General features: G+C 41.6%; 2 protein-coding genes and 1 long non-coding RNA gene across 17 annotated transcripts; all 3 read right to left on the bottom strand.

Annotated features, from left to right (window-relative positions):
• On the bottom strand, window positions 28945-81986 carry FCRL5 (Fc receptor like 5). Of its 11 annotated transcripts, none has more exons than XM_013996926.2 (16): window positions 81879-81986; window positions 68890-69033; window positions 60456-60476; window positions 58541-58795; window positions 57145-57399; window positions 56571-56855; window positions 54320-54595; window positions 50524-50802; window positions 42568-42843; window positions 36230-36508; window positions 35682-35798; window positions 34989-35016; window positions 33914-33996; window positions 33630-33704; window positions 30635-30666; window positions 28945-30558 (listed from the first exon to the last, which is right to left on the bottom strand). In XM_013996926.2, exons 2-16 carry the CDS (start codon window positions 68918-68920, stop codon window positions 30469-30471), a joined length of 2382 nt encoding a protein of 793 aa, XP_013852380.1. In that variant the 5' UTR covers window positions 68921-69033; window positions 81879-81986; the 3' UTR covers window positions 28945-30468. The 11 variants fall into 11 exon arrangements, 10 of the variants coding, with proteins under 10 accessions (XP_013852380.1, XP_005663300.1, XP_013852381.1 ...); XM_005663243.3 differs by having other exon boundaries at window positions 81852-81964; XM_013996927.2 differs by lacking the exon at window positions 81879-81986 and adding an exon at window positions 75594-76428.
• Window positions 90177-118278, bottom strand: FCRL4 (Fc receptor like 4). 3 transcript variants are annotated; one of them, XM_013996932.2, is made up of 13 exons: window positions 117136-118278; window positions 115499-115592; window positions 110789-111043; window positions 109132-109386; window positions 108540-108824; window positions 107117-107404; window positions 101207-101320; window positions 100644-100754; window positions 99994-100021; window positions 98919-99001; window positions 98693-98758; window positions 94227-94258; window positions 90177-94127 (listed from the first exon to the last, which is right to left on the bottom strand). In XM_013996932.2, exons 2-13 carry the CDS (start codon window positions 115575-115577, stop codon window positions 94011-94013), a joined length of 1713 nt encoding a protein of 570 aa, XP_013852386.2. In that variant the 5' UTR covers window positions 115578-115592; window positions 117136-118278; the 3' UTR covers window positions 90177-94010. The 3 variants fall into 3 exon arrangements, with proteins under 3 accessions (XP_013852386.2, XP_020945274.1, XP_005663299.3); XM_021089615.1 differs by lacking the exon at window positions 115499-115592 and adding an exon at window positions 115403-115423; XM_005663242.3 differs by lacking the exon at window positions 115499-115592 and adding an exon at window positions 115403-115426 and having other exon boundaries at window positions 117136-118276.
• LOC106510124 lies at window positions 125424-142883 on the bottom strand. Of its 3 annotated transcripts, XR_002343392.1 has the most exons (6): window positions 142669-142883; window positions 139316-139336; window positions 133689-133865; window positions 132242-132944; window positions 126475-126821; window positions 125424-125626 (listed from the first exon to the last, which is right to left on the bottom strand). It is a non-coding gene; the product is annotated as an uncharacterized LOC106510124 (long non-coding RNA). The 3 variants fall into 3 exon arrangements; XR_002343391.1 differs by lacking the exon at window positions 139316-139336 and having other exon boundaries at window positions 125425-125626; XR_001308325.2 differs by lacking the exon at window positions 139316-139336 and having other exon boundaries at window positions 125425-125626; window positions 126706-126821; window positions 142669-142882.

Raw genomic sequence — 144179 nt, 5'->3', positions numbered from 1 at the left:
TTCCTGGACTCTCAATGTGTTCCACTGGTCTACATGTCTATCATTGTGCCAGTACCATGTTATCTTCATTATTGTTGCTTTGTTACAAGTTTTGTGTGTGTGTGTGTGTGTGTGTGTTTGCTTTTTCTAGGGCCACTCCTGAGGCATATGGAGATTCCCAGGCTAGGGGTCTAATCGGAGCTATAGCCGATGGCCTACTACACCACAGCCACGGCAACGCCGGATCCGAGCTGCGTCTGTGACCTACACCACAGCTCACGGCAATGCTGGATCCTTAACCCACTGAGCAAGGCCAGGGATCGAACCCGCAACCTCATGGTTCCTAGTTGGATTCGTTAACCGCTAAGCCACAACGGGAACTCCTTTGTTACAAGTTTTGAAATCTGAAAGTGTGAGTTCTCCTAGTTGCTCCTCTTTTTCAGGATTATTTTGGCGATCTTGAATTCCATATGAATTTAGAATCAGCTTCTTGGTTTCTACAGAGAAGGCAGCTGAGATTCTGATAAACATTGCATTGACTCTGTTGATCAGTTTGGGGAGTTATAGCTATCTTAACATCACTAAGTCTTCTGATACATGGACATGTTATTGCTTAGATCTTTAACTTTTTCAGCAGTACTTATAGTTTTCAGAATATAAGTTTTGCACTTGTTAAATTTATTTCTAAATATTTTGTTCATTTTGTGTTATTGTGAATTAAATTTTTTCTTAATTTCATTTTTGGATTGTTCCATCACTCTAGTGTATATAGACACCATGAATTTTTAAAAATCTTTTTTAATTTTATTTTTTCCGTTATAGCTGGTTTATAGTGTTCTGTCAATTTCCTATGGTACAGCAAAATGATCCATTCACACATATATACATACATTCTTTTTCTCTCATTATCCTCCATCACTGTATAGTCCCAGTACAATGAATTTTTGTATATTGGCTTTGCATTCTGTGGCCCCGATGAACTCATTTATTAGTTATAAAAGCTTTTGTAGGGAGTTCCCATTGTGGCTTAGCACTTAATGAGCCTGACTAGCATCCATGAGGATATGGGTTCGATCCCTGGCCTCACTCAGTGTGTTAAGGATCCGGTGTTGCTGTGAGCTGTGGTGTAGTTCGCAGACGTGGCTTGGATCCTGCATGGCTGTGGCTGTGGCGTAGGCCAGTGGCCATAGCTCTGATTGGACCCCTAGCCTGGGAACCTCCATATGCCACAGATAAGGCCCCAAAAAGACAAAAACATAAATAAATAAATAAAAATAAAAGTTTTGTAGTGGATTCTTTAGAAAAATCATGTTATTTGTAAATAGTGATATTTTACTTCTTTCTTTATGCTGGCTTATACTTCCTTTCCTTGCCTCATTGCCCTGGCTAGAACCTTTAGGACAATGTTGAATAGAAGTGATGAGAGTGGATATCCTTGTCTTGTTCTCGACCTTGGGAGGAAATCATTCTTTCATTATTAAGCATGGTGTTAAATGTGGATATTTATTTATTTATTGCTTTTTAGGTCTGCCCCTGCAGCATGTGGAAGTTCCCAGGCTAAGGGTCAGATTAGAGCTACAGCTGCTGGCCTATACCACAGCCATAGCAACTCGGGATTTGAGCCGCATCTGCAACCTACACCACAGCTCAAGGCAACATTGGATTCCTCCAATCCACTGAGAAAGGCCAGAGATCGAATCTGCATCCCCATGAATACTAGTTGGATTCGTTTCCGCTGTGCCACAATGGAACTCCCCTGTGGATTTTTCATAGACACACTTTATCAAGTTGAGGAATTTCTTTTTATTCCATTTTGTTGGGTATATTTACCATGAAAGCTGTTGGATTTTGTAAAAAGATTTTTTCTGCATTTATTGAGATGATCATGTGATTTTTGTACTTCAGATTTGTTCTAGTTTCATTCTGTTGAGATATGATTTATAATAAGAAGTACATATTTAATCTTCATTCCCCATTCCAGGCCACAAATTCCCCCTTGGAATTTCCTAAGTATGGAGAGTTTTGAAGGTGTCCTATGTTAATAGGATGACTTTTTTTTTTTTTCTTTTTAGGGCCACACTCTTGGCATATGGAGGTTCCCAGGCTCGGGGTCAAATCAGAGCTACAGCTGCTGGCCTATGCCACAGCCATGCAGGATCCAAGCCACATCTGTGACCTACACCCTACACCACAGCTCACAGCAATGCCGGATCCTTAACACACTGAGCAAGGTCAGGATCAAACCTGCGTCCTCATGGATGCTAGTCAGATTGGTTAACCACTGAACCACAATGGGAACTCCAATAGGAAGACTTTTAGAAAGCACCTGAGTATGGAGCTCATGGTCAGGGAAGCAGTCATGTGATTAGAACACTGTTACTTTCAGTCCTAACCCCCTGACCTCTGGGGAGGGGAGAGGGACTGGAGGTTGAATCAGTTGCCAATGGTCAATGATTTAAGCAATCATGACTGTGTAAGGAAGCTTCCACTAGAAACAAAGAACTTGGTTCCAAGACCTTCTGGGCTAGTGGACACATAGCAATCAGGGAGAGCGGGTGTGCCCAGAGAGATCATGGAAACCCACACTCCTTCCCATGTACCTTGTCCTATGTACCTCCTCTGTTTGGCTATTCCTGAATTACAGCTTTTTTTCTTTTCTTCTTTTTTTTTTAGGGCCACACCCACAGCATGTGGAGGTTCCCAGGCTATGGGTTGAACCAAAGCTATAGCTGCTGGCCTACACCACAGTCACAGCAACGCAGGATCCGAGCTGTGTCTGTGACCTACACCACAGTTCACGGCAACACCAGATCCTTAACTCACTGAGGGATCGAACCCACAATCTCATGGTTTCTAGTTGGATTCGTTGTTTGTTTGTTTTTAAATAATAAACTGGTAAACTAGTAAGTTAAAGGTTTTTCTGAGTTTTGTGAGCCACTCTAACAAATTAAGTGAACCCAACGAAGTGGTCATGGGAACCTCTACTTTCTAGCCAATTGGACAGAAGCACAGATGATAACCTGAACTTACACTTAGAGAGTCTACAATTGGACAGCACCCACACTCAACATCCCATGCAGTCCTTAGCTCTATCCCTGAGGCAGAAGGCTTACAAATGTCCCAGGATCCCCAGGTTCCTGGCGCTGGGCTGCCTGCACTCCCAGAAAACTCTTACAAGTCATCGGCACCTAACCTGGACTCTTACTTCCTGTCCCCTCACTGTCAAGGCTGCTCCCACCCCTTGCCCTGTAAGAAGGGAGAATAGTTTGGGAGCAGGGTCCCTCCTCTGGAGCATGGTCCCATCTGTATGTCCAGCACATCCCTGAGGCCCAGCAACTCATTTCCATGAGATAATGAGAGAGCTGGGGTCACTTCCTCTTCTCTTCTTGCCAACCTCTCTTGCTAAGTTTCCATGATTAAGCCTGCTCCCTCACCCATAGGAACTTTTAGGAATTCTTCCTGAGACCTGGTATACAATAGCGGCAATCACAAAAGACTCACCTTCAAAATGCAACAAGACCCTAGAAACTGAGCAGTGGGAATACAAAGGTGACTTTCTTTTCGACTTTTATTTTTAGGGCTGCATCTGCTGCCTATGGAGGTTTCCAGGCTAGGGGTGCAATTGGAGCTGCAGCTGCCAGCCTACACCACAACCACAGCAATGTGGGATCCGAGCCATGTCTGTGGCCTACACCCTAGCTCACAGCAATGCCAGATCCTTAACCCACTGAGCGAGGCCAGGGATTGAACCCACATCCTCATGGATACTCGTCAGATTTGTTTTCACTGCACCACAACAGGAACTCCACAGAGGTGATTTTCTTAAAGGACTGAGAATCCAAGGCATCAGAGCTGTTTCTCCAAGGCCCACTTTGCCCACTGCAGCCCCTCCACCACCAGGCTGCATCTCTGCTTCCCCACTTCCCAACCCCTCAGTCATCTGCACATTCATCTGGCTCCACTTTCCAGATTTTTTTTTCTCTTGCCTCAACTTTGAAAAAATGTCCAAAAACCCCGAGTATTCTCTTCCTCTGAAATCCAGATTAAATCATTACTACTTAATGATTTAATTAAAGCATCTAATCTCTACATTCATTACAATTACTACTGAAATATGAAGCAGCACTGTGCTGTCAGAGAAGGATATTAGTAAAGAATGAAGAATGTGAGACAGAAGGGTGGGCTCTGCCTGGTTTGGCTTTGTCCTGTTCCTGGAAGAAAATCCTAAGGAACCCACACAAGGTGGGAGCTGTGTGGACAGCGGAGGGGAAAATGCTGAGACTGTTCTGTCCCTAGCGGCCAGGGGGATGGAATTTGGATGTAGGATGGTGGGAAGAAGTGGTGGTAGCAGGACGGGAAACAGGTCAGAGCTGTGATTGGAAGCAGGGCAAATCCTTCTTGAAGTGAAGCTGGACCTGGGACACAGAGGGAGGTAAAGAATGAAACTGGGAGTTCCTGTCGTGGTGCAGCGGAAACGAATCCGACTAGGAACCATGAGGTTGCAGGTTCAATCCCTGGCCTTGCTCAGCAGGTTAAGGATCTGGTGTTGCCGTGAGCTGTGGTGTTGGTTGCAGACACAGCTCGGATCTGGTGTGGCTGTGGCTGTGGTGTAGGTTGGCAGCTGTAGCTCCGATTAGACCCCTGGCCGGGGAACCTCCATATGTTGCGGGTATGGCCTTAAAAGACAAAAAAAGACCAAAAAAAAAAAAAAAAAAAAGAAACTGTATTAAGTCTCCACCTTCACCTTGTGAGGCTGGCCAAGGGCCAAAAATAAGGTTTCCCCTCTCTCTCCCAGGCCGATTTCCTGCTGGCAGGAGGCCAGGGAGATCCCAGAAGCTGAGCTTCCCCACGCACAAGGACTCACAGCCCCACCAGGACTCCCAACCCCGCCAGGACTCCCAACCCCACCAGGCCGGGCCAGGGAGCTGCTGGGCCTTCCGGACAGCAGAGGGCATGGGCATGCCAAGGAGGGGGGCTGGGAAGACACCAGGGAGCAGGGCCCAAGCCCTAGAGGGAGAGAGGTGACCTCGTTCAACCTCAGGAAGTGAAGATTTCGTGGGTAGCAGGTTTATCACTGCCGTTCTGCTCAGGGGAGAGGGTGAGGGCTGGGGGCACAGTGGAGGGAGCGGGCTGGGGGCCGGGAGACACAGACGGCACCTCCGCAGGACCAGGAGGAAGGAATCGTGATGGGCTGAGGGGAGGGAGGAGACCGCTGGCAAGGCCCCCTCTCCCCCACACGCTGGGACGTGGTGGTCCCGCCTCCCCACAGTCTGCTGGGGTGGAAAGCTGGGGAAAGCAAAAGAGGGAGTGAGAGTGAGGGGTGTCCACGTGGCAGAAAGCAGAGCCCCCGCAGGAGAGAAGGCAGCGAGCATGGGATGGTGCTGGGCATTAGAAGAGTTATTCTTGTCCTGTCTCCCTAGAGATTTCGTTCCGAGCCCCCTCACAACAGCTGTGATGTGTCTCTTCTCCAGCACTCCCGCTGACGGCTTAGGGGACCGGGCCCAGAATCCCAGCCAAGGACGGGAAGCCTCCTCTTTCCTCAGTGAGCACCCCCACCCCACATTGTCTCCCTCTTTGCAGCTAGCTGCCCCTCCTGATCAAGGCTGAGCCTCCTCCTCCTCCTCTTCCTCCTCCAGGAAGCTCTCCTAGAAGGACCTCTCCCCACCCCCTCACTCCAGGGCTCCTCATCCCCTCATCAGAGACCAGTGCTGTCAAGCAGCTGGAACTTGAAAGGGAAAATCTGGAAATATAATTTAGAAGGAGTGAGATCCGAGTCACAAAATAAATTGTCCCTGGAGTAGGGAGTTCCCATCGTGACTCAGTGGAAAGGAATCTGACTAGCATCCATGAGGACACAGCCTCAATCTCTGGGCTTGCTCAGCAGGTTAAGGATCCTGTGTTGCTGTGGCTGTGGTAAAGGCCAGCGGCTACAGCTCCAATTGGACCCCTAGCCCGGGAACCTCTATATGCCCCTGATGTGGAGCTTAAAAAAAAAACTGTCCCTGTATGGACAAAATATAAGTCCCTGGATGGCAGCTAGACTATACATATAAGAGGGAGACCTCAGGGCATGGTGGAAAAGCAGGTGTATAGCAGAGGAAACTTTGCTATTGACAGAACTACAAAAACACAAACAAAAAAACAAACAAAACAAACCAACCAAAAAACCCACGAAAAAAACAGAACTGGGGATCTTTTCCTTGTTTAAAAAAAACAGCAACAACAATTTATACCGTAATCGTGTGCAGCTTGTTTGGTAAAAAGCTGAAGATAAATGGGTTTCAAGTGTTAAAAGAACAGAGCCCAAACCTGGTAAAGCACTTGGCAAACATTAGAGAATACCTAGAATCAAGGAAACAATTGATGAACAACCTCTAAAAAGTGAGCAAATGATGTGAGAGTCACTTCACCAAAGGACAAATTGCAAAGAGCGACATGGAACGTGGAAAAGTGCTTAACATGATGAATCCCTAGGGAAATGCAAACTAAAAATCACACTGAGGTACCACTATATAAACCCACTGTGGCTAACACAAAAAGACTGAAAATACCAGTCATTGGAAAGGATTTGGAGCAATCGGAATTCTCATTCATTGCTGGAGGTAATGCACATGACACATCCATCCACTATGGGAATTTGTTTGGCAATTTCTTATAATTTTTTTCTTTCATTTAGTTATTTTTTAATCTGGCCATACTCATGGCATTTGGAAGTTCCTGAGCCAGGAATTGAATCCAAGCTGGAGCTGGAGCAATGCGAGATCTTTAACTCACTGCTTTGGGCTGAGGAATCGAACCTGCACTGAGGCAGAATAACAACTCAGGTAGTCAGTATAGGAGCAGGGGCTGTGATGCATTCTTTGGTATGGCCACTGATTAACGTTTGTGGCTTAAGGGCTCCAGGAAGTAACATCCCCACAGGCCTTGTTTACTACAGGGAGTGTACCCACCCCCACGTGGACTTTAATCCCTAGACCCTGTGACTCAGTTTATGAAGAAAAGGGCAAAGAAACCATGAGACTTCCGGGATATTTCCACCCCTGAGACTCCCTATTGGACAAGGACTGACATAGGTAACTGGACAAGGCCAATGGGAGAAAACAACATCTTTCCGGACCCCATGTTGGTACCATCCCCATCTTTAAGGGATAAAAACCCCTATAAGACAATAGAGAGAGGGGGGCTCTTCTTCCCCTCCCAGCAGTCCTGGGATCTATCTGCTTTCCTGTAATAAACACTTTGCTTGCTTGCTGCCTGTGTGTTCACGGAGTTCATTCTTTGACTGCATGAACAAGAACTCAGATTCTGGTAACATCTTTCCGGCATCGGCCCCTCCACAGAGACTTGAGCCACTGCAGTCATATTCTTAACCCACTTTGCCACAGTGGGAACTCCAATTTCTTGTAATTTTAAGTGTAGACTCAGTGTTCCACTTTTAGATATTGACGCTATAGTCCTAAAGAAAAAAAAATGGCTGAGATTAGGTAAATCAAAATAGATATCCAGGGAACAAAATTTAACTCCTGGGGTTGCCCTTGAAGGACCTGAAAGTTGATGGATTTTTAAGTTGTGCGTATGCCATTGCTTCCTTGCCTCACTCTTGTCCCAGTCCTGAGAAAACATGTCCACACAAAGACAGGTGTGTTCATAGTGTCTTTACTGGTATTAGCAAAAATCTGGAAGCAACTCAAATGTTTATCAGTAGTAAATGGATAATCACATTGTGGTGTATCTGAAACTTTACAGTCCCCTCAGATTGGGACTTACCCACGTGCCAGGGCTCAAACCTGGCCAGAGCCCAGATTGGGACTTGAACCTATAAACAAGCAGGGCCCTGTGAGGCCCCTGGGCACATGAGCCTTTCTGTGTCCTTCATTTTTTGTTTTTAGGGAATAAGCTTTGGTCTCCAAGACCTTCCCTGAATTCCAAAGGGCAGTTGCTAATCAGGGAAGGGAGGGGATGCAGAGACCAGGGAGGAGCAGTCAAGAGACCAGAGTGCAGCCTTGGGGCGGGGTCCTGGCTCCTCCTCAAGGAATATACACAACAAAGTCTTTGAGCCTTTCTGCAGAACCAAAACCCCCAACAAATGGAAGAACCCCTTGATGAAGAATTCTTCATTCTGGGAAGGAGGACCACCAGAACCAGTCCTGAGGCCACAAAACACCAGCTTCGAAAGCAAGACTGCCTCGGAGTTCCCCATGGAGTTCCTCATCGTGGTGCAGGGGAAACGAATCCAACTAGGAGCCATGAGGTTGTGGGTTCGAAAGCAAGACTGCCTCTAACCTGATCCTTATGTAGGGCCCTATTTTCCACTTCCCAAACTATAAAACCACCTCCTAATCCCTTCCAAAGCAGGCACAGTCTTTAAGGCATTCACCTGCTGTGGCCCCGTTTACCCTATAAAGCAATAAAGCTATCTTTTTCTCCTTCACCCAAAACTCTGTCTCTGCTTGTCTATTTAGCACCAATGGGCAGAGGCTGAATTTTGGCAAAAACCCACTGTTTTTTTTTAATGAAAATCACACACCTGGGCCCAGGACTTACTGAAGTTCAGGTTCTTTGTGTTTCAGCACAGAAGGAATTCAGTAAGAGGAAAAGTGATAGGGCCACTTCATAGGCTAATAAGTGAGAAGATCATTCTAACCATTTCTGGGAGGGGGCGCGAGTTTCCAGGAATTGGGCCACGCCCAGTTTTTGGCCTTTTAGGGTCAGCCTTGGAACTGTCATGGCACACATGGGTGTGTCATTCAGCTAATGTGTTACCACGAGCACCTAATGAAGCTCAAGTTTCCCTGGAAGACAAATCATCCACCGTCTTGGACCTAGTTGGGTTCTAACCAGTTTTTGTCATATCCTCAAGGACCATGTCATCTTTTTAAGGGCTCTGCTCTACCCACTTCCTTCCTGTTTCACATCCATATGATGAAATGCTACAAGTAACACAAAGATATGAACAACTAATACACGTAAAAACATAAGGAGTTCCCATTGTGGCTCAGTGGTTAATGAACCTGATTGGTATCCATGAGGATGTGGATTCGATCCCTGGCATTGCTCAGTGGGTTAAGGATCTGGCGTTGATGTGAGCTTTGGTATAAGTCACAGACATGGCTTGGATCCTACATTTCTGTGGCTGTGGCATAGGCCAGCAGCTACAGCTCTGATTTGACCCCCAGCCTTGGAACTTCCATATGCCTAAAAAAGACAAAAAGGCAAAACCAAACCAAACAAAAACCATATGGAGGATTCTCCAAGACTTTATGCTAAATGAAAGAAGTCAGACACAAAAGACTATATACTGTAAGCCTCCATTTACACAAACTTCAAGAAAAGACAAAATTAAAGTGTCTCAAAGCAGATCCACATTGCCTGCATCAAGGGGGATCCAGAGGCAGGGGACTGACTGCAAAGGGGTAGAAGGGAATTTTATTTGAAGTGATGGACACATCTGTTTATTGGTTGTGGTAGTGGCAACCTCACTGTATACACTGGAGTAAATGTGTGAATGAACACATCCTTCAGAGGAAGAGTTTGTCAAATCCCTGAGACAGGCTTAGATGTCCTGAGGCTCCAGGACAATAAAGACTCTGCTGGGAACTGACCCAAATGTCAGATCAGGATTTGTTCAGAGTCCTCTGCTCTTCACCTTCCAGTGAGCCTCCCAGGCTCATCCAGTGATTGATGGGGACAGAGTCAGGGGACAAAGTAGGTGATTAAGTAGTTAACCCCACTAGGGGACTGTAGGTAGAAAAAAGGTATGGGATATCCCTCTGTAAAATAACGATAATTCAAGATAGTAGGCTTGCTTAGCAACAAAACCATGCAATGGAAGTAAGAGAGAGACATGCCCCCAAACAAAACAATGGTGGAATAAAACCCACATTCTTCCCAGTGAAGTTAGAAAAGTTAATAATTCCTAGGACATGCTTCTCTGCACACACTCAAAACAAAAAGATAGGAAAATGTGTCATTATACTGAAATCTAAGATGCCTTACCATATTTTGTATATTTACTGCTTTTTGCTCATTTCCATTGCTCCAGGATGGTGCCAGCTTGACCACACAGGGACAAGAAAACTTCCCTGCCCAACCTGGAGGAGGAGCTGTCTACTCAAGATTGAGAAAGATGGTCTTCTCTCCCCCCCTCCCCCCCGCCCTCTCCCTTTGATTATGAAGCCATAGCCCCTAAGTGCTCGGGCCACAGCATCCTCTTGGCTGGTTGTACATCTCACAGATGTCCTATTCTAGTAAGTCACTTCTTTTTTTTTTTTTTTTCCCTTGCCTAATGGATTTATTTATTTAAAAAAATTTTTATTATAGTTGATTTACAACATTCTGTCAATTTCTGCTGTACAGTAAACTGACGCAGTTACACATGGGTTGGTAGATGGCAAACTATTGTACTTCGTATCTGTCACTGCCTCTTTCTGAATTCTTTCTGCACTGCGACCTAATGAACAGAAGCTCCTCGGAGCACCTACCATGCGCCACCTAGTGGTTTCATGATGGGCAAGCATCCCTCATGAGCTTTCACCTAAAGAGAACTACCAGGTAAAGAAATAGACACACTGGTCCTTAGTTACATATATATACATTCTTTTTCTCCTACTATCTTCCATCATGTTCTATCCCAGGAGACTGTATATAGTTTCCTGTGCTATACAGTAGGACCTCATTGGTTATTCATTCTAAATGTAATAGTTTATATCTACCAACCCCAAAATCCTAATCCATTCCATTCCCTCCCTCCTCCTCCTCGGCAACCGTAAGTGTGTTTTCCATGTTTGTGAGTCTGTTTCTGTTCTGTAGATAGATTCAAATTTTAGATTCTACATATAAGTGATATCATATGTATTTGTCTCTTTCTGACTTACTTTACTTAGTATGAGACTCTCTAGTTGCATCCATGTTGCAGCAAATTGCATTATTTCATTCCTTTTTATGGATGAGGAGTATTCCATTGCATATATGTACCATATCTTCTTCATTCATTCATCTGTCAATGGACATTTAAGTTGTTTCTATGTCTTGGCTATTGTGAATAGCACTGCTATGAACATAGGGGTATATGCAACTTTTTAAATTATAGTTTTGTCTGGATATATGTCCAGGAGTGGGATTGCTGGATTATATGGTAACTCTCTTCTTAGTTTTCTGAGGACCCTCCATACTGTTTTCCATAGTGGTTGTATCAATTAACATTTCCACCAACAGTGTAGAAGGGTTCCCTTTTCTCCATACCCTCTACAGCCTTTGTTATATGTAGACTTATTAATGATGGCCATTCTGACCAGTGTGAGGTGGTGCTGTATTGTAGTTTTGACTTGCATTTCTCTAAAAATTTGTGCTGTTGAGCATCTTTTCAGTTGCCTGCTGGCCATCTGTATGTCTTCTTTGGAGAAATGTCTATTTAGGTCTTCTGCCCACTTTTCAATTGGGTTGTTTGTTTTTCAGAATGTTGAAATTACCGTGGAATGTTGGGTAATTGTTTTCAACAGATATTTGCCCACGTCCTCGCTTGTCTCATTGTGTGTGGTAACACCATAGGGAAGAACGAGTAGCTGAGGTGAACTGATGGGGCTCTGCTCTTTCTATTTTAATTTTTAGAAGCTGGGGGTGAGAGGAGTCTGACATGGATTCCCAGCTTTCCACTTGTTCTCCCAGCATTTGATGCTGTTCTTCCAAAGCCACTTCCAGACCCTACATCATAAAAGTCTGAGCTGGAGGGGTACCAAGATGCTTGACCTGACAGATGACACCAGCTGCAAAGGCTCATAGCTCTGGAGTCAGTGGTTGAAGCAAAAGCCAGTGGATGCAGCTATGCTAGGACCTTGAGGCTGCAAGGACCTCCAGGGTAGGGATGAAGCAGCTGCTCATTTGGACTCAGGCTGCACATTGTGGGGCTGTCAGGAAGACAGAGGGGGACCTGGTAGTTTTTGCTGCCCAGGGTCTAACTAGCTCTCATTGACTGAGGAGCACAAGGAAAATGTTAATAGTAACCACAAAGCCTTGTATTTTTATATAACTCTTTTAGGAGAATATTCCAAACTGCAAGGGGTTGTGTGAAATGGGGTATGTGTGAATTAAATTATTGAAGTTACATTCTTTAAGTTATTGGCTCATCAAAAGAATGGGTTAGGAGTTCCCGTTGTGGTGCAGTGGTTAATGAATCTGACTAGGAACCATGAGGTTGCAGGTTTGATCCCTGGCCTTGCTCAGTGGGTTAAGGATCCAGCGTTGCTGTTGTCATGAGCTGTGGTGTAGGTCGAAGATGTGGCTTGGATCCCTAGTTGCTATGGTTCTGACGTAGGCCGGCGACAACAGCTTCCATTTGACCCCTAGCCTGGGAACCTCCATATGCTGCTGGAAGCAGCCCTAGAAAAGGCAGAAAGACAGGGAAAAAAAAAAAAAAAAAGAACGGGTTAATAGTTAAAAATGAATAAATTTTTAAATAGGATTTTTAAAAAATGACTCAAAGGATTGCCCATCATGTTTGTAGTAAATGGATGCTTTTTTGTTGTTGTTGTCATCTTTTTAGGGCAGCACTTATGGCATATGGAAGTTCTTAGGCTAGAGGTTGAAACGGAGCTGTAGCCACTGCCCTACACCACAGCAATGCGTGATCCGAGCTGTGTCTGAGACCAAAACCACAGCTCACGGCAATCCTGGATCCTTAACCCACTGAGCGGGGCCAGGGATTGAACCTGCGTCCTCATGAATGCTAGTTAGATTCGTTTCTGCTGAGCCAGGATGGGAATTCCATATTTGTAGAAAATGGACTCAAGTCTGTTATGAGTGGACCAAGAAGTGTGAGTGCATATTAATCCAATTAAATTCAAAATTACCAATTTTGTTCCAGCACAGTGTTAGATTTACCTTAACTTGGATTTTATTGCTCTGTTTCTTATTTTTATACTTAAAATTTCTATCGTTAAGAGATAAGCACATGGGGTGTAGATTTTGTATTTGCATACCTTTGAGTAATGTAATAATAAAATGATTTAAGTGAAAATTGGAGTTCATAGTGTGCACAGTAGTGTTTCGCTGTTGAAAGCATACTCTGATTCTCAGCCTGAACAGAAGTAGCAGCGTCTGATACACGTAATGTCCATGCCATCTAGTGGCAGGAAGAAGAACTGCAACTTCACTGATGGTACCTTTAACAACCTTCTCTTGAAGTAAGTTTTGAAATGAGGTGACCACCAGTCCCTGGTCTCCTCTCGTGGCTCACCGGCTATTTGGAGCAACTATATGGAGGAAAGAATTCTATTTCATGTGCTAGAAACAAAATGTGGAAACAGACGGTGACTTTTAGTGGGAAAGCTTTCAGGAAGGCATTTCTAACAGTTATAGTGGCCCAACAATGGGCACAATTTGGCTAAAAATTCTCTTCTAACATCCCATGGCCTTGTTTCCTCTGAATAATAAGTTCCCCACCACCAGAAGTGTTTGCCCAGCAGCTAATGTCCACTGAAATGGGGATTAGAAGGCCTCGTGGCCCCACAGCAGTCCTGAGGTTCTTTGCACTCAGAGTTGAATCTGATTCCAGTGACTCTATGCAGGTGGGATGAGAAAGGGGGTGACTTCAGAGCAGGTGGGCAGAACCCCTTGATCCAGGATGGTGGACTCAGGCCCACTCTGCTCCATCTCCTTCTGAAAAGTGTCCTTCCAAGTCATCTTCACCATGTCCGTGTCACTTGAGCTCCTCTTGGGGGTCAACTGAACAAAATGTTGCCACTGCCCTTTCCCCTGCGTGTCCTAGGAGTCACTTTGCCTCCCAGAGGACAGGGGTGCTCAGTCCCTAGAATGTTCTGAGCCAGGCCTGAGGGGGCATTGCTCTGTCTTGTGAGATGGCATCTTGCCACATGAAGGAGGCAATAATCCAGTCAGCTCTGGGCAGGTTGGGCTTAGACTCCTGGTCCTGGGCACAGTGTGGGAGCTCCGTGGAGCTCAAGAGGGATGTGCCCCATGAATGGAAGCCAAAGAGCCTTCCCTCCCCCCGCCTCTTGTTTTGAACAGCTCCTGGAGAAAAAGGAGAAAAGTGGAACTTTTTACTTATAGTAAATCACATGTGGAAGATAAAATCCGTTGTTTTGGATTTTGGGTTGTTGTGGGTTTTTTTTTTTTGTTTTGTTTTGTTTTGTGTTTGCTCTTTAGGGGCTGCACCTGAGGCGTGTGGACGTTCCCAGGTTAGGGATCTAATCAGAGCTACAGCTGCTGGCCTACACCACAGCCACAGCAATGCCAGATCTGAGCTGTATCTGCAACTGACACCACAGCTCATGGCAACACTGGATCTTTAACCCACTGGGTGAGGCCAAGGATCAAACCCTCATTTTCATGCATGCTAGTTGGGTTCATTACTGCTGAGTCACAACAGGAACTCCAAAAACCTGTTGTTTTCATGTGGAACCTTGATTATGGGAGGTTACAGAGCACAGGTATGTCATTGTGCTAGTTTTGTATCTGGTACTTGTGTGATGATGGCAGCCAAAAATAGGTACAAGATGAGCCAAGGTATGGGGGACACCTCAAATCAACTCAGTGTGGGGACATACCCCTACAAGACAAAATATTACGTAGGAGGTATGTGTTGAAGACTATCCCATGGATGACTTGGACCTCCTGGTTGTCATCCTTGCCTCCCAGATAGATATGTCTCTTCTCAGCTCCCTGTCGTTGGAGGTGCCTCCGGGGCAGCAGTGGGTTTCCTCCCCTGGAAGTAAAGGAGCAGAGGCTGGAGGAACTCTTCGCCAAGACTGGTGATTCTCCAACATTCTTAGCCCTGACCCACGGTAAGAAATATATATTACATCACTGACCCTGCCTTGCCGGTTGACCTCTGATGACCTCTACGGTATTCTATTCTACTCCATCCTCTGCCATTTTCTGGCCCACTAATTTGCTTTTACAACATTGTCTTTGAGATTTTACTTTATTAATTAGTATATCCTCAGCCCCCAAAAGATGGCTTGGAGTATATAGTAGATGCATAATAAACACTGATTAAGTGATGGAGGATTAATATAGAGTTATGACTTGCACCAGGACTTGTGTGTTTTGTGATGCTCTGAACATTTTGTGACTTGTTGATGTGTGTTCTTTTTTTTTTCTTTTTGAGATGGATCCATTTTATTGAGGGGCTTTGGGGGCGGTTGGGGGAGGGTTGAAAGATTGGGAGAACAATGAGTTCTGACATCCTCCCGACAGACCACCGGAATCACCACCGTTGCTGAAGGACTCGATGTGTGTTCTAAAGTTACACGTTGCAACTGGCTGTTTGGTGATGCATTAATTTAATCTGGCAAGGGTAGCATTTTGTCTTTTGAAAAGTAGGTCCCTGTATTGAGTTGATTTGGGTGGATTTGTTCCCAATTATTTTTGGTTAATTGTGTGTATATGTCTAACTGCCACAGTCACACATGTACCAGAGAGAAAACTAAAGCAATGACACACCTGTACTTTGTAAGTCATGTAATCAAACTTTCACATGTAGAAAATGGGTCTCATTTATTTGACTGTTTTTTACCATAAAAAAAGTTTCCACTTAAAAGAATCTTCCTGTATCTCCACCTTACAGGGCCTCATAAAGGACATCTCTGCACCAGGACATATTGGCAACTTTGGGTACATGATGCCCCTGACACTGGAGGCCAAGGGTTAAAATTCTGTGCGACAGTGGAGCTCAGGGGGAAGAGGTGCTGATGCCAGAAAGATAATACTGGAATCCGGGTTCTTGTTCATGGCAGTCAAAGAATGATCTCCATGAACACACAGGCAGCAAGCAAGCAAAGTTTTTATTAAAGGAAAGCAGATAGCTCCCAGGGTTACTGGGGGGGGGGAAGGCCCCCCCCATTGTCCTATGGGGGTTTTTATCCCTTAAAGATAGGGGGGTACCAACATGGGGTCCAGAAAGATGTGGTCTTCTCCCACTGGCCTTGCTATATCAGTCCTTGTCCAATAGGGTCCTAGGGGTGGAAATGTCCTTATAAGTTTCATAGTTTCTTTGTCCTTTTCTTCCCATAAACTGAATCACAGGGGGTTCATCTGGGGGTGGGTACACTCCCTGTAGTAAACAAGGCCTGTGGGGATGTTACTTCCTGGAGCCCTTAAGCCACAAATGTTAATCAATGGCCATATCAAAGAATGCATCGAAGCCTCTGCTCCTACACTGACTACCTGAGTTAATAGTCTGCCTCAGTACCATGTGCTGTTGGGCCTGAGAGGCTCCCAGGCACACAAGCCTTTCTGTGTCCTCTGTTTCTTGCTTTTAGGAAATAAGCTCCAGCCCCCAAGATCTTCCCTGAGTTCCAAAGGGCAGTTGCTAATCAGGGAAGGGAGGGGATGCAGAGACCAGGGAGGAGCAGTCAAGAAACCATAGTGCAGCCTTGGGGCAGGGTCCTGGTTCCTCCTTAAGGAATATACACAACAAAGTCTTTGAGCCTTTCTGCAGAACCAAAACCCCCAACAAATGGAAGAACTACTTGACAGGAGCCTTCTTCAAGGAGGACCACCAGAACCAGTCCTGGGGCCACTAAACAGCTGCTTTAAAAGACAATGAAAGCTTGGGAGTTCCATCGTGGCTCAGCAGTTAAGATCCATGAGGACACAGGTTCGTTCCCTGGTCTCACTCAGTGGGTTACGGATCCGGCATTGCCATGAGCTGTGGTGTAGGTCTCAGACATGGCTCAGGCCGGGTTGCTGTGGCTGTGGTGTAGCCAGTGGCTACAGCTCTGATTCAACCCCTAGCCCGGGGACCTCCATATGCTGTCCTTTGCTCTAAAAAAGCAAAAACAAAACAAAACAAAAAAACCGTGCAAGCTTTGTATTTAGAGGCACTCCCCTGATCCTTATCTATGGCCCTATTTTCCACTCCCCAAACCATAAAGCCACCTCCTAATCTCTTCCGCTAGCCTGCTGTGGCCCCCTTTTACATGGCAAAGCAATAAACCTATCTTTTTCTCCTTCACCCAAAACTCTCTTCCCATTTCTATTCTGCAGTAGTGGACAGAGGCCAAGTTTCTCAGCAACGGTGAGCAATAAAATACTGCCTGCCATATTAGTAAACATAGGATGTCATGGTCATTAGCAAAGGGTGACCAGTGAGCCCTGAGGGAACTTGGGAAGGAAACAAGGAATACTTGCCATCTAGCAGCTGTCAGACTGCTGCCACTCCCAGTGGTGAGCACTGAGGAAATTCAGGCTGTGAAACACAGGATACTGGCCCCAGAGAGCTGAGGTTCATTTCAAAGGAATGATTTCAGTGAGCCCAGAGCCTGCTGTCTTCCCATACATAGAAAAGCTCTAAATTCCTTAGCATGCAATATCTAGTTTTCTGTTATTAACTGCAATCTTTTTTATCTTTTTTTTGGTTTTTTGGTTTTTTTGTTTTTTGTCTTTTTCTAGGGCCGCACTCGCAGCATATGGAGGTTCCCAGGCTAGGGGTCGAATCAGAGCTGTAGCTGCCGGCCTACGCCAGAGCCACAGCAACTCAGGATCTGAGCCCCATCGGAAGCTCATGGCAATGCTGGATCCTTAACCCACTGAGCGAGGTCAGGGATTGAACCTGCGTCCTCATGGGTCCTAGTCAGACTGGTTTCTGATGCTCCATGCTGGGATCTCCTCCTCTGGTAACCTTTGAAATGACAGGGGTTGAATGAAGGGAGAGGAACAGACCTATGTCTCTGCTTTAAGGAAACCCTAGCCCTTTGGAACCCTTTCCATCATCATGGCTGACAAAGCAAGTGAGTTAATAAAAGGAAGTTGTCTCCTCTCACCACTTGCCCCTAGCTGGGCAAAACCCACACGTCCCCTCGGGAGGTTGCTGGGTGCAGGAGTGATTTCTTTCATCAGGTTGAACACACCTCACTCCATCGAGTCAGGCCCAAGGTAAATTTTCTGGTATGTTGATAGATGTTGATCCAAAGTCCAGGGAGCAGTCAAAGTGAGAAACTCTGGGCCACCTTGCCATCCATCCCCACCACTGCCCTACCCAGCTGCTTGCTTTCTGGATGCTTCTGGCTTTGCTCTCTTTTTATGTCCCTCTCCTTCTTTTAATACAGACACGCTCCTTTGCCGAGTGTTTGCAGAAATGTTGGTAACAGCCTGACAGGGTGTAGCTTTTGCCTGACTGGGTGATAAATTCTTCCATATGTGCCAGGGCAACTGATGTTCTTTTTTTGTTGTTGTTCTTTTTAGGGCTGCACTTGCGGCATGTGGAGATTCCCAGGCTAGGGGTCCAATCAGAGCTGCAGCTGCCAGCCTACGCCACAGCCATGGCAATGCTTGATCCTTAACCCACTGAGCAAGGCCAGAGATCGAACCTTCATCCTCGTGTATACAGGTCAGGTTTTTAACCTACTGGGCCACAATAGGAACTCCCCAGCGGATGTTCTTAAAGACACTGATCACTGGCATTTATGTCCTAGTCAAGCATCTTTCCATCTTCACGTAATATTACCAAAGGCCTGTTTTTGGCCAAGTAACTGTAGGGTGATGGCCAGATTGCAGTGGAAGCCTAGTTGCGAGGGAGAGAAGGGGTAATTCTCCATTAAGAAGTCACAAGCCCCTTCGTAGCCCTGTGGCTGCCTGACCAGTGGAAATGAGGCAGTCCTGAGTTCATCTGTTAGGCTAAGGCCACTTCCCACAATTCGTCTTAAGGGTTTTGTTTTTTGTTTTTCTGTTTGTTTGAAAGGACTTGTTTTATTACCTGGATTGTCAGTCTTATGAAAATAGTTTTTCACAAAGAAAAAAATGTAGGCGTTACTCTAGAAGATATACCACGAAAGCCTTTTGTGTCTGAGTGGGGAGTTTTTGAGGCTTTAGACATTAGGTCATTGATTATCAAGAAGGTGACTTTCCCCTTGGAAAAATGGTGATTATTTCTACGTGACAGTAGCAAGCTGACCTCAAAAGGGATGCGTGAGAATCTACGTTGTGCATCCCTAGGAAGCTGTGCCAAGGGCATCAATATATGGCAATTTCAAGTTCACATGACAAAATGTTATTACTATGTTTTAATTTTTTGTTTTTTTTCTCTTACAAATACCAGAATGGTGGAAGTGGGGTGGGGGTGGGGGCAGTGAGAGGGCCTGGGCTCTCGGGAACCTCTGAGATGGATAAATGCAACTGTCAGGGGTTCAGGAACTCAGGGCCCAGTTTCGAAATGATCTTTTTGGATTTTATTACATATTTCCTTTTTTGGGGGGCCACCCCGCAGCACATGGAGTTCCTGGGCCAGGGGTCAACTTGGAGCTGCAGTTGCACCTTATGCCACAGCTGTGGCAATGCCAGATCCTCAACCCATTGTGCTGGGCCGAGGATTGAACCTGCATCCTGGTGCTGCAGAAATGCCCAGCAATCCCATTGCGCCACACCAGGAACTCCTCCATGTGTTGTCTTGAAATGTATTTTTCTCAAGCTATGTCTCTTTCATTTAGCACTTCCTGTTATGGAAAATCTTGCCCTGATGCTTGACCACCTGCTTATGATCACTGACTCTTCTAGAAAACACTTTGGACTATGAACCTGTCTCTGGAGGCCTGACCTCCTGCCTCACCCACTGGTCACACAGCTGCCCCATACCCTGCTTTTGGTTGCCTCGGCCCTGCACCTGTTACATTTCCACGCCCCTATATTGGTGGCCTGTGCAAGCTGTACACGCTGCACAGGATTACTGATTCTCAAGGGCCTTAGAGGAAGGGCGGAAACTGAAGACGCCTTCTGTTTTGAGGCAAGTGACCTCATGACCGTGGCTCCGAGTCCCTCTGTGGATCTAGACTGGAGGTCTGACCAACCCCCCACAGGAATCCCAGCCCTCCCTGAACCCACCCCTTCCCTCCCACAGGGCCCAGGCCTTCAGTTATTTTTCTTTCTCTTTAGAGCTTTCACCAGCCCCTTTAAATGGGCTTTTCTCTTCCTTTGACCCTGAATAGACTAGGGATAAAAAAAGATAGGTAGGTTCGAAAGTTCAATAACCCTGCAGGTGTAACCTGAGGCATCATAGCAGCTGAATTTTTGTGAAAACCTCAGGGGCTGCAGGTCTTGGGGTAGCTGCCACTGTGAGAAAGGGGAGGCCTGTGGGGTCACGGCCAAAAGCCTCAGTATATTTTTTTATCGTTAGTGGATGCCTATAGTGCAGTGTGTGCCAACCCTTTGATGCTGAAGCTCTTATTTTCCACTGATAGGGGTGTGTGTGTGTGTGTGTGTGTGTGTGTGTGTGTGTGTGTGTTGGGGGGTTGCTGGGTGGGTGGGCAGGGTGTGCATAAAGGCTGGGGACGGACAGAAAGACTGGGTTGCATTTAAGGAGGAGCTGATTCCTGGTTGTAGAAAGACTTGGGTTGTAGTTAAGCAAGAGCTGAGAGCGAAGAATCAGGAGACCTAACTCTCCCTCTGTATCACAATTTCCCCTCTCAGCAGGGCTGAACTCCCTTGCCCCAGAAGGGACCTCATCACCCAGGGGAGCTATGTGTCCCATATCCAACCTGAGATGCCCATGTCTGGGGCATCGCTGACTGTGGACAAAATGCCAGCTCCTGCAACTGGCAAAGCCACTGGCCACCAGCTGAAGCCCTCCTTTGTCCCCCTTCCCTGTCAAGGTCCTAAGGAGACAAGAGGCAGCCTGCCTAGTTGGTTCCTGGGTACTATGCTCCAAGGCCTGGCACCAGCTCAGGAACCAGCGACATCTAGTTGTAATTAGTTAGAACTGCAGCTTTTCCATTTTCAATGTGCAATAATAACCACCTGGCCAGAGGCACATCCTTACTAAAGGGACAAATTCGTGAGTAAAGGATATGTGTATGTGTTTAAAACTCAAACAGTAGATAAAGGCATTCAGTAAAAATTAAAGTTTCTCTTCCCTATTGCTCCATATTTATTCCTGCAATGAAAAATTTCTGTTTTGAGTCATCTGGTAATTAGCACACAAATGTAAATAACATGGTAATATATGCAAATTCTTGATTTATTAACTTTAGGTAGTATCTATTAACTGCCTAAGGGCATTAATTGGCCTTCCTTTCTTCCTGTCTCTGACACTTCTTTTTTTCTTTTTTTTTTTCCTACAGCTGCAGCTGAGGCTTATGGAAGTTCCCAGGCTAGCGGTCAAATTGAAGTGGCAGCTGCAGGCCTACACCACAGCCAAGGCAATACCAGAGCCTTGACCTATGCCCCAGCTTGTGGCAACGCTGGATCCTTAATCCACTGAGCCAAGCCAGATGCGAGAGTCAACGCATCCTCATGACACTATGTCAAGTTCTTAATCCGCTGAGCCACAGGGGAACTCCCTACCTCCCGGTTTTGATCTGTAATGTTACAGGATGGCCAGTGGTTAGAGGTGCGCTTTAAAAGAATGTACTTAAATCTCTATTTCTTGATGTATCATCTTTAGACAAATAGTATCTTGATGATACTGTTTTTGATGTATCATCAGTATCAGATACTGATTTTTCACTACGCAAAGCAAGGAAATCAGTGCAAGTAAAAGTTCCTCTGCTGTCTTTCAGATTTCCGTCCAGCCATACCATCCTTTTTAGGGTATGTTTATAGTAGTTAAATACTGAAGTAACCATAATTAAGTGTTCTATGCTTTGGGTTGATTCTGAAAACGGAAACCTGTTAAATAGTATTTAAGACATTATGATCATGTAAATATTATTCACTGCAGAACCAAATGCCCTGATTAGGCTCACAGGAAAGAAAGTAACATATAATTAAACCTTGGACATTCTAAGGAGATTGTCTATGAGTGAGGGCTCTTGCCTTTCACTCTGTCTTCTACTCACAATTACCCCACACTTAGTTTGCACCCAATTGGAACCATGACTTCCTTAGACTGGGTTTTTCCCAGGGTTTCTTTCTTTCTTTCTTTCTTTCTTTTTGCATTTATAATGATTTTTATTTTTTCCATTATAGCTGGTTTACAGCGTTCTGTCAATTTTCTACTGTACAGCAAGGTGACCCAGTTACACATGCATGTATACATTCTTCTTTTTCTCTTTTGAGGGCCATTCCTACGGCATATAGAGGTTCCCAGGCTAGCGATCTAATTGAAGCTATTGCTGCCGGCCTATGCCAGAGCCACAGCAACACCAGATCCGAGCCGAGTCTGCGACCTACACCACAGCTCACGGCAATGCCAGATCCTTAACCCACTGAGCAAGGCCAGGGATCAAACTTGCAACCTCATGGTTCCTAGTCGGATTTGTTTCAGCTTTGCCATGATGGGAACTCCCATTCTTTTTTCTCACATTATTCTGTTCCATCATAAGTGACTAGGCATAGTTCCCAGTGCTGTACAGCAGGATCTCATTGCTTATCCATTTCAAAGGCAATAGTTTGCATCTATTAACCCCAAATTCCCCATCCATCCCACTCCCTTCCCCTCCCTCTTGGCAACCACAATGGAATACTACTCAGCCACAAAAAAATAACAAAATAATGCCATTTGCAGCAACATGGATGGAACTAGAGACTCAAATACTAAGTGAAGTAAGTTGGAAAGACAAATACCATTTGATATCACTTATATCTGGCATATAATATATGCACAAATGAACCTTTCCACAGAAAAGAAAATCATAGCCAGGGTTTCTTTTTATCTTTATTTTTTTGCTTTTTTACGGCCACACCCGCGACATATGAAGTTTCCCAGGCGAGGAGTTGAATCGGAGCTACAGCTGCCAGCCTACACCACAGCCACAGTAACATGGGATCTGAGCCACATCTTCCACCTACACCTCAGCTCGTGGCAATGCCAGATCCTTAACTCACTGAGCAAGGCCAGGGATTGAACCTGCATCCTCATGGATCCTAGTTGTGTTCATTACTTTACCGCTTAGTCACGATGGGAACTCCTTCCCAGGGTTTCTAATTGTTATTTTACTTGCCGTTACTGGAGAATCATATATCTCATCTTATTGTTTAGAATTAATGAAGACCTGCTTAGGCTCTTTATGTTAATTATTCATGTGGTTTGTAGAGTAGAAGTGAGTTGCTTTCTGAACACAATCTTCACAGAGCCCTCTGTCTTTGGGTCTGTTGTTTTCTAGGGCTACTATGCTGCTGTCAACTTGGGATCTTTTCTTTTTTTTTTTTTTTTTTTTGCTTGTTTGCTTTTTAGGACCACACCTGTGGCATATGGAGGTTCCCAGGCTAGGGGTTAAATTGGAGCTGTAGCCACTGGCCTATGCCACAGCCCAGCCACAGCAACATAGGATCCGAGCCGTGTTTGCGGCCTATGCCACAGCTCATGGAAATGCCAGATCCTTAACCCACTGAGCAAGGCCAGGGATCGAACCCACAACCTCACGGTTACTAGTTGGATTCGTTTCCACTGCGCCACAACGGGAACTCCCTGCTTGGGATATTTTCGTTGCACACCAGGGTCCCATTTTTTTTGGATCTTGGGTTGTTTTCTTGTTTGGATTTGTTTTTATGGCTAAAGTTTAGATTATCTGAAGCACATACTCCTGTATAACATAGCCTTTAAAAGGAGCTTCTGCTGTGGTGCAGTAGATTAAAAATCTGACTGCAGTGGTGGGGTCACTGCAGAGGCGCCGGTTTGATCCCAGGCCTGTGGCAGTGAGTTAAAGGATTGGGCATTGCCACAGCTATGGCACAGGTCAAAGTTGTGGCTCAGATTCAGTCCTTAGCCGGAGAACTTCCATATATAGTGGATGCAGCCAAAAAAAAAAAAAAAAAAAAAAAAAAAATTCCTGAGTTTGAAACCTGGCTTCATCATTTATTAATTCTGTAATCTTGAGCAACTGTGTGTACAGGGCCTTGGTATGCTCATCTATAAAATGGACATAATACAGCCCCTTCTTTGGTTATTTCAGGATGGGCTAAGATAATACATGCAGAACTGTAGGGACAGCCACCAGTAAAATGATAATAATTAATATTTTGGTGGATTTGGAGAGAGAGAGGAGTCATTTGTTGTGCTCTTTTGACTTGCTGACCATCCTGAAACATGGTGGCCAAAGGGTATTTCTGAAGTGGTCCTCAAGGCCCGCTCTGCCACTGGGCACTCCCTTGATGACATTGTGCTGTTTTTATGCCAGTGACTCCCAGGTGGATATCTCCAGACCTCTCTTGCAAGTCCAGACTTCCATCCCTGACTGTCTATATGGCACCCCAACTTGCATGTCCAATACACATCTCAAATGCAACTTGTTCAAAACTAAACTCCTGATCTTTTCTCCTAAACATAGCTCACTCACACTACTCTCCAGCTCAGGATGGAGTTACCATCCCTCTACCTGCTCAGGTCAACAATTTCAGAGTCAAGTTGATTCTTTTCTTTCTCTTGTATTCTACACCCAAGCCACTGGGAAATCCTGTATACTTTATGTCCAAAATGTATCCAGTGTCCCACCCCTTCTGATCCCTTCCACTACCTCCACTCTCATCTGAGCCCCCATCATCTCTTGCCTGGACTGTGCAGTAGCTTCATAACTGGCCTCCCCACCTCCACCTGTCCCCTGCCATCTATCCTCAAACTCGTCAGGTATAATCCTGCCTTACAGCCTGTGCCCTCTTCCCAGGATGCTCCTTTGAACCTATGATGACTTTGTTCAGATGTCACCTTCTCAATGAGGACCCCCGTGATCTCTCTACTTAAAACTGCAGCCTGCTGGAGTTCCTGTGATTACTCAGTGGTTACTAAACCTGGCTAATATTCCTGAGGATGGTGGTTTGATCCCTGGCCTCACTCAGTGGGTCAAGGATGCGGTGTTGATGTGAGCTGCACTGTAGGTCTAAGATGTGGCACGGATCCCGCGTTGCTGTGGCTGTGGTGTAGTCTGGCAGCTACAGCTCCCATTGGACCCCTAGCCTGGGAACCTCCATATGTCCTATGGAGGGTTTGGCCCTAAAAAAAGCAAAAACAGAAACAACAAAAAAAATGCAGCACATTCTGACCACTCTTGATCCTTATCGGCTCCTGACCACTCTTGATCCTCATCTCTCTCCATGGCACATACCACCTCTACATCACAACATACATTACTTATCATGCTTATTGTTTAATATCTTTTCCTCTGCTGGATTATCAACTCCTTTAAGGCGGAGTCTTGATCCACTGTGTTCACTGACTATTCCAAGTGCCTAGTGTGGTGTCTGACTCAGTCATAGATACAGAATGAAATCTGGTGAATGAAAGAGTGAATGGAAGTGAGGAGAGCAGAGGTTCTCCCACACTGGCTTGCTCAACAGGCCCAGATATTTGCAGACAACACCTGGAAGAGGCTATTTGCTTCGTAAGTCCAGGGAGCAGAATCTCCTTAAGGGTAAGAGTTACAGGGAAGTGGCAAGAGTGACAGGATTTCCCACCCCTGCATTCACTGGACCTGCTGGTCTCAAGGCTTCCCTCCAGCTCTAACTTTGTGGTTAGATCTCAGATCATATGAGGTGCTGAGCTCCCTGATGCTGGAGGTATTCCAGCAGAGGCCAGACGATGTCGAAGGAAGGATAATGTGGAAGGACTCAAGTATGAGAAAAGCATCAATAATGGATGACCTTTGGATGCCCCTTTAATAATGAGATTTGATAATTAGATGGCTGATCTCCCCCTGGTCTCCCCCATCCTTCGATGCTTAAATCACAGCCTTGGAACCCCTGACTCTGCTGCCTCCTCCTGAGCTATTCCCTGACCCTCCCTACCCCCCATTACTCCATGGTTGTGAGCACAGAACCTCTTCCCCCACCCCCACAGAACTTATTCTATTTTGGGCCAAGCAGTGGAGAATGTCCTTGACTGAGCCAGGGCAGCCTGGACCTGTGGAAGGAGGGTGAGGGAGGGTGAGGGAGGATAAGTGCAGGACACCTTCCTCTCAGCCTTACTCTTTCATCTCATCTAATTCTTGCCCCTTCCGACTGATGTGGCCACATGGCCAGCTCTGGCCCAGACCTATCCTTTGACTTAGCACCTGTGCTCCTCCACCTGATGACACAGATGGACCTGTGGGTTCAGAGGTGCAAACCAGCACAGGAGTGATCTGCATGAGAACAGTGATGCTCAGGAGGGAAGAGAGGCTGAGGGCTGGACATGGAGAAACTGCCCTGAGGTACCTGTCCACCCACACACTCTCATTTTCCCTTCCATCCCAGCCCTTGATCTCCTCAGCACCATGGTGCCAGGAAACCTAGAGTTGCCAGGTATGCCAGGCCCCGGCCCAAGGAATTGGAAATTTATTCAAAGCCCTCTCGTGAGCAAACACTATAATCTTTTGTCAACAAGAGACCTGGGAGAGCATAACCAAACTATGCTTTTGCTTTTATTTCTCTGGAAAAAGACCAGATAAAACCCAAATTACATAGGTCAAACCCTGAAATGCTAAAGATATGTATTCCCACACCTCCCACCTAATTATCTCATTCTTTTCACGTTAAAAAGGTTAACAAATCATTTTCCACTATTTTCTCCTGGAGTATCTGTTCGGCAATTGAGCAGCTGCTTCACTGTAATGATGCGGTAGGGACCAATAAAGGCAAAGAGATACCAACACAAACTTTGTAATGAACACAGGTACGTCACCACCTGCTCTGAGAACACCTGCACAGTGTTTATACAAAATTATATCCTTCAATTAAGTAGTCCAGCCAAGCAGCTGTTATTATTTTTCCCATTTTACAGTTGAGGTAAACAGACCTTGGAGAGGCTGGATTATGAGCAGTAGAGGCCCATACAGGAGCCAGGCCTTCTGACTCCAGGTCCTGTGTGCTCTTCTGCTTCTTCACATACTCCACATAGGACTAGATACCCATGAAGCCCTCCAAGGACATTGGTGAAAAGGCTAAGAGCATGGATTTTGGTGCTGGACAGTTCTAGCTCCAACGTAGTAATGTGTACTCTTGAATAAATAATTTAATCTCTCTACACTTCGGCTTCCTCACCTGTAAAAGGGACAGACATGAATATTTATTCCATGTGAGAATTGACTGATTTATGCAGATGCCTGATGTTTATTTATTCTTCAGTAAATGGCATCTGTTCTTTTTTGTCTTTTTTTGCCTTTTGTCTTTCTAGGACCGCACCTGCAGCATAAGGATGTTCCCAGGCTAGGGGTCAAATCAGAGCTGTAGCTGCTGGCCTATGCTATAGCCACAGCAACACAGGATCCAAGCTGTGTCTGCGACCTACACCACAGCTCACAGCAACGCCAGATCCTTAACCCACTGAGTGATGCCACGGATCGAACTTGCATCCTCATGGATACTAGTTGGGTTGGTTAGCCATTGAGCCATGACAGGAACTTCTGGCATCTGTTCTTGGCTCTGAGTTAGGTCTCTGTTGAGTGGGCAGTGTTGATGAAGAGGGGAGAGGAAGAGGGGAAAGACAACAAGGTTGGCTAGTGGACCTAGAAGGTGTTAAGAGAGGTTGTGCAGGCCAGCCAGAGTCAAAGAGAAAGATGGACCCTGAGGAGGGACAAGGGACAAAACAGAAAGAGAAAACAGCTGGAACCTGGAAAGGGTTGGCATTCTTTCAACAACAAAACTGAGGCAGGTCAGATAGGTACATCCCTCCTCTATGAAGAGGCCCCCAAGCAACATCCCTCTCCCCTGTCAGAGTTCTGAACCAAGTGATAAACAAACCAAGGGGAGCCACAGATCACCTTTGCGATGATGATGATAAATTTTATGCATCAACCTGATTGGCTCATGGGGTGCCCAGACATTTGTACAAAGCTTATTCTGGGCATGTCTGTCAGGGGAGTGCCCAGGGGTCATGTCGTTACTTCCGAGTCAGTTCTGTGGGATGTGTCTAGAAGCTCCTCTTCTGAACTTGTGAGTTTCTATCAACTATTGAGGTCGGCTTTGGGTTTGTAGGTGTCGTTCTGAAAAATTCCATTCAACATCGTTGCACATTCATTTACTCACTATGAATTGCGTATCTAGGATTCACCAGGGCATGCGTTGTGTATCAAGGGTAATGTGAGGATGAGGGGAGGGTTACAAACTAGAATTAACTGTAACACTCAACCCTGGAGGAGCTATGAGTAGTCCAGGGAGAGAAGCACGTGTGCTTCTCTTTCATAAGAAATATAAGAAATAAATATGCAAAAGGTTATGGAGTTCCCTGGTGGCCTAGTGTGTTAAGGTGTTGTCACTGTTGTGGCTCACGTTTGATCCCTGGCCCGGGAACTTTCATAGGTTGCTGGCACAGCTGAAAAAAATGGGTTTTGGAAACTCATACAGAAAAATGAGGGCTCGCTGAGTGGTGACATTTGAACTAGTTGTTGAAGGATGAGTGAGTTCAACAAGACAGAAAGGGGAGTGTTTCTTGGAAAAAGCACAGCACATGCAAAGTCATGGCTGTTTGAAAGAAGGTGGTGTGTGCAGGAGTTTGTGTGACAGGAGCACATGGTATGTGTTCTTGTCACATAAGAGGGAGGATACTGGGAGATGAAGATGAAAATGTGAGTTGGAACTAAATCATAAGGAGCCTTGTGTCCCATGAGAGAGTCTGAACTCTGGATAATTGAGTTTCAAGCAGAGGAATAAATAGAGTTGGTTTTTAGAAAGGTCATGCTAGCACCTCTGTTGGGAGGTTGTACTTACACATCTATGGAGAATGGTTGCTCAAGGAGAGAGTCTGGAACAGTTATGAGGCTACTGCAGTAGTCTTGGTGGCAGGTGATAAAAGCCTGTATTAAGTCAGTGGTAGTGGGTACGGAGAGGAGGAGGTGATTTGAGAGGTATTTTGGAAATAATGTTGACTGGATTGGCTTGGGTGACCAATTCAATGTAGAAATTCAGGGATGGCTATGTATCTGCTGCCTTGGGTAAGAAAAAGGAGGAGGGATGGAAGGGAGGGAGAGAGGGAGGGGAGGAGAAAGAGAACAGAGGGATGAGAGCAAGTTTTGTGGGGACGACTGATTGGATTTCATGTTGTATTTGAGATATCTGCAGGTCATGCAGGTTTTGAACAAGACACAGTATTCATCTCAAACTGACACACACAACTCTTAGTAGTGATTTTATTGGTATTGTTTAAAAAACCCTCTGAGATCAAGGGACACATATTGCACTTTGCTGGGTTAAGAGAGCAGATAATGATATCGATGAATTTGTAGAGGTGATGTTTATTCATCAGGGAGATTAATAGATATCCAATTTGATAACCTTTCATTGATAACCAGGTGAATGCCAGACACCATGCTCACCCCTTCAGCTTTGCTTTTAAGAACTCTCAGTCTTGTTAGGGAAACACAAAAATGCACACATCTCTGTAGCAGAGGTGCCATGTAGAGGAAAGAGCACCGCCCTGGGTGCCAGGACTCCTGGGTTTATTTTCGTGTGCACTTCGCCACTAACAGGTTGTGTGATTTTCAGTTAGTGGCTCTTCCTCTCTGGTTCTCAATTTCCAACCACAAAATTGGAGAAGTGGCCTAGATAAACTCAAAATTTCCCCCCAAACATCAACCATCATTGATTTGAGCATCAGTATAAAAGTGCTGTGGGAGCCCAAAGAAGAAACAGACTGCTTCTGGGAGGGTGGAGGATGGGCCATTGAGTTGGAGCTCAAAGAATGAGCAGGGTTTCAGCAAATGCAAATGATGGGAAAGTACTTCTAGAAAGAGGAAGTGCAGAAAGGCTACATTAGAAAATAGGGAAGGGACCGTAGGTTGTGGAGAGCGATGATTATGAGAAAGGCTGGAGAGGGAAGTGGGCGCTGAATGGAGAGGGCTAAAGGGTGCATTATTCACTCTGTATTCATCCCCTTTTTGGGAAAGTGTGAGGCCTGAGGTGGGGAAGCAAGCTGGTGGCAGCTACTTTTTCCTGACCCAGGGAGGCTGATGAAACCCAGTGTGTTGCAGAGAAGTTCTCTCAGCAACAGCTGCTGAGGATGTTCTAGTGAAAGGATGGTGCAGGGAGCCTGTGATCTGCATGAGTGGCCCCCATGGAGTTGGGCGGTGGGCAACCAGAGCACGTGCTGCTTCCCCATGGGCCTCTGCCAAGAACTTTGGAGCTTGGGTACTCAATATGGTCCTAGGAGCAGTAGCATCAGCACCATGTGCGAGTTTGTCATAGATGCAGGATCTTAGCCACCACCCAAACCCGGTGAATCAGAGTGTGCCTTTTCACAAGGTCCCCAGCTGACCCATAAGCACTTTTAAGTTTGAGAAGCTTTCCTGCTTTCTGAGAGCAGGTTGTCAGGTGCAGTCCTCATTGAGGAAAGATAGGGGTGTGCATGGGAATAGGACTCAGTATAGTGACCAAAGCTGAAGCCCACTGAGGAAGCCAGGTGATGTGATGCGCCCTGGATTGGGAGCAACATGTCATTAGAAAAAAAGGACCATGGTGCCAGAGCTGTCACTTCAGAAGTAGATGGAGTTCCTTCAGGGCCCTCTGGTCTGTTCAGACTGGTGCACAGCCCACTTGATGTGGCATGGGGTGGTTTTACATCTTCTCACATGGATGTCCCTTCTCCCCCAAGGATGGCTTTGGGCTGCAGAAGCTGACATAGCAGTTGGGAGCTGTGTGGACTCATCTGTGAGGAGTGGATGAATCCAAGAGCTGGGGCTTAGGGGCTGGGGCTGAAGCCACCTTCACCTGCGAGTAGATGACACAGGCATCCTGGGGGGAAGAGCACACAGGTTGAGGGAGAGCTGGCGGGCCCGAGGTGGGAGGGTACATAGGTTGTGGGACTCACCTTGTCGTTGAGAAGCTCTGGTGCGGAGGCCACTGTGGAAAGAAGGGAGGTGTTCAGCTGGGAGCTCAGAACTCTCTCCGCAAGCCCATGCTGTCGGCCCAGTCCCAGCCATCTCTCTGGGGCCCCCTCAGCCTCACAGCTTCCACCGACTCTCTCCTCAACATCCTTTCACTCTTTGTTCCCCACACTGAGCTCTCCAGGGGCTCTCAAAAGGAAGGAATCTACCTTTTATCTTGTTCGTGCTTTGATTATAGATTCTTAGCATTTGTTATGGAGAAGCATCCTGGCCTGGAGCAGAGGCAGGGTGGTGATTTAGAACAGACTCCAAGCCCGGAACACCCCAGACTGAGCCCTGGGTTGGCGAGCTACCTCTGAGGCCCTGGGCAATCCACTCAGTACACTCAATATCTCCTGCCTCGATGGTCTCATCTGTATGATGGGAATAATGATATCATTTACCTATAGTGTTACTGTAAATTTATATTTGTATGTGTGTGATTTCTAATATCTATTATGTGTTGAGCAGTTCCAATGTGCAGGTACAACTCTGAGTGCTATAAGCAAACTATAAATAAGTGTGTGTATATATTTATGGCACATATTTTCTTTATATTTTGTCTTTTTAGGGCCACACCCTTGGCATATGGAGGTTCTCAGGCTAGGGGTCCAATTGCAGCTATAGCATCTGGCCTACACCACAGCCCCAGCAACATGGGATAGGAGCCATGTCTATGACCTACACCACAGCTCATGGCAACGCCGGATCCTCAACCCACCGAGTGAGGCCAGGGATCGAATCTGTGTCCTCATGGATACTAATCAGGTTCATTAACCACTGAGCCATGGAACTCCAATGGCACATATATTTATGACATATTTATTTACTGTACCCAGAATAGTACTAGGCACATAGGAACTGCTCCACACATGTTGATATGAGGCTAGTATTATTATTTTTATATTGTTTTAAAGCTGGGATGAAATATGGCATTCTTCAGGCAGGGATTTCTCCTTTTGGCTCGGGATGAGCCTCAAGGCTCCTTGGAACTGCCCCAAGAAGCAGAGCTTGGGCCAAAGCTTGGACTCTGCAAGCAGAACCTTGAAATGGGGAGCCTATCCTATACTATCCAGGTGGATTTTCAGGAGAATTTTAAAATCTGAGAACTTTTCTCAGTTGTGGTCAGAGGGAGCACTGACTATGGAAGAATGGTTAGAGATATGGTGGCTTTGAAGATGGAAGAATGGGGCCACGAGCCACGGAAAAGGGGTGTCCTTTAGAAGCTGGAAAAGGGGTGTCCTTTAGATGCTGGAAAAGGCAACGAAATGCAATTGTTCCTGGAGCTTCTAGAAAAGAGTATAACCCTGTGGGCCCTGGTTTTAGCCCAGTGAGACCTGTGTTAGTCTGACCTAGAGATGATAAGCTTGTATTGCATAAGCCCATCAGGTTGGTGGTCATTTGCCAGATCAGCGGTAGAAAAGAGATACAGGAAGGTAGGAATAACAGAGAGTCCTGTCTCTTTTCAGAGATGGGGCACTGAAGCTTTGAGGGGTTAAGGTGTTACAGCAAGCAGATAGTTAGACACGAGCAGAAAAGGGGTGCCTGGGGCCAAATGGTGGGAAACCACACATCATACAAACAGCAGGATCCATGGGTGGATAAAGAAAAGCCCAAACCTCCAGACTGATGGGAAGCCACAACTTTTGGGGTGATAAGTGCCCTGGGGGCAGACAAAGAAAGATGGGAAAGAGTGAGAATCTCCAATGTCTGGATGTAACCTATTGCCCATTATGCCCTCATTATAATATTATAATAAAAATTAACTATTCAGATAAGAGGTACCCATCAAACACTGACACCATGACACTTCTGATAAAACCAAATAAAGACAAAAATCTCTCCCTTCAGGAAGGTGAAGCTGGGATGAAAATTAAGGGGTACGACCCCCAAACCCCACAAACCCCACTTTCCCAGTGAATATCCTGCCCATAAAATTAGATGACCAAAATAACCAGTGTGCCAAAAAAAACACCACAGGGCAGCTGCTTGCCTCTCCTTAAGAGGTGTACTTCTCACTTAAATAAATCCTCAATTTTCTTTCTCAATTTCCGTCTCGTTTCTGTTTTTTTTTTTTTTTTTGTCTTTTTGTCTTTTTTGTTGTTGTTGTTGTTGCTATTTCTTGGGCCGCTCCCGAGGCGTATGGAGGTTCCCAGGCTAGGGGTCTAATTGGAGCTGTAGCCACCGGCCTACGCCAGAGCCACAGCAATGCGGGATCCGAGCCGCGTCTGCAACCTACACCACAGCTCATGGCAACACTGGATCCTTAACCCGCTGAGCAAGGCCAGGGATAGAACCCGCAACCTCATGGTTCCCAGTCGGATTCGTTAACCACTGTGCCACGACGGGAACTCCTCCGTCTCGTTTCTGAATTCTTTCTGCAACGAGACAAAAACCTAACCTTCAGGAACAAAGGGACTGCCTGGGGTGATGGCTTCATGACTCAGATGATGCTGATGCCATCTGTGGAGAATGGAGAAAGCAGCTCTGCACAGTGAGCACAGTGAGTGTGGGTTAGTCTCAGCAGTGTAGGTGGGTGCAAGAAGCCCAGTGACCCAGCCTGAGGGAGAGTTCTGTGTCTGGTGGGCCCAGACCTGCTGATGGGGTGGAGACTGAGCCATACACAGCAACTACTCCTCAAAATCAAGGGTCCTTGGGGAGTTCCTGTTGTGGCTCAGAAGTAACAAATCCGACTAGTGTTCGTGATGATGCGGGTTCGATCCCTGGCCTTGCCCAGTGGGTTAAAGGATCCGGCATTGTTGTGAGCTGTGATGTAGGTCACAGATGCAGCTTGGATCCCGAGTTGCTGTCACTGAGGCATAGGCCAGCAGCTACAGCTGGAATTTGGCCCCTAGCCTGGGAACTTCCATATGCTTCTGGTGCGGCCCTAAAAAAAAAAAAAAAAAAAAAAAAAAAAAATCAAGGGTCCTCGGATCTTACCTGCACCTGCATGTCTGTTCTCCCTCTTCACGCTCCGGACTTCCGAGTACACGATGTCTCCTTCTTTAGGATTTACTTGGAGAGAAGTTGAAGGTTGAGAGGAATCTCAGGTTCTCACCCCTTGTCTGAGTTACTTCCCCTCCCCTAGCTAGAGCTTGTTATCTGGGGGGTGGGGGGAAGCAGAGCCCTCTGGGGCCCCTGCACCATTTCATCCTCATCTCCTGTCCCTCCCCTTCCTGGACCAACCCTGGAGTCCTGCCCAAAGGAGGGTCCTCAGTCCTCACCATTGCTGTACACTGGTTGCAATTCTATCCAGCCTGGTACATTGTAGTAGGTGGGCTCGTGGAGGTCCGAGGCTGAATGGTTCCTAGGAGACAGACACCCCGCTGTTTCCCAGAAATCCTGATAAAGGAGCTATGATGATCATTCCCCGTCAGTGAGTCATTACCACAGGTTAGTTGCCAAGCCTGGAAACATAGATGGGTACATAACAAAGGGTCTATTGTTATGGACCATTATATTACAAATCATGATAAATTAATATTATCCATGTTTCCAGACTTTATGGCAGCCTAAATGTCACTGTGCTAGTGCCTATAAAAATATTAAGTTGATTCTATTACTATCCCCATTTTATAGATGGGAAAAATGGAAGTTCCAAGAGGTGAAGTGACTTACTCAAGGCTGTCTAATGAGAAAGGGAAAGAGCCTAGATTCAAACCTGGTGCCAAGGCCTACATTCTCTGACGGCTCAGTATCTCAGAGAAATCAGTAATCAGAAAGGCTTCTAGGAACTCAGGATGGTTTGGTGCTACCATGAGGTTGCTCAGGGGTAGCTGTGGTGTGGTTTCTAAAGTCAGTCTTTGGGATCCAAGATGGCAGCCCCTTCATCACAGGCACCACCTCTTGTTAACAGCGACATCTCTCTGGGTGGCCAAGTTGTGTAACTCCACCTTCTTAGCTGTCATCACGACAGGTATTGGTTACAGTGGGGTGGCCATGGCCACAGCTTTCCAGGCTGTTTAAGCTAAGATCGTCTTAGGACATGGATAGATTCAGTGGCCCTAGTGGTCACTCAGACAACCAAGGCAACACTGGAATAAGGATGTATGTTAATTTAAAAAAAAGCAATTAACACTAGCAGCAGGGAAGAGGCCTGTGTAGCAAAGGTGGTAGGTGAGAAGATCTTGGGAATTGCCTTGAGATATCCCAAGGGAAGTGGCAACACAAAATGGTACAACCCATCTCAGTGACATGAAGCAGTGACTGTGCTCTTGGCAGTAACATGATTCAATTTCATTTTTATACCCTGCGGGCATTTCATTAACCACATGGGAATACAGCCCAGGCCTTTCTTACCTGGAAGAGTCCAAGGTAGACCTTCCTCCTGCAAAGGAAAGTAGGGTGGCATTGAGTCCAGGAGGAGGACTTCACAAGGAGCACAGCTCATAGGAGGATCACCTAGAACCTGCCAGAAGCCGCTGTCACGAAAATGTGAACACTCTTTTGCTATGCTCAAGGGAGGTGGCAGATTGCACAAAAACTACTGATGCCAGTTTCCAGATGGGGTATAGCTATAACACTAAAGGGGAACCCAAAATTCTTTAACCTTGAGTTTGTGATGGACAAAGGTCAATAGCTGGATTGTGGGAAAATAGACTTGATCTGCTATGAAAGCAATCGTACATTTAGAAAATTCACTAAGTTATCAAATTCTATTTGGTTTCTGTTTCCACTCTTACTTCTCAGTTTTTCTTCTCCTCTTCCCATTCCTTGGGGGTATTGTAAGGGTAGAGGGGGAGGTAAACTGTGCTTTGTCACGTTGTTTAGTTGACATCTTGTGAAGGCACCCCCCTCCCCCCCACCACACCCAATGGGGCTGTTTTGGAAACTTGGCATTTGAAGAAGACAAATTTTGGAGGGCTTAGAGGAGAAGGTAGGACTTGTGGAATTGTGGGGGCAGGAGCTATTGAGAGCTTAGGGGTTGTTCCAAAGGGAACGGAGATGGGAAGGACTGGGACTCAAGCAAAGCTTAACCAGGGAGTTACCTACCTGCTTTTCTTGGGAACCAGCAATAGAACAGCAGTGCCACAGCAGCAAGGCCCACCAGGCTGAGCAGCCCCCCAGTGACACTGGTGGCAACAGAGCCACTTCTGCTCCCTGTCATCACTGGGCGGGCGGGGGGGGGGGGGAAGCAAGAGTTAGAGGCTTGTGGTCTTGAACTTTCCCAACACCTGCTACTGATGTCTGGGAGAGAGGGTGAACCTAGGGGCACAGGACTTCTGACATTAAGCAGGTGCAGGTGTAGTCCAGGAACTAGCTCCTTTCTTGGTGGGGAAGCTCATGTCTATGGTTGACGCCAAGGCTGAGAGTCAGGATGGATGTGCAGCTAATGAGCATTCAATTCAATGGTCCCCTTTGGCCCCTCTCTCCCACCCAGGGCTTCAGAAACATTTCTAAAAATAACAATTTAGAGAACTTCCAGCTTTGTGTACTTGTCCCTGAGAAGCACCGTTCTGGTCAAGCATCTCAAGGATTATCAGAGTGTCCTTGGAGGAAATATTTTGTCCACATCTGTGGCTTGGGCACAGGAGACTTACCTGTGATGGAAAGTGTCACTGCCTCACTGCACTGGGGCCCCAGGTCATTGTCGGCCTCACAGGAGTAGTTTCCAGAATGTTCTGCAGTCAGTGAGAGGTTGAAGGACACTCCTTGTCCAGAGAGGGACGTGCCGTTCCCCAGGGTGACATTCTTGTGATAAAACTGGTATCGGATTGGGGGAGAGCCTTTCTGGACCTCACAGTGAAGCTCCACCACGTCCCCCACCACAGCCTGAGCCCTGGGAGCCCTGAGGGTGAGGACAGGGCGAGACACTGGAACTGAGGGAAAACAAAAAGTCAATAGAAATTCCTCCTTCTAACATATTCACAAAGGACAAAAAAAAAAATACTATAAACAAATAATAAAAAACAGATTTCAGTCTTGGAAAGTAGATTGAAATGCATATCATAGAAAGCTAATGACTGGAGTCTACAAATAGCCTTCAGAATATCCAACAGCAAAGTGTGAAAAGGGTATGAACCAGCCCCAGACATCTTGATGAGATCTTGGATCCCGGGCTGGTGTCCCCAAATCAAGCTGCTCATGTGACTTTGTCTCTATTTTTTTTTTTTTTTTTTAGGGCTGCACTCGCAGCATATGGAGGTTATCAGGCTAATGGTCAAGTTGGAGTTGCAGCCACCAGCCTACACCACAGCCACAGCAACACCAGATCCAAGCCACATCTGCAACCTACACCAAAGCTCACGGCAACACCACATCCTTAACCCACTGAGCGAAGCAGGGGTTGAACCTGCGTCCTCATGGATACTCAGATTCATTTTCGCTGAGCCACAACGGGAACTTCTGTCTCTATTTCTTATGATACCCAGGAACTCATCTAAGAGAGACTAAGAGTAGCAGCCCATTTTGCTGTATTACTTCAGAGAGCGTTTGCGTGCTATTTCATGGTTTTCTGTTTCTCTGGGATGCATCCTGGGAGCACACCCTTTTGCATATCTCCTTCCAGGAACCTTTGAGTCTGCAATACACCATATCCCCTGTGCACCCAAATCATAGAATTCCAGGACAGGATGACCACGATGTTCAGCTAGTCCAATTTCTCCACTTTATGAGTGAGGAAATTGAGGTCAAGACGGAGCTCCCATCATGGTGCAGTGGAAATGAATGGACTAGGAGCTATGCGGTTGTGGGTTTGACCCCGGCCTTGCTCAGTGGGTTGAGGATCCATCGTTGCCGTGAACTGTGGTGTAGGTCGCAGACATGGCTCAGATCTGGTGTTGCTGTGATGGTGGTGTAGGTCGGTAGCTGTAGCTCCGATTTGACCCCTAGCCTGGGAACCTCCATATGCTGAGAGTGCGGCCCTAAAGGCAACCCCCTCCCCCCCAAAAAAAAACCAACAAGAAACAAACAAACAAAAAAAACAAAGCCAAGGCTGGAATCTTCATCTCAATAGCCCTTAGCATACTTTTGCTATAAAGGTTTAGCCTGTAGGGGATCATCCTGACACAGATTCAGAGCTCACAAGAAGTGGTTTTCCTTCGGTTATTATACTTAATGGCAAGATGTAAAAGAACAGCATAGAAATGAAAGAATTTGATTGATGGGTGGCTATTTCCATCCCATGTCATCCTGCTTCATCTCTGTGTCCCCACTGCTTTAAGAATCACTTTGTAAACTTGGATTGGTTGGACATCCTTAAAGACTATGCACCTGGCTAATATTAATATAGAATGGAGAGGGGGCACCTGGGCCAGGGATCAAATCTGAGTTTCAGCTGTGATGTACGCTGGCTGTGGCAACTCCAGATCCTTAACCCATTGCTCTGGGCTAGGAATTGAACTTATTTCACCGCAGAGACAATGATGGATCCTTAACCTGCTGTACCACAGCAGGAACTCCCTAGTATAGAATTTTTAATATGGAAATGTGAGGCATATTTATATCCCTGGTAAAGAAAGAAGTTCTGAGTAGAAACTTGATTGGAGTCAATGAGCAAAAAACCTGGACAAAGAATGGCTAAACTGTTTTTGGATCAGAGAAACTTCTACTTAGAATTCTTTAGTTTCCTCTTTGTATTGAAATATATTCTATATTATAAAAACCTTTTTTCCATTTTTAGTGAGGAGTTTTGATCACGTTCAAGCAGGATTTTTTTTTTTTTTTTTTTTTTGTCTTTTTAGGGCTGTACCCGTGGCATATGGAGTTTCCCAGGCTAGGGGTCGAATTGGAGCTGTAGTTGAAGGCCTACCCTATAGCCACAGCAACGCAAGAGCCGAGCCACATCTATGACCTACACAACTCAAGGCCATGCTGGATCCTTAACCTACTAAGCGAGGCCAGGGATGGAATCCTCATCCTCGCAGATACTAGTCAGGTTTGTTAACCACTGAGCCACAACGGGAACTCCTCAAGGATAATTCTTGAAGTGTGCTACTGGGAAAATCCAGGTTCCTGAAAACCTAGCTGCAGGAAGGATCCCAGACTTTCAACTGGAGATTCTGTAGACAGTATGTATGCTCGGGGCTGTGACACCAGCAAATAGGCATTCTGGAGCTCCATTTCAGCTGCCAGGGAGAGAAGGCAGTTAGTCATTGGTTGTGCTGCTCATTGGCAGAACCAACTCACCTATGACACCGAGTGGCATTGCCTCACTATCCTGGACCCCCAGGCCATTGTCAGCCTTGCAGGAGTAGTTTCCAGAATGTCCTGTGGTCAGGGAGAGGTTGAGGGATGCTCCTCCCCCAAAGGGTGCTGAGCTGCTCCCCAAGGCAACATCCCCATCAAAAAACTAGTACAGGATTGGGGGAGAGCCACTCTGGACCTCACAGTGAAGCTCCACCACATCCCCCACCATAGCCTGGGCCCTGGGAGCCCTGAGGGTGAGGACAGGGTGAGACACTGGAACTGAGGGAAGAAAAATAGTTAACCATCAGTTCCTACTGTTTAAATATATTCCTCCCTAGAAAAGGCATTTCAAATAGGAAAATGTTTTTCTTAATTTTTAATGACCTTGTGACATCACTCAGAACTTGGCTATAATTTCTTCTGATCTGAAGAAATAGCATCATTTGTGTGGTGTTATATAGTTTGGAGTAGGTCGACATACAATCGCAAACATGTTTGTGGAATCTGAAAATAAAGATTAAACTGAAACCCAGATATCTGAGAAGGCAAAAGACAATTGGGGAAAAGAAAGAAATCAATTCAACAGAAGATGAGGAATAGGAGAGACCTGTTGCTTAAATAGCCAGCGATATAACTGAGCCTTGGCTGCATCAGAAATGAGGCCCACAAGAAAATTAATGTTGATCATATTATTGGCTCATTTTTTAATTTATTCATACAGCAAACATTGAGCAATGAATTAATTAACTGAGCAATTAATAAGTCTCAGGAACTACATAGCATCCTGGGGATTCAGTGGTGAGAAACATATCATCCTTGCTCTCATGAAGCCTGCAATCTAGTTAAGATGATGGGCAGTAATTAAATAAAAATACAAACATAGAATTGAAACTTTGATAACTGAGACAAAGTAAAGGATGGGATGAAATATATAATACTGGGGCCTGATCTAATATCAGTTAGTCAGGGAATGTTTCCTCATGAAGTGATATTTGAATTAACCAGGTGGAAAAGGAAATGAATAATGCAACAGATAGACAAACAGTATGTTCAAAGGCCCTGAGTTGGGAAAAAGGTTGCAACTTACAAGTTATTGAAACAAGATAACAGCATCATGAAGAGAAGGGCTTAAAGAGTGCCATGAAATAGGAGGCTGGAGAACTAGACAGGGTTTTATAAGCCATGGTTAGGATTTTGATCCCTCCTCACAATGGGAAGTCTATAAGGGACATGAGATGATCGAACTTACCTTTTTAAAATATCATTCTGCTAAGAAAAAATTTTATTATATGTATTTATACCAAAATGTCCTTAGGAAAAATTTCTATTTTATATATTTATACCACTATATATATTCTATTAGATAGATAGACATAGATTATATAATAGAATACCACTCAGCCATGAAAAAGAACATAATTTTGCCATTTGCAGCAACATGGATGGACTTGGAGGGCATTATGCTATGTGGAATAAGTAATACAGAGAAAGATAAGTACTGTATCATATCACTTAAATGTGTAAACTAAAAAATACATCAAACTAGTGACTATAACATAAAAGAAGCAGAATCACAGATATTCAGAACAAACTAGTGGTTACCAGTGGGGAGAGGGGAGGGGGAGGGGGAAACAGGAAGGACAAACTATTGGGTAAAAGACAGTCTCAGGGGTGTATCATGCAACATAGAGAATACAGCCAATATTTTGTAATAGCTGTACCTGGAGAGTAACTTTTAAAAATTATATGAAAATTTGAAAAATTGTTTTATTCACATTTTAAAAATAATTAAAAGAACATTTGATCTCACTGTACAAAATGGACTGTCACAGGAAAGACGTGGAGTTGAGTGGTGGCATTGCAGTAATTGAAATGATGGAAGATTTGACTGGGATTGTGGCAGTGAAGATAGAAAGACAAGATCCAAGAAATATTTTGGAAGGAAAATCAACAGGACTTGACTGCCTGTGTGTGAAGACCAAGGAAGAAAAATGTCAAGGGAAGACTCCTGGGTTTTTTCTTTGCATATCTAGATGAATATATGTGTCTTTCACAGAGGTAGGGACACCTGGAGGAGGTGTGGGTCTGGAGGGGGTATGCAGTTTTAGAGATGTTCAAGTTCATGACTTTTTAAGAGACATGGCATTTGCAGGTGCTCAGGTGGGAGGTCTCTTTTGGAAATAGAAGTTTAGGAATCATTCACAGATGACATCCCCAGGATCATCCAGAGAAAGACCATATATAAAGAAGAGGGGCACATGTAGGATGAAGCTCTGGAATGCATCAATGCCTTTACAGTTTATCTACAAAAGGAAGAGCTAATAAAGGAGACTGAAGAGGCATGGCAGAGAAAGGAAATCCAGGAGAAGGTGAAGTCATTAAGCCAAGGAAGGGAGGGCTTCAAGAAGAAAGAAAAGGTAGACAATATGGATATTTCTGTGAGATCAAGCAAGATGAGGATTGGAAAATGGCCATTGGATTAAAAGGCATGGAGGTCATTGGTGACTTTTGTGAGCAGGACATTTGGGTATAAAGGTCAGAAGAAACCAAATGTTAAAACATATTGGGTAATGAGGAAATGGAGACTCTTTTTGGGAGCTTAGCCACAATAGAGCAGTGGCTGGAGGCATAAGTGAGATCAAGTGAGGTTTTTTCCTTACACACGAGAGATGTAGCATGTTAAATGTCAATGGGAAGGATCCTACAAAGCAGGAGATTTGTGGAGGGGAATATAAGAGAAAAAAGGATAATTCGTTGTTCAAAGTGAAAGAAAGGATGGAACCTAGAGATGAGATGGAGATTTTCACCTTTCATAGGAAATAGACTTTTATTCTGTACCTTAGGAAGAGGAGGGATGAGTTACTAGGTGGATCCAGAGACAAATCCTCAATATGGTGGTGGGAGTTGAGGGTGTGTCTGTCTGGGAGGAAGTAAAGGTATTAATGAACTGGAGGTCCTGTTATGATTGGAGGAGTTTAAGAAGGAAGGGTTGAAGATTGTGGCGGGTAATTGGAGCAGCAGTATGCGTATGTGGGAGTGGGTGGATGGTGTTGGAAGGATGACAAGTCTTGGTTTGAGTGGATCACCTGTGTGGACCTTAGAGTCATGGAATGATGGCAGAATGAAGAGTAGAGAGGAAGTCTATGAGTGAGGTGCCAAGCCTGCAGTGAAAGTGGAAAGTAGGCATGACTAGGAAGTCAGCCCACGACAGGGTTAGGTGGGAGAGGGAGTGCTATAGCTAAATGACAGGTAAGAAGTCAGGAGAATGATGTTGAGAGGTCTTTTAGTAAGAGTTTGGGGTGGGAATCTGAGCTGATCTGAGACAATGGCAGCAGAAGCTAGAGAGAAATTCACGAGAATTCCTGAGATATTCATGAAAGAATGAGTTCGCCTTTTTATTGATTGACAGAGGAAACCCCACTAAATCTCTTTTGAGGTGACACTGAACTTTATTTTCTTGCTGATCATTGTAGGCCAGGATGCAATTTGGGTTTTAAAAGTCTTTACTCCTCCGTTAGGGAACTCGTGGTCACAGTGGCAGCAATGTTGCAAGTAGGAGAGGCAAAGCAAGCAAGGGGAAGGTGCAAGTTCCTGAAAATGTAGAATACAGAACTCTCAGATGGAGGCTGTAGGCAGTAGGCTTGCAATGATGTCACACAGCAAATGGCCCTGGGGTACCTTTCATCTTGGCTACTGGGAAAGGTGGGGGAGATGGTTTGTCCCTCGTTGTGCTATAATTGGGTCCACTTACCTCTGACACTGAGTGACACTGTGTCACTCCGCTGGGCCCCTAGGTTATTGTCAGCCTTGCAGAAGTAGTTTCCAGAATGTCCTTCAGTCAGAGAGAACCTGAAGAAGGCTTTTTTAGAGGACACTGAGTTGCTCCACAGGGCAACAGCCTCATGATAAAACTGGTATCGGATTGGGAGAGAGCCCCTCTGGACCTCACAGTGAAGCTCCGCCACGTCCCCCACCACAGGCTGGGCCCTGGGAGCCCTGAGGGTGAGGACAGGGCGAGACACTGGAACTGAGGGAAAAAAGAGTTAGTTGACACCAGCATCTTTCCCCATTTCCTTTACTTTTACTTCCTAGAGGTAACCTATTTGATTATTTGGTGACGCATTCTAGATATTTTCTAAGTATAAGAACACTCATTCACATCAACGCATAAATAAATGCATAAACCCCCCACGTACACGCATGATATATATACACTGGCCTACAACAACCCTAATTTTTCCCCTTAGCAAAATATCACTAACACCATTCTATGTTATTACTTAAGGATCCATCTCAATCACTTAAAAAAAATCAGCTTTATTTATTTGAGGTATAAATTACTTGCATAAAAAGTGATTCAAATTTAAGATTTGATAATTTTGGGAAAATATCGCTTGGTTATTTTTAACAACCACAAAGCATTCCATTGTATGAATTTACTATAATACACCTAAGCAACTCCCCATTATGAAAATTTATTGTTTTTGAATTTCAAATAATGCTACATTACAAAATTCTGTATCTGTATCCTTGTGCTTTGTCAATGCATTTCTTAGGATAAATTCTTAGAAGTGGTACTTCTCGGATGAGGTATATGGCCTTTTCAATTGACGATTATATAATACTAAATTGTTCTTCAAAAATTTCAACCAATTTACACTTGTGCCAACCATGTATATGAGTTTGTTTCCCACTCAGATCAATTATAGTTATATAAATGCACAGGCTTATTTTTCTTATTATTTATCTTTTCCTGGTATTAAACCATACAGTTTTTCTATCTCCACCTGAAGAACTGACTCTTTCTATCCTATGGGACCTCACAGTTTACTTCTTGATTTTTCAAAAAAATTTTAATGGCTGCACCCACAGCATATGGAAATTTCTGGGATAGGAGCCACAGCTGTGACCAATGCTACAGCTGTGGCAACACCAGATCCTTTAACCCACTGTGCCACCAGGCCAGGGATTGAGACTGCACCCAAGCTGCTGCAGTCAGATTCTTAACCCACTGTGCCAAAGTGGGAACTCCCAACTTCATTTTTTATGGACGCTGGTGAACCATAATCCAGTCATGATGAGTTGTTGTCTATAAAGTATTCAGAAGTTATGTACAAAATGAAAATTTTGAAATCTGTCATTATTTTTTCTAAATTAAAGTCAATTTTTTGTTCTCCATTATGAGAAAATTGGTTTTTTATTTCCTCATCTCTTTCTGACTAATTTTTCTTTGCTACATGTATTTTTTTACATTTTAAGCCTGTATAATAGTTGCTTTCTAGTCTGTAACCATAATTCTCAAATTGAGCAGCCTTTGTTTTTATGTCTAAATCAGTGGTTTTCAACCCTATCTGTGCAATATTTTCACCTGAGGATGTGTTTAAAAAGGCCCCATCTGAGAGATTCTGAATGTAATTGGTCTGGAGAGGGCTTAGTAATAAGTCTTTTTTCAAAGTTCCTAGGTAATGCTAATACACAGCCAAGCCTGAGAACTACTGATCTGAATAGATTCAGTATTCACTTTTCATATCACAGTTTCCTTATTTTGAGTCGTTTATATTGATTCATATCTTGGCTGGCTAGGGTTTGTCATCAAGTAATTTTTCAAGAAGGTTAATGGGTAATAAGTTCCCTGAATCCCTGGGTGTTTGAAAATGTCTTTTTGATTTGATATAAAATTCTCAGTTCTCATTCCCAGCCTGAAAGTGCAGGTCCAGACATTATTCCTCTCTCTTTTAATACTGACTTCTGTGGGAAGTCTAAGACCAACGTAATATTTTTTATTTCTGAGACGACTGCATTTTTTTTTTTTTGCTGTGATTTCTCTCTCTCTCTCTCACACACACACCATACACACGTGTTAACCTTCAAATTCAATAACCTCATAAGAATATATCTTTTGATCTACATATTCAAGTTTTCTTCATTCTGGGAATGTTTTTATTACATTTTTGAGTTTTCTCTTTAGACAATTATCCACACTTGTGGTCTCCATCATCTCATCTCCATATTTTAATTTTTCTTTTTGCCTTCATTTGTGTCTTTCTAATTGCATTCTGCATTATTTTCTCCATTACATTAACAGATTTCAGAAGTATACATTCTCTTCTTACTGCTTCAAAGCTGGATTTTATTTCTTAAGTAGCTTTGTTATTTTCTTTGGTTTGTCCCTTGAGTTATATATATTTTTTTCTTTCTTTTATCTTATCATCTCTTTTTTAACTTTTTTTTTTTTTTTTTTGTCTTTTTAAGGCTGCACCTGTGGCATGTGGATGTTCTCAGGCTAGAGGTCTACAGCTGCTGGCCACAGCCACAGCCACAGCAACGCCCAATCTGAGCTGTATCTGCAACCTATACCACAGCTCATGACAATGCCGGATCCTTAATCCACTGAGCAAGGCCAGGGATCGAACACACAACCTCATGGGTCCTAGTCAGATTCATTTCTGCTGTGCCACGACGGAAACGCCTTCTTTAACTTCTATAAATTCCACTTTGTATTTTTTTTCTGCAGTCCATATTTTCTTTAATTACATTGAGCATATCCAGAAATTTTTTTTGTTTCCTAAAGCAATTCTTGTTCTTAAAAGTATTAGATATTTTGTGCTCTTTCTTTCCTTTTTGTACTTTTAAATGCATCAATGCAAAGATTCATCTATTGGACTTTTTTTGTTTATGGATTATCCTTTAATGAATAAAGTTATATTCAGAGTTTTGTATTTGCTTGAGAATGCTGTGTGTGTTTGTGTGTGTGTGTTTCAGTGACTCAGAGCTGTTGAAAGATTCAAAATGGGTATATCTTATTAGCTCACATTCCCACAAAATTTCTATGTCTTCTCTTTGGGATATATTACCTTAAAAAAAAAAAAAAAAAGAAAGTCTGCATGACTCACAGTGAAGCTGTTCAGCTCAACTTGTTTGCTCATTTAGGGCTCGTTTATTTCTTCTCAGTTGATGTAAACAGACGCAAAGATTGGTGTTCTCTCCCTGCTCTTTTTTCCCTCATCTCACCTCAAGCACTTTTTGTGGATGGAATTACAAATCCTGACCAAGAACCTACTCTGTGCCAGACACCACGTAGGCAGAGGGATGAGGTGCAGACCAGAACTGACAAGCTTCCATTCTCATGAAGTTTACATTCTGCTATTGAAGAAGACAGACACGAAACAGGAAACAATGAGGTTTTACGTATTGCTCAATTTCAGAAGAAAATAAAACATGATAATAGACAGAGGATGATCTAGGCCTGGGACTTTCCTATATAGACTGGGTTCAGGCTTTGGAGCCTGAGTCTCAGAGAATTTACATTTTTTTTCTTTTTTTTAGGGCTGAACCCATGGCAAACGGAAATTTCGAGGCCAGGGATGGAATCGGAGCTACAGCTGCTAGCCTATGTCACAGCCAAAGCAATGCCAGATCTGAGACCTATATCACAGCTCACATTAACAAGGGGTCCTTAACCCTCTGAGGGAAGCCAGGGATCGCACCCACGTCCTCATGGGTACTAGTAGGGTTTGTTACCACTGAGCCACAATGGGAACTCCTACATTTCCTAAATAATCTCTTTATCCAACAATTTATATTGTGGTAATGTCTCCTTTTGGTCATGTTTTATTTCCATGGTCCGAAGCAAGAGCTCTCAAGGAGCAAGAGATCTTTCAAATCCACATGGTCCCAGATAGGACCATAGTAATAACTCCAAACGGACTCATGGGTTCCTGAGACCACAGACTACCACAGCAACTCACCTACTTTACGAATTCTGACCAGACCGCCCTTGTGGTTACAGTCACATTCTGACTAACTCCTGCTCCCAAAGCCCTAAAAGTACCTCCCTTCACTCCCCACCCTATGGTCAAGGTGGTGTCCTCTCTTGCTTTACCAGGTAAACAAGCCCAGTTTCAGAGCACGCACAGATTTCCCTGGTTGTCTTGTCTGGGGCTTTGATGTGTGTTAGCCTCTCCCTCACTTCATTTCGTCCAGAGCGTCATGAATTCATGGCCTTTGGGTTCTTATTTCAACTCAAATCGCCAGACTTCTGGGGCTCTAAGGGACACTCATTACTGTCTTTTCTAACTTCTGTAGACAGAGAGTTTAAAAGTTTTGCTCAAATGATGAACTAACTATTTTCATGGCCAGGGCTAGTCAGGTTTTCTGAGGCACTCTAATATCACACAGCCCAAACAAGGTGTTTTTTTTTTCATGTACGCTAGTTCTTTCTAGGAAACTGCAGAGGTCCTGCCATGCACATAGTTCCTAGAAGAAGTATTACCTTATGATGTAATTCATTGAATGTTATGTTGTCTCATGTAACCCTGCTGCCTTGGCCATAATGTGTTGAACTAGAAGTGGGCCGGTAGTTTGAGGACTTTCCATGTGTAGATTTGCCAGGGGTCTATGAGGTGTCTTAGAGGCTAGGCTGTTCCACTAGTTAGACTAGAAGCCCTGCTTTGGCAGTGAGCCACACAGCCTTGGCAGTTGGGGCCGACACTGAAATACAGAGCATGGTGTCATACCCAGAAGTTCAAGGCAGTTGGTGCTGAAGTAGCAGAAGTTTTGAGTAAAGATGAATCATAAGATAGAGGGAACAAGAGTGCAGGGCACGTAGAGCAGTAAGAACAATGGGACAGAAAGACACAGAAATAAAACAGCTGATGCGCCTAGGAGTAGAGAATAATGAAACTCATCAGGTATAAGGATAATCTGTTTTTGGGAAAAAAGTTATATTCTGAGAGATTTCTCAGTTCTTATTCCATGGATCTGGATATGCTGTCTTTCTGTTACATTTTTGTTTTCTATCTGTAATATTAGTTTTTTTAAATTAATTTTATTGAAGTATAATTGGCTTTGATTTGATTCTTTTTTTTTTTTACCTCCTTGGGTAGTCCTATAACAAACTTTTACTCATTGGAGACTCTGGGATCTCTTTTCTTGCGATCTAAAATGGTTTGATATACTAGATGCAAGACTTTTCTATCCCTACTTCTGCTTTTCTGACAAGAAGACTGAAATTTCACTCTCTGCTAAACACAGCTCCAAGTGTAAGCAGAAACAATTTTGCTCCTAAAATTACACTTTTTCATGGTTCCATGGGAAACCATGAGCAGTACACCTATGATTCATAGGCTTTTATAAATGTATGCCATACTGTAACAAAAATTTGAAAAACATAATCTACTGAAAAGACACAATTCAATGAGTTAAATCAAGGGATCACGGAAAAAGAGAAAACCAAATGAGCTGGTTTCCAGGAAGCCACTTCCTCTCTCCCCTTCACTTTCAGCCCTCTTTAAACTACTATGAGAGCTTGAACTGCTTGAGAATGTTTTGGAGAAAGTGAGGTCTTGCCCACTACTTCATCATATGACTGTGCTTGTAGCTAAATTAATGTGTGTTAGTGGGGAAATACGAGATGCTTTGTGCATTGAGTTAAGAGAAATTGGCTTGGAGACTGAACATACAGGGCCTGGGAAGATAATTTAAGAAAATGAATTCATTTGGTGTAAGCTGCGGAAGGTGCTACTCAAGGGTCTGGTTGAAATAATGGAAGGATGTGTACCAAGCCCACGGGGAGCTGGTTCTATGAGAAGGCATAGGTTGATTGGGATGGAAAACTGGAAGATCTACGCAGATCTTTAAAGGGGTGGGTATGAGAGGGATCTGACTTAGGGAGGAGTCACTAGCAGGAATCCAGGGCTTACCGACAACTGAGAGGCCCACAGGCTCTCCGTACTGAGGGCCATGGCCGTTGTCAGCTGTGCAGTAGTAATTCCCAGAATGCTCTGTGGTCACAGCGAAGCTCATTTATATTCTTCTGCTTGTGTAGTCAGCACTCTGTGGCTAACTTTAGGGGATGTGACTCAGTTCTTACTTTCCATCATCTGTCAGTTCTGCCTTATCTAAATTGGCCTTCACTATCTCTTGCTTAAAACTCTCTTCCCTTGGTTTCACTTGGGCAGACACTCCCACAGTGTCTCTTCTCTTAGCCACAGTCCCTCCCTGTGTCCTTCCTTCTAGGCAGAGACCGCCCTGGCCAGGGTCTGGCTAATGGGACACTCTCTCCTTGGGCCCTGTCCTCTACTCCTGGATCCTCCCCAGACCGGTTCTTTTACCATCCATTCTCTATCCTGCAGCTGGAGTGATCTTCCCCAGGATTAAAACCCATCGTGGATTATCCAGATTATCCTTTAGCATAAAGCTCAAACCCTTACCATGGCTTCAAAGGGCTCCTAACCTGGCCCTGCCTCCCTCCCCCGCGCCTCCTGCCACTTTGAACCACTTCTCTCTGCTGCCGCAATAGGAACCGACCTCCTACCAGTTACCTGAACACCTCCTTCTTCCCGCCACACAATTCTTTAGCACCTGCCTCTACCTGGTGCACGGCCTCTTTCCTCCTCCACCAACCCCTTGCCTCTTCCCTTGGGATGTTTCCACTCGTCCGCAGGTCCCAATTCACACATGAACACTTCTAGGAGATGTCCTCTCTCCTCCCAGTGCAGACTGGCATGCTCTCCCATTTGCCCCCACAGGCTCTGGGTACTTCTCTACCTTGGGTTGGTGTTTGCCCTGTTGCTCCTGTATATCTGCTATTAGACATGAAGGGCTGTGTGCACAGGGCCATGTTGGTCTAGTCTGATGTATCCTTAGATGTCAGCACACTCTTGTGTACAGTATATATGCAATAATTATTTCTTGGGTGAATAAATGGCCCATCCTACAGAACCTCATGCATCTCTGAGAGCATGTGATAACGACGTCCTGCCTCCAATTTCCTTGAGTCTCTGGATGTCAGGAGCACAGCTTCTGTCTCTTTTATTTGATGTCTCCCGCCAGGCTTCCCTGAGCCTTTCTTTTATAATCTTTTACACAACTGTTGTGAAAGGGGCTGGACTCTGGCTTATCTCCCAGCTGGTTCTGTTTTGGGCAGTGTGTGTGTGTGTGGGGGGGTGGTCTTTTGTTTTAGTTTTTTATAAAAGAGGAAACTGTGGCTGCTCCCAGAACCAGCCAGGACAGGGCTCTCTGCCACTCATACAAGCCCAGGTTACACTACTCCCTACAATTGGGCTTGGAATTTGGTCACACATAGATGGTGCAAAACTGAGAGTCCAGGCTCAACAGAAACTGTTTTAGCCTCATAATTAACTGACAACCACATTTGTGGCCTCCATGGCCTTAAGCCAAGCAAGCAGAGGTGAATTCATTTAGGCTCACAGTGGCGCTCCCTTGCCCCACTTCCAGCCCCTCACACAGCTGCCTAACCACCTCTAAAGGTGCTTATTCAGGAGGACCATCTTTGGAGTAACTATGATCCTGCTGCCTGCCTTTGTATCTTATGTGGTTATATACACTGTAAATGACCAATATCTGCTGTTAAAGGGGCAAGAGGCAACTCCATGCCCCTGGGAACTGATTCTATGCTACAGAGAATAATTTAATGAATGGAAATCAGGAATCTGGGGATTCACAGGAGATGAGGAGGGAAAGAGACAAACACTTGGCTCCTTAGAGGTGGGGGTCCAGGGGGAGAGAAAGCTGCTGTGCATTTGGCCCAGTGGTGTGATGGCCCCTGAGCTGCTTAAGGAACTGAAGGGTCAGGGAGTCAGGGACACTGTGTTGGCCAGAGGAAGAAGCAGGTGGGGACACATTTCTGGAGGGGTCACGGAGAGAGGCCAGGGATGGGTAACTGACAGAAGAACGTAAGTCTTACCGGTGACAGAGAGGCTTGCAGCCTCACTGTACTGAGGGCCAAGGCCATTGTCAGCTGTGCAGTAGTAGTGCCCAGAATGCTCTGCAGTCACAGTGAATCTGAAGGACACTGATCTCCATATAGTGCCTTCTGCCTTTTTGAGCAACATACTTTCATGATAAAACTGGAAGCAGATGGGTAGAGAACCTCTCCGAGCTTCACAGCGAAGGCTCACCTCATCTCCCTCAAGTGTCTGGGCTCTAGAACGGCTGAGTGTGAGGACAGGATGAGAAGCAGGGACTGAGGGAGAGAAAAACTGAGTCACCAGATGCTTCTGCTGCTTCCTGTAGCTTTTAGTCGGTGGCCAGTGAGATGTCCATTCTCATGTCCCTGGCCCTCAGGACAGCCTGGCGCCTACCAGACGTTTTTCCCAGCTCCCTCTCACTCTCCACGTTGGTCTTGCCCCTTCTCATCAGCCCTGGAACTTCCCTCCTATCTCCCCTGGTTAGGTCACCTCACTCCCATTTTCCAGAGGAAATGGCATTCTCGGGGAGGAAGTCCCTTATTTGGCTGCCACCAGACCAGCGCACTTACCTTGTCCCTTCCCTCTGCCATATGACCCTGGAAAAGTTGTCTCCTCACCTGCCCAAGCCATTCTGAGTCTTCTTGTCAGTGCCTGCACTCCACTTCTGCCTTCACAGTGGTTGCACTTAGGGCTCTACCCTTGGCCCCTTTCTCTTCCCCATCACATAGTCTTCTGGGACCCTCTCTGCTTTTCCTATACTTGTCCTGCATCCCTGACCCTCTCTATTTACAGATAAGAAAATTGAGTCAGAAAGTGGCTAGGAGATCTGCCTGTGGTCACTTAGCAGACTGTTTCCAGGGTCAGACAGGACCTAAGTCTGTCTCCTGACTGCCGGTGCAGGGCTGAATCACATCCCCTCCAGAAACGTGGAACTGGAGTTGGCCCCCAATGAAGGGAAGAGCACAGAGCTCTACAGAAGCTATTTTCCTCTCACCACCACAACGGCCTTTTAAGCTTTCAGGGGAGAATGGTGTTAGGTCAAGGAAGTGATGCAGTTTGCCGCTCTTCTTACCACCATAGTCACACACTTGGAATAACTGTAGCCTACATGGACTTACATGTTGGTTAGTGCCAATAATTAACGGTTTACTGAGCAACAGATACCTCCTTTGATGTTTTGGGAACTACTAAGATTGATTGGAAAATCAAGCATCTGGGGATTCAGAGGATATAGAAGGAAAAGAGGAAAACGAGGAATTCTACGGATGTCAGGGACGAAGGAGGGAGAGAGGGGAGAGGCGGAAGGGAAGAAGAGAGAAGAGGAGAGAGAGAGTTGCTGTACACACATTAAGGGGTATGTTTGTATCTGAGCTGATCAAGGAATAAGGCCCATAAAATCAAGACACATGTTCAAAGAACTAGGAGCCAATGGGGGTATTCAGACAGTTTTGCAGACTGATTTCTGTTACTTCTAAATATGTGAAGCCTAATCCCCAATGTGACTGCATTTGGAAATTAAATGAAATATGGAAGTGTCCAGGCTAGGGGTCCAATCAGAGCTTTGGCTGCTGGCCTATGCCATAGCCACAGGAATGCCAGATCTGAGCCGAGTCTGTGACTTACACCACAGCTCACAGCAACGCTGGATCCTTAACCCTCTGAGCAAGGCCAGGGATTGAACCTGTGTCCTCATGGATGCTAATCAGGTTCATTTCTGCTGCGCCGCAATGGGAACTCCAGAAATAGGGTTTTAAGGAAATAAAGTTAAATGCGAATTTCCCATTGTGGCTCAGTGGGTGAAGACCTGACTAGTATCCATGAGGATTTGGTTTTGATTCCTGACCTCACTCAGTGTGTTAAGGATCTGGTGTTGCTGCAAGCTGTGGTGTAGGTCACAGATGAAGCTTGGATCCTGCACTGCTGTGATGGTGGCTTAGGCCAGCAGCTGCAGCTCCCATTCAACCCCTAGCCTGGGAACTTGGGACTTCCACATGCTGTAGGTGTGGTCCTAAAAAAAGGGGGGGAAAAGTTAAATGTGGTTATAAGGATGTGGCCCTAATCAGACAGAACTGGTGCCTTATAGAAGAGCAAGAGGTACCAGAGACCTCTCTCTCTAAGGGCACAGAGGAAAAGTCTTGTAAGGACACAGAAATAAGGTGGCAAGCCAGAAAGAAAGCCCTCATTAGACATCAATCCTGCTAGCACCTTGATCTTGGACTTTCAGTCTCAGAACTGTGAGAAAATATATTTCTGTTGTTTAAATCACCATCTGTGGTATTTCGTTATGTTAGCCTGAGCAGACTAATATAGATGACTGGGGAAGAGGCAGGAAGCAGGTGAGGGAGCAGAGGAAGCAGGAAGAGGAAGGTGAAAACCAGGAATGGCTAGACTGTTTCTGACTGACAGAAAACTCAAGGACCAAGTCATCTTAAAAAGGCAATGTTGAACTCTGCGATTTCCTTTTGGCCAGAGTTGCTGACCTGACAGAAACTTGACCCTGAAAAATTTTCATAGCTATGTTAGGAAAGTTTTGGTCAGACTGTGTATCTTACCGTTGATAATTCACTCCTCTAAGGAATTCCTGAAAGTGTAGTCACAAGAAGGAACTCAGATCTGCCAAGCCAAGGCAATGAGCCTGACATGATGCCACGGGGGCCGAAAGCCTGTGAATTTCTGTAGCTGCAGCCTTTAGACCTTGTGGCAGGGTTGGGGGTGGAGGTAGATATACAACCTTCCCCCAATTCTGGTGGTTAGAAATAACTCACTCACTCAGAAAGTGGACTCTCCTTGCTGGTTGCATTCCCAGGCCGTTGTCTGAGCTTAGTAGTCATTCCCAGAATGCTCTGTGGGCAAGGAGACTTAGGGATTCTCCTCTATTCTAAGGGCAGGGAGTCCTCAGGATGTCAGCCTCATGATAAAGCTGATACAGGATTGAAAGAGAGGCTCCCTTGGCTTCACAGTGAAGCCCTATCTCATTCTTTCCAGTAACCTATGCCCTACTATCCCTAAGGGTGACAAAAAGACATGTCATTGGGACTACAAGAGACAACGAGATAGTAAGGAGGGTCCCTCTACATCCTTAAATTAAAAAGGATTATCGAGACATGGCCTCAGATAGTTCCACTTCTAACATTCTATTTGTTCTGGCTTTATCCCAGGAGCCATTGCATTTAAACTGAAATGTAGTTTCTAAATACATTTATAAATGTATTTTATTTGTAAATAAAGAGTCCAGACATAGGCCGATCACTGAGTTCTTTCTTTGACCTCTGTTTTTAAGAGTTTCCAAAAGCTCTCCCAACACCTTCTGTCCCTAATTCCTCCTCCTGTTAGTCTCTAACTTCTGGTAGATTATTCAGAGCAGTAAATTATTGGCAGCTCTTGACATCCACTCCCACCCAATCACCCCAAATTCTTCATGAAGTTTGAAAACCATTCCCGGGAGTTCCCGTTGTGGCTCAGTGGAAGTGAATCTGACTATTATCCATGAGGATGCAGGTTCGATCCCTGGCTTGCTCAGTGGGTTAAAGATCCGGTGTTGCCATAAGCTGTGGTGTAGGTCACTGATGTGGCTTGGATCTCGAGTTGCTGTGTGTGGCAAAGGCTGGCAGCTGTAGTTACGATTTGACTCCTAGCCCAGGAACTTACATATACTACAAGTGCAATCCAAAAAAGCAAAAAAAAAAAAAAAAAAAAAAAAAAGAAAGAAAGAAAGAAAGAAAGGAAGGAAGGAAGGAAAAAAGGAAGAAAGAAAAGGAAACCCATTCCTTAAATGATATCTAGCAGACGTACCCCTCACACTTATGGTCAATGTCTGGCTGGGAAAAGAGCGGTGATTCTTTCCAGCAGCACAGTAATACTCTCCAGCATGGCTGCTTTCCACTGCAGGGATCTTGAATTCTGTTTCTGAGGATGTGACAATCTTTGTATCTTTATTCCATGGTCTTTTTTTGAAGAAAGAGACTGTGATGGGCGCTGGAACTCCACTTACTGAACAGATGAGAACCAACTCCTTCCCTTCAAACACCAGTTCTGGGCGGGAGTATAGTCGGACATCAGCAACAATTCCTAAATGAATAAAAATGACATGTGGGATTCTTGGCATTGAATCATAGAAGAAGAGTCACAGAATGGGAAGATCTAGGTCTTCTGACTCAGCAGGTAGTTGGCCTGGGGTGGAATGGAGATTGTTCCTTGGGAAGAGGGAGAAAGTGGTGGAGAGACTGGTCCCTCCATGGCTTGGGAGATCTACTCCAGAATGATCTGGTGGAGCATTTGACACAAGGAACAAAGGAAACACTGCCATCTATCCCTGATAGAGCACAGGCCAGTCATTCTGAAAATCATACCTGGTGCCCAACAGTGGTGTTGCTTGGGGGAAGTGCTGGGAATGGTGAGAGGGACAGGAAGACTTGGTTTGGGGTTGCACCCTGGATGCCTACAAGGCCCTGTGCTTGCCCAGCTTCAAGACTGAAGAAAGAGCGTGGAATCAGCAATAAGGATATGAATGGTTTAAGGATATGGATGGGAAAGCTTACACGTCTGAAGCAAGGTCCTGGAGCGACACCCCACTGTGTATGACAGATGGCAGGCAGGACATGGTGGCAGTCTTTGCTCCCAGTGGGGTGGGAGAAAGATTGCCAGTTATAGTGGGAATTATGTCAGGTTGGCTCACTGGTTGCCAGGGAAGCCATCAAGGGGCCCTCCCTCACTGTCACTGCCCCTTCGATAAGCTATCACTACCTGGGACCTGGGGTGAGTACATAGGTAGGTTAGTCCTGTGCACATGGGATACATAAAGTAGGCACAGTTTGAACAGAGAGCAAGAGAACAGCCATCTCGAGTGTCTTGATCATACACTTGGCATCAGATGTGCAAATTCTGAGGCTGGGATAGCTGTGGTTTTTAGTTGGAAATCACTCATTGGCATGGAGTAAAAGAATTCTTCACAGCTCTGCCTGTCAATTAGATATTCAAAGAAGGTAGACCCATGACAGTCCTCCTAAAAATTGGAAAATCTTGTGATGAAAGTGTTCCATGCTCCAGCTCATTGTGGTTTTACACTATGAGGTTGGCTTGGAGCAGTGCCTTTTTAAGTCATCCTAGGGGCTTGAAGAACAAGGGAACAGAGAGGGCATAGGGCTTGAGGTTGGGGTTCCACTGGTTATGCTGGGAGAGATCCCGTGCTAGAAATTACTGTGTTGCCACTGTTGGGCAACACCCTCTCCACTTTCTCTCAATCTTCCAGTCCAAACTAGGGACATAAGAAACACCTAGCATCTGTGACTGGACAACAAATATTAATAAAAATCTAGGCAGTTTAGAAGAAAAATATCATAGAATATTCTCATTTGCTTTGGAGTGAATTTATGGAGAATGCTACCCCTGTCACTGCTTCTTCACCCAGGAAACCATGAACCCCAGATTCTGCATCCTTCCTAATACTCAAACATGTTTTCTATGAGATAGGTCAAATTTCATCAGAAGGGGCATTTGATCATTGGTTAGCAGTCATGCTTGAGGACCTATATAGGCTCAGGGACTTAAGGAAAAGCAATTGTGAGTACAATGCCATCCTTAAGGACAGCAAGTTGAACTATCTACTCCCAAGCTTTTGTCCTTTGGTGTTCTTATTTTTAAGTGTTCTGCTCCAGGCATCTAGCATTCTAGGAATCTGTCCATCTGGTTGAGCAGAGACCATCCAGCCTAGTCAGAGGGCTCTGCCATAGCCCACAGCTTATGCCTATGGGCCTACCAGGGGAGAAAAACGATGCCAAGGAAGAGAACATTCAGAGGGAAAAAAAGACTTGTATCTTGTGGTTTTGAAAGAAAAAGTAATCCCATCTCTCTTTTCTTGGACTTTCCTGGTTCTAAGCTTTTCTAAAGAGTCCGCAGAATCGAGGTTTCTTCTCTCATACTGCTCCCATTCCTACAAGTATGAGAAGCCCTTTCCATAGGGACCACTGGCACATACTGATGTGCCACACTGCCCAGCTCTTCCCAGCCCCAGGCTTGGCAAAATTCAGAATCCACTGGCACTCACTTTGCACATTTATCTGCAATTGCTGGCTCTGTTTCTGGAGATGGGGGGTCACTGTCTGTGCCTCACACCTGTAAGACCCTGAGTCTTCTCTCTGTATGGTGAAGATTTGAAGTTCTGGGGAAGATCTCCAATATGGCTGTGGGGATGTGTAATCTCTGAAGAATCGGAACTGGAGTTGGACATCTGGTCTCTGTGAAGAGAGCTGGGTCTCACAGGTCAAGGTCAGTGTGCCCTCCTCGGTGGGCTGGGTGGAGCTGGCTTTCAGCACAGGCCTTGGAAACAGTTCTAGAGAGAAGGATCACAATAACCCCCCAGAGCAATGAGACTTGGAACTGTTCTGGAGAAAACCACAGTTCATCCTCAGCAGCAGCAAGCACAGCATATAAAAGCAGGCAGAAGGATGCCATTGTGATTTCTAGTATCCTTCAGCCCAGAGCACAGTTGTACTTTCTCTGTTCCTTGTGGGAATGTACCCTGAGCTTCAATGATATTTTAGTCCTCCCTTTTTATCCTCTGCAATCTCAAGGGGTCCTCCTTTGGACTAACCTATTTCACAAAATAATGAAGGCTTTACCTTGAACTTCTATTTTGACTGCATTTGAAGAAATAGTTTCATTGTCTTTCTTAAGTCCAGTACATCGATATTCACCATTGTCCTTCAGACCTGCTTGATAAATACGGAATTCAGAGGTTTTTTTAGGGACTCCCAAGACTTCTCCATGTTTGTACAGTGTCATGCCATTCAGTTCTGTGTTTGCCTTTGCTTGGCATCTCAGAACCACAGATTCTTTTTCAAACACATAAGGCGGTGCTTGCAGTATCAGGTTGGCTGTAAGAAACAAGAGCAATTGTTTGTTTAATCCAATTGTTTCTCTTTTCTTTTCATTCTTAAAATAATTATATTTTCTTCTTTTCTGGTTTTAAAATGAACACATATGAGTTCCTGTCGTGGCGCAGTGGTTAATGAATCCAACTAGGAACCATGAGGTTGTGGATTCGATCCATGGCCTTGCTCAGTGGGTTAAGGATCCGGCGTTGCCGTGAGCTGTGGTGTAGGTTGCAGACGTGGCTCAGATCCTGGGTTGCTGTGGCTCTGGCATAGGCTGGCAGCAACAGCTCCGATTTGACCCCAAGCCTGGGAACCTCCATGTGCTGCAGGAGCGGCCCTAGAAAAGGCAAAAAGACAAAAAAATAAAATAAAATAAAATGAACACATATGGCTTGAGAACATTTGGAAAGCAGAAATATAAATTAAAATCTCTTATCATCTCACCACCCAGATTTTGGCTTATATTTTCCAGTTTTTTTTCCTATGTGTATGTACATGAGAGTCTTGTGTATATATTTATTTTTATGAAATTAAAATATTTATCTATTTAATAACTTGCTTTTCACTTACTTGTTACGAACATTCTGCGTAATCAATATCATTCTCCTAATCTGGTTTTCAGTGACCACAGAGTTTCTCTTCAGTGGCAGTAATGTAATTTATTTAATGAGTTTTCCTTTCTTGATCATTTAAGGTTCTTCAATTATGGTAGTATAAATTTAGGATTATTTCAGCAGGTAAATTCTTAAGAGGGGAATTGTCAGGTCAAGGAGGATAAGTATTATCTTTGCTCCTTGCTACTATACTGCTTACTTGTTCACTAAATTAAAGAGCCTTATAACTAGAAAGATACTGCTTCAAATTCAAAACAGGTAGCTTTAGGACAGAAATGGAAATCTCTCTCTCTCTTTCCCTATTTACCTTCCTACCTATCTATAAAATATTAACAAATCCTCTATACATAGATTCAGAAGGTATTCAAATAAATTGCTTCTTAAATTTCCTTTTACCTGAGCAACTTGTAAACTGTATAAATTCCTGGGTATATATTTCTATAGCTTTTAATTTAATAAATATAGGCTGGGTTCAGGGGAACTTTATTATTTCTAAAGTTTTCTTTTTTCTTTCATTCATTTCCCACCTGAAGAAAAGAGCAAGTGAACAGCATCACTTGGGGGTGAATCCTGGGCCTGGCATTTGTACATTCCAGTTTCGCGGACCTCATGGGTATTTCCTAGGGTTTCACTTTGTATTTCTCCCTCAAGGTACCAACGGTACAATTTTATTTTCTCTGGTGCATGGAAGCGAAATGTGTTGCAAGTCAGCATCACAGTCTCTCCTTGGAAGAAGGTGGTCCATAGAGGATGAAGGGAAATGACAGGTTTTGGTTCAGTTGCTGTGGAAGAAAGAGAAAGAATCTGAGGTGGAGTGGCCTACAGTCCCCATCACAGTGGTTTGTGAGGCACAGACAGGAGGCCCTGGCTTTGGAGAATTCCTAAGAAATCCCTCTGGGAAGATCACTGATTGCTCAGGGCTGTGTGTCCATCAGAGCACCCATCTCACCCAGTCGAAAGTGGTTGTGGAGGGGATGGAAATGAACAAAATTATTTCAAGAGGGTGATACCAGCAGGATCCACTGCCCAATGTCAATGGGAAAAATGTGACTGGTTTGTCTGTTATGGAATTGGATCTTGGGAAAAGTCACCACCACCCCCCGACCCTGCCACTTCATCATGTTCATAAACTCAGATGAATGTCCCAAGGAGTTGTTAAAAATCACACTTTTACACTTTCCTTAAAAGAATAAACCATATTAAGATTTTGGCACTGACTAAATCTTGAGAGATTAACTTGTCTAACACCTTCATCTTATAAAGGATGCCTGAAAAATCCCATCATAGCTAACTGTGGTAGAGCAAGGAATGGACAAGTCATTGGCTAGAATCCACAGGTAATCCAGATAAAGATGAAACCCTGGGACAAATGATTTTGGAGAGAAGAAAGGTTGTAGAGAGTTCTTGCTCTTCTTGGGTCCTCAAATATCCAAGATACCCTCTGATTCAAATAGTGGCAATTAAGAGTCAGAACTAGGAGTTCCCGCCATGGCACAGTGGGTTAAGAATCTGGCTGCAGTGGCTCGGGTCACTGCAGAGGTGTAGGTTTGAACCCCGGCCTGGTGTGGGTGGGTTAAAGAATTCAGTGTTGCTGCAGCTGCCACGTAGGTCACAGCTGTGTCTTGGATTCAATCCCTGGCCCAGGAAATTCCATATGCTGTGGGTTTGGCCATTAAAAAAGAGTCAGAACTCAAAAAATGTGGGGTACAGGAGTTCTCTTGTGGTGCAGCAGGTTAAAGACCCAGTGTTATCACTACATTGGCTTGGGTCAGTGCTTTGGTGAGGGTTCAATCCCTAGCCCTGGAAACTTCCATATGCTGTGGGTGCAGCCAAAAAAAAAAAAAAAAAAAAAAAAAAACAGAACAACAACAACAAAAAAACAACTAAAATGTTAAATATTTTTTTAAAATGTGGGATACAGACAATTTGTCTTCTCCTCTAATTTCCTATTTTTTTTGTGCACTTCTTCCTTTTAAGGGCCCACTTTTTGAATGTTCTTCTGCTCTCCACACATCTCCTGGAGGAATTTACTCTTAAAACTGTAGAGAATGTGGCATTCCTCCTGTGATGTTTTAAGAGTTTTGGGGGCTTGCTGACTGGAGAATGTTTTATCCCTAGTCCTGCACATTTGCAATGGACCTAAGATGTGCTGTCTTGTTATCTGGGATCCATTTGCAATAGGAGTAAGAGTAGGGCTTAGTGAAGCTGAGAAGCTGCTTGTACATTTACTGCTTCTTTTGGGGAAGGTCAGAGGATGACACATAGCTATCCTGGCCCTTGGGCAATGCCAATAGATGAGGCGACACTTCACCTCCCTGCCAGCCTCAGTGAGAGGGACAGGAGATCTTAGAGACCCTCAGACAACCATTGCAAATACTTGATATTTATTAGGGAGACACTCTTATCCAGGGACGCTGAAGAGCATAAGAAAGGAGAACTCACCAAATTGTCCACTGACAGGAGCTGTAAAAAATATGAAGAGCCAGAGATGAGCACCAAGCAAGGATTCTTCAACTTTCCAAAGGTAGTGCCTCCCCCCCCATTCCATTTATTATTTCTTTCATTGAAATTTATTTTTAAAAATGCAATAGCTATTTATCAAATGTCTCTATATACTAGCGATTGTGCTTGGGCTTCTAAGATGAATAAAATATGGTATCTAATAGCAAGAAGTCAATTGGTGGGGTAAACAGAAACTTGAAGCAAAAGAATATAGTTATAATTCGGGTATAAGCGAAATAATAGAAACACACATAGGGCATGTTGAAGGCAGAAAGGCCACCCTTCCCAGTAGGTAGGATCTGTATGTATGAGGGAGTATGTGGCAAAGAGGGTGGGTAGACCATGAAAGACACCTGAGGGAAGTGACTATTGCGAAAACTGAGTGAGAACATAGGAATCAGCAGGAAAAGGTGTTTGTGTGTGGCAAGAGAGGACGGGATTCTAATCAAGTCAAAAAGGGCACAGAAGTGAATAAATAGCATTGGCATTTGGGAGTAGCAGGGTTTGCTGATTCTGGAAGGTAGGAAGTTTAAGGGAAATCAGATTAAAGAGGCATTCAGAGCCTAAGGTATGGATGGTAGGTAGCTATGGTTTCATCCTAAGAGCAATGGGGAGCCATGAAAAAGTTTCAAATAGGAGATGGACAAATTTAAAATTTGTAACTTAGCTGGAGAACTCTGTCAGTGGGTAGACTTCAGTAAGACTAGGTGCAAAGCAGAAAGCCTGGAAAGAAGGCAGGGCAAGATATGATAATATTTAATTTTCTCCAGAATCTTCATCCAAAATCACCATATTGGCTTGTTAACTTTGTTTACTTTCCCTTCTCGAGAATAGAAGCTCTGTCCAAAGCAGAGACTTCTCGTGTTCTCCACATACCTTCCAGAACTTATAATGGTGCCTGGCTCATAAGAGATATTTCATAAAGATTTATTGAGTAATGAAATGAAATACTAGGTCAGTAAGTATCTCTACATGGGAGGATATGGGTTTGAGAAAGGGGTAATGGAGAGACAGGAGGCAAGACTGAGTGTATAAACACATTCCAGATGAGGGACAGATTTGATGATGTATTCACTCAACAGAAATTTTTAAAATGTCAACTATATGTAAGAACTGGACAAGGCAATGGAAATCCAGCAGAGAGCAAAAGGAATATTATCCCTGTCCACATGGGGCTGATGGGAAAGTCATCCAAACTTAAGGGTTATATCCTGAACAGTATTTCAATTATTTGCCATTTCCTAAGTATCTTGGCACCATAGATTTTGTATTGTTTTATAAGCAGCTAATATTTTTCTGAGTGCATGCTATGTGGTAGATATTCACGTGTATTATTTCATGTAATCTTTGCAGTATCCTTAGGAGGAACGTTTTTCGATTATCCCCACTTTACAGAAGCTAAGTGGCTAGTAGTGGCAGAATGGAGTTTTTAACCCATTTATTGGAACCTATCTTGTCTGACCCCAAAGCACATGCTCCTGGCCATTACTCTACCCTGCCCCTCTGTTTTGGTATCACACTAGGATATGCTTCCTATTTCTGGAATATTCTATGCAGTTTCCATCTGTACATCCTTTTTTTCTTATCTTGTGCTTCACTCCATCCCTGCCCCCTCCACCTCCTACTCTCTCTGCTTCATGAACTCATTACCAGCTATTTGGCATCGTTTGTTGTCCACTTTTACCATCATTGGTAACTTGACCTGGACAATTGTTTAACTGAGATCTTGTTACACGGATATTTCTAGTACTTTGGACTTGTTGAAGGCACTTCTATATCGTGAGCATCCTGAGCACAGAAATGGTGCTTCCCATGTCTTCCCATCATTCTCAGCACCTAGCATAGTGCTCTGTATTAATGTTACTAAATAACTTGTTGAACAAATGAATAAATATATTTTATTCTAATATTTTTGACTTTAATAAAAAAAAGTTTATATGTATGAACTGATAGACTTAAACACACCCACACGCACAGTTAGAGTGTCATGTGCTGGGAATGACACGAGCAAGACGGTAGAATAAGAGGTCTTGAGTCTGTGTCCCCACCCCAACAGAAGCCAATAATAGGCAGCCATCTACAACAAAAGCAATAGATGCAGGAACATCCATGAGATCCAGCTCCAGCCCTGCTCAACCATAATCCTGGAAGCAGTCCTGTAAGTCCATGGAAGAAGCAGGAGAAGGTATTTACCTGCCCAAACTGCAAATACCAGAAGGGGTGTCTGCTTTTCTAAAGGCATAGACACCAATGCAAAACTACACAGATCATATTTGTCAGGTAAATATGACAACATTGAAGGAAACTAATAAAGCTCCAATAACCCACCCTAAAGATCCATGAACCACTTGACAGACAATTCAAAATAATAATCTTAGAGACGCTCAGTAAACTGTAAGAAAACACAAATGACTAAATGAATTCGCAAACAATACATAAATAAAAGAAGAAGCTTAACAACAACAAAAAAATAGAAAACAAAAAGAACCAGACGGAAATCTTGGAGCTAAAGAATACAATGGCTAAACTGAAAAATTCAATAGACACCTTTAGTAGCAGAAGTGATCATGCAGGAGAAAGAATCAGAAAATTCCAAGACAGGTCATTTGAAATGATCCATTTAGAGGAACAAAATAAAAAAGAGTGAAAAAGACCTAGGTGCTTTATGGGACAGCAATAAATGAAATAATATGCACATTACTAAAGTCCCAGAAGGAGTGGAGAATAAGAGCAGAAAGATTATTTAAACAGGAGAGATGCAGTGCACTACCATGCACCCAGCATCCACTCAAACTGGAAGTTGGAGTAAGTAGCCTGCAAGGAAGGCCCAGGCAGACAAAATAGGCAACCAGAGAGTCTGAAGTTAGTATATAAGAGCCACTGTCCAAAATTAAGGGACTTAAAAGAAAATGTGGTCATGAGTAAAAGAAATATGAAAACTCCAAAGAAAAACCAGACGGTAATTTGAGAACATACAAGATGGACAATTTACTGGAAAGGCTTTTGACAAAATTGACACTTTAAAGGAAAAATGCAGTGAATGTGAGGCCAAGGCAACAGGAGATTTTTTGTTGTTGTTGTTGTTTTGTTTTTTAGGGCTGCACCCAAAGCATATGGAGGTTCCCAGGCTAGGGGTCGAATTGGAGTTGTAGCCGCTGGCCTACCCCACAGCCACAACAATGCCAGATCCTTAGCTCACTGAGCGAGGCCAGGGATTGAACCTGTGTCCTCATGAATACTAGTCAGATTCATTTCCACTGAGCCATATGGGAACTCCTACAGGAACTTTCTAAAGTGATGCACAGGGAGAAGCAATGCTGAGCACAGCTCAGGCAGCCCCTCCGGCCTGGGGGACAGCACTGGCCTGATAGATGTGTGACTCAAGCCCCAGGAAGGAAAGGGTGGCAGACACAACATGAAGAAAATTCTCTTCATTGATGAAAGCTATCAATGCACAGATCACAGAAGCCCAAGAAATTGCAAACAGGAAGTTCCCATTGTGGCTCAGTGGTAACGAGTCCAACTAGTATCCATGAAGACGCAGGTTCAATCCCTGACCTTGCTCAGTGGGTTAAGAATCCAGCATTGCCATGAGTTGTGGTGTAGGTTGCAGACACGGCTCAGACCTGGGGTTGCTGTGGCTGGCATAGGCTGGCAGCTGCAGCTGATTCAATCCCTAGACTGAGAACTTCCATATGCCACACATGCAGCCCTATAAATATACCTCCTCCCCAGAAAAGAAATCACAAACAGGATAAAAGCAAAGAAAGTCACATCCAAGGCACATCAAATTCAACTGCAAAAACCCATGAAGAAGAGAAAAATTGTAGAAGCAGCCAGGAAGGAAAAGTCAGAGAGAATCAGGGGTAAGGGTTGCTGATTGACCCAGCAGAGGTGCTGTGGAACAGAGGCCACCATACTAAACTTATCATTGGCTGTTCAAATAAAGAGCTACACATGAAAGAAAGAAAGAAAGAAAGAAAGAAAGAAAGAAAGAAAGAAAGAAAGAAAGAAAGAAAGAAAGAAAGAAAGAAAGAGACAAGAAAGATTATTTAAATAAATAATGACGAAAAACTTCCCAAATCTGCGGATGGAAATTAACATCCTATGATTCCCAAGGAACCCTACATAGGCTGAACATCAAAAGATCTAGACCAAGACATATTCTAATCAGATTCTCAAAGGCTAAAAAGACAAGGGGTTTTGAAATCAGCAAGAGAAAAGCAACTCATCACACACAAAGGAATCCTAATCAACGTAGAGGGAATTTCTCAGTAGAAAAATTGCAGGCCAGTAGAGAGTAGGATAGTTAAAATACTGAAAGTAAAAAAAAACAAAATCTGCCAACCCCAAATACTACATGGAGCAAAGGTGTCCTTTAAAAATTAGGAAGCTGTAGGAGTTCCCTGTGTGGCTCAGTGGTTAACGAACCCAACTAGGATGTGGGTTCTATCCTTGGCCTCACTCAGTTGGGTTAAGGATCTGGTTTTGCTGTGGCTGTGGTGTAGGCCAGCAACTGTAGCTCTGATTTGATCCCCTAGCCTGGGAACTTCCATATGCCGCAAGTGCAGCCCTGAAAAGCAAAAAAAAAAAAAAAAAATTACAAAGCCATAAAGACTTTTCAAAACAAACGACAGCTGGGGTAGCTAACTACCACTAAACCTGTCTTACAAGAAAAGATAAATGGAGTTCTTCAAGGTGAAATTAAAGGACACTAATTAGCAACATGAAAACACATGAAATTATAAACTCAGTGGTAAAGGTTAATATACAGATGGCTTGACTTGTGATTTTTCAGCTTTATGATGGTGCAAAAATAACCTATATTCAGTAGAAACCATACTTTGAATTTTGAATTTTGATCTTTTGCCTGGCCCAGCAATATGCAGTACAGGGCTCTTTCATGATACTGGGCAGAAGCAGTGAGCTGCAGCTTCCAGTCAGCCACGTGATCGCAGGGGGAAATAACTGATATACTTACAACCATTCTGCATCTATTTTTTCGCTTTCTTTTTTAATTTTGTCCTTTTAGGGCCATGTCCACAGCATATGGAGATTCGCAGGCAGGGGTCAAGTTGGACCTACAGCTACAGGCTTAGGTCACAGCCACAGCAATGCCAGATCTGAGCCGCATCTTTGACCTACACCACAGCTCACTGCAATGCTGGATCCTTAACCTACTGAGCGAGGCCAGGAATTGAACCCGCAACCTCATGGTTCCTAGTCGGATTCGTTCCTACTGTGCCACGATGGGAACTCTGACCATTCTGCCTCTATTTTTCACTTTCAATACAGCACTCAATAAATTGCATGATATATTAACACGTTATTACAAAACATACTTTGTGTTAGACGATTTTGCCCAGCTATAGGCTAATTTAAGTGTTCTGAGCATACTTAAGGTAGGCTAGTCTAAACTATGTATGATATTCAATATGTTAAGTGTACTGAATGCACTTTAGAGTTGAAAATGTCATATTTTCAACTTATAATGAGTTTATCAGGACACAACTTCATCATGAATTGAAGAATTTCTGTATAGTCAAATTCAGAACCTTTCAAATACTATGTTTTAGTCCATTCAGTCTGCTATAATAAAAATGCTATACTGGGTAGCTTATAAACAATAGAAATGTATTTCTCACTATTCTGGATCCTGGAAAGTCCAATATCAAAGCACGAGTAGACTCATCTCTGGCAGAGCCCACTTCATCCTCAATAGTCATCTTCTCACTGTACCCTCACATGGAAGAAGGCATGAGAGGACTCCCTTTGGCCTCTTTTATAAGGGTCACTAACCTCATTCATGACAGTTCTGCCCTCATGATATAATCACCTCCCAAAGGCCCTGCCATCTCCTAATACTGTTATCTTAAGGGGCAAAACATATGAAGTTTGAGGGGAAACAGACATCCAGACAATAGCATCCTTTATAATGGTACATCAATCACTTTTAATTTTAGTGAAAAAGTTTTAAAAAGACAAACATATTAAAAATAACTGTAGCTTCAGTAATTTGTTAATGTATATATAATATACAAACACATAAATTGTGGTGTCTATAATAAAATGGGGGACAAAAATGTAGAGTTTTGATATATGATTGAAACAAATTTCTTAAATCGACTGTTATGTTTTATATAGGTCTCATAGTACTCGCAAAGAAAAAAAAAAAAACTGGTAGATACACAAAGGACCCCTGAAAGTCAACACTATCTTGAGCTAGAAGAACAAAATTGGAGGCATAGTACATCCTGACTTCATACTATATTACAAAGCTATAGTAATCAAAACTGTCATAAAAACAGACATATAGACCAATGGATCAGAACAGAGAGTCCAGAAATAAATTCACACATTTACAGTCAACTGATCTTCAAAAAAAGGTGTCAAGAACACACAAGAGAAAAAGGATAGTCTCTTCCACAAATCATGGGGCAAAAACTGAATAACCACATTAAAAAATAAAATTGGACCCCTATATTTCACAATGTACAAAAATCAACTCAAAGTAGATTAATGACTTAAATATAAGACCTGAAACCACAAAACTACTATAAGAAAACAGAGAGAGAAAGCTTTTTGGCATTGGTCTGGGACATGATTTTTGGGGGTATGACCCCCAAAGAACAGGCACAAAAAGCAAAAACAAAAACAAATGGGACGACATCAAAATAAAGACTTCTGCACAACAAAGGAAACAATCAACGGTATAAAGAGGTAAACTACGGAATGGGAAAAATATTTGCAAACCGTGTATACGATAGGGGTTAGTATGTAAAATACATAAGGAACTCTAACAAATCAACAGTGAAAAACAAATTGAAAAACAGTAAAGGACATGAATAAATATTCTCAATGGAAGAATAAAAATGTCCAACAAGTATATGAAAAGATGCTCAACATTACTAATCATCAGGAAAATGCAAATCAAAATCACTATGAATTATCATCTCACATCTGTTAGAATGGCTGTTATCAAAAGATAACAGACAAAAGAAAAGTGTTGGAGAAGAACCTTTGTTCACTATTGCTAAGAATATAAATTTACACAGTTATTATGCAGAAACCGTACTCAAAACCATCCTAAAAAAATTGAAAATAAAACTATCATATGATCCAGCAAATCCCACTTCTGGGTATATAACCAAAGGAAATACAATCAGTACCTCAATAAGATTCCTGCACTTCAATATTCACTGCAGTATTATTCACAGTAGCCAAAAATATGGAAACAATCTAAGTGTCTGTCAACTGATTAATGGATAAAGAAAATGTGGTGTATACACACACACACACACATATATATACACGAAAGTTAAAAAATATTGGTGAAGAACCATTGCTCACTATTGTTAAGAATATTAAAATGTGTATTACATATATAAAATCTATACATATATACCACATTTTCTTTATCCATTAATATATTATACATATATATATACCTATACAATGAAATATTACTCAGTTTTTTTTAAAAAAAGAAAGAAATCCTGCCATTGTGACAAGAGGGATAAACCTGAGAACATTATGATAAGTAAAACAAGCCAGATAGAGAAAGACAAACACCGCATGATCTCACTTACAGGTGGAATCTGAAAAAGTTGAACTCACAAAATCAGAGAATAAAATGGTATTTGCCAGGCAGTGAGTGGGATGAGGGGGAACTGGGGAGATATTGGTCAAAGGGAACAAATTTTCAGTTATAAGCTGAATAAGTACTAGATATCTAATGGTGACTACAGTTAACAATAATGTATGCTTGACATTTGCTAAGAGGGTTGATGTAAACTGTTCTTTCCATATATAGACACACAAAGGTAACTATGTGAATTGGTATACCTAAGAGAAATGTTAACTAGCTGATTGTGCTAATTATTTCATCATATATATGGTGAAATAATTTTGTACATCTTAAATATATGCAATTTTTTTTTCTTTTTTTTAATATTTTTTTTATTTTCCCACTGTACAGCAAGGGGGTCAGGTTATCCTTACATGTATACATTACAATTACATTTTTTCCCCCACCCTTTCTTCTGTTGCAACATGAGTATCTAGACAAAGTTCTCAATGCTATTCAGCAGGATCTCCTTGTAAATCTATTCTAAGTTGTGTCTGATAAGCCCAAGCTTCATCAATTATACTTCAATAAACCTGGGCAGGGGGAGAAAGAATGTCATGTATCAGAGGTTTCTTCCTTGCCTTCCCCACTACCTCCTGTGAGTCCCTGTCCTCCCCTCACCTCCCCGTGTTATCTGCCAGTCACTGCTGTGGTTTATATCTGTGTGCAAAAGAAGGAGATATCTTTCTGTGGTAGTGAGAGCTGCCCCAAGCCCACCCAGGGCCCACAATGAGCTGTTCTACTTACCCAGGACGAGCAGTGACACCCACAGCAGCATGAAGGCCTGGGCTTCCCAGGGCTAAGACCAAAAGAGAGGTGTCTTCTCAGGAATGGCAGGTTTGGTTTGGATCTGACAGTTGTACTCTGTCCCACGAGCCCCAAGGAGCACGTCTGAGAAATAGTTTTTTCGAAGAGCAGGGTGCATTAGTGAATTAGAAAAAAGGAAGTGGAAGTACCCATCTTTAACTACTGATCAAAGTTTCCTGCCCTGAGATAAAAGTGAAAAAATAAATGTTAGGGTTTTAAAAAAAGCACATAAGCTTACTCCCACATTTCTATTGCTGGGAAAATACCTTAAGGAAAGTATGTGAAACTTGCTGTAAAACAATATTTATTGTGGCATCATTCATAATTGCCAAAACACTGGAAATAATGTAATAGAACTAATGAATATAGCACTTCTTCAGAATATTCTATTTATACAATGACACACAATGCAGACATTGAGAATGAGGTAAACTTACAAATATAAGAAGGTAAGACAGTCTTGATTAATGTGAAGAGAAAAAAGTGAGTAGTAGACTGGTATTTGTAGTGTTATCGCATGGAGTAGATGTGAAAAATAGAGTACATGTGTGCATAAAGTGACATAGGTATCCTTTATCTTTTCTTGGAAAGTATACCTAAAATAGTGGTTATATTTGAAGAACTATGAATGGGAAGGAGACATTTCATTTTATGTCCTTCTAAACTGTTTAATTTTTAAAAAAAAATACTATGTAAATGAATTGCTTTTATAACTTCTTAAAAGTCATTTTTCCATCTTAGCATACTGGTCACAAAGATCTCTAAGACATTAGCTGTCAGGAGGAATGCCAGTTTCTGATTTTCAAATAATTTTCCCCACCCTTTCTTTCTGGGTACATACCTTGGTCTTCTTAATGGGAAGTTTAATTTCATATCTACAAATGCAGATCACCTTATGTATATTATATTACATCCTATCTACTTCACTCCAAGACAAGAAAAGCATAGAAGAGTAAATAGGCATTACTCCATCTTAGTCTAGCTGGAGGACCTCAAAGGGAACAAAGAGCTTTCACTCGCTTTTGAAGCTATTATAAATAGTTCTGCCTCAAATATTCTTGTGTAGGCCTCTTGGTGCATGTGGGCTTGCGTTTCTGTTGAGTATATTATTGGGAATAGAATTCCTGGCTCATACAGTTTAGTTTAGAAGGTTCAGTTTATTTATTTTTATTTTTTGGCCACACCCATGGCATGTGAAAGTTCCTGGGCCAGCGATCAAACCCATGTCAGTCACAGCACCAACCCAAGTTGCTGAGGGGATAATGTCAGATCCTTAACCCACTGTACCACAAGGGAACTCCTAGGAGACTCAGTTTAGAAGGTACTACAAAGTTATTTTCCAAAGTGGTTGTGCTTATTCTCACCTTACCAACCGGTGTGTGAGAGTTCTCATTGCTGTGAAATACTTGTGGATATTGCTATTATGATCTTGTGAATTTTGGTCACTATGCTGGGATTACTTCATTGTGGTTTTAATTTTCACTTCCCTGGTAAATTATGCAATAAATTATTTTTTCATGTTCTTATTGGTGATTTATATATTCTTTTTATATCCCGTTGGTAATTTTTTCTTGTCCTGCCTTAAAATATAAATTTTATTTCACAAGCCTTGCAATTTTCTTTTTTTGTGCTATTGTTGCCTGGTCTGGTTTTGGTATCAGAGTGATGCTGGTCTTATAGAAAAACTTTGGAAGTATTCCTTCCTCTGCAATTTTTTGAATAGTTTGAGAAAGGTGTTAACTCTACATATTTGGTAGAATTCACCTTTGAAGCTATCTGGTCCTGGACTTTTGCTTGATGGGAATTTTTAAATTACTGATTCAATCTTATTACTGGTAATTGGTCTGTTCCTATTTCTTTACTTTTTCCTGGTTCAGTCTTAGGAGATTGCATCTTTTTAAGAATTTGTCCATTTCTTCTAGGTTGTCAATTTTATTGGCATACGATTGTTGATGCTATACATAGAAAATCCTAAAGATGCCACCAGAAAACTGCTAGAGCTTCTCAATGGATTTGGTAAAGTTTTGGGATACAAAAATTAACATACAGAAATCTGTTGCACTTCTATATTCTAACAACAAACTATCAGAAGGAAAATTAAAGAAGCAATCCAATTTATTACTGCAGTAAAAAATAATATACCTAGGAATAAACCTACCTAAGGAAATAAAAATCATGTACACAGAAAATTCTGACACTGATGAAAGAAATTGAAGACAACATAAACAAAAAGATATATCAAGTTCTTGATTAGAAGAATTAATATCATTAAACTGACTACACTAACCTAAGGCAATGCATAGATTCAGTGCAATTCCTGTCGCAATACCAATGGCATTTTCACAGAACTATAACAAATAATTTTAAAATTTGTATAGAAACACAAAAGACCCCAAATAGCCAAAACAATCTTGAGAAAGATGAACAGAGCTGAAGAAACTATAATCCCTGACTTCAGAATATACTACAAAGCTACAGTAATTAAAACAGTATAAGGAGTTCCCTTGTGGCACAGTGGGTTAAGGATCTAGTGTTGTCACTGCAGTGGCTTGGGTCATTGCTGTGGCATGGTTTCTATCTCTGGCTTGGGAAATTCCATGTGCCATTGGTGTGGCCAAATAAACAACAAACCAACAAGTAGGGTACTGATAGAAAAACAGACACACATATCAATGGAACAGAATAGAGATTCCAGAAATACCCCACAAAAATATGATCAATTAATCTATGACAAAGGAGGCAAGAACATACAATGGAGAAAAGACAGTTTTTTTAATAAGCGGTGCTGGGAAAACTGGACAGCTACATGTAAAGGAATGAAATTAGAATATTCTCTAATACTATATACAAAAATAAACTCAAAATGGATTAAAGACCTAAATGTAAAACTGGATGCCATAAAACACCTGGAGGAAAACATAGGGAGAGCACTCTTTGAAATAAATTATAGCAATATTTTTTTGGATCTGTCTCCTAAAACAAAAGAAATAAAAGCAAAAATAATCAAAAAGACCTCATTAAACTTAGAGACTTTTGCACAGCAAAGGAAACCATTGACAAAATGAAAATACAATCTACTGAATGGGGGAAACATTTGCAAATAATATGACTATATATGTATATATAGCTATACAACTGCTCATACAACTCAACATCAAAAAAAAAACTCAATAAAAAATGGGTAGAAATTTATATAGACATTCTTTCCAAAAAAAAAAGTAAGGCAGATGGCCAACAAGCACATGAAAAAATCCTTAACATTCTTAATCATCAGGGAAATGTAAATAAAAACCACGAGATATCACCTTGCACCTGTTAGAATGGCTATCATCAAAAAGAACACACACACACACACACACAAACACAAATAAATGTTGGTAAGAATGTGGAGAAAAGGAAACCCTTGTATACTGTTGGTAGAATTTAAATTGGATTAGCCACTGTTTTTTGGTAGAAAACAGTATAGAAGTTTCTCAAAAAACTACATGTGACCTGGCAATTCTACTCCTGAGTATATATTTGAAAAAGACCAAAACACTAATTTGAAAAGATACATGCACCCCAATATTCACAACATCATTATTTGCAGTATTCAAGATATGGAAGCAACCTAAGTGTCCATCAACAGATGAATGGATAAAACATATGGTGTAAACATATACAATGGAATACTACTTAGCCATAAAGAAAGTTTGCCATTTGCGATAAGAATGGACTTGAGGGGTATTATACTTAGTGAAACAAGTCAGACAAAGACAAATACTGTGTGATATCACTTATATATGGAATATAAAAAATAAAAGAAGCTAATAAATATAACAAAAGAAAAAGAAGTAGACTCAGATAGAACAAATTACTGGTTACTAATGGAGAGCGGAAAGAGGGGGAAGGGCAAAGCAGGCATAAGGAATTAAGAGGTTCAAACTATTAGGTATAAAATAAGACACAAGGATACAACATGGAGAATACAGTAAATATTTTATAATAACTATAAATAGAGTCTAAATTGTGAATCATTGTATTGTAACTTATAACCTGTAACCTTGTAGCCTGTGAATTATGTAATATTATACTTCAATTAGAAATAGATGAATGGATAAAAATGAGATGTATATATATCTGCACTAGGGGTTCCTGAGATCCAGGAAACTCAGAGTTTTAATAAGATGAACCCAAAATGACCTACACAAAGACACAGCATAATTAAAACTATCAAAAGTTAAAGAGAGGATATTAAAAGCAACAAGAGTAAAACATTTTGTTATGTACAAGGGAACACTCATAAGACTATAAGTAGATGTCTCAGGAGAAGTTTTATAGGCCAGAAGGGAGTAGAACGATATAGTCAAAGTGCTATTCACATGAAAAACCAACCAATAATAGTCTATCCAGAGAAGTTATCGTCCAGAATTGAAAGAGACAGAGTTTTACAGAGAAGAAAAGCTAAAGGAGTTTTCACCACTAAATTGACCTCATGAGAAGTATTAAAAGGACTTATTTAAATGGAAAAGAAAGTTTAATTAGTAGCAAGAAAACATAAAAGAAAATATCTCACTGGTAAGATAAATATATAGTAAAGGTAGTGGTTTAATCATTTGTAAAGTTAGTATAAAGATTAAAAGGCAAAAATAGTATAAAAGAACTATGATTATAATTATTAGTTAAGGGACACACAAGATATAAGAATACAAAATGTGATATCAAAAAATAAAATGTGAGGAGGAAAGAAAAATGATTGAGTTTTAGGGATTAAACACGTTGCTATCAACTTGAAATAGAGTGTTATAATGATAAATGATTATACAAAAGTCTTCTAGTTAACCATGAAGCAATCCTGTAGTAAGTAGAAAAAAAAAAGAAGAAGAAGAAAGAAAAAAAGAGATAAAGTAATAAAGTATGGTAGTTTTTTTTTAAGTCATCAACCCACAAAGGAAGAGAGTGAGATTAATAAATGGGGCTGGGACATGAAACTAAACATGTAAAAGAATGAAATTAGACTATTTTCTCACATCATAGGAAAAATAAATACAAAACAGATTAAATACCTAAATGTAAGGCCTAAAAAAACTCCTAGAAGAAAACATAGGCAGAACACTCTTTGAAATAAATTGTAGCAATATTTTTATGATTCAATATCCTAAGGCAAAAGAAGCAAAAGAAAAATAAACAAATGGGACCTAGTTAAAAGCTTTTGCCCAGCAAAGAAGACCATCAACAAAATGAAAAGACAACATACTGACTGGGAGAAAATATTTTCAGATGATACTATTGATAAAGGGTTAATAGTCAAAATGTATAAACAGCTCATACAGCTCAATATCTGAACAAAACAATCAGATTAAAATATGGGAAGATCTTCCTGAATAGGCATTTTTTAAAAGAAGACATACAGATAGCCAACAGGCACATAAAAAGATACTCAATCATCAGAGAAACTCAAATCAAAACCACAGTGAGGTATCACCTCATATGTATCAGAATGGCTATCATCAAAATGTCTACAAATAACGTTTTTGGTGAGCACATGGAGAAAAGGGAACCCTAGTATTCTGTTCTGGAAATGTACATTTGTGCACCACTATGGGAACAGCACAGAGGTTCCTCAAAAAACTAAAAATAGAATTACCATATGACTCAGTATTTCCAGTCCTGAATACATATCTTAAAAAAATCCAAAAAGCACATGCACCCCAATGTTCATAGCAGCATAATTTGGAATCACTAAGATATGGAAGCAAACTATGAATGGATAAAGACGTGGTGCACACACACACACACTCACAGTATCCCATTGTATACATATTCCTCAGCCAAAAAAAAAAAAAATTCAGCCATCAAAAAATTCTACCATTTGTAGTGACATGGATGGACCTAGAGGGTATTATGCTTAGTGAAATAAATTATACAAAGGAAAACAAATACTGTATGTTATTAATTATATGTGGAATCTAAAAAATAAAACAAATGAATGAAGATAATAGAAACAGACTCACAGACTTATAAAGAACAAAGTATTGGTTACCCGTGGGGAGAGGGAAGCAGTGAGGGCAAGATAAGGGTAGAGAATTAAGAGATACAAACTACTGTGTATAAAATAAATAATCAACAAGAATATATTGCACAGCATAGGGAAGTGTAGCCATTATTTTGTGATAACTATAACTGAATATATCTATAAAAATATTGAATCAGTATGTAGTACACTGGAAAATAATATAGCATTGTAAATCAATTTTATTTCAAATTTTAAAATTATAACTAATCTGGTACACTACAGAGAGACCAAAGGTGATTTTTAAAAACTTATCTGAAAGATAATATTTAAATTTCTAAAAAATTATGAAGATTGTTTAGGAAGAATAATTAACCCTTGTAAATTTGACATGATAAGTTCACAAGAACAAATCTTTTTGCAAACACATTAATAATTGTAATTTAATTTTGTTACCATATGATTTTATTTGTATATTTAAATATTTTGTAGGTAAAATAAGTATTCATTTAATGAATAAAAATAATATAAAATTTGGCAAGTCCATTAAAAAAGGAAGCGTGTGAGAGAAGATAAAAGGAACACAGAACAATTATGTAAACAACCAGAAAAGAATTATCAAAGTGACAATAAGTATACACTTAATAATTACCTTAAATGTAAATGCTCCAAACAAATACACAGAGTGGCTGATCAATTTAAAAAAAAAGAAGAAGACCCATGTATATGCTCTCTACAAGAGGCTCATTTTAAGGACATACACGGGCTCGAAGTGAAGGGATGAAATAAGACGGTCTATGCAAATAAAAACCAAACGAAAGCTGGAGTAAGCTATACTTACGTTAGACGAAATAGACTTTAAAACAAAATTGTAGTAAGAGACAAAGATGAGCATTACATATGATAAAGGGATCAATCTCACAAGAAAATAGAACATTAGTAAATATTTGTACACCCAATACAAGAGCACCTAAGTAGGAGCAAATTTTAACAGACTAAAGGGAGAAATAGACAATGATACGGTAATAGTCTTAGAGGATTAAATGCCCCACTTATATCAATGACTAGCTCATCCAGACAGAAAGTCAATAAGGAAACATTGGCCTTAAAGGACATGTTAGTCAGATGGACTTAACAAATACATACAGAATGTTAGTTATATCCTAAAGTAACAGAATCCATTCTTCTCAAAGGTACATGGAATATTTTCCAGGATAGGTCATAGGTTAGACTACAAAACAAGTCTTAATAAATTTATGATCATTGAAATAATATCAGCCATTTTTCCAAACACAATGATATTATACTAGAAATTAACTACATGAAGAAAACAAAAATTAAAAAATATGTGGAGATTAGACAACACACTGCTGAGCAACTAATGGGTCAAAGAGGAATTCAAAAGAGGAATAAATAGAAAACTTTGAGACAAACAAAAATTGAAAAGTACCAAAATTTGTGGGATACAGCAAAAGCAGTTCCAGGTTCAACATCCACAAATTAATCAATGTGATATGCCATATTAACAAAATGAAGGATGATAATCATATGAATTTCTCAATATATGAAGAAAAGGCTTTTGACAAAATTCAATGTTCATTTATGATGAAAATTCTCAACAAAGTCAGCATCGAGGGAAAGTACCTCAGCATAATCAGAAATACAGTGTCGTTTATGACAAAGATGCCAGGAATACACAATGGAGAAAGGATATGCTCTTCAATGCCTGGGGTCAAGAAAACTGGACAGCCACATGCCAAAGAATGAACTCAATCGCCATCTTATATCGCACCCCCAAATTAACCAAAATAAATTAAAAACTTGGCTGTCAGACCTGAAACTAAAACCCCTAGAAGAAAGCATAACTCCTTGATGTAGGTCTTGGTGATGATTTTAAAAAATCTGATAGGGAGTTCCCGTCGTGGCGCAGTGGTTAACGAATCCGACTAGGAACCATGAGGTTGCGGGTTCGATCCCTGCTCTTGCTCAGTGGGTTAGGGACCCGGCATTGCCGTGAGCTGTGGTGTAGGTTGCAGACGCGGCTCGGATCCCGCGTTGCTGTGGCTCTGATCCCGCGTTGCTGTGGCTCTGGCGTAGGCCAGTGGCTACAGCTCCAATTCGACCCCTAGCCTGGGAACCTCCATATGCCGCGGGAGTGGCCCAAGAAATAACAACAACAACAAAAAAAGACAAAAAGACTAAAAAATCTGATAGCAAAAGCAACAAAAACAAATGCTTTTTTATTATGATGACTATGATATCATATGAAGGAGGACTTCATAATAAAAAAAGTTTCTGCACAGCAAAGGAAACTATCAACAAAATAGAGAATCCACTGAGTGGGAAAGAATATTTTCAAATTATTTATCTGATAAGGAGCTAATATCCAAAATACATAAAGGACTCACAACTCAACAACAACAACAAAACAATTCAATTTAAAAATGAGCAGAAGATCTGAATAGACATTTTTTCCAAAGAAGATATACAGATAGCCAACAAGTATCTGAAAAAGTGTTCAGCATCACTAATCATACAGGAAACATAAATTGAAACCGTGATGTGATACCAACTCACACCTGTCAGAATGGCTATCATCAAAAAGACAAGAAACAACAAGAACATGGAGAAAAGGGAATCCTTGTATACTGTTGGTGGGAATGTAAATTGGTGCAGCCACTATGCAGAACAGTATGAAAGTTCCTCAGAAACTGAAAATAGAATTACTGTATGATCCAGCAAGTCCACTTCTGGTTATGTACCTAAAGAAATGAAAACACTAACTCAAAAAAGATATGTTTTTTTGAACCCCTATGTTCATTGTAGCATTATTTATAATATCCAAGGTATGGAAACAACATAAATGCCCATTGATAAATGAATAAAGAAATGTGATATAAATACCATGAAGTATTACTTAGCCATAAAAAGGATGAAATTTTGCCATTTGTGACAACATGAATGGATCTTGAGGGCATGATACTGTGTTGTAATAAGTCAAGGAAAGATAAATACCACATAATCTCTCATACTTGAAATCTGAAAATATAAACAAAAGAAAACAAAAGCAACCTAATAGATACAGAAAACAGATTGGTGGTTGCCAGAGGCAAGGGGTCAAGAGTAAGAGAAATGGGTACAGGGGGTGAAAAGGAAAAAAAAGTAGAAGTCTTTTAGAAAATTTTAAAACATATTGACGTAAGAAAGGTAGACAAATGAAGAGTTAGATTTGGAGTTCCCGTCGTGGCGCAGTGGTTAACGAATCCGACTAGGAACCATGAGGTTGCAGGTTTGATCCCTGACCTTGCTTAGTGGGTTAAGGATCCAGACTTGCCGTGACCTGTGCTGTAGGTTGCAGACGTGGTTTGGATCACACGTTGCTATGGCTCTGGCGTAGGCCAGTGACTACAGCTCTGATTTGACCCCTAGCCTGGGAACCTCCATATGCCGTGGGAAGCGGCCCTCGAAAAGGCAAAAAGACGAAAAAAAAAGAAAAAAAAAAGAGAGAAGAGTTAGATTTAAGGATAGCAACACTCAAGAACATAATCACCTTAAATCTTACCACATCAATCTACAAGTTCAGGATGAAAAAAAGGAAAAAGTAATAGAAGTTTTAAAAAGGGGGGAAATGACTTACTCTATGATTCTTTTCCAGAAATGGTAATATCGTATTGAGTTAAGCATAAATGAATCAGAAACAGACAATTTTTTTTTCCTTGAAATACACATGGGTTTAAATATCAAGGGAAAATATACCTAGGGAAAAAAATCTTTGTTAAAACAAACAAACAAAAAAATTGATGTTTTCTTGTGGCACAACATGCAACTGCACTGTGGGTTCAATCCCTGCCAGGGAATTTCCACATGCTGCAAGTGTAGCCAAAACAAACAAACAAACAAAAATTCATTGAAGGAAGAGTTTCATTTAGCATTCTTTTTGTCATTTGTTGTTGGTGTCAGGTGGTAGATGTACTTTTATTCTGAACTGAGAATGATGTTTATCTTAATAGCTCCCATGTATTGGATGCTTACCACACCAGATATTTGTACATACTATCTTAATCTTTGCATCAACACTAAAACAGTTAAACTGAAATAACACAGACAATGTTCTGCCAGGCATGTATTATTATCCTCATTTTATAAATGAGGAAAACTGAGGCTCAAATAAATTAAGTACCTTAATTTCAGGTACCTTGTAAGCACAAATACTCACAGACAGTAAGTAGTGGAGCCGGGTCTGGAATCCATATCTGTCTGAGAATAAACCTAACTAATTCAGTTATCCAGAGAAAAACATAATTCAAAAAGATACATGCACCCCAACATTCATAGCAGCATTATTTACAATAGCAAAGACATGGAAGCAACTTAAGTATCCATCAATAGATGAATGGACAAAGAAGATATGGTATACATATATGGTGTATATGTATGCATACACGCACATATATATAATGTTACTCAACCATAAAAAAGAATGAAATAATGCCATTTGCAGCAACATGAATAGACCTAGAGATGATCATATTAAGGGAAGTAGGCCAGACAAGGAGTTTACTTCAAAGACAAATACTATATGATATTGCTTTTATGTGGACTCTAAAAAAATGATATGAATAAACTTGTTACAATACAGAAATAGACTCATGGACTCGAAAACAAACTTAGGGTTACCAAAGGGGAGGGTGGGATGGATAAATTAGGAGTTCAGGATTAAAATATAGGCACTACTGTATATAAAACAGATAACCAATAAGGATCCAAGGACCTACTGTTATAGCACAAGGAACTATACTGAATATCTTGTAATAAATGAATGGAAGAGAATGTGAAAAATAATATGTGTATATAATATATACATATAACCGAATCACTTTGGTGTATACCTGAAATTAATACAACATTGTAAATCAACTATATTTCAGTCAAAATTTAAATTAATTAAAAATTTAAGTTTATGTGTATGTATACATACATATACATATATATAAAGAGATTCAACATCATTAACATTTGAATAAGAATCTGCAACACTGCTCTTAAAGTTTTCTGTAGCAGCAAGTTTCCACGGTCAAATGATTACATTTCAAGGGCAATTATTGAGGGCCTATTCTGGGTCCCTGGTGGCAGGAAATGGAAACGCTTTGATTTTCTCAAGTTTATAAATAAATACTGTACTATCTATAGTCATACAGATTAAAGCCAAAGGTTTTTGGAGGACAAAGGGAGAGAGATGTATTTAAAGTAGGATGTGAGGAATTAATCACAGTAATCTCATGATCATTGCATAAGCCATGTAGCTCAAGGGCTCTGTCAATCAATGTGGAAAAAGAGTGCAAACTCTCAGGTGCTCTGGCCATAAGCACCTGGGGAAAAGTCTCATAGATGTAGGGGGTGAGGGGGTTGGTAAGGGCGAAGAGAGAGTCTTGGCAGCATAAGCACATCTGGACAAAGAGAGAATTTAATTTTTAAATGTTACTATTAGGTCGTTTTCCTGAGGGCAATATCTAATAAGCCATGTTCTCTTTTGACAGGTGATAAAAGAGCCCACACTTTGTCTCCAGAGAGACTTGGGGCTCTGCCACTGACCAGAGGAATGACCTCAAGCAAATTATCAGACGTGATCCCTAGTGTCTTTATGAAGGATGCCACACCACCCATCTCATTAGATTAGCATATTCAACGCCCAGAGCTGCATGAAACCAAAATCTGCTCTTCTTTCAAAGTTCTACTTACTTTCTACACTACAGCCTTTTTTTTTTTTTTTTTACCAAATTGCCTTCACTTGTGGTAATGAAGTCTTAGTAAAAATCACCAATGAATGCATATATATTTAATAATGCTATTGAAGTATAATTTCCAATGATAAAATTCACTTGTTTTGCTACCATAATCTAATTTTGAAAAAATTTCCACTACTCCATAGAGTTCCCGTCATGGCGCAGTGGTTAACGAATCCAACTAGGAACTGTGAGGTTGTGGGTTTGATCCCTGGCCTTGCTCAGTGGGTTAAGGATCCGGAGTTGCCGTGAGCTATGGTGTAGTTTGCAGACGCGTCTCGGATCCCATGTTGCTGTGGCTCTGCTGTAGGCCGGTGGCTACAGCTCCGATTCGACTCCTAGCCTGGGAAATTCCATATGCTGTGGGAGCGGCACAAGAAATGGCAAAAAGACAAAAAAAAAAAATTTTCCATTACTCCAAATAGAATCTTGGCACCCATTTGTACTCTCCATTCCCCAGTCAATGGATTACTAATTTACTTTCTTTGTCTACAGATTTGCCTATTTGACCATAGAACTTGATTCATACAGTATGTGGTCTTTTATGTCTGGCTTCTTTCACTTAGTTTCATGTTTCTGAGGCTCATCCATGTTTTAGCATGCATCAGTATTTTGTGAATGTATGTTTCGTAGTTTGAAACTTCGTGGCTAGGATAAACAAGATTTCACTAAGGATCTACCTGAATATTTCATAATTTCCTTGGAGGTACTGCCTACATCAACCTGAGTCTGATAAACAAGAATCACAGTCAGAGATAATGAAGAAAGAACATTTCTGATACCCACCATCAGACTTTCTAGGGTTCTAGGGTTCTGAAGTGAGGCACCCACAACTAAAGGTCATTTTCCACACTTGCTACAATTTTTCCAACCATGTCCAGAAGGGATATTAGGTCAGATTAGGCTGTCCTTGACCTGTCTTTGAACGGTGTATTGTGGTGGTGTTACCTTGCACAGGGCTCTAAGAACAAAGGCTCCCCAGCCTTCTAACTTCTTGCTGTAAGTAGCTCTTTGAAGGAAACCGCCCTCAGCAGGAAGCCCCTTTTCTTGTCACTTTAGCAAGGCTATAATGTAACTAATTTTAACCAGCTACACCCATGCTCTACTTATTTCCAGCCCAAGCATACCTTTCAGATCTTTTAATCACACAATACCTTGTCAAACTTGCTGGTTCTTTCCGTAGATCGAAGAAGTAGAAATGAGGAATAAATAACTAACAGAGGACCAGCTCTTTTCCCTAGCTTCCTCTTCAGTAACCTTATGAAAAAAAATGTATGACTAAACTGTGTGAACAAGATAACATCTAGAGGCTCCCCAGAAGTTCACAAGAAGTCGAGGAGCCCACACACAGTGTGGGTGGTGGGGATGGCTATGACTCTGATATCTTCTCAATGATTAACCTATATTACTTCCCTCCTTCCCTTTAAATCCTTCATGGCCAAGCAGAATCTTTGGAAGTTGTTTTGGGGGCACACTGAGTCCCCCATCTCCCCAGATTGCCCGCACTGATTAAAGTCAACTTTCCTTTGTATCAACATTTGTGAATTTGATTTTGTAAGCAGCGAGCCGCAACCCCAATTTGATAACATTTCTAGTTCTCCAATCTGTGTCCATTTCCTCCACCTAATTCAACCTCTGAATACCCTCTATTCATCATTTCATATTGATTTTTGTTTCTTATTAATTTACCAGCCTAGTGATATTTACAAAAAATTAATTGAAGCAGGCACCCATCACTGGGTTTGTCAAGCAAATCTCTCCCCATCTTAGGATACATGCTGGACCTGCCAAGGTGAATTTCACCTAAAATCTCTGCACAAAGACTCTTCTCCTCTCTGTAGTTCTCTTCCAACTTGGCCATCTCAATACACCATCTGTTTCATCTATTCAGACTCTGATCATTGGCCAGGGAAGAAGCTTGTTGTGTGGGAGGAACATGGGTATTTGAATTGGATAGACATGAAACTGAATCTTAGCTCTGTCAGTTACCAGCTGGGTGACTTTGAGCAAACTATGCAAGATTTTGATACCCAGTTTTCTCATTGATAAAACAGATATTAACTATACCTTCCTTCTACTTGTTGTCAGGATTAAATAAGATGCTTTTAAAGAATATATCACAAGCATATAGTAGATGTCTCATAAGTGGCAGTTATGAAATTTATAATCCTGCTGCCCTCAACTTAGCTCTTTTTTCCATTCACATGGTAAATTTTTCACCAAGGCTGCCTTCAGCCCTGGGCTTCAGATCCAGTTGCCAATCCAGCACTAGCATAATCACAAATTCCAATGATGGGTTCAAATAGTTACAGAGAATTTAAAAAAAGAGAGTTCGAACTTGTTTGGGGCCTATTGGATCCTAGAAGTTCAGCTCTCCTTTGGAGAAGCCTTTGACTAGCCACTTATGACTTGCTAAGTGCATCAGAACTACATCTGGTTTCATGAGCATATAACCTGTGCAGTCACACAGGGCCCCACACTTGTAAAGGCCCTTAGTTTGGTCTAATGTTATTCTGTTGCCATCTTGAAAGTTCTACTAATTTTATCTTTGAATTTGTGTTTTGTAAATGAAGTCTGAAGGGACAATGGCGTCAACGCATGAGCAGAAAAGATACTTGCAACATGTGTGTCCACCTTCCTTGCTGCCCAAATGCAAACAGCATTCAGATAACCCATGAACACCAGATTCCAGGTGGATCCACAATACATGTGAGCTCAGTGTCACTTAAAGTGAGGACAAAGCAAGCATATTCCATCAATGACTCACAGCCCAGGGAAGCCACACTTTCCATTTGGACCAGAACTTGATTCACATAGTAAGAAGGCAATCATGTTCTAAGAAACTTGAACAACCAAGGAAACCTATTACAACCTTTCTTATGGTACTTCCCTGTATTAGCTAATAATGTGCACCGAAAATAACATAAAAGGAAAAGGAAAAAATAAGACAAACTTGGAGTTCCCGTCGTGGCTCAGTGGAAATGAATCTGACTAGTATCCATGAGGATGCAGGTTTGATCCCCGGCCTCACTCAGTGGGTTAAGGAGCCAGCATTTCTGTGAACTGTCGTGTAGGTCATAAATGCAGCTTGGATCACACATGGCTGTGGTGTAGGCTGGCAGCTGCTGCTCTAATTCAACCCCTAGCCTGGGAACCTCCATATGCTGTGAGTGCAGTCCTAAAAAGACAATGAAAACAACAAAAAGATAACCTTTATATTACAGTCTTTCCTCACTTTTCAATAATCCATAGGTAGAAAGTGTGGGCACAAGGTACTCATATTAAGATGTGAAAATTTTAAAGTTGAGAGGTTTTTTTTTTGAAGAATTTCCACTGTTCTCATAAGAACAAAATGCATGGATGAACTATGAAACACAAATTGTCTAATTTCAGTGGTCCTACCCATGAGTGTAATACTCTCAGATTCGTAGGTAAAGCAGACATTGCAAAATATAAAGCTGTACCATAAAATTCATGTTAATTATTTAAAATTTTGTTTCTTCTCTTCTTGTAACGACCTTAAATAGCAAGTTAAAAAAAACCATCATGACAAGAAAAGGCAGAGGCCATGGAAAAAGGAAAAAGGGCTTTATATTTTAGTACCTTTAACAGCACTTTTTCCCCCCTTGGTTTTGAACTAGGGGTCTTGCATTTTCATTTTTCACTGGGCCTCGGAAGTTATGTAGCATCCGGTGTCTAACGCTCTTCTCTTCCTCGTGGTCCTGAACAGCTTCCTGGGCAGAACTTGGGCTTCTTGTGCTCTCAGGGATGGAGGCCCTGTGCAGATGAGTTGACTGCCTTTCGTAATGACAACTCTCATTTTTTTTAACCAGAAAATAATAGAAGCCAACTGATTTGAGGCTTTCCCCTTGCCCCTCCAGCTTATGTAAATTTTTGAGGTGTTATTTTTCCATGCCTCTGGGAAGTCCGAAGACCCAACACACTTTTGCATAAACGTAAATGATATATTTATCTTAGGGTTCCTCTTTCTGAGACTCTTGAACTGACATTCACCTGGGGGCAGTTGTTACATCTCATCTCAAGTTGATGCTCAGCTTGAGAGATTTTTATTAAGTAGAATCAGCAAGAAACTGGGATGGACCCAATGTGAACTGAAGGCTGAGGGCTTGCACAGTAGAATCATCTAATAGACAAGCTGCAAGTATCAGAGAGATGACCTAAGTAAACTTTCTAACTTGACTCAAAGGTGAAGGCAAAGAATTGTCAAAAGTACTCAAAATTCTTAAAAAAAAAAAAAAAAAAGTTTAGGCTGCAAGGTGATTGGCCAGGGTGAGAAAAAACTGATGTGAATCTCAGTGTTTCTACAGGTTTTTTTTTTTTGATGGGCAAATTTGGGAAATTAAATCCTAGCACATAAAATGCAGTGCTGAGAGGAAATGGGTGAGACTGCGGTTATGCCCAGGGGTTTTTGAGTTATGCTTGAGTCTGTCTCCATTTTTGGCAACAATTGTTCCCCTAGTTGCCAAGCCAAATTCCTGGGAGATGCTCCACATGTCTTTCTTCAATCAGTCGCCTACTTTTACTGAGCTTCCTATGAAATAAGTCTTTGTTTTTATTTTTTTAAATCTCTCTTAATTTATTTGCCTGTTACTCTAGTTGGTCTGATCAAGCAGAAACCTTCTGTAACAATGGTGAAGGTTTTTTCCAGATGGGTTAATTATATTTATTTTCATGGCCAACAGTCCCTCATTGGCTTTTTTAAAAAAATAAATTTTATTGGAGTATAGTTGATTTAGAAAGTTGTGTTCATCTCAGGTATACACCAAAGTGCATCAGTTATACGTATATCCATTCTTTTTCAGATAATTTTTCCATGTAGGTTATTACACAGTATTGACTAGATTACATTGTGCTATACAGTAGGTCCTTGTTACCTATTTTATATGCAGTAGTGCATATATGTTAATCCCAACCTCCTAATTTAGTCCTTCTGCCCCACATTTCCCCTTCAGTAACCATGAATTTGTTTACAAAATCTTGAATCTAACCAGCTATGATGGGAAAAAAATAAAAATCATTATAAAAAAATCTTTGAATATGTTTCTGTTTTCTAAATTCTTTTGCACAATTTTTGTTAGATTCCACATATTAGTGATTTCATATGACACTTATCTTTCTTTGTCTGACCTACTTCACTGGTTTGATAATTTCTAGGCCCATCCATGTTGCTGCAGATAGCATTATTTCATTCTTTTAATGGCTGAGTAATATTCCATTATATTCCAATATACCATATCTCTTGTATCCATCCCTCTGTTGATGGACTTTTAGGTTGCTTCATGTCTTGGCTATTGTGAATAGTTCTGCAATGAACATAGTTCTTTCAAATTACTGTTTTCTATGAAACAAGTTTTGCACCCCTCCCCTCTACTGCACCTGTGGTTCTGCTCTGCTCATCTAACCTAGATGACAGTAATAGCACCTAAGCACTCTCCCTAACACTAGGCTTTCCCACCATAAAGTTGTCTGATGCAGTCATCAGAAAGATTTCTCTGAAGGACAAATCTGAAACACATTGTTTGACTAAAATATCAGTAGTTCCCTGTATTCAAAGATAAAACTCCTCATGGCATCAAGGCCTATTGGGATCTCACCCCTTCCAGACTGACACAATTTTCCAGTAAACAGAATTTTATTCTGCAAACACATTGAACTTCCTGCACATTTAAGAACACATGTTGCTGTTTTGTCCCTGTGCACAATTTCTATGCCTGTCTAAAGCCCTTTTCTTCATTCCCTAACCCATCCTTTCTGTGTCTAGTTTTCCAACTCAGTTTCCTTTTCCTCTTTTCTGTTCCTTCCTCTTCTTCCTGACAGCTAATATTCATTACACGCTTCCTGTGTCTCGACACTATGCTTAAGACTCCACACATTTAATCCTCATAGCAAGTTTATGAATTAGATTCTACTACTATTCCCATTTTTCACTCCAAAGAGATATTTGAGTAAATTAACTAAGGTCATAACGAACTGTGATCTAAATCTGAAATCAGATCCTCTTGGGTCCACGTATTAAAAATTCTCTATCTCTTCCAGAAAATTTTCCCTGAAAATTTCCCTTGGTTTGTGGAGTGGTGACTGGCTGGAATGTTCACCCGATTCGTGTCCTCTGTTTCCAGACCACAGCTGGATTGTTTTTCCTACCCCTGAGATAGGCGGTGAAATTTGGCTAAATTCTGGTCAATAGACTGTGGGAGGAATGACTGCCCCTAAAGTCTCTCAGGTGACCTTCCACACTCTCTCTCCTTTTGCAGAGAAATAGGAAGCCCTGAAGATGGCTATACCATTAGATGTAAACAGCCTAGGTTCCTGAATGACAAGGGGGAGCACAGCTTTGCCCTTCACCCTGGGAGTAAGTAACACTTTGTTTGGAAATCTCCTAAGACTTCTGGGGTTGTCTGTTACAACTATTAATGTTACTTTCCCTAACACATGGGCTAAATGCACATTTAATATTACTTTGAATCTCTTTATGTATCTATCTCTTCCAGAATATTACTTCAGAAACTTCCTAAAGAAAGACTTTTTTTTTTTCCTGATGAATCTTTATGTTTGGTCTATTAAGTGCACAATAACTACTTGCTGACCTAGAAAATATATCAGTGGCTTACTAAATACTAATAGTGATCATGAATATGTATTGAATACTTATATGCAAAAGGCATATTATCAGGCACTTACATTCATTGCTTTATATAATTCTCATAATTCAAAAATGTTAATTAAGTGCTTACCATGTATTGGGTTCTAAAAGAGGCACTGGGGATACATTAGCGAAAAAACAGATAAAAGTCCTGTTGCCATAGGGCATAAATTATAGCTGGGGTAATCAGATAATAAAAAATAAGAAAAAATTTAGAATATCAGATTATGAAAGTGCTTTGAAGAAATATGAAGTAGCATAAGAAGAGGAGTTAATGAGAGTTGGAGGTGTAACTATCCTAAACAGGTGGTAAGGAAAAACCTTATGGAGATTATAACATTTGAGTAAACACCGAAAGTTGAGAGGAAACAAGTAGTGGCTATCAATGGGAAAAGCATTACAGACAGAGGGAACAGCAAGTACCAAAGCCTTGAGTAGGAATGTGCTCACAATGGCACATTGTCTTTACTTTACATAGAAGGAAATTAAACCCAGAAAATGTAAGTAATTTCCATCTTAGAACTTATGAGTGGCACCAAGGCTTGAACTGAAAGCTTTTGGATTTAAAAGCCCATATTCATTTTGATATACTTCCCTGCCTCCTATGACTTTTACTAGTTACTTTAAAAGTACACACACACAGGAGTTCCCATTGTGGCGCAGTGGAAATGAATCCAACTAGTATCCATGAGGATGTGGGTTTGATCCCTGGCCTTCCTCAGGGGGTTGGGGATTTGGCATTGCCATGAGCTATGGTGTAGTTTGTAAACCTGGCTTGGATCCCCCATTGCTGTGGCTGTCATGTAGGCCGGCAGTTACAGCTTCAATTCAACCCCTAGCCTGGGAACCTCCATATGTTGCAGGTGCTGCCTTAAAAAGACAAAAAAAAAAAAAAAAAAAAAAAAGTACACACACACACCATTCTAAAAGAACTACCAAAGCAGATCCTGAAGAACGGCTTTCCTAATATCAGTGCTTTCTTTGTTGCTTCTTGTTCAATAGAGAGGGGAAGGGTGACACTAGAGTTTCTCCTTCACAAAACAGATCACCTACCAGACTTAGAGGTAGGCTTTGGTGTAACAAAATTGCAGCTCTGTGATCTTATAAAAGCTGATGGTAGAGTTGGACATTTTATTCTTCTGAGTTGCAGAAAGAAAGGCTCTACTGTCCGGTCAGTTTCCAATTTAGTGGTGTTGAATAGCAATTATATTGGCTTCATGATTTGGGAACTTTGCCAGTCACAGCTGAGATCCTGTGGGGTTTTTGTGTTTTTTTTGTGTTTTTTTTGTTTTGTTTTTTTTTTTTGTTTTTTTTTTTTTGTCTTTTTGCTATTTCTTGGGCCGCTCCCGTGGCATGTGGAGATTCCCAGGCTAGGGGTTGAATCGGAGCTGCAGCCACCAGCCTACACCAGAGCCACAGCAACGCGGGATCCGAGCCGTGTCTGCAACCTACACCACAGCTCACGGCAACGCCGGATCGTTAACCCACTGAGCAAGGGCAGGGACCGAACCCACAACCTCATGGTTCCTAGTCAGCTTCGTTAACCACTGCGCCACTACAGGAACTCCCCTGTGGGATCTTGAATCAGCTGTGGGGGCAATGGCTCCTCTCTTGCCAAGTCACTTTGGCAGTTTTCTTCTGGGAGTTGGTTCTGGTGGCTCAATCTAGGGCCTCATTCTCCAGCCTCATTCTCCAGCCTTTCCCTTAATACCCTATATTGGAAAATCCTTTTCTTTGTAAATCGTAAATATTTCTTTGTATATAATAGATCCTGTTGTTTGCTATCAAACCCTGACTGATAGGGTAACTGGCACAAAATACAGGGTGGCCATTACATTCTGATAACTCAAGCCAGACTTCCAGTTTGTTTTCAGTTTTACAGATATAGCTTGCTCATCTGTCTTGGTCTCAGGATTCAAAGTCTTTGTCAGCCATAGTATTCTGATTACCATTCTGACCTTGCTTCCTATTATAGTAGACCTGCCTTACCCTGGACTTAACCACACTGAACTCCATCATAATCAAGGAACCTATTTCGGAAGCAATATCTTCATCTTTGCCTATTTCTATTATGCTTTTCAAAGATACTTGGACTTTTATCACTAATGTACTTTTCAATGCTATGTCTGGAAAGGGGTATCCTCTAGACCCTCTTGGGAGGTACACTTAGGGGTATGTGAATGGGTCATATGTGATAAATTCACTTCAACACTCTCATTTATATTAATCTTTGAATTCTTCCACTACATTATTCCAACTGTTGTCTCAATTTCACTTAGCCCAAACCACTGCTGGGAAATTTTTTATCTACTGAGAGAGCAACTAATTATGACCACTTCCAGCTGCTTGTGTCCATACATTGAACCCAGAATCTCTATCAAGTGAAAATATATCAATTAACTTAGCCCCAAACAAAATTATCCTCCTTCCTTCCTGGTCTACTATCCTTAGCCAAATATCTAGGTTTTTGTGATTATAAATTCATAAACTTTAAAAATTCTCTTAACATGTAATCATGCCTTTTCTGGCTTTTATCATGTTATTGGCCCTCTGCAAAATACTGAGATAGTCATCTCAAAGTAAGATTAGTTACAGCTCCATTCATTAAGAAAGAAGCCCAACCAGACCTCTGGATAGAAGCTACATATATCACATTTGGTTGCCCTATTCTGACTTAATAACTGAATAACTCATAAAGCTGTTACCTTTGAGAGGGGCCCTGGGTAAAGAAGAGGTCTTCAGTTGCTCTAGGCTAAAGTTTAATCAGATCTGTCTTTGGTTTTTGTGACTCAGCACACCCAAAGGATCCAAAAATTCTGAGGCTAATCAATATGTTGTGTGGATGCTGTAGCAAGCCTTAGCAGGAGAATCACAGACAGTGACCCCAGCATTCTGGAGCAAACTTATGCCTTCTTCAAGTAATTGCCCTCTTTTTGAGAAATCTCCTAAGTAGGTCAGGTAGTCACTGAATACTTGAACATGACACACTAGGGATCTGAGCTGTTCATCATTAGCTGGAAGTTGTCTAGTCCACTAACCAAGAGCTCATACCATCACTATGGTAGGGATTAAGGAGATCTAGTACCTGAAGCCACAAATAAGTTCAACAAACAATGATGGGCTCATACTCTGCTCTTCAACTTCTCTCTCAAGCAACAATTGTGGCCTGGTGGTGAGTTCCCTATGACCAGTTGACAGAGGAGGAAAAAGCTGATCCTGGTGGAAATATGCCAGCATCAGCTGAAGGTGACTATTGCAGCTCTATAGCCCCCACTCTCAGGAGTCCTTGAAGGACTGTGATGACAAGGTCTGCCAGTGGACCAATTTTTCATAGCACAGCTAGAGATCCACTTTGCCTGGAAGATGAGATACCTAGAGATAGAGGTTCACTCTGATTCATGAGCAGGGGAAATACGATCTGGGGTTGAAAATAACAAAACTGGAAGTTTGGGAAAAAGTTACATGGGTGGATCTCTCTGATTGGACTCAGAGCATGAAAGTATTTCTCTCTGATGAATACTCACCGAAAGTTTTGCTGCAGAAGAGGATCTCAGTAATCTGAGGGACATGACAACTTGCTCTGAGTGAGGTCAGTCCACTCTTTTCGCAACTACCCCACTGATTTTTCTAAGGGTGCATGTAGACCGTGCCCTTGGTGGAAAATGCTGAGGATAAGTACGGATTCAGTTACATAGGTATCTGTTCACCATGGCCAGTCTGGCCACTCGTGAGTGCCCAACCTGACAGACACAGAGGCGAGACCTGAGTCTGATCAAGTGCCAGATCCATGGAGGGCCAGCTTGTTACATTTCTAAAGGGCTAATATATTGTTTACAATGGATCCCTTCCACTCTGCAGAAAGCGGTTATTTCCCTCAAAGAAACAGATGATTCCTATGTTCCAAAGTATTTGTTAAGCACCTACAATGTGCCAGGCACAGTTTTAGGTGCTTGGGATGTATCAGTGAACAAAAGGAACAAAGGTTGCCACCCTTAACTTATTTCTAAAGGGCTGATATACAATAAGCACCATAAATAAGTAAATTTTATAGTATATTTTAAAGTGATAAGTGCTGTGGAGAAAAAAAGTAAAGCAGAGTAAGGGAGATTGGAAGTGCTGAAGCCGGGGGAAAGTAATTTCTAAGTATGTGTGATTCAGGTAGACCTCAAAGCCTTGATGGCTAGAAGGAAGAACAGTCTAAGTCAAGGGAGCAGACAGTGCAAAGGACTTAAGTGGGCATTTGCCTGGTGTGTGCAGAGCACCTTCAGCTAAGTGATGAGGGAGAAAGTAGTAGGAGAGGAAGCCAGGGAGGCCATGGGAGGAAAGATCAGGTTAAGCATTGTGGGCACTTAAAGACTCTGGCTTTTACTGTAAGGAAGGTGGGAATTCAATGCAAGGTTTTGAGCACAATGACCATAGTGCTGGGAATGGGCTGTAAGGAGGGAAGAGGCAAAGAGGGAGACAGGAACCACTGCTGTAAGGTGAGAGGTGCTGTAGACAAAGGGCAGAAACAATGAAGGAGGTGATGAAGTGAGTTGCCATTCTGGATATAGATATTTTAACCTTTTATTATGGCAATTTAAAACATAGAAAAGCATAGGCTGGTATAAGCCCTCCTTCCTCCCACAGTGCACCTATCACCCAGCTTCAGAAATGGCACACCCGTGACCAATCTTGTTTCAGCTATACCACTACCCACTTCCTACCCACCTTCCTCTTATTGGATTATTTCAATCAAAGTCATAATATTTAGTCTACAAATACTTCAGTATGAAGTAAAAGAGCTTTAAAATAAAACATAACCACAATAATACCATCTTCAAACATATCTAAACATCATTTCTTCATACTTACGTACAAATTTCCTTCAGTATTTCATAAGTAATTTCTTTCTAACTTCGTTTGTTTGGGTCAAGAACTACTCATTACTTTTGACTGACATGTATCCAGTCTTATTTAATTTATAGGTCTTCCCTCTCACATTTTTTTCTTCCCTTCCTTCCTTTTTTTTTTTTTTTTTTTTTGGCTGCACCTGCAGCATATGGAAGTTCCCAGGCTAAGGGTCGAATTGGAGCTGCAGCTGCTGGCCTACACCACAGCCACAGTCATGCCAGATCTGAGATGCAACTGCAACCTACACCACAGCTACTGGCAATCCTGGATCCTTAACCCACTGAGTGAGGCCAGGGATCAAACTCACATCCTCATGGATACTAGTTGGGTTTGTTTCCACTGAGCCACAATGAGAACTCTCCTTCCTTTTTTCTTTCCTTCCTTCCTTCTTCTGTCATTTCTTTGTTGAAGAAGCCAGATCATTTATCCTGTAGGATGTTTCCATAGTTTAGATTTTTCTGAGTGCAATTCCATGGTGCTATTTAACATAGTCCTTTGTCGAGTGTATTTCATATAAACTGGTGGTTAGATTTAGAGATTCGATGGGATGCAGTTGTGACATTTCAGGCACAAATACTTTGTAGGTGGTATCGAATACTGCCATCAGATGGCACATAAGGTTAGGCCGTTTCCATCTTTTTTTTTTTTTTTTTTTAACTTAATCAGTAGGTGTAGCATGAAACATTCACACAAAATAGTCATTTTCTATCTTTTTCAGTCTTTCTTCATTTATTGGAAGAATTAGCTTAACACTACCTATTTGATAACTCAAAGTTACTGCTCCTATAAGAAAGATAGCTCTATATCCTTTGAGCAGGAAATTAAATTATAACAAGTGAAATGGGTGCTGCTTGATATTGGGTTCTAATCATTTCTAGACCTTTCCAGTGGACAGACCTAGGAAATAAATAACTTTTTTGAAAAGGCAGGGTTTGCCATCAGTTTATACTGATATCTCTAATTCAAATATAGGTTTGGGGGGTTGTTACTTAATTTTTAATTTTACAGTTGTTTTCAGGGTTGTTACTTATTTTTAAAATTTTATCTTTAATTGTATATATTTTAAAAAAATTTCTCTCTGATTTAAAAGCCTTTATCCCTAATAATATTAACATAATTAGATTTGACTTTTGGAAGTTCAGCCTAGAGCCTGCTTCTCCAGCACTTCTAATGATTTTTTTTTTCAAAGTAGTTAATATAAACTTTTAAATTCCTTTATCTGTAAGCCATTTGGAATGGATTCTTTTGTCTGCAACTGAATCCTGGTGGTGTAACCAGTGTAAGCAGGACTGTGCATCGTCTGTGAAGTACGGGTGCAGCCACTCATAGTGAAACCTATTGATGCAGATAATTCCCCAGTGGGAGAATTATTGAAGATGTATTAAACAAACCTGAGTCACTTAAGCTCTTCTGTCTAGGTACAAATCCCAGTTCACCAAGATGTGGGCTTCTGTTGTTCCACAGCAATCCTCCTTCCTTATTCCTTTTCCCTGAATCAGACCCCAGGGAAACACAGGAAGTTAGGCTCATAGCAAGTACACAGGCTTTTCTCTTTACTGTGGATCTTGGTTATTTCAGCGAAGTCTTTGAGGAGCCTTCACCACCTCAGAGTAGATGAATCAGAAGCCTTGGAACTGAATGCACATGGCCAGGAAGGACTGGAAAGTTGGAACCGGCCAATCACTCCAGAGACCTTGAGGACTGCACAGGTGTTTGGATCAGGGATGAGTCACAGGAGTAGGACATTCTCATAACGTTCCATGGCATCTTCCTCTTTAGAGCTGATCTTTCCAGCCACATCATCTTGGGGCTGTGTCTTCACCTCAGAGTAGACAATCGAGGCATGCTGGAGAGAAAAGAAGGTAGAATAAGAACTGAAAAGAGAGAGGGAATATGGGGCTATCGGTAGTAATGGGAGATGAATCAGTCAGGAAATGAAACTTACCTGATCCTCTAGAAATGTTCTGGAGTTTTTAGCTGTAGAGGAAAAGAAAACCATTGAGCCATGAGTATTTTGATTCACTCAGAGCCCAGCCTTCTAGCTTATTCCCCAGAGTCTGAGAGCCCCTGGGCCCCCACTGATTGCCATGTTTTCCCCATCCTGACTTCCAACATGTCCTACAAGATGTAAGTTTGTTTTACCATGTCTTATCCCAATCCTCTGCAAGTTCTTTTCAAGCTCCAATGATCTGTCAACTCCTCTGTCAATACCACCCCAAGAAACCTCACGCCCCTCCTTGACCAGATGTTAAGAGAGAATTTCTTTCTTAGTTTCAGTTCTTGCCTCTCTTAACTGCCTTGTAAGAAAAACTCTCTTACATTAGCATGTTCTATTTCTCGACTTTATTGCGAAAGTTTCTTAGAGACAGAGCCACAGTGAGAGAAAATTTCAACAGGTGTGATTTGTCACATCCTGCATATTAGAAATTAGGAATTTCAGAGAACAAGGTAGAATTATGAGAGTTGTATAATAATTTTATGAAGAGATAGAGCCTGAAAAAAAAAAAAAGGATCCATCCCGGGACACCCAAGATTTCTATCTTTTTATCATATTTTTACTACCAATATTTTTGGGTTACAGATCTCTTTAATGACCTGATAGAAACTATGTACTCTTGCCCCCAAACAATAGTCATATGCATGGAACTCTGCATACAATTTCAGGGGCTTCATGCAACATTGAGGCACTGGTGAAGAAATTCTGCATCAATATATAAAGTGCCTAAAATATAACTAGTCTGTCAACAGTGTGCTCAGCTTCAATGGTATTTTGACAAATATGTCAAGGACAGTGTGAAGAGCAGCAACTGATCAAGGTGACTCTTTAAGATGTACCCAATTAACCCAATAGAATTGGTGGCTGTTCTAATTCTATCATTCAAAAGGTCCTGATTAGCAAGGATGGCTGAAAAATCAAAGTGACAGACAAAGCAGGTGTTCAGAAGATACATGTTAGTCAAATATATCAGTAGGCACTATAAGCAGCAAATATTATGGCAAAATGGAAGACTTAGTCTTTTACTGGGTTTGTGACCTTGCAAAAGTCCTTAACTTTCTACTACAGGTTACAAGTGAACTTTCTACTAGGCACAAAGATATTGGAGAGGTGCTATTTGTAGAAAAGGCAACTTACAAAATGGGATAAAATTCTTACAAACCACATATCAGATAAGGGGTTCATATGCAAAATATATAAGGAAATCATACAACTTAACAGCTAAAATAACAATGATAATAACCCAATTTAAAAATGGGCAAAAGATCTGAATAAATACTTCTTTAAAGTAGACATATCGGTGGCCAACAGTTATTGAGAAGGTTCTCAGCGTCAGGGATCATCAGATAGTGCAAATCAAAGCCACAAGGAGATATCGCCTGACACCTGTTAGGATGGCTATCAGTAAAAAGACAAAAGATGACAAGTGCTGGCGAGGATATGGAGAAAAGGGAATTCTGGTGCACTGCTGGTGGGAGTATAAATTGGTAGTGTCACAATGGAAAACTGTAGGGAGGTTTCTTTTAAAATTAAAAATGAAATGATGATGTGATCCAGCAACTAAATATATATCAAATATTTCCACTTTCTAAATATATATCAAAAGGAATTGAAATATGGATCTGGAAAGATCACAGCACTATTCATATACTATTCATATACAATACCAAGTCATGGAAACTACTTAAATGTTTAATGATGGATGAATGAATAAATAAAATATCACATACACACAGTGGAATACTGTTCCACCTTTAAAAAAGAAGGAAATCCTATGATTTTTGACGACATGGTTGGACCTGGGCGATGTTATGCTAAGAAAAATAAGCCAGTCCAGAAAGACAAATATTGTATGTTCTCAAATTCATAAAAGAAGAGAGTAAAATTGGGACTCGGGGAAAGGCGACTAGAGCTAATGGTCAAAAGTTACCAAAGCTTGAGTTATGAAGGATAAATAAATTTTGGAGATCTACATAGGGCCTATAACTAATTATATATTTAAGAAGTAAATTTTATGTTGTATAATAATAATAACAATAATAATGTGTGGAAGGAAACTTTGGGAGATGATGTAAATGTCTATGGCCTTAAGGTGGTGATGGTTTCACTGGTGTAAATTTATATCCAAACTCATGTATTGTATATGTTAAATATTTATAGCTTTTTACATGTCAGAAAAAAGGTAATTAACTACTTATAATGCTAGAATATGAATGAACTGCAAAACATGTGTTAGTGAAAGAAGCCAGACAAAAGATTAGATTATATACGATTCCATTTATATGAAATTGTAGGAAAGCAAAACTATAGGACAGAAGGCAGATCAGTGGCTGCCAGGGGTGGAGCTGGCGGGAGATTAAATGCAAAGGAGTATGAAAGGATTTTCTGGGGTGTTGAAAACGTTTGGTATTTCTCTGACTGTTTACATTCATTGCAATAATTTGATCTGTACATTTAAATGTAGTGAATTATAGCGCATATAGATTATACCTCAATAAAGCTGATTAAAACAATAATTTTGAGTAGAAAACAGGGTGCATAATTAAGTAGTGTCTCAAAATTTTTGGTTCAGTTATACATGTGTGTGTGTATGTGAGCATGTTCACACAGGTTTGCAGTACAATTTGTATTTCTTACTGTATATGACAATGAAAAGAATATTTCGACACCACCTATCTAGAGGGTTGAGAGTTCCGACTCATAACTGGTGGTGGGATGAGAATAGTGTTGCTGGGCTAGCAAGGACCTGAGATTCCCAGGTGTTCCCCAGGTCCATGTCAGAGGCAGAACAAGAAGGAGTCTGGTAGGGTCTGTGGGTACCAAGGGCAGGAAGCTGGATGTGATTGACTGGAGGGGAGGCCAGTGAAGGAGTTAGAAATGCATCAGCTGGGACAAAGGTATTTAAGGAAGGAGGGAAAACCTCAAGAGATCACACATGTACTTTAGAGGGGGGAACTCCTGCTTTTGCATCTGCCATCCCAGGGGAGGCAGAAGCCAGCTTCCAAAATACCAGTTGGCGTAAGTCCTTTCCCCAGAAATTTCCAGGCTAGTTAGGGGAAGCCAACCAAAGAAATAGAGAAGAAACCAACTTTGCTCCATTCTCCCCCACATCCCTTCCATTGCCAGCTTCTCTTCTCAAATTTGTCTGAATTAGGAGAGGGGAAAGTTTTGATTAACATCTTCGAACTAGGTGTTCTACTTACTAAATTGATTCTATGACCTAAGGAGTCCACATGTCTATTATCTAAGAGAACGGAGAATATGTTGAAAAACCTGTGGCTGCCAGAATTTTTATTCTGAGTGCCTGGGAAGATTTTCCACAGAAGAAAGTTTAAAGAGGTGGTGAGAGACAAAGTTTTTGTAATTAAGTCATGAGTCTTGATGTTCAGTACATTGGTTGCATAGGGTTGTTATGTGGATTAACTAAACACATGCATCCATATGTATAAGTATATATGCTATCATGGGTATATGTTCTTGTTTTTTTTTTTTTTTTTTTTTTTGCTTTTCTTAGGGCCACACCTGCAGCATATGGAGGTTCCCAGGCAGGGGTCAAATCGGAGCTGCAGCTGCCAGCTTACACCACAGCCACAGCAACACAAGATCTGAGCTGCATCTGCAACCTACACCATAGCTCATGGCAATGCTGGATCCTCAACCCAGTAAGCGGGGCCAGGGATCAAACCCTCATCCTCACAGATGCTAGTGGTGTTCTTGACCTGCTGAGCCACAACAGAAACTCCCTATAATGTACATATTCTTATCACATAGTGGGTGCTTTGTAATCATTCATTCATTACTTACAGGCAACCTCTGTACATACTCCTTCGTGATTACAATATCTATTAGAAGGATATTTAAATTTTGTTTTGTTTTGATCATCAGCAAAGACATATTATGTATTTTTCGGTGTCTGTCTTCTCTCTTTCGAATCTAGCACCACACTGCAGCAATTTTTATCTGCTTTGTTCACTAACAGACTCCCTATATTTAAAACAGTACTATCATGGACTTGGAGAATAGACTTGTGGCTGCCCGGGGGGAGAGGAAGGGAGTGGGAGGGATCGGGAGTTTGGGGTTATCGGATGCAAACTATTGCTCTTGGAATGGATTTACAATGAGATCCTGCTGAGTAGCATTGAGAACTATGTCTAGATAATTATATCGCAACAGAACAAATGGTGGAAAAATATGTCTACATGTAAGTGTAACTTGGTTCCCATGTTGTACAGTGGAAAAAAATAAAAATAAATTTAAAAAAACAATAAATCTGGCCATTCTGAGTGTATCATGGTAAAAAAAATAAAATAAAATAAAGTGAATAAAACAGTACCTATCACACAGGAGGTGCTCAATAAATAGGTATTGAATGAATGAATATAGCTTGTGGCCAACATCTCTCCCCAGTGACTTACCCTGCCCCTCTCCTGGCTGAATAATCTGGATCTCAGAATATACCAAGTCTCCTTCTTTGAGATGCACTGGGAAGGGAAAAAAAAGCAATATTTTCTTAACCATGAATGTTTATTGTGACTGTCCAGGTTTGGGATACTAGGAGACCAGAGGCCTTTGCCAGGCCTCAAAACCCATTATCTTTCCCTGGCTTAAGCCAAGAGCAGATTCCTCCCAGGGACTCCTCACCATTGCTGTACAACTGTTGAAGCTCCACCGAGGCAGGACATTTGGGAGGGGGAGGCTCCCCTGGGCCCAGAGTAAGGGGGCTCCTGTGAGACAGAGAAACACATGTTTATCCTTGAAACATTATAATGTGTGTGAGAATTGGACAGACAAACAGAAAAGGATGGGGCGATGTCAGCTGAACAAAGCCAGAAGAATCTCTGACATGATAGAAACAATCAAATCTTGGATAGAATGGTCACTGGCAATTGGTTAAAAAATCCAGCCTGGGGTTCCCATCATAGCTCAGAGGAAACGAATCTGACAGGCATCCATGAGGACGCAGGTTCAATCCCTGGCCTCACGCAGTGGGTTAAGGATCCAGTGTTGCCGTGAGCTGTGGTATAGGCTGGCAGCAACAGCTCTGATTTGACCCCTAGCCTGGAAACCTCCGTATGTCCCGGTTCTGGCCCTAAAAAGACAAAATAAATAAATAAATAAATAAATAAATAAACAAATAAATAAATAAATAATCCAGCCTCCTCATCAGGAGTAGTGACTTCACATCATTCTGTCTGGACCATTCAAGAAGGCATTAGACGTAATCCATGCTCCTAGTTCCAAACTGTAACCTAAGGCTGAAACACTGCCACAGGCAGAAGAGGAAGACCATATTTTCCAAACCAAATTAAAAAACATAAAATCCGATGAGTATATGAGCACACGGAGGCAAAAAGAAGATTATTACAAATTGAGGCACCTCTGGAAAGTCTAGAACCAATCGTCATTTTATACATAGTTATAGTAATACATTATCTAACTATAGGACTACCTGTACCAGAAATATTCTGTGCCAACCTAGAAAATCTATAACCTTTGGCGGCATCCATTTAGATGAAGGGATCAATATCAAATAAGAACTAACCTAAATACACGTAAAATCCATTACACAAACTATTAGAAAGCTCCTGGGAAGCTGCGATTGTGGCCATTTCAAGGAATGAGAAAGTGGGAGCAGCTAACCACAGGGACATAGAGAAATCACTTGGCCTAATTCTGCAGCTCTGCAATTCTGTATCTTTTATTCTTACAACCTCACCTGGTTGTGTCTCCCAGTAAACCATCTCCTGCAAAATAAAGCAAAGGCAGATTTGGGTCAGCAGGGGGAGCTCTTTCTCAAATATTTCACACACAGTTGCTTGCCTAAGAGAGATCACCAGAAAAAAATCATTTCAAACATGGGCCCTGTCTCGAATTCCCATGAAAATGATGTGAAAAAGAATTGAACAAAGCATATAATTTGCTTGGGACTGGACTACACATTCCTGGATTGAATATGCAATTATCTGAGACTTGATTAAGGGTTTAAGGCTGTGTTAAAATACTACGTATAACCAAACTGTCTTTCTTTCAGAGCAGTGAGGGGCTATAGGTGGATTTGCAGGTGCATCTGTGGTTTTGCCTAGAGGAAGCTCAAGTTCCGACATGGGCTTGCTAAGGAGGCTCATGGTTAGAGGCCCACGGCTTCTGCATCCAGCCCAATGCAAGGCACACGGATGGTGTCCAGAAGGACATGGTGAGGTAAATTGAATTGAATTAAACCAAGAAACAGAGATGAAGGATGTGGATAATTGTTCTCAAGCTGAACATGTTTCTGTGCCTGTCTTGTACACCAGGTTTTCTGGCATCTGAAGCTAGCCTGACCTGGGCTAAGGCAAGAAGCCATTGGAAGCACATGGCAGGTGGTACCTGGGATAAATTCTCTCCCCTGGGTAGAGGGGGAGCCAGCAGGCTGGCTTGTGGAGAGCACGGCCATTGGAATACAAGATGATGGGTTCAGGCTTCGACTCAGGGAAGTCTCTGAGGAAGAAGAAGGGTAGAGGTTAGCCAGCTCCCATTCTCAGTCATTTCTTCATAGGGCCTTTCAGTTTATTTTGATCGTCCACTTGCGAGGGATGTACAATGGGCTGAAGTACCCAGTTGGCCAGTCCGTTGGAACCAAAGAAACTACCCAAGGAAACTGTTAAAAAGTGTTTTAACATTAAAGTTAAAAGTAAAATATTTAAAGTAACATTAAAGTTAAAAGTAAAATGTTTATTTCCTCCCTACATTTCACTTGAGGCTTCGTAAACCAGATTAGAAATCTGCTAATCTGAAACTGCCATCTGAAGAAAGGGTGTGAGTGTGTCTGTGAGTGTTGGGGTGGTGAGGGGGGGAATGGTGGTGTGGGAGTTACCAAGGCTGCGATAAGCTGGGGTGTCTAAGGCAGAGATAGGGCGTGGACTCTGGCAAAGGTAAGAGAGAACACAAACCTGGTTTCCTCTGGTGCCAGCAGTAAAACAGCAGGGCCACAGCCAGAAGAAGAAAGCTGAGTGTCCCCCCAGTGGCACCCGCAGCCACGAGGCCTCTTCTGTTCCCTGGCATACCTGGAGGGGAAAAGCCTGTATCAGCCTCAGGGAGTGGGGTCTAGGGCCTGGAATTGCCAGGAATCCCTGGAAACTTTCCTCAGCCTGGCTGGTGTCCTGATCCCTGGGAGAGGGAGGAATCTAAAAGCTAGGACTCATGGGGGCTGTTGAGGACTATATCAGGGCTGATGTGACACAGGAAGCTGGTTTCTGTGTATGGGCAGCACAGAGCCTGAATGTGACAGGAAGTGACTCACTGTGAAGGGGTTGAAGGCAAGAGTCTGGGTGGATTGTGGCAAAAGGAAGAAAAGGTAGCCAGCTCCCTGCACCAACCCACAGACATCATTTCAGAAATTAACATTTGAGGGGAAGTCTATGCCTATGTATTTATCTCTTTATTTGTCTATGTATCTATTTATGTATCTCTATGTATCTGTCTATGTATCTATCCGTCTATCTATCCTGTATTCTTGTAATCTGGCCTTTTAGAAATTTCCCCCAGACATCTGGAAAGATGTTAAGTGCCTAACTTGGGAACAGCAGCCTGCCTGAGAAAAAAAGGAATATCACTGCTGATTAGGGCACTAGTTGAGCCAGCAATAACTCATAGATTGTTCTTCTTAAATATATGTATATATATAGACACCACAACAGAAACGACACCAGATTCATTCCCCATAGAAGACTGAGTCTTATGTGCTTTGAAGGTAAGGTGGGAAAGAAACTGACAGAAGATATAAACTAAATTGTTGGAGAATTCTGATTTTTCCATTAGATCAATTCTCTAAGATAAGGATGTCTTCTCTCATCACTCCTATTCAACATAGTTCTAGAAGTCCTACCTGGAGCAATTAGGAGAGGAAAAAAATAATAAAAGGCAGCCAAATTAGAAAGTAGAAAGAAAAATTGTTTCCGCAGATGACATGATCTTATATAAAGAAAATCATAAACACTCCACAAAAATATCTGTTAGATTTAATAAATGAATTTAGTAGAGTTGTAGGATACAAATCAACATGCAAAAGTCAGTTGTGTTTCTATACAATAACAATGAATTAGCTGAAGAAGAAATAAAGGGAAAAAAATCCTATCATCGATAGCGTCAAAAAAACAATTCCTACCAGTAAATTTAACCAAGAAGGTGAAAGATCTATACATTGAAAACTGTAAGATATTGTTGAAGAAAACTGAAGACACAAATATATGGAAAGATACCCTGTGTTTGTGGATTGAAGAATTAATGTTGTTAAAATGTCCATACTATTCAAAGCCATCTGCAGGGTCAATGCAATTTCTATTAAGATTCCATTGACATTTTTAAAGGAAATTTTTTTTAAATCCCCAAATTTTTTTGGAACCACGAAAGACATCAAATAGCCAAAGCAATTCTGAAGCTAAAAAACAAAGCTGGGGGCTTCACACTTCCTAACTTCAAACTATATAACAAAGCTAGAGTAATCAAAACAGATTGGTATTGACATAAAAACAAATTCATAATACAATAGAATAGAATCAAGAGCTCAGACATAAATCCATGCTAATGTTTGACAAGGGAGCCAAGAATATTCAATGGAGAAAATAATGTCTTAATAAATGATGATGGTGAAACTTGATAATTACATGCAAAAGAATGAAACTGGATCTCTATCTTTTACCACTCACAAAAAATAACCTGAAATGTATTAAAAACTTAATTGTAAGACATAAAACCATAAAACTCCTAGAAGAAAACACAGTGGAAAAACTCCTTGACATTGGCTTTGGTGATGACTTTTTGCATGTGATACCATGAGCACAAGCAACAAAAGTGAAAATAAGCAAATACTACTACATCAAATTAAAACACTTCTGCACAGCAAAAGAAATAAGCAGCAAAATAAAAGGCAATAGAGAATGAGAGAAAATACATGGAAATCATCTACCTGATAAAGAATTAATACCTAATAATGAAGTTACACAACTCCATAGCAAAAAATCCAAATAATCCAATTTTAAAAACTGATTAAAAAAGATATGAATAGACATTTCTACAAAAAGACATGTAAAAGCCAATAGGTATGTAAAAATGGGCTTAACATCACTAGTCATCAGGGAAATGCAAATCAAAACCACAGTGAGATAGCACCTCACACCTGTTCTAATGGCTTTTATAAAAGAGACAAGAAATAACAAGTGTTGGTGAGGATGTGGAGAAAAGAAAACACTTGAACACTGTTAGTGCAAGTGTAAATTGGTGTAGCCACTATGGAAAACATTACGTGGGTTCCTTGAAAAATTAAAAACAGACTACTATGTGATCTAGAAATCCCACTTATAGGTATATATCCAAAAGAAATGGAATTACTAAGTTGAAGAGATAGCTGCATCCCCGTGTTTATTGTAGCACTATTTACAATAGCTAAGACATGTGCAACCAAAGTGTCCATTGATGTATGAATAAACAAAGAAAATATCATATATATATATATATAAAATGTTCCACCATAATGGAATGTGAATATGGTGAATGTGAGTATATGAATATTACACAGTCAGAAAAAATAAATTTCTGCCTTTTGCAACAATATGAATGAAGCTTGAGGGCATTATGCTAAGTGCAATAAGTAGACAGAGAGAAAGACAAATACTGTGTGATCTCACTTATATATGGAATCTTTAAAAAAAAGGATTCATAAAAACAAAGAATGGTTGCCAGGGATTGGGGGTGGAGGGTGGGGGAAATGGTGAAGATGGTGAAAGGATACAAACTTCCAGTTATACAATGAATAAGTTTGGGAAATATAATGTACAGCATTGTCATTATAGTTAACAATACTATACTGTATATTTGAAGTTTGCCAAGATAGCAGATGTTATAAGAGTTCTTATCACACACACACAATTGGAACTATGTAAAGTGATGGATGTACTAACTCATTGTGGTAACCAGTTTGAAATATATACATGTAGCAAATCATTGTACACCTTAAATTTACACAGTGTTATAGGTCCTTTTTATCTCAATATAATGGGAACAACAAAAAGAAAGGAAGGCACAGATGCTAAAATCAGGTTTGGGTTAAAATCACAGTTCCTCCCCTTACTAGCTGTGCCTCATTTTTCTCATCTGTAAAATGGATATAATGGTAACTATAGTAGTACTTGTATTGTAAATACTATGCCTCATTTTTCTCATCTGTAAAATGGATATAATGGTAACTATAGTAGTACTTGTATTTTAAGTTAACATATATAAAGTGCTTTGAACAGTTCCTGACACATGGCAAGTGCTATGTCTATGTAGGTATTAGCTCTTATTTTTTACCCTTACACACTGCTGTAGGCCTTCAGAAATTTCATGCTACCCTCTGACCGGCTTAGGGGACACTCTCACACATTAGGTCTGCTCCCACATAGCACCACTCTAGCCAACTTCAGCCCATTCTATGGACTGAATTGGGATCACCAAAATTTATGTGTTGAAGCAATCCTAAGGCCAGTATGATTGATGGTTTTGGAGATGGGGCTTTTGAGAGGTAGTCAGGTTTAGATGAGGTCATGAGAGGGGCCCCCTCATTAAGGGATTAGTGCCCTTATAAGAAGAGACAGCAGAGATCTCCCACCGCCTAACTCTGTCACATAAGGCCATAGCCAGAGGGCAGCTGTCTGCAAGCTAGGAAAAGAGCTCTCACCAGAACCTGACCATGCTAGCATCCTGAACTCAGATTCCCAGCCTTCGAAATTGTGAAAAAGAAATTTCTGCTATCAAAGCTGCCCTGTCTGTGGTGTTTTGTTATAGCAGTGCAAGCTAAGACAGTCCACCTTAGCCTGAGTGCTCCAGGCTATCTCAGAGAGTTTATCTCCTGCTAGAAATTCTTCCATTTCTAAGCACAGAGATTTTGCAGAAGGTCCACACATTAAAAAGACTTTAAAAGTAATTCATGGAGTTCCTCTGTGGCTCAGCAGGTTAAGGATCCGGCATTGTCACTGCAGCAGCTCAGGTCACCCCTGTGTCAAAGGTTTGATCCCTGGTCCAGGAACCTCCACATGCTGTGAGCATGGCCGAAAAAAGAAAGAAAAGAAATTCTTGTTCTGTCGTACATCAACTGAACCCTTGATAAGTACTTAACCTCTGAGATCACATTTCCTGAGCGGGTGATGACATCTGCCTTGCAGAGCAGTTGTGAGAGTAAAATGAAATTACCTGTGTGAAGTAACCAGCTCACTGCTAGTATCAGAGGAGGCAAATTCATTCTCATGACTTCAACCTCATCTTCAAAATGGATGAGAATTTTTACACTTAGATGTGAATTACCACCAGATTTATAATTATTCTCTTCAGAGATTGCAACCTTTGGGCTCTGCAAGGCAAACTTTGCAATATAAGAGAAGCAACACTCCTACTTTCAATGTCACTCTGGATTTTAGAGCATTCAAGAGTCTTTAGAGGGCATCTTTTGGCAGCTTTCAGCTTTGCTAACCTCTTTTCCCCTTTCCCACCTGATTCTCAAAATGCCATTAAAATGACACTGGGCTTAGTCTCTGCCCTTCTCTGCTGGGAATTACCCCTAATGTTACTGTTCACCAAGAAATTTTTAGGGTGAGATGAAGACCCTCCTGTGGCATCTGTTTGTGGGAAGACATGTCAGTGCCCTGACCCAAGAAGGCCCTGCTTCATCACAAGACTTTGCCTCGAGGGAGTTGAAGGGAAAATTGCACAGCAGCTGGGCCATTAGCATAGTACCCCCTTCCCAGAGTCACTTACCCAAGTGTTCAGGTTCATGGCTCTGTCAAGGCTGACAGCTTTTATATAAACATCACAGTTCTCTATTTATTGATTGTGGTACTTCTTCAAAGAACTTTGACAATGATCTCTGTTTCTTTGAGCTAAAAGATTGTATTGAGATTCACATCTGGGCTGCCAGGTATAAGCTTTGTGACCTTATGCAAATTACCAAACCTTTCTGAGCTTCCCACTCCTTTTCTGTAGAATGGTGATAATAAATTTTTATTTTCTAGGATTCTTACTATGGTAAACACAAATGATATATGTAAACTGTATTAATTCAGTAACTATCTATGAATGTCTAATATGAACTAAGCACTAGAACTGGCACTTGGGATAAAATATGGTCAAAATAGAGACCTACCTTCATGAGGCTAGTATGGACAACGTGGAGAAACAGCCAACAAAGACTAAATGGCAGGATGCAAAGGAACCTGAGACAGAGGATGAACTGAAGCCCCAAAGAAACCATTTCTTTAGTGCCAGGAGTGCCGAGTGGGAACCTGGCTTCACCTAGTATGGCTCCTTGGAGATAGGAAAAGGGAAAGATGTAAGCTAGGACTGTAGCATTCCAAAGGAAGGCTTATTTCCTCTATGGCATAACGAGGCTCTGTATCCACTCTCGATACTTGTGAGTTTCCTGGCCTGCGTATGATTTGGTACTGAGACACTCTCAGACCTACAGTAATGGAGTAAAGGAATGCCTTACATCTTTGGTCTTGCAGATGATTTGCTGAAAGGAGAATATAGTTGATGCTTAGAATGATGGATCATCCTGAACCCCTGCTAATGACATAAGGCTGCTCTCTGAAAGCAACACACAATGGGTTAGCATAGAGGCACACAAAATTATCCTCAAGAGGTGAAATGGCTCCTGGCCAGCATTGCCTCATTGAAGTACCTCCCAGAAACCTGAATTACAAATATTTAATGGAAGAAATTATCTATCACAATGGAAGATGGCAAAATGGAAATAGAAAAAAGAAGCACAAAGATCACCCCTCAGATGAGAAATCCAAGAATAAGTAAGGTCAATAGGAATGAAAACTTACTTATTACAGTGACGTTCACTGCTTCACTCTGGATGAGGCCATGGCCGTTGTCAGCTGTGCAGTAGTAGAACCCTGCGTGGCTCTCCCAGATAACAGGGATCTCCAGCTCTGCTCTCTGGGAACGCCGACTTTTCCTCCCCAGACTCTCCTCCATGTCTTCTCTGTACCAGGAGAATGTGGTGTCCCCCGTGCCTTCAACCACGGAGCAGACAAGGACTAGTGTCTCCCCTTCCACTGCCTGGCCTCCCTGGGGCTGGGTCTCTAGGAGCGCTCCAGACACAGGGATTCCTGCATGAACACAAGACAACAGGTAAGGATGTGGTGGGAGAAGCACGGGGCTGGGATTTGGACAGGGTCACTTTTTATGTGACTTTAAGATATGCTCTTCATAGGTGCTGGCATTGTAGCCTATAGACTGAATTTTGGACTTAGAGTATCACTAAATGTAACCTTTCTGTCCTGATACACTAGGCTCCAGGAGAGAAAACTGGCTCGCCATAGAAAAGCATTTGGGTTTTGTCTCATGTCCTCATCAGTCTGAATTATTTTGAGGGATAGGGAATTGCAGTCATGGCTATCATCACACTGGCCTAGACCACACCCTTTTGCAGGAGGTACCTAAGACAAGACGATACTTCCTGTATTTATCTTTGTACGTGTATACGTTCTTCCCTTCTGCTTTACACATCACACCCTTTGTTGCTATTGGTTAGGACTCACCTTCATGGAGGCTTGTCTTCTCAATAATTTGCCCCAAGATCTGACTTCCTGAAATCTGTCAATTCAAGGAGCAGGGCACTTTGTTTCTTGTTTTTGTTTTGTTTTCCCCAACTCTTTTGTCTCCCTCCATGAATCACCTCTATCACTTCAAGGTGATAGAATTTCAACAGACTCACAGACATAGAGAGCAGACTTATGGTTACCAAGGGGTGGAAGGAGGGAGTGGGATGGACTCGGAATCTGGGGTTAATAGATGCAAACTATTACATTTAGAGTGGAGAGACAATAAGATCTTGCTGCATAGCACAGGGAGCTATACCAATATCCTAAGATAGACCATGATGGAAAATAATATTTTAAAAGAATGCATGTATCATGCATATATTGATATATATGACTGAGTCCCTTTGCTGTACAGCAGAAATTGGCACAGTATTGTAAATCAACTATACTTTAATAAAAAATTAAAAAGCATTATGCAAAATTTTTTTAAAATTAAGACTGAGTTTTGAGAGAAATAGAGATGGAAAGGAAATCCTGTATTTCTTTTATGATAGTATCTCACTTCTCAGTCTAAGCCTGGTGCCTCTGTCAAGGATGACAAAATCTATCTGAATGGGGCAGCCCCAACCTCCACAGGGCCGGAAGGAGCAGTCAGCCAGAGGCCACAGCCTGGCCCGGCCCACCTGACTCCAGCACTCACTCTGAACATCGATCTGAAGCGGGAGGCTGAGTTTGTGGACACCACTGGTCACTGTCTCAGCACCACACCAGTATGTCCCTGAGTCTTCTCTCCAGATGGCTGTGATGTGGAGTTCTGGGGACCTGCTCCAGTTGGAGAGGGTGACTCCGCTGCCTCTGAAGAAGATGAAGTGAAGCCGAGTGTCCGGCCGCTCTAGAGGACGCTGTGTTTCACAGGTCAGGTTGACAGAATTCCCCTCCCTTGGCTGGGAGTCTGTGACTGTCAGCTTTGGCCGTGAAAACAGTTCTAGAGAGATGAGGAAAATCAAGATCTCAGTACGAGGGTATTTGGCCCTCTGGGAAAGACAGGTGTGGATTCTCAATTCCAGAAAACCTTCAGACACACAGCAAGAAAAACAGGCTTATTGACCCCTCTATCACATTTTTCTTCCCCAGGATTATTTAAGTCCAACCACTCCGCTTTCTCTGCTTCTTAGAGGACTTAGGTCCTGCATTTATCCTGAGTTTGATCTGATATTGACTTATATAAATCCCCACTGACATCCACAATTTCTGACATTGCTAAGCACCTCTGTAGGAAATGAAGGATTTACCTTGAATTCGAATAACTTTGAGATTTGATTTCAATATGTAAGCGTTTTCAAAGGATCCGATGCATTGGTAACTGCCACTGTTGTTTAGACTTGCTTGTGGTATCAAAAGTTCCACGCCTTTATTGGAATTAGAAATAATTTTTCCATTCCAAGTGTACTTCACAGAAGTCAGTCTCTCTTTTCCCCTTTTCTGGCATCTCAGAACCAACTCATCACCTTCAAACACAGAATGTGGGGCCTGGAGAATGAAGGAGGCTAGAAGCCATGCAGAGATAAGACATTGTCATTCCAGCACTCCTTCCTCTGTGTATCCTGAATTGCACAGACTTTATCTTTTTCTTCTTTTTTATTTTTCTCCCCCAAGATTTAGACTTCGGATCCAGGCTCACTCATTTCCTTCCAAATCAGTGTAACCTGCTTTGGACACAATTCCTAAATCAACCCCAAACACATCTATTTAATTGGTGAGAAATTCAAAATATAAGGATTCTAATAGGGAGAGGAAAACTTGAGGGGAGGTGTGACCAGAGTCTCCAACATCCCTGAGTACAGCCAAGATCAGTAGCAATTTACCAAATCTCAGTCATCAAAGACACAGGTTTTGGAGAAATGTCCTAGGAAGTACATTTAAATACATTACAGCGCATTGGAGGGTGCTATGCAGATGACTTATAGTTACAGACACAAATCCAGGATTGAGGGATAGTGAATGTGGTCCACTAAGGAAATTCTCATGCTCTTCAGGTTCTAATCAGAGGCTAGCTCTGTGCTTTCTCTCTGAGACGATGGCAGTGAATATCTGCTCCTATAGACCAATGCCTGTGGAGTGATCCGATGATCTCCAATGTTGGCAAAATTGGACACAAAGAGATATGTAGGCCAGTTAGAAAGTAGGAGGAGAGAAGGAACAGATCTTAAGACAGGTGGGGACTTGGGGCCTGAGGCTGGAGATCTTCCACTTCTGAACTCTTAGTTTTTTTGTTTTTTGCTTTTTGTGGTTTTTTTTTTTTGTTTGTTTGTTTGTTTTTTTTTTTTTTGCTTTTTAGGGGCACACCCACAGCATATGGAAGCTTCTAGGCTAGGAGTTGAATCAGACCTGCAGCTGCTGGCCTACACCACAGCCACAGCAACACAGGATCCGAGCCATGTCTGCGACCTACACCACAGTTCACAGCAATGCCAGATCCTTAACCCACTGAGCAAGGCCAGGGATCCAACCTGTGTCCTCATGGATGCTAGTCAGATTCATTAACTGCTGAGCCATGAGAGGAACTCCTGAACTCTTGTTTTATAGCACTTTTCACTTTCTATTTTGTGCTCAGAACATTCATGTATATATGGAAGTTTTCCCAAAGGAGGCTAGAAAGTCCTTAAAGGCCAGGGTCTAAGACAGCTTCACTTTTGAATCCCCTAAAACTAACTCTTTCCCTCAATTATGTGAGGGTGCAAGAATGTCTGTTGACTAATATTAGACATTCAAACTCTAATGTCAATAGAGAAACACTTACAGACAATGAGGGGGAGCCGAATCTGAATCTGAAAGGAGCCGAAATGATGGGTTAGAGCAGAACGAAGGACCTCAGTTCGTGGAAACTCCAAGGAGCTAAGAGGTAACAAAACCACTTCCAAGTGTCAACTAATTCACCCCCTTTCTCACCTGGAGTAAAGAGCAAGTACACAGGGTTACTCAGGAGTGAGCCCGGGACCTGGCATTTGTATTCTCCAGAATCACGAACCTCAAGGGTATTTCCTGGCGTTTCCCTTGGATATCTCTTCCTAAAGTTCTTACGGTACCACTTTACTTTTGCTGGTGCAGAGCCTTGAAATCCATTGCAAGTCAGATTTATTCTCTCTCCTTGGAAGGCTGTGGTCCATGGAGGCTGGAGGGAGATCACGGATCGGGGGATAGCAGCTGGGGAGAAGAGAAATGAGTCTGAGGAGGAGGCCCTTGCAGTCCCACCACAGTGCTTTGCGTGAGATGGACTGGAGGACCAGGCTTTGCAGAATCTGTAAACAGCCCCCTAGCAGGGCTGCTGTTTCTCCAAGTTGCAAGTTCTCCAGCTGAGTTCACCGCACCTGGGAGGGCAGGGGCTGCTTCATGGTGTACAGGAGCAGACTGGCCTTTCAGAGGGCAACCCCTCAGGACACACCACCACCACAAGGGAAGATCAGTGATGGGACGCTCATAAACCCTTTTCCTTTTTCCATAGGACCAGGTCCTCAAGTAGATTCCTCTTGGCCTCCCTCCCACCTAGGGTAAGACCGTCTCTCTAAGATAAGCATTTGTGTGGCAGGGCCACATGGTTGGGTGGGGGGATGAGGAGGGGAGGAGCGTAAGAATTTCAGGTCAATTATATTGTTTTGGAAAAGGGTCCATGTAGTACTTCCTCCAAAGTAGGAAGAGGAGGGGTGTGCAGGCTACGGCCTGAAGTGGGAATTATATTCAGATAACTTTTAGAAAGAGTATGAGTGCTGGGAGCTAGGTGCTTCTAATTTCCCACACCTCAGACATAACTCTTTCACAAAAATAAAATATGAGCCTTGCATAAAATCAGGCCTTAAGATCTTTGAAACATTGACGGGCAGAAGCTGGAGAAGGTAAGAGTAAATGCAAATTTAAAATAAGAGCAGAGTTTCCGCTGTGGCGCAGTGGGGTCCCCTATGTCTTGGGAAGACTGGGATGCAGGTTTGATCCTTGGCCCAGCATAGTGCGTTAAGGATCTGGTATTGCTGAAGCTGTGGCTTAGATCACAACTATGTCTCGGATCTGGTCCCTGGCCCCTGGGAACTCCATATGCCATGAGGCTGCCAAAAAAAGAAAAAAGAAAAAAAAGGGGAAAAGAAAAATAAGAGGTTTAATTCTCTGCCTGTTTAAAATAAGGGGAAAGGCTTCTCCTTCTCTCTTTTTTCTTTCAGAAGTTCTTTGTACGTGAATCTTTATAAAGGCTAAAAAGCCTCTCACAAATCTCACACCTCAGAAAGGTCTTTCTCAGGAAAGAGTTCGTTTTGTAATGGAGACATCCAGGGGGCCAGCTATCCCAGCTCCCAACTCCAGTTCCCGTGGGAGGATAAGAGTTTAACTTTGGTGGATCCTTGCTCCACTATGCAAGACTATCTCCAGTCCTAAAGATATGAGATGTTTATTCTCCTCTGGATAAAAGCCAATTACCGTGATAAATTTAGAATAAACTATGTGTGACAAAAGGTCCTCCTCCTGGAGAACTAGTTACTGTTTAATCCTGAAAATATGTATGTAATGAGCTGAATCCGCCTGTCTATATAAGAACGGGAGATCTTTTTCTATCTTTGCAATGTCTTAGTGGATTACCCGTGATGCCCATTATAGTCTGGTTTAATGCTTGTTCAATATTGAGAGTGTTTGCTTTCTTTACTACCTGTGTGGAGACAATTTCTGAGTTGGGAAATTGTTAAGTTTATTTCCCCAACAAGAAACTGTTACTGCGGCTCTTTCTCCTCTGAGCGTTTATTTTCTAAGTTTTGGCATTTCAAGGTTGTGAGGGTAGTACTGAAGGGAGAATACACCACCATGGCATAAAAATCATTTTATGCTGAAGCCATTTGAGAACAGATTTTATTTATTTATTTTTTATTCTGAATTCCCTAATCTGCCTAAAAGCAAAGCCTCTCGAGAGTTCAATGGTCATAAATCACTCCCCCAGGAGCAAATAAATAATTGGCTCTTATCACCAGAGACCGGAAGTAGGCACCATACCTAAACAGACATGGTCACAAAACTATTATAGCTCCCCCATCTATCTCTTAAAGGCCCATTTATCTTTCTTAGAAGTAATTTATTTTCCAGTGAGTGCCCTTCTCCCCTGCCCCTTTTTCTCTCCAAAGGCTATATAAGTCCCAAATTCTAACTGTCCCAAATGCAATAGGTTAATTGTATTTTTCTGTGTACTCCTGTAAGTTTTGGGCAAAAATTTGTTTTTTCTCTTGTTAATCTATCTTTTGTCAGTTTAATTTGCCATTATAAAACTTAAGAGGATGGGGGGAAAAGCTTTTTTCCGTGGCATAATAAAAGCAATTACAAACCAAGTTTTTCACTAGAAACAGACACCCAAACATTCTTACCCCTTTAATGCTATCATCTACATGGCTCAAAGATCCATGCTTTGAGGCCAGTCTTTCACTGTGTGTACAATGAAAATTGAATGTAAAGTGATACTTCAGATATTGCCAAAGATGCAGTAATTCATGAAGTTGGTAAAAGTTTTTTGGGACCCCTGCTCTGATGGCTCCCAAAGTCACTGACAGGTGTAGCGGAGCAAAGTTTGTTAACAGTTGAAGAAGAGCAATCGATGATAGGGAGAATACTTGTTCGGCTTTTGAAAGTCAGTCCTAATGCCCTTCTCTTAAGTCTGTTCCACACCAGTGGGTTTGAAAAAATGAAACACTGACTTGTCCAGCCACATGATGAAGTTTTAAGATGTCAGAGGAGTAAAGCTAGGGGTGGACTAGCAGGTGGGGATTCTGGGGGAAGGTTTTTTCCTTTAAGATGAGAGTAGAGAAGCTTAGCAGGGGAGCTCTTTTGCAATTTTAATTTCCTACTCCCCCTCACCCCCACTTCCTGCCTTGAATATAGTCTTGATACCTAAAGCTGTGGCAGCAACCACATACCAAAAAAAAAAAAAATCAGTATTAGATTCATGCTTTGTTCTACAAATTGCCCATGGTAATCTAAATTCTGTGAGGTAGAAAATTAAAAAATTATTTCTATGTGTATTTTTTTTTCAAAAATAAAAGGTCAACATTGGGGATATGCAATTTACTATAAAATTGTAAGTGGAATCACCTAAGTGTGTTTTTTCTGAGTATCTTTTATACTCAAATAAGGAGGATGGTCTATATTTAAAGGCGTGGAAGCAATTGCTTGTTTAAAGCTTGAGACTTTAAATACACCTATGTTTTTCTGTAAGAATTGCCCAAATATACCTTAAAATTATACCCGAATGTAATGGAAATTGGAGGCAAAAACTGTAGAGTAAAAAAACAAAAAAACCTGTAGCGTACTCAGAATGCTTGTTTTAAATGAAGAACCCAAATGTTCTCTTTGGTTATATACACATTCATGTGTCTCTGCAGACTTTTTTCCCTTTCACTTTCTACTATGTTGCCAGTAGGTATGGGGTTGTATTTCTCTTGAAAAGAATAGAAATCTCCACTGTCTTTCCCACTCCCACCAGTACCCACTACATCTTCCCCCAACTTCACTCCCCTCCACCCCATCCTCCACTCCCCTCAGCCCCCAGGAAGTAACCTGGGGTTAGGGAAATGGGTATTTGGGCAATAGGTCTTTTACTGGAGGAAAGGGAGAATTCCTTTGACAGCCTCAATGCTCCCAGGTCAGAGTAAACTGCCCCTGCCACATGCAGGTGGCCCTCTGGCCAGAAGACACATCTTGTCAGGGTCGTTGTGAGGTTGGGACTGAGTCTGTGGGTTCTGAGATTAGCCACATCTTCTAGCTGACACTCTCGATATTTCATTTCTCCATCCTAGAATGTTGAACACAGTCCTGTCAAGTTACAATCTCCTCCCAGTTAGTCAGAGATTTGTGGGAAACGGTCTGCATCCACAGCACGGAGGAGGAGAACCACAAACCTAGAAGCCACAGGGGACAGTGTGCATTAAGGCACAGTGGCTCCCACTGGCTGGAGCTGGCTGACATAAGCATCTCCCCAGAGGGAACGGGCTTGAATGAATTTTCACGGATTGCCAAGGTTCCTGGGAAGAGTTCCCAACATGATGCTGGACTTTGTGCTGACCATTAGATGGGGGCTCAAAGTCATCATGATCTGAGCTTATTAACAGAGAAATGTCTACATAGACTGCTGAAGTTTGGCATGAACTGGTTGCACAGGGTTAGGGTCAGTGTTTTGTTGAGCTAGAGCTAGAAGTTGTTGACACGCCAGCCTTCCCCATTGAGGTAATGGCTTATTTCTGTCCTTCTCCTCTCTGGATTCTATACGTTCTGTCAGGTTGGTGGAGACACACCCCTCTCCTTAAACTCCTTGACATGTGTCCCAGCCCAGCCTCCAAGATCATCCAGCACAAAGGCAGGTTTGGTCCAGGAGCATGACTCCCATACTCTTAGGGTCAGAGTCCTAAGACATGTTTTCACCTGCCTGTAGTCCTCAGGAAAAAGATGTGGGGACAAGGCCTCTTTTTACAAGTATTTGAGGTATAGGATGGGTATTAGGAGATCCAGAAAAATAGAAGAGAAAGGAAAAGAAATGGGGGGACTTACCAAGTGGTCCACTGACTGGAGCTGCTGCAAGAGAATCAAGAGCCAGGCATCAGTTCAAGGCAAGGAGTCCCAAACCATTCTATCCTGAAAACCCACCTGCCCATTTTCCACTTCCAGCCAAAAGGAGAAGAAACATGTTCAGTGCCATCCACCCTGGAGAAGCAGGTAAGGCCATGGCCAAAAGCTCAGGCTGTAGACTCAGGGAGAAAGAGGTTGGAACATTAGCTGTGTGTCCCTGGGCAAACTACCGAAAAACCTCCAAGAGCTCAGTTTCCTCATCTGTAAAATGGGGACCATAAAACCGACCTCGTAGTCTTATTTTTAATGAGTTAAAGTAGTAAATCTGTCAATTAAGAGTGGCTTTAATTATTTTTTTAACATGACTGTGGCTGCTCCTGAGGCTTGGCTTCACTGTCTTTTTCCCTGGAGTGTTATTCTCCTTCTTCAATACAAAGTAAAAACTAGTCACATCAGTGCGTTAAAGCCCAGATGCAATCCCACCTCTTCCAGGAAGCCTTCTGTGATACGTCTAGGCTTCAGCATCTTCACTCTTATTTTGACTCAGAACACTTTGTCACAGCCCACTTGAAACTCATAACTGGACATGCAGGATGGGGCAGCAGTTAAAATCATAGCTCCAATGTCAGATTATAGGTTTGAATTCTGACTCTGCCACTGTACTGCTGTATGACACTTAAGGCAAGAAATGGTCTCTGTGCCTTAGTTTCCTTATCTGTAAAATAGGGTTGATAGCAGTTCCAGCTCATTGACTGATAGAGGATTTGATATCTTAATACATGGGATAGTCTTAGAAACTGTCTGACACAGCGCTCAGCAAGCATTCATTGTTATCACCAAGAATTATCATCAGACCTCATCCTATGATCCATTATGTAATATTTTTCTTGTATGGCCAAGTCAAATGATCTTGCATTTGTACTTTGATTTTCTTATCAGAGTACCAGTGCCTGAGGGCAGAAGCTGTGTCCTCCATGTCCCTGTGTCCTCTGCAGTGCCCAGCTATGCCCCATACAGCCATTCACCCACTATTTACTGAGTTCCCATAATGTGCCAGTCACACCAGTAACTCTTCCCTTAATTGGGATCTCGAGAACAGAATATAGCTAAAAGCAAAACAAACACGTTTAATAACATTCAGTGTATAAATGACCCACTGGTCTTTATTTCCCCAGCTTCGACTACTAGAAAATCAGTGCCTCATTTGGACACAAATATTGGGAAGTAGTACAGAAGCAGGGAAAAATAATCAAAGACACACTGTCTGATTTCTTCTCTTCTCATGCTTGCTGCAAACACCAGAGCAGGTTTGATCTTAGAATACAGAGCCAGAAATCACTCTTCTCTACAGAAGCTCATTCTACATCAGCTCCAGTCAGAACATGGTCCTTTCACCACTGACCTCAACTTATCTTTCACTTTTGGTCTTCATGGTCTGTGGTTAGAAAGGGAACCAAATCTAATTTTAGTTTTTTACATGGAAAAATATGCCCACTTTTTTGGAGGGGGGTGTTGAAGGTGTTTTTCCAAAGGCAATTAGGAGCCAATGAGGAACACATTTTTAGAAATAAGTTTTTTTTCCTCTAAAACCATTAAATCAATATCTTCCCCCTTTGTTCATTTTCTGCTCTTCTAAATAGGAATAAAATCCATTTTCAGCAGCCCAAAGGAGAGGCCTTGGGGAGCAGAGGCTTCCCACCCCTCCCCTCACTTACCGAGGACCAGCAAGGATGCCCACAGTAGCATGGAAGTCTGCTCTGGGATCCTGAGGAGCATCTTTTGGCAGACAGGTCAGTTCCCAGCACTGGGGAGTGAGTTCAGCAAAGTGCTTCTCTGAGTATAGCTGGTTGAGTTAATGAAGTGAAAGAGGGAAGTGGAGGAATCTTTCTTAAAATATCAATGAGTATGTTGCCCAGTGTGAGAAAATCTCAATGATGAAAGTCAATATTTGATAAGAATATTTAGGCACTGCTGTGACATCTGGTATGAATAGCTTCTCAAGGCTTACGTTGTCATAGTTTCAGAACACTCCAGGCTTTGTCTTCCAAGGAACCTACAACTTATTCTCCCTGTTCCCAGATATCAGATAAGACACCAGTCCTGTTGAGATTCACATAATCCAAGGATATAGCTAAATTACTCCAGAGTCGGAGAACTCATTCAACACAGAAATGCCCTCTTCTGGCCCCTGACAAGGCTCTGCTGGAACACCTCGGCTGACTATTGATATAAGACGAAGCATTTGAATCATGAGACAACTTTCACTTATATGAAAATATCTTGACTCATTTGTCTCAGAGGAAGCAACAAACTTTGATCTGAGTAGGATGCAAAATGAATAAATTATAGCCCTATCATGCTCTTCTTGGAGAATAGACCATGAAATTTTCAACTTCAGGTCATAGAATCTAAAATTTGCTACAGGAATATCTCAACAAATATATAATCACATGGTAGGCATGGCACCAGGTGGTGGAAACATAGTGGCCAGCAAGACTTGATAAGCTTTCATCCCCATGGGGAGACAGAAAAGCCAACAGGGAGTTAAATACAGAGGGAAAAATGCTCTGACAGTCCAGTAGGAGGGAAATCCTACCCAGTTCTGGGGACTCAGGAGAGTCTTCCCAGTGGAAGGGACATCCAAATTGACTGAGAGATGAGTGTTGCTAAAGGCAGCAGGCAGTCATCACCACCTCACCAGCACTACTGTCTATGAATAAATGACCTGTGGCCTTGCTAGGAGGGGAAGATAACAGACATAGGATGAATTATGTGAAATGGCCTGTATTTTTCATATATATATATATACATATATATATATATATATATATGCTTTTTCAGTTATATATTTCTTTTCCATTATAGGTTATTACAAGATGTTGAGTATAGTTCCCTGTACTATATAGTAGGTCCTTGTTTACCTATTTTATATATGGTAGTATGTATCTGTTAATCCCAAATTTCTAATTTATCCCTCCCCACCTGTTCCCCCTTTGGTAGCCATAAATTTGTTTTATGTTTGTGAGTCTATTTCTGCTTTGTAAAAACAGATCTTTTATATCATTTCTTTAGATTCCACATGTAAGTGATATATGATATTTGTCTCTCTCTGTCTTACTTCACTTAACATAGTGATCTCTAGATCCATCCATGTTGCTGCAAATGACATTATTTCATTGTTTTTTCTGGGTGACTGATATTCGATTGTGTTTATATACCACATCTTCTTTATTCATTCATCGGTCAGTGGACACTTAGATTGCTTCTATATTTTGGTACATTACTATTAATTCTACACTTTATTCAGATTTCACACTTTTTCTGTTGATATCTCTTTTCTCTTTTAGTATCACATCTATTATACCACATGGCATTTAATTATTTCTGCTTAGACTACCCTGATCTGTGACCGTTTCTCAGTCTTCCTTTGTTTTTCATAACTTTGACAGCTTTAAGGAGTACTAGCCATTGTAATGCCATCCAGTCTGGGTTTGTCTGATGCTTTTCTCATGACTCCACTGGGGTTATGGCTTTTCAGAAAGAATGCCACAGAAGCAGAGTGTACTTCTCATCACATCATATCAGGGGTTACATGAAATCAACATATGTTATTGCAAGTACGAATTATGTCAATCGCTCAGTTATGGTCATGTTTGCTAGTTGTCATCACAGTGAATTACTATTTATCCCTTTCCATACTCTATTGTTTGGAATTAAGTCACTAAGTCCAGCCTGTACTCAGGAAGTGGGGATGGAAGGGGATTAAATTCCACATTTATAAGGAGGATTTGTCTTTTCTCCCTCATTTACTTATTTGTCTGTGTGTGTGTGTGTTTGTTTGTTCATTTGCTTCTTCATTCCTTTCTTCCTTTGTTTGCTGGTTCCTTCCTTCCTTCAATTTTTGTTTATATCACTATGGACTCATGGTATTTATGTTATACTTTAGGTAATAATCTAGTGCTACTTCATTCCATTGCTTAAAATGTTTCAGCTTTGGCCATTGGGAGCTCTTTCAATTTAGCCCTTGACAGGGAGCAGAGGGATGGAGCTGAGGGATGGGGGTGAGGAGTGGGAGGAGAGAAAGAGGAAGCTGCAGGATTGGGACCTGAAACTAGAGCCTGCATTTCTTGTGGTGCCCTGTTCCAGTACAGAATTCCAGATCCAAGAATTTTATATTTGAACCTAGACTACCAGGTCATTTAGAAAGGTACATTTGTCAAGGTATGAGGATACAACATATTTTATTCATTCACCTGATTGATTTATAACGTTTCAACTTCCAGATATACATAGACCCTGAAGACCTCCATGTGTACTCTTGCCTTGGAACCTGCAAATGTTAGGAGGGCCCAACACTTATTTGGAAGGGAAAATGAGATACTGTTTTGGATTTTGTTTATATGTTGAAACTGATTTTCTACTACTTCTCTTCCATTGGCCACAACATTTTTTTTTTTTTTTGTCTTTTTAGGGCTGCACCCGTGACATATGGAGGTTCCCAGGCTAGGGGTCTAATTGGAGCTATTGCCACCAGCCTGTGCCACAGCCACAGCAATGCCAGATCCGAGCCACGTCTGTGACCTACACCACAGCTCATGGCAATTCCAGATCCCTAACCCACTGGTCGAGGCCAGGGATTGAATACACAACCTCGTGGTTCCTAGTCGGATTTGTTTCCACTATACCACAATGGGAACTCCTAGCCACAACATTTTTAGAAAGAATCAGCAAAATGAAAACTTAAAAACCATGACTTTTTAGTTAGATTTTGTAATTTTCCAAACCAGACAAATCATTGGGAGGCTGTCTGTGAAAGAATTTAAAACTTAGATCCCAAAGTAGAATCATTCATCACTGGTAAACAGCATTAAGCCATGCATTGGTTCTAAATTTTGTCTGTTAACTACCCAATTTTAGCTGGAACTGCATATCACAAAAACCTCGATAGAGAGAAAGCTGCTTTGGAGAGATGTATTTTTAAAAATATTTCATGGGAGCCTGCTCTCTATGAGAGTGGGGTAAGTTTACATTTTACCAATTCACTCTGTTTTTAATAGCTTTTCATTGATTAGTGTCCTTGGCATCTGTTTTAATCTGACTCAGCCTATCTCCATGGGTGTGAATTCAAAGCCTATGGGAGTCAGGCAGGCAATGCAGAGTGAAGAAAGTCCGGTGTGAGATAAATCAATTGCTATATTCAAGAAAAATTTAATTATTTTGCCAAAATATTGGATGTGTGTGTACCATAATACAAGCATGTGTAAAAAGGGAGATCATATTTAAAATCCAAATTTGAAAAATACAAATTGGAATACAGACATAATTTTCTTCTGTCATTATTTATTATTTCTCAGTTGGGAACTGGAAACCTGACACATTTTCTTCTGCAACAAGAAATCAGCATCAGAATTTACTTTTCACATTATATAGGCAACATAAGATTCAGTTTTGTAAACTTTGTAATATTTAACTGGCCTGGCAATTCCTCAAAAATGAAAAATAGACCTACTATATGATCCAGCAATTCTTTCTTGGATATTTATCAGAAGAAAACTGAAATACTAATTCAAAAGATATATGCGCCCCTACATTCATCACACTACCATTTATAGTAGCCAAGATATGGATACTACCTAAGTGCCCATCAATAGATGAATGGATAAAGATGTGATATATATAATGAAGTATTACTCAGCTATAAAGAAGAATGAAATTTGCCAATGGCCATACATGAATGGCCCCAGGGGGTTTTATGGTAAGTGAAGTAAGTCTAAAAAAGACAAATGCTGTATGATTCACTTATATGTGGAAGCTAAAAAACAAAACAAACAGACATAACTAAACTGAAACAGTCATACACTGAGTTCTTCTGTAGCCCAGCAGGTTAAGGATCCAGCATTGTCACTGCAGCAGCCTGGGTTGTTGCTGTGTTATCGGTTTGAGCCTTGACTAGAGAACTTCTACATGCCACTGGAGGCCAAGAAAGGAAGAAAGAAAGGAAGAAAGAAAGAAAGAAAGAAGGGAAGAAAAAGAAGGAAAGAAAGAAAGAAAGAAAGAAAGAAAGAAAGAAAGAAAGAAAGAAAGAAAGAAAGAAAGAAAGAAAGAAAAAGAAAGAAAGAAAGAAAGAAAGAAAGAAAGAGGAAGGAAGGAAGGAAAGAAAGAAGGAAAGAAAGAAAGAAAGGAGTCATACATACAGAGCAGAAAAAAGTGGTTGCCAGAGGGGGAGGGGGTGGGGGAGAATACAAATAGATGAGGGAAATTAAGAGGTACAAACTCCCTGTGTGTGAAATATTGTCAATATTGTCAATGAGGGAAATTAAGAGGTACAAACTCCCAGTGTGTGAAATACTGTCAATATTGTCAATAGTTAGATAATATTGCTGTATGATGACAAATGGTAACTAGATTTATCATGGTGATCATTTGAAATATATAGAAATATCACATCGCTATGATCTGTAACAGGAACAAATAGTAGTATATTGTAGGTCAATTATACTTCAAACTCATAGAAATGAGATCAGATTTGTGGTTAACAGAGGCAAGGAGGGGCTCAGGGGAGAGGGGGAATTGGATGAAGGTAACCAAAAGGTACAAACTTCTAGTTATAATAAAAATAAGTATGAGGGATATAATATAAAATATGAAAAATGCAATTAACACTACTGTATGTTAACATATGAAAGTTAAGAGAGCAAATCCTAATGATTTTCATCCGAAGTTAAACGTTTTTGCTATTTCTTTAATTTTGTACTTCTATGAGCTAATGGCTGTTTACTAAAACTTATTATGGTAATCATTTCAAGATGCATGTAAGTCAGGTCATTATACTGTACACCTTAAACTTATATAAGGCTGTATGCCAATTCTATATCAGTAAAATTGGAAGAAAGAAATAAATGGCCGTAATATTTAGTTTTTTTTTTTAATAAAGTCAAATAGCTATTTGCAAATGTAAGCATCTCTGATAAAGGATAGAAACTTTGCACAAAGATTTTTATAGTTAGGAGAACTACTTCTGAGATGTTTGGAGTTCTGGCATTCCTATATTGCTATATTTGTTTTTCAGTGTTATGTTGCCTTACTCTTCAGTTATTTCAATTTGTAACTCTTTATCCCCACTATCCCATTCATTGGAAAAGACCAATTTAACCACGCTGGTTTATTTTCAGATTTTTTTTTTTGTTTTTGTTTTTGTTTTGGTTTGGTTTTTTTTGTCTTTTTTTTTTTTGTCTTTTTGTTGTTGTTGTTGTTGCTATTCCTTGGGCCGCTCCCGCGGCATATGGAGATTCCCAGGCTAGGGGTCGAATCGGAGCTGTAGCCACCGGCCTACAGCAGAGCCACAGCAATGCGGGATCCGAGCCGCGTCTGCAACCTACACCACAAGTCACGGCAACGCCGGATCGTTAACCCACTGAGCAAGGGCAGGGACCGAACCCGCAACCTCATGGTTTCTAGTCGGATTCGTTAACCACTGCGCCACGACAGGAACTCCAGATTTTTTTTTTTTAATTTGTTTTTCAGATCCATAATTTGGGATACATAGTTCAATCCCTCCCTTTTCTTTCTAGAACCTAATTTTATTTTTATTTTTATTTTTGTCTTTTGAGGGCCACACCTGAGGCATATGGAGGTTCCCAGGCTAGGGGTCAAATCAGAGCTGTAGCTGCTGGCCTACACCACAGCCACAGCAATGCAGGATCCAAGCTTTATCTGCAACCTAAGCCACAGCTCACCGCAATGCTTAACCCACTGGGCGAGACCAGGGATTGAACCTGCGTCCTCATGGATGCTAGTCAGATTTGTTTCCACTAAGCCACGAGGGGAACTCCTAGAACCTGATTTTAACGAATAGGGTAACAATTTGGGGTAATTACTAATGAACGTTTCCCGGAGAAATAGTGTTTAAATGGATGGTATCATCCGCTAAAAAGGTCAAGTATTTGATCTAGTCTTTGGTGGGGAGCCAAGGTCCATGACATGAACAAGTTATTTTCTTTCAGTTCTCTTTGGTATCATGTCACAAGTAAACCACCTAAAATTCACATATACATACCAACATACTCTGCATCTTACTCATCAAGTAAGGTACTGACCTGGGTTCATAATCCCAGGAATTTATCTGGCTCATGATTTTAATTACTGAGTTTGAGATGTGTTCTTTTTTAGTATAGAGTGATTTCTCATGAATAATGTAATTATAGAATTTAATTTTTTTTTGTCTTTTTAGGGCTGCACCCATAGCATAGGGAGTTTCCCAGACTAGATGTCGAGTCTGAGCTACAGCTGCCAGTCCACACCACAGCCATAGCAACACCAGATCCAAGCCGCACCTGTGACCTACGCCACAGCTCATGGCAACACCAGATCCCTAACTCACTTAGCGAGGCCAGGGATTGAACCTGCATCCTCATGGATCCCAGTCAGATTCATTTCCACTGCACCATGACGGGAAATCCTGAATTTAATTCTTTATCATTGCAAAGCCGAGCAAGTTGACTGCACTGACCACTGTGGGAGCCTATTTGTATTTTTTCTCACTAATTTTGTCCAGACTAAGTTCACTTTTCAAAATTGTGGTAAATGCAAAAATGGCCACAAACTCTCTTCAAGCTACATCTGGGAACTTTTAAGTGACTTTGTAGCTTCTTGCATAAAATGAATGTGGTCTGGCCTTGTGTCTTGACCAATAAAGAGAGGCAGAAGCAAAGATGTGAGAGTTCTGAAAGTCTCAGGAAGTTTTGCATGCTTCTGCCTTCACTGCTTTGCTATAAACCGGTCAGCCCAAACCCAACTATCAGCTGATAGCAGAAATGCGCGAGTCCAGCCAATGAGCAGTCCAGCACTGCCCTGGTCTGAACAACTGTAGAGATAAACCCAGGCCAAGTTACTGTGCTGCCACATCGTAAGATAAATAAGCGGAACTTGATTTAAGCCATTAAGTTTTAGGGTGGTTTGGTACACAGAACTCCTATGCGCTATAACTTATCTCAGTACACTCTTAGCATCATGAACAAAGCTTTTAATCCCCTCTTAATTCTAAACAATATCAAAATAAATATAGCTATTCCAGGTGCAGTATTTTTATTTATACTTTTATAAACTGCTGTAGAAAATACCATGTGTTAGTTAAAAATTTTTCTGCACTTAGCCTTTCAGCTCTTAGAACATATTTTCAACTTCCCAAACATCAGCCAACGCTTGATTCTCTTCAGGAAACATAATATTTTTGCCCTCAATAGACATTCTTTTATAGATTTACCCTCTGTGAAAGTTTTTGTACTTGGAAAACTCTTTGTTTCCTACTGAGCACATAACTGCATTTTATAGTGGTGATATTTAATTTATGAACACTAAAAAGCAGCCCTCTTTAAAGTTCAGTTCTTTATTTTTTAGTTCATTAATTTCTTCAACATGCATCTTCCTCTAGCCTATCATAATTCTTGCTATAATATGTTTTATAATGGTATCTTTATTTGTATTTAATCAACAAAGACACACTTTATTTGCATATATATAGGAATACTTTTTACTTTTACAAGGAAATGATCTCTTCTTGAAACCACAGACTCTTCTTTTTCTGTCTTTTATTTTCCTACTTTTGCCAGAGACATGGGTAAAAGAGGCACTCTTTTCTTAAGTCTATTGTGAGTAAATAATTGGATGTTTGAGGGACTAAATGGCAGCTGTCACTTGGCTCAGATTCAAGGAAACAATACCAAGCGGCAGATACTGTGGTTAATTGGGGAGCACATGCACCATTTGAAAGCAGAAGCTGAGATTCAGCTCCAGAATAAATACCATTACCAAGTCTGAAGATCTGTTATTATCTGATTTTCAGACTTTTTTTTTTTTGTCTTTTTAGGGCCGCACCTGCAGCATATGCAGGGTCCCAGGCTAGGGGTCTAATCGGAGCTACAACTGTCAGCCTACCCCACAGCCACAGCAATGCCAGATCCAAGCCATGTCTGTGACCTACACCACAGCTCACAGCAACGCTGGATCCCCAACCCCCTGAGCAAGGCCAGGGATCGAACCCTCAACCTCATGGTTCCTAGTCGGATTTGTTTCCGCGTGCCACGATGGGAACTCCTGATTTTCAGACTTCTTAAGAAGAGCTCCAACTACAGGTTCCTTTTACTGCTGCTCAGCTGAGGCTGCTGTGGGCTGTTCTTTCTTCACCTCTAAATAGACAGCAGAGGAGTCCTGAGGAGGAAAAAGCTCATGAAGAAAAAGAAGGCTGATGTTTTGTTGAGGGCCCACTGTGTCTAATACATTGAACCACCTGCTTCATTTAGGGAGAATAAAGAGAAGAGAAAAGCCAGGAACATAGACCCACTTTGCCTCCGAGACGTGTTCCGAGGTGCTCTGCTGGGGAGGAAATTAGAAAATCATGAGCAGTGAGAGACAACCAGCCTCTTATAGCCCAGTCCTTAAATTTCATCCCCCAGGATTTCAGCCTCTGTCCCAAGACAGGAAAGAGACACAATAGAGGCTCTGAAAGATGCAATCATCAGGAGAGACCTAATTTTCTTCTCCTGTGCAGAGTGATGATTGCCTAGGGGCAGAAGTGACTGCTCTGAAGAACTCCGCTGTGTCCAGCAGCTCACTTTCCCCTTCCGCTCCAGCAAAGACAGAAGCACTGCCCCATCAGAAAGAGAAAGACAAATACCACATGACATCACTCATATGTGGAATCTAAAATGTAGCACAAATGAACCTACCTACAGAACAGAAACAGACTCACACACATAGAGAACAGACTTGTGGTTGCCAAGGGTGAGAGGGCAGGGAGCGGGATGGATTGGGAGTTTTGGGTTTGTAGATACAAACTACCACATTTAGACTGGATTTAAAAAAATAGAATGGATAAGAAATGAGGTCCTGCTTTATAGCACAGGGACCTATATCTAGTCTCTTAGGATAGACCATGATGGAAGATAATATAAGGGAATGCATATATATATATATATATATATATATATATATATATATATAACTGAGTAACTTTGCTGTACAGTAGAAACTGGCACAACATTGTAAATCAACTATACCTTAATTTAAAAAATAAGCACTGCCTAAATCTTCAGATGGGTGCTCCAGACCTGGGGGAAAAAACACACACACGCTGGATTCACTGAGAAAGGGGACACGGTTAGGAAGAACATGGTGGCCAAGGGCTCACATTGGCACTTTTTCTGACCACATGCTTCATACTTATCTTGGAAACCCCAAACGAGCCTCGGCAGGACCTGGGAAGACTGGAACATCCATGCAAGCCTCACCTCATCCCTACATCTTTCCTCAGTACTCATCATTGCTTTCCATGGGCTCCTGGTCCCTGGCTGGGTTAGGTGAGCTGCAGCAGAGGCGTTCACGGAGATCTGGGCTGGACAGGTTTCTGAGAGCACAGAAGTATGTTTTAATCCTTGGTACCGTGAATTTGGAGGGGAAGAAAGACAGCAAAGGGGCTGAAGTGTAGACAGTTTCAGAGGATCCTGAACCCAGATAGGCACAGGGTCTTGCAAGTTTGGTAGCCTGCTGCTTGATACGCCTGTGCACGAGCAGTTTGGGGAAGCTCATTGGGGCACCCCCTGAGGTCTGGTATGACCAAGACAAATCTCAATTGAGTATGTCTGAGTCAAATTCAGAGAAAAATAATCAGATAGTTGGAAATATTCATCAATAGCATTGCTCATTTCCCTCAAAGATATAGAATCTGTAAGTATCTTTCCATAATATTGGGCTACTGTCCCAGAAAAGATACTTAAGTTTCAGTAACACATAATTTAATCAAGGGGAAAAAAAGGAACTTGGACTTTAAATAAAGCTCTGCACTCTCTGATATGCCTCAGAATTATTAAATCTAAAGGTGCCTGTGAATACTGCTGCTGGCTAAAGTGGTTCAGAAAAAGATTCAAACTCTGAATGAGATGAAGTCTTAGACAAGAACAGTGCTTACAATATACAGGAAGAAAATGGATTATAATTATGTGAATATATATAAAAAATCACCATGAGTTTTTAGTTTACACTTAAAGCGGTTTTTTTTGGAATCCCAAAATATATCATAAAATATTGCCTTAACTCTATGGCAGTTTTGTATTGATTCCGGAGCTAAACTTGTGGTTTCAAAACTAGGCTTTGTCATTTACTAGCTGTGTGACCTCATTTCACTTTCTTACCCTCTCAGTGCCTAATTCCCTTATATGTACACAATACTCTATACAATCAGTCAACATACATTGAGCCTTTAGAAGAGTACCCAGCACAAAGTAAGTGCTATGTTAAGGATTAGCTATTATTATCATTAAGAATTATGATATTCATTATTATTTCTGAAAGCAGGGTTGGGAGAACAGTTACTGAGACAACTCAGAGACAGTGACATATGAATTGACATATAGGAATCAGACAGGGATGGAAGGGTGGGGCTGGGAGAAGGGGTTTTTCCTGAAATAGCATGAGCTTAGTCTCAGAAAGTGAGAGAGATGCAGAAACGGCATGTTCAAATTTCTATTTTTGTGCCATTTCCAAAATTCTTTTTTTTTTTTTTGAGTGCTGAATAAGTCAGAAGGAGAAGTCCAGCCTCCTTAGCTCACAGTCCATGCACTCTAGCTGTTGAATAAATGAACCAACACACACATGTGGGCTAGACCTAGAGGCCTCACCTGTGGGGCCTGGCACCAAAACCCACTCCTGAGAGGCAGCAAACTCGTGTTTGCCAGAGGGAAGCTCTCTTTAGTGTGGATTTGGCATAGAAAGAGTCCACTCATTTCACATATCAGTAGATGATGGTCAAGAAGGCCACTTGCTGGCAAGTTTACAGTGAGGAGAAGCATCCCACATTCCGCATGAGCCCCTGCATGTGTTAACCCTTGGCAGTAAGTTCCTGACTGTTCCACTGTGTCTCTAGCTCCTGGCATTGTGCCTGGCACTGAATCAGTGGAATGAATGAGATATGCAAAATGCCTGTCTTCCCAAGGGCAGACAGCAGGTGTTTTACACCTGGAAATTTAGGGATTTTGCTACTGGCTGGGTAACCTAAGTGAGTCACTTAACATCTGTAGACCTTGGGAGTATAGTGAGGTGCATTAAACAAGAGCTCTGGGACCACACGTCCTCAGCCAGCTTGTAGTTGGGTCATTTTAGGGTTCCTCAACATTCCTGAATCTCTGTTTCTCTGTTTGTGAAATGGGGAAAAGAGTAATAATCATAAGACCTCTCATATGCAGATTAAATTAGTCAATGCATGCTAAGTGATGATAACATTATTTGGCACACAGTAAGCACTCAATATTTGCTACTATCATTTGTATTATTGTTGTTGTTAATTTTACTAATTAGCCCAAACTAACCCTAACCTGGTTGTGTGTTTGCATTACCCAGGGAACTTACATAAATACTGTTTCTTGGCCCTCATTTCTAGAAATTTAGATTCAGCAAATCTGGGGTGGGGTGAGATTTTTTCTTTTGTTGTATTCTATGATGATTCTGTTGTGTAGACAGATTTATTGAATCCAGGGTCATGCTGCTCAACTCTATGGGATGCTGTCTATATAGATGACAAGGTGAATGGCTTCCCCTGGAGATGTACCATGTGATTTTTGACCTGGTTTCTTCCAGATGTAAGAGGCTATGATTCTGTAGACACAGTTCAGAGAAATCCTATAACATAAATTCAGGACATACTTGATTTTGAAATTAAGGGGCCCATGATTTTGAATTCTCGAGGATTTTAATTACTTGGCCACCACTGATTTGCTTTGCACAAGCGAAATACAGTCCCTCCTGGAAAGTTTTAAAAGTGAATATTTAAATGAAATAAGCATCAATTGTATTGGGATCCCTCAGCATGGAGGTAGCCTTCACCCTGCTGGAGTCTATCTTCTTCCTTTCTCTCTCCTCCAGGTAGGGCAGTTCCAAACTCTCTAAATGCCCTTAAGAGCCATGGAGATCTACAACCACTCGTTTGGTGTGTACCAGGCTCCGTTTTGTCCCTCTGCTCAGGAGCTTTGTGGGGACAACATTTCGCTCTGGAGACTCTTGGAACGGGGCATTTTAATAAGTTTATTTTGTGATTGAGGGATACTAAAAAGAGGCTGGGATCCCTTCCCTTTCCTAGATGTTAGGAAGGATTTCCCCTAATTTTGGCATTTGTCTTTCTGTGAGCTTGCTGGATATCTGGGAGGCCCTTAAGGATGGAAGAGCTGTCCTTGGTACCAATAGGCTCAGTGTCACTAATCCATCTACTACATGCATTGTGGCATAACATTACAAGAGCCTTTCCAAAAAAGGTAAAAGAACTGAACAGGTTCCCCAAAGAGAAACATCAAAAGCCTCTCTTAAGATTAACAGCTCTTCTTAGGTTTGAGAACTGAAAAAGGTGATGGGAGGGGACTGAATTGGAAGAGAAAATGTGATTATTTTATTGTGGGTAAAAGACCTAGCCTACATTAATTCTAGAATAAGTGACTTTTTGGAGTCGAGGTAGTGATATCTGATTGACTATTGTCAAACTGTTAGATGGCTTTGTGTGCCCCGTAGAATCTTCTTTGGGGGAAGAGGTGGGCTTGGGGCAGTCAGCACCATCCTGTTACCAAAAGGGGCAGCCTGGGACTTCTCTTTGTGTGAGCACAAGTTGAAGCAAGCAAGCTGTGGCTGACTTCCATCTATTAATGTTTGTCATGGGCTTGATTCTCTATTCACAATTCATTCTTCTCTGATTTTACATGGTTTTTGTCACAAGCTTTCTGAAGTCCCTCATGGAATGAATTGGGGTATAACTAAAGGAGTAAATGAGGTAACACATTTTATCTAAAATGATTCTTTATCTTACATCATCCTCAGAATGCCTCTATGATGGCAAGAAGAGGGTGCATTAATAGCCCCATTTTGGGAGAAAGAAAATGAAGCTCAGAGAGAGCAAATTATTTTTATAGGTTTTTAATATATCTTGCTCCCAGAAGTGGCAAAACTGTGGCTAGAACTTCTCTTTACTTCCAGTCCAATGCTTTTTCTATTATGTAATATATTATCACATATAATTATAATAATGTATGTTACAATATAACAGTTATATTAATATGCCAGTTATATACTATACTCATATACACATTGTATGGAGAAAAGACAGTCTCTTCAGCAAGTTGTGTTGGGAAAGCTAGACGACAACATGTAAATCAATAAAGTTAGAACACACTCTCACATGAATACACAAAAGTAAACTCAGAATGGCTTAAAGACTTAGATATAAGACATGACAACATAAAACTCCTAGAAGAGAACATAGGCAAAACATTCTCTGACGTAAATCATAGCAATGTTTTCTTAGGTTGATCTCCCAAGGCAATATCAATAAAAGCAAAAATAAACAAATGCGACCTAATCAAACTTAAAAGATTTCACCCAGCCAAGGTAAACAAAAACATAATAAACAAAACAAAAAGACTACTTACGGACTGGGAGAAAATATTTACAAAGGATGCATCCAACAAAGGCTTAGTTTCAAAAACATACAAACAGCTCATACAACTCAATAACAAAAAACAAAAAACCCAATCAAAAAATGGGAAGAAGACCTAAATAGACATTACTCCAAAGATGGCGTATGGATTTCCAAAGGGCACAAGAAAAGATGCTCAACATCGCTAATTATTAAAGAAATGCAAATCAAAACTGCAATGAAGTACCACCTTACACAGGTCAGAATGGCTATCACTAAGAAGTCTACAAGTAACAAATCCTGGAGAGGGTGTGGAGAAAAGGGAACACTTCTACATTGTTTGTGGGAAAGTAAATTGGTGCAGCTGCTATGGAAGAGAGTGTGGATGTTCCTTAAAAAACTAAAAATAGAGTTGCCATATGATCCAGCAATTCCAGTCCAGGGCATATATCTGAAGAAAACTCTGACTAGAAAATATACATGCACCCTAATGTTCACTACTCACAATAGCCAAGACATGAAAGCAACCTAAATGTCCATCAACAACAGATGAATGAATGGATAAAGTATCCATTGTGTGTATGTGTATAGTACTCATATACATACTACTCAGCCTTAAAAAGAAAGAAAAAATGCCATTGTGGCAACATGGATGGATCTGGGATTTATCAGAAAGAGGAGGACCAGTACGCTACAGTATCACTTACATAGAATCTGAAATATGACACAAATTTATTTACAAAACAGAAACAGACTCACAGACATAGAAAACAAACTTATGGTTACCAAAGGGGAGAGGGGTGGGGGAGGGATAAAGTAGGAGCTTGGGATTAATGCATGCAAACAGCTATGTATAAAATAGATAAATAACAAGGTCTTGCTCTATAACCCAGGGAACTACATTTAGTATCCTGTAATAGAGGATCATGGAAAAGAATATGAAAGAGAATATATACTGGTTTATATATAACCACAGAAACACAATATTGTAAGTCAGCTACACTTCAATAAAAATATAAATATATACATATATACACACATTGCATTATATTCTATAATACTTGGAATACTCAGATTATTTCTTTTAAAATCTAGCTTCCTGTTGTATTTCTCTTATTTGTGCATCTCCATAGAGATTGCTTCTAATAAATAGCTATTTTTGTTAAAGGGCTCTCTTGAAATAAATGTAAATGTGCAATCAGTCTCACTTGACCCCACATATGTAAAGCACATTCTTGGAGGGTTAATTTAATCTGGCAGCCCCACCCACTGGGTGACAGCTCCCAAGATTAGTGTATTCTGTCTGGTCCACACAGCAGCACTTTTGGTGATAATCAATGATGGAGCCACAAAGAGTGAAAGCAGAAGTTACAAACCTGACTTCCTCTGGAGCCACAGGTAAAAAACAGAGCAGTAGTTGCCAGGAAACCAAGCAGCGTCCCCCAGTCACTGCAACCAGAAGGTGGCATGGCCTTTGTCCTAGGGGACCTCTGAGGAGAGTGTTCTGTGGGTGAGGCTCAGAGGTCAGGGACTCAGGCTGGAATCCTGAAGATACTCCAGAGGAAGGGGTGTGAAGTGCGGAATCGGGCAGGCGTTCCAGTGCATTTTGCCTTAGTTTGAAATGGTTAAGTGATGTTCAGTTATTTGTCCAATGCCCTGGAGTGTAGCCCACTCCTCTCAGGCTAGTGGGAGGCTAGCAACTAATTTTCATGACCTCCTGTCTCTGTTTCCACTGTAAGTCACTGAGGAAATCCAGTCTTCACGAAATACTCTTCCTCATACACTGGCATGCTTGGAGTTTATCTTTTGAAAGAGAGCCCATAGCCAAGGCTCAAGCTGAATGACATTGAAAAGCACTGCCTCACTGGGCTGGGCTCCTAGGCTATTGTTGGCCTGACACAGGATTTTCCAGAATGTTCTGCAGAGAGGTTGTGGGATGTTCCTTCTCCAGAGGATGCTGAGCTGCTCCGCAGGGTGACATCCTCATGATAGAACTGGTACAGGCTTGGGGGAGAGCCCCTCTGGGCCTCACAGTGAAGCTCCACCACTTCCCCCATGGCAGCCTGGGCCCCGGGAGACCTGAAGGCAAGGACAGGACGAGACATTGGATTTGAGGAAGACAGTGGGCTGTCAGAGAGGGTCCTCTCTGCTTGATTGACTGTTCACCACCTCCCCTGCATCCCCTCAGCATAACACATCCCCAACCACTCTCAGATCTCACTGACCCCACATTTCAGATTCAATCATTAGAGCAGAGCTGTCCAACAGAACTTCCTGCAACAGTGAAAACATCCTACATCTGTACTGTCCTGTGTGGTAGCCACTTGAAATGTGACTAGTGTGAATGAAGGAGTGTATTTTTATTTTAGTTAATTTAAATGTAAATAAGCGCAACGTGACCAGTGGCCACCATATTGGACAGAACTGGTGTCGGCCTTTACCCCAGAGCTGTGAGGATGAAGGTTTCCTCCAGCTTGCTGACTGCAACAGTGTTCTGTCATTGCTTTCATTTTACTCTCTTCTTATTTTTTTTTCTACCAAATTTGTAGCTTCCCTAAGGCAGCTATTTATTTTGGGAGGTCGGCCTTTGTCAGAAAAGAATTAGCTCTTCATACCTCGGGTCCCTCTGGCTATCTTAAAGTGTTCTCATCACCCAGTAGGATCCCTGAGCCCAGTTTGAGAGCCTCTGGGTGAACTGCAAGAGGGTGAATCTCACCTCCCATGGTGAAGTTCACCACCACACTCTGAATGAGGCTGTAGCAATTGTCAGCTGTACAATAGAGTCCCCCAGCCTGGCTTTCAGTGATAACAATGATTTGTTACCTAGAAAAGCCAAGTTTTCCTCTCCAGGCTCCCCTTTGTGTCCTCTCTGTGTCAGGAAAACATGATGCCCCCTGTGCCTTCAGACTCAGAGCAGACAAGGACCAGCCAGCATCTTCTCTTCAACCACCTGCCCCCTTGGAGGTAGCGTTTCCATGGAGACAAAAGACACAGGGATCCCTGTGTGGACAGGAGACAGCAGGTGAGGCCTGACTCCGGGAAACATCAAGGCTGAACTGGTTTGTACTGCCCTATAAATGACAGCAGATGGGTTGGAAAATTTAGAGCAAAACCAGAGTAGGAATTGAGGAGGGTGGGTGTCAATTTTTAGGGTATTTCTGGGGAAGGTGAGATCCTCACTTCTCAGCCTTTAGTCATTTGAGGCTCCTCGACTTATGATGTGCTCACTTCAGGAGGCTGATTCCTCTAGGGGGGTAGGGTGGGCAACTCCAGGGAAAAATTCCGGGGCTTGGTCTGTGCGACAATGAATTCAAGTCTTGTGTTGAGCACTAGGAAGGATGATGGAAAATATTAGCCCTCCTTTAAAGTGGCATCATACAAGATGATAAGTTGCTTCTCTCCCTTCATTTTAAATCTACCTCAAGACCCCCCCCCGCTTCAATTTTATCTTCTCTAATTGTCCTGATATAAAATGGGTCTGTCTTCTCTCAACCCCTAGAGTGTTCGGTTTGGTATGAGGCTATTTCTCTGTCAGCTCCCTGCCCGTAGTGATTATGCCTGGCACTCTATTTGTATTCTACCCAGACTCTATAGCATAATTATGGGCACTCAGTATATATCTGATTATTTCATAATAGGAAAGGTAAAGTTAAAAGGAAAGGGGTGGATTTTCTGACGTTTTGTGATTCCTGAGGTCTCTTGATAACCATTCCAGTACTAAAGCATTATTAGAAATGAGAGGACTCCCAAAGCAATAGAAATAAAAGCAAAAATAAATCAATAGGACCTAATCAAACTGATAAGCTTTGCACAGCAAAAGAAACCAAAAAGAAAACAAAAAGACAACTTACAGGAATGGGAGAAAATAGTTTCAAATGATGCAACTGACCAGGGCTTAATCTCTAGAATGTATAATCAACTTATACAACTCAATAGCAAAAAAGCCAACAACCCAACGGAAAAATGGGCAAAAGATCTGAATAGACATTTCTCCAAGGAAGATAAACAGATGGCCAACAAGCACATGAAAAAATGCTCCACATCCCTGATTATTAGAGAAATGCAAATCAAAATTACCATGCGATACCATCTCATACCAGTAAGAATGGCCATCATTAATAAGTCCACAAAAAACAAGTGCTGGAGGGGGTGTGGAGAAAAGAGAACCCTTCTGCACTGTTGGTGGAAATGTAAGCTGGTATAGCCACTATGGAGAACAGTATGGAGATACCTTAGAAATCTATACATAGAACTACCATATGATCCAGCAATCTCACTCTTGGGCATATATCTGGACAAAATTTTCCTTAAAAAGCACATGCACCTGCATGTTCATTGCAGCTCTATTCACAATAGCCAAGACATGGAAACAACCCAAATATCCATTAACAGATGGCTGGATTAGGAAGATGTGGTTATATATATATAATGGAATACTACTTAGCCATAAAAAAGAATGACATAATGCCATTTACAGCAACATGGATGGAACTAGAGACTCTCATACTGAGTGAAGTAAGTCAGAAAGAGAATGACAAATACCATATGATATCACTCATATCTGGTATCTAATACACAGCACAAATGAACTTTTCCACAGAAAAGAAAATCATGACCTTGGAGAATAGACTTATGGTTGCCCAGGGGGAGGGAGGGGAGGGGGAGGGAGTGGGAGGGATTGGGAGCTTGGGGTTAATGGATGCAAATTATTGCTTTTGGAATGGGTTAATAATGAGATCCTTCTGTGTAGCACCGAGAACCATGTCTAGATACTTAAAACGCAGCATGACAATGGGAGAAAAAATTATGTATACATGTAGGTATAACTGGGTCCCCATGCTGTACAGTGGGAAAAAAAAGTGTGTTGGGGGAAATAACAATAAAAAATAAATTTAAAAAAAAGAAGAGAAATGAGGGGAGCTTAGGACAGCAGCAGACTCTCTCTGGAATAGACCCTCATTCCCACCTTATGGGAGAAGAAGGAGCTAAGTTCTAAATGATGCCCTGCTCTACCCTCATTTTTCCAGCCTCCATGTCCCTTTTTACCAAAACTCACTATGCACATGATTTGGGATTGCTGGCTTTGTTTCTATAAGTGCCAGGGACTTACTGACACCATCTGTGCCTTGTGCCAGTGAGACCCTGAGCCTTCTCCCCACATGGCGGTGATCTGGACATTTGAGGAACTGCTCCAAACTGACCCCAGGGCCCAGTCATTTCTGAAGAAGTGGAATTGGATTTGGACATCTGACTGCTGTAGAGAGAGCTGAGTCTCACAGATGGGGTCACTGGACTCCCCTTGGTTGGCCATGAGGATGTTGGCTGTCAGCACAGGAAGTGAAAACAGGTCTAGAGAGAACAAATATAATACCAGGGCAGTGAGACTCAGAACACCTGGGGAGACTCATTTGTATTCTCAGCACAGGTCTTGCAGAACCAGGTCAACAGAATTAGCACCCATCTCATTGACACCACTGAATTATCAGTTTCTACCCATAACTTCCTAGGGAAGCCTGATAAGCACACCCTGTGTCTCCCCACTCCATGACAAGTCTTGTCTGCATTGAACTCTGCTACCCCTGGAGGGTAGTCATTCCCTTGAACTTCCATCCTTACAAGGTTTGACGTTCTTTCCCACAGAAATACATAATCTTCCCCAGAAAGCTGGGCAGTTACATAAGCCATTGTTGCTGGAGACTGCTTTTGGTACGATGAAGCTTGAGTTCCTTGTAAAACAGCATGTCTTTTCCCACCCTTGTAGTAAATCATTTCATTCAGTTCTCTTCCCTCCCTTCCCCAGCATCTCAGAATCATTGTATTTCCTTCACAGATAAAGTGTGGGACCTGGAGAATCAGCCAGTCTGTAAGAGACTGCAGATGGACTCAATTCACACCTGAGGTATCCCTCCTCCATGTGCCTGTTGCTCTCTTGCATCCACTTTCCCACAAAGCCTATCTGCTTATAGCTTCCTCTGACAATTTTGCTTTTTCCTCACAAACTGACTTTTCACTCAGGAGCAGGTGACTTCTGAAGCCTGACTCTCTTCCTCCTCGCTTGAAGGGACTGCCAGGTGCATAAAGTCATGGGCCCTCAAGTTCAAGGTACTGTACAGGGGCTTTCCAGCACATATCTCTTGAATAGCACTTGAAAGTAAATTTTTAGCCTCATAGGTTCATCATGCTCACTTTCTTACAGGGTAGAGGGAGCATGTCATCATTATCACTTCACCTTGGAAGATGATGGTCCATGGTGGATGGAAGAGCAGCAGGCACAGCTTTTGTGTGGGCAGCTGATGGAAGGAACTTGCAGGAGTCAAGTTTCCTCTGGGCACCAGGCATCTAGTTATACCCTTTAGATGAGGTCACTGAATCCTTACTAATACCGAGAGGGTCATCATCATTGTGTCCGATGTGTAAACCAACAACTGAGGCTCAGGCTATTTTGCCCATGGTCACAAAGCTAGAATGTAGCAAAGATAGGATTTGATCCTCATTGGCTGAATTTTAGGACCATACTCTTTCTACTAAATGATGCTCTCTGCTTGAGAAAGAAAGAGAAGGAGAAGAGTTCCTGTTGTGGCTCAGTGGTAAGGAACCCAACTAGTATCCATGAGGACATGGTTTGACCCCTGGCCTCGCTCAGTGGGTTAAGGATCCAGTGTTGCTGTGAGCTGTGGTGTAGGCCAGCAGCTGCAGTTCTTCTTTGACCCCTTGCCTGGGAACTTCGATATGCTGCAGGTGTAGCCCTAAAAAGAAAAAAAAAAGGAAAGAAAGAAAAAAGGAAGGAAGGAAGGAAGGAAGGAAGGAAGGAAGGAAGGAAGAGAGAGACCTTAAGTTTGGATAGGCTGCAAAACCCTCATCTCTTGCTTAGTGGTTGCTAAGGAAGGGGGGAGCCCACATTACTCAGGGGTAGTCATGGGACTTTCTTGTATGATTCTTTATGAATATCAGAGCCTGAAATGAATCTGACAAATGAATAAGCATTTCCTCCTTCCACACCCAAAACGCTCTGACTCTTGCTCAGACTAGTAGGTAAGTAGCCGAAACAGGGTATATCAAATAATGGGTTTGTAGGTAAAAACGATGGCATGATGGGAGTTTGTCCTGAGCTGGATCAAAGATTTGGATGAGACAGTTCCTGGGAATATTTCTTCCAGAGCTGCCTCCTTGTTTCTAATAGGGACTTCCATCTGGAAAGCCCCCAGGAGCCTTAGTACACCTCTGACCAGGTGAAGACATTGTCTCCTGGCTGCACTTCCTTTTTCAGGTGTGCCCTCCTCCTTTTGCAGAAGAGGTCACGAAGCAAACTCTTTCATAATTTTTTAATTATAGTTGATTTGCAATATTGGGCCCATTTCTGCTGTACAGCAAAATGACTGAGTCATACATATATACACATTCTTCTCTTATATTATTTTCCATCATGGTCTAACCCAGGAAAGTGGAAATAGTTCCTGTGTTATACAGTAGGACCTTATTGCTTATCTATTCTAAATGTAACAGTTTGCATCTACTAACCCAAAACTCCCAGTCTATCCCACTACCTTCCCCTCCCCCTTGGCAACCACAGATCTGTTCTCTAAGTTCCTGCGTCTGTTTCTATTGTATAGATAGGTTTGTTTGTGCCATATTTTAGATTCCACATATATATGATATCATATGGTATTTGTCTTTCTCTTTCTGACTTATTTCACTTAGTATGAGAATCTCTACTTGCATCCGTGTTGTTTCAAATGGCATTATTTTGTTATTTTTTATGTCTGAGTAGTATTCCATTGTGTATCTGTACCACATCCTCTTAATCTGTTCATCTGTTGATGGATCTTTAGGCTGTTTCCATGTCTTGTCTATTGTGAATAGTCCTGCAATGAACATATAGGTGCATGTGTCCTTTTAAATTATGGTTTTGTCCAGATACATGCCCAGGACTAGGATCGCTGGATCATATGGTAGTTTTATTTTTAGTTTTCTGAGGAACCTCCATACTGTTTTCACAGTGGTTGTACCAATTTACATTCCCACCAACAATGTAGAAGTGTTCCCTTTTCTCCAGCCATTGTTATTTGTAGACTTATTAATGATGGCCATTCTGACTGGTATAAGGTGGTACCTAATTGTAGTTTTGATTTGCATTTCTCTAGTAATTAGCAATGTTGAGCATCTTTTCATGGGCCTTCTGGCACTCCATATGTCTTTGTGGATAAATGTCAATTTAGGTCTTCTGAGCATTTTTCAATTGGGCTGTTTGTTTCAGAAAGCAAACTCTTAAGCAGAGCAGAGCAGGAAGGTTCCAGGAACAGAAAGGTAGACAGAACCAGAATGGCTGGGTGTAGGGGAAAAAGGACATTTCCTTGCAGCTGTTGGGAGAAGGAGTGGTACAAACTTCTCTAGGCTCTTGTGCTGGGCACTATAACTCCAAAGCCATGAAGAAGAAAAAGAGAGGAACTTACAGGGCTATCCTCAGCCAGGAACTGCAAGAGAGAGAGAGAGGCATGAGAAACCAGCAAAGCGCGGGGACCCCTTCCTCGGCTGCACACTCGCACTTGCTCTGCCTTTCTCTGTCTTCTCTATGTCACCCTGTCACTACACATGATGGACACTTCTCCAGTTCATCATCAGGACCTCTTGGCTACTCAGCTGTTCTCTTTTTTTGTCCCAGAAGCTAGTGTGGAATAGCAGAGGCCAGGAGGACAGTGAAGAAAGACGTTTAGCTCTTCCCTTTTCTTGGCCCTGGTCTCCCCTACCTGCTCTCTGGTTTGGCTCTGGTGTCCAGAGGAGGGTTTAGCAGAAGTCCGATCTCACCAAGTCCTTACCTAGGGCTTGGCCTTTTGCAAGGGCACTCAGTGGAAGCAACTTCCTTGCTCATTCACTCATTCATTCAATAAGCATTTGGTGAATACTTACTGTGCCAGGAGTGAGTCTAAATATGAGAGTTACCAAGACTAAAATATTGCCTCTATCCTCAAGAAACTTAGAGTCGAATGGAGGAGACACTAAGTGGATAAGCAATTGCAAGATAGTGTGATGGGTGTATGAGAGGGGGAGGATAGATAATTGCAGGGACACAGAAATGGGTATCAAACTTCTCCCTTTTATTAAGTAAGAAAAGACCATTTATGTAATTTTGCAATAAAACAGGGATACTTTAGAGGAAAAATGCTAAGCCTATTTCCAGAATTGAAATCTGAAACTCTCATCATTTTCAAAGATTTTAATTATTATTTATATTTTTAAAAGCCTAGCAGTCCATATATACTTTCAATTCCATAGTTCGTTTCACTTTCCTTGATATTTTTCTTGTACATGGACTATCTTAACCTAATTTTGGTGCATGTTAAGGTATAGCTTAGAATTCTGCTTTCATTTCTACATTATTATTTTATCATAATAAATACAATGAACATCACTATATATTTTATTTTCTCCATGCTTACCCCTTTTAGATTCCAGAAACTGGGTTTACTGAGTCAAAATATATGCCATTTTTAACTGGCTGCCCAAATATGGTTTACCCCTTCTGTTACCAGGAGCAATTTATGACTGTACCTGTTTCAATCTTCCCACATTGGGAAATTAGCATTTAGCCTTTTGGGGTCACTGTGGTTGTTGCAACTTTGATGACTGTAAACTGTACCTCCATGTTTCATATCTGTGTTTCTTTAACAGATTTACTTATTTGTACAAGAAATATTAATTGAGTGCTAGCTATGTGCTAGGTATTATTCTCAGTTTTAGGGATAAACAATGTTTTTTATGAAGCTGGTGCCTCAAGTAAGCAGCTGCTGGAGGAAGTGCTTTTTATTAGATAATCATATTCTTTATCCATTTACCCAAAATATTTTCAAGTTTTCTTGCCAATTTATATGAATTCTTTATATTATATCTCAACTCTTTGCCATATTTGCTGCAAATATTTTTCAAAGGCAATATTCATTTTTACTCTAGTCATGTCATTATCATAATATGGAAATATCACAAGTTTATTTTATAAAATCTTCTCCAAATTTTCTACTACTTCAATATTTAGGAAGACATAATCTGTATAAAAATCCAATATAACCTTAATTCATTTTCCATCATATTTTTGAGAATTTAAAAAATACACTTATCTCTGGTGTATTATCTATTTTACTTTGAAATTTATGGTGGAGCTGTAAATATCTTTTGTGTAGTGATGGCTATCATAAATTAAGCTGATAAGTAATTAAATATGTTTATAGATGTCTATTACTTTCTATTCATCTATTTTTTATATCCTATACTCATAACATCATCTCTTTCATGTTGTTGTAGAATCTATTTTTGAAATATATGAATTAGATTTTCAACATTGCTCTTTTAAAAAATCGATTCTTTGATATTCTCACCAATAGATTTTTCCAGATACATTTTTGAACATTTTATTGAGTTACAAGGAAAATTCTTCAGGTAGTTTGATTGAAATTATTAGAATCTATAAATCAACTTGGGGAGAACTGACATCTTTATAACATTTCTACTCTAGTGCTCCTATCCAAACTAATGACATGTCTTGATTCATTGAAGTTTTCTTTGTACAGTTTTATAGATTTCCTCTTATAGGTCAAAAAAAATACCTTTATCACTCCTATTTTTTCACTTTTATGGCTACTTTTTTTTTGTCTTTTTGTCCTTTTTAGGGCTGCACCTGCAGCATATGGGGTTTCCCAGGCTAGGGGTCTAATCAGAGCTGTAGCCACTGGCCTATGCCATACGCCACAGCCATAGCAATGCCAGATCCGAGCCGCATCTGTGACCTACACCACAGCTCATGGCAACGTCAGATCCTTAACCCAATGAGTGAGGCCAGGGATCGAACCCGCAACCTCATGGATCCTAGTTGGATTTCTTTCCCCTGCGCCACGACGGGAACTCCATGGCTACTTTAGATGGATTTCTTCACCTAACCTCAAACTAGTATTTGATAATATTCAAAGATGTCATTGTTTTGAATGCTTATCTTGAATCTTACTAATTAATTTCATATTCACACTGTTCTACCTATACCACATAGAAGATTTAATCAACAGTAGAAACTGCAAAGTTCAGAACACCTTAGCAAACAGGCAAGTGCTAAATAAATGTGGTGGGAGTGAATAAAGAATGAATAATATATTTTTTAATGTTGCTTCCCAATGTGTATGCCTCTCACTTTTCCTGCTAATGTTGAGTGTGTTGGCAAAATTTTAAACTATTACAAATTATAATTATAGTAAGCATCTTGGTTCTATTTCTGACTTGAATGGAAATTTTAGTGCTGTTCTGTTGTGTGTAATATCGGCTGTCAATCTAGAATAAGTGTTCTTTGTTATGCTAAGTAAGTAGTCTTCAGTTCTGCAATACTTATTTTAGGAATAGATATTGGCTTTTAATACCTATTCGAATACCTTTGGCACCTGTTGTCACCACATGATTTCTCCTATTTAGCATTTTGATGTGTTTTATTAGATGATGCCAGTAGATTTCATATATTTTTCAATTCTGACACAAATTCTACTTAGTAGTACTTAGTGTAAGATGAAAATACTTAGTACATGTAAATTAGGAGTGAGCATTCAGTAAATATTAACATTTCTACTATCATTTTTATTTTGACATACTGCTAAATTTTTATTTAAGAAGCTAGAGGCTCATATTCTAAGGAAAGTTTGCCCAATCCCTTCTAACCCTAGAGATGCCTGAGGGCAGAACCCAAGGGGAACTTCTGTGAGCATCTGAGCCTAGCACTCTGGGGTAAGTTAAATACTCCCTCCTGTCCACGTTCTGCTCTGTGGTACCCACTCACCTAGAACCAGCAGCAAAAGCCACAGCAGCATGGATTCCTCTTCCAGAAGCCTCAGAGAAAGTTCCTCTTGGCAACTGGCAATGGTGCTCTGATCTGCAGACAGAGGCTGTCCACAGAGGCACCAATGATCATGGCCTAGAAGATTCTGAAAAAGGGAAGCCAAGGACTCTGCTCTTTGCTCATTGCCATTTCCTCTGCTGTGGGCCCTAAGGAAGTGAAATTGTTCTTTTGTTTATAGATCTGCTTAAATATAGGTCAACAATGTAGCCAACTAATCAAGGGACTGTAAGGCTTGGTGTCCTATTGTAACAGTTCAAGTCTCCCTCATTTCTGTGTTTGGGGGGATTCATTCATTGAACAATCAGCTCTTGCTTATTTCCTGTGTCTCCTGGGCTGAGTTATATAGGTGAGCTTTATTTCCCAAGTTGTATTGTGTTGAATAAAGCCAACAGGATCTCTGCCTTCATATTATTTCTAGTCTTATGAACGGAGAAAGACTTTAGAGAATGCCATATCGTCTATAGTCCTACTAGGATCAAAAAACTTATTTGATGTCTTAACAGAATGCTTCTTGTCTATCACTTGCTTATACTCCACTTGGTTCCTTATAGTTTCTACTCTGCCCACATCCTGCAAGCACACTCATATGCTCTAAGGCTTATTGGATCTCACCTTGAGCAGAAATCTCAACTTCTCCATCATTACTAAATGTTAATATGGGAAAACGCTTAGACTAGCACCTGACATATGGAAGAAATAAATAAAAGAAAAGGGAATCTCTGTCTGCCCTATACTCAGTATGCACATTGTTTCAGTTCACCTCCAGAGTCTATAGGTGTTGTTGAATTAGGTCCAACTACTCGCCACTCAAAAACAGTACTCTACAAAGACAAATGTTGGTAGAAGGGAAAATTTCATTTAATCAAAATGCTGGCAATCTGAGGATATGGTGTCTCCCAAAAAAACCTCTTCCAAAGATTCTTCTCAGCTATGAAAATTTTAAAGAGGAAAAGAGAAGTAATCTCAGCTAATCTCTGTGCTAGGGGGTCAGAATCATCACCTTCCCCCACTACATGTAGGCTTGTCATGCAGGCTTGTCAACTTCTTGTGATCTTTCTTCAGATGCTTGCTTGTTCACAGTTTGGTCACACGGTTTGTTCATGAGATTATTGAAGGGGAAGCTAGCAAAGAGAGCTGAACATCTGTTGATTACTTATTCTTCATTTCTACTTCTTTGATCTACAGAAAAAACCACGTTTGGTGAAGGTATTGTGTGATTAAACAATTAGAAAGGTGTGCTTGGGCCAGAGATGAGTAGAGCATAAGGGTTCCTGGTTTAAAAGTTAGTGAAAACATAGCTCTTCTAAAGTGACAAGAAAAGGGGTTTCCTGCTGAGGGCAGTTTCCTACAAGGAGCTGTTTACATATGCACTCCAGCTCCCTCTCCACCTAATGGATGCTAGTGATTGCACAGGTCTTAGAAGTATTCTGGGATGTGTTCTATTGCAGTTC

The sequence above is a fragment of the Sus scrofa genome, chromosome 4 (genome assembly GCF_000003025.6).
Source record: "Sus scrofa isolate TJ Tabasco breed Duroc chromosome 4, Sscrofa11.1, whole genome shotgun sequence".
Taxonomy (NCBI): Eukaryota; Metazoa; Chordata; class Mammalia; order Artiodactyla; family Suidae; genus Sus; species Sus scrofa.
The sequence above is the reverse complement of the archived record's forward strand: the minus strand, read 5'-3'. Positions and strand labels throughout refer to the sequence as shown.

Bases quoted from the DNA above. Each gene is read 5' to 3' on its own strand.
- FCRL5 (XM_013996926.2), bottom strand. From the start codon at position 68,920: ATGCTGCTGTGGGTGTCACTGCTCGTCCTGG. The intron at 57,400-58,540 runs GTGGGAAATGAA...TGTTTCTTACAG, and splicing joins TCACTTGCTCTTTTCTTCAG to CCAACCTGATACTGCAAGCA. The intron at 33,997-34,988 runs GTAAGAAAGGCC...TCTGTCTCCTAG, and splicing joins TCTACCTTGGACTCTTCCAG to GAACCATTCAGCCTCGGACC.
- FCRL4 (XM_005663242.3), bottom strand. From the start codon at position 117,196: ATGCTCCTCAGGATCCCAGAGCAGACTTCCATGCTACTGTGGGCATCC. The intron at 108,825-109,131 runs GTAAATCCTTCA...TCATCTCTCTAG, and splicing joins CAAAGTTATTCGAATTCAAG to AACTGTTTTCACGGCCAAAG. The intron at 107,405-108,539 runs GTGAGTGCTGGA...GTGTTCATGCAG, and splicing joins GCTTCAGATCGATGTTCAGA to GAATCCCTGTGTCTGGAGCG.